This window comes from Telopea speciosissima, chromosome 6 (genome assembly GCF_018873765.1).
Source record: "Telopea speciosissima isolate NSW1024214 ecotype Mountain lineage chromosome 6, Tspe_v1, whole genome shotgun sequence".
Lineage (NCBI taxonomy): Eukaryota > Viridiplantae > Streptophyta > Magnoliopsida > Proteales > Proteaceae > Telopea > Telopea speciosissima.
Genome location: NC_057921.1, coordinates 58865683 through 58997076, shown reverse-complemented (window position 1 = coordinate 58997076; position 131394 = coordinate 58865683). Strand labels below are relative to the sequence as shown.

Sequence of the window (131394 nt, the reverse complement as noted above, 5' to 3'; positions counted from 1 at the left end):
TCCTACGGTGGCCCTAGAATCTTTGAAATTTCTGACCTCGCCTCGCTACGAGAATCAATCTGGAATTAAAAAATGGAAAGAAGTGGCTTTTGGTGTTATACGTTTGTCATAAATACAAACATTACCAGTATTGGAGGGCTGTGAGAGAGAGAGAGAGAGAGATTCGAGATGAGATGAGATGAGATGAGATGAGATGAGATGAGATGAGATGAGATGAGATGAAAGAGGGTTCATCGGGATGAGGGCGCCAGCGAATAGCCAGTCCACTCGCACTAATTTCGGCATCCCCGTCCAGACCTTTGCCTCCCGATTTTCTGAGAAGGAAAAATTGAAAAAAATGCCACATGGGGTGGGGGTCATGGGTCCCACCGGAAATCATTTGTTTTCTTCCCTCCATCACTCCCTCCATCCTTCCATCCCCCACCATAAAATCTTTTAAATCCCTTTCTCTATCTGTCTCTCTAGTCTCTCACTCTCTCCATCCACCCACCCCCGCGGCGTGTTCTCTGTCTTCTCACTCTCACACGGTTTTCTACTCTCTAATATTAATTAGATGATTAGAGTCTAGAGAGGGTGCCGCAATCTCAAACGCTTTAGGATTTACGGTTGGTCTGTTGAGTGGACCCCACGAGCATCCACACAGATCAAGAGGCTTGGTGGTGACCGTTTGATCTGACAGTAGTGTTAGGTTTCGCAAGATAAAGAGATCAGACGGGGACATTAATAAAAGTACAAGAGATTCAGTTCCTTTCTCTTTTTTTTGAATTTTCATATTTTGGAGGCGGGGTCGGTCATCGGTGGTGTCGAGGGCCTCGAGGAGGCAAACGGAATCAAAAACTAGCCGTTGGTCAACTTTCCAACTAGACTGAGTGAAAGTGTTAGGACACCGAAGACTCATCAATATACGAGTATATTCAGATTTCAGATCATACGAGGGTAATTGTTGTTAAATTTCTTTTTCTTGGAAAATTAAAAAAAAAAAAAAAAAAAAGATTCACTGAGAAATTTTGAATACCAAATGATTTATCCAATGGTTGGTTTTGTTCGTTAGCAGTTGGTGCGGGAGGTTTGGGGCTTGGGGTCCGTCTTGGTCTGGGAAGACATGAAAGACGTTTGGGATTAAGATTTAGGATAACCGGCACAGCAGTGGACCTTTTCATAAAGGATAGGACTGACAAACTGACGAACTGACGGACTGAGTTCAGGCGGACCTGGTGATTCAGACCGTTGTTCTTGTCTCCCTTTGTCCAAAGGGTTGAACCAATGGGTTGGATCGCATCAGGATCAACCTGCAGGGTTTAGGAACAAAGGTCTTTTTTGGTAGGGAAAAAAAAAAAAAAAAAACTTTGATGTTGGATTTGGAAATTACTGTAAGAATCAAACAGATTACTTCATCACAATTATTATGGAAATCATTTGAAATGAATATTCATTTAATGTAAGAAACAGAAGAAAAAAAAATGTACAATTCCTTTAATTTCCAAAACAATCACTATCTCAATACCGGTTTAAGTCATTTGATTTTGTGTTATTAGATTTTCTGTTCGTTTTGATAAAATTCACTCTCCCAAAACAACATTGTAAGAGGTCATTAGTGTACACATCACCTCAGTTTCTTTCAAATTAGGATGCAATTAAACAATATGCATTCTCACCGTTATTTAAAATATCGGTCGAATCGGTGGTAGGTGGTATCAGTATCGACTACCCGATATATGTATCAGTGATATCGGTAAGAGGAGGAGGACTGTTTTTGGAATTTTCCCCCAATTCGTACTTGATTTCCAATAATTTGATTGACTAATGCAACGGTCCAAATAGATTGTGATTGGGGGACCCACCCCTTAATTAAATCACAATAAAGTAGATGGATGGATGGAGAATTTTTATCTCCTCCAATTCTGACACTCTTCAATTCCCTCCAATCTCTCACATGAGAGTGAAATGACCATTTACCCACTGCCTTGGAAGGAGTTCATTATTTGTAAAAAGAGGGGGAAGGGTATTCCAGGCATAAGGAATCCAACGGCTGGAAATCTGTTTGAAAGGACGTTTTTTTGAATGCCTTTAGGGCAACGATCGGCAAAGCTTTTTAATTTTCATGGGAAAAATATGAGGCGTGACATGAGGATAGTTGAAGCCCCACCACTTCTTGTTCGGAGACAGGACTTAGGACTTGGGACTTAGGAGCTAGGGTCAGTGGTAGGGTAGAGAAAATGAAGACAGACCAGAAATCAGAAAATAGGAAAAGAAAAAGAACTAATTAGCTGGTCTGATGTGCTGAAACATAACTATATCTATTTTGCAAATGTCATGATTACTGGCATTTTTATGAAACAGTATAAGAAAGCCATAAGCCTACATATTAGTAGAGGTTAGTGACTAGTTGATATTAATTTTAGGGACAATGTTGTTTGTGCTGAGGCGCATATTTTGTCCGGACACATGAGAGCAGGGTGGTCATTTTACCAACACCCATGTATTTGAGCGCAGCCTGTGCTACGGCACAGAGAACATCCACCTTTAATTTTAAGGAAAATACTCTTTAAGTCGGTGGCGTACATTGTGATTTATCATATTAATTTTTTTAAAGAGAGAAATCATGATTTAAATAAACAATGTGAGGAGGTGTAGGATACCCTACTTGCTCAGAGAACACACTCTCTTAACTTTGTTACAACTTTGAAGAAACACTTTGAACCCATATGTAGGCCTGTAAACGGATCGGATTTGGCTCGGATACGGATCGGATGTAATCGGATTCGGATATTTTCTGGTCTAATACAGATACCTCTAAACGGATTCAGATGGATTCGGATGCAGATCGAATTCAGATTTTCGACCATCCGTTTACACCTCTACCTTGTGTAACCCGAACCTTCCTCCCCCTAGTGGATACATTTCACTCTCAATCCATAGTTTTAGATAAGGGTGTCAAAATGAAACCGAAACTGAATACTGAAACCGGAACAGACCTTTTACGATCGAATCGAATCGGACCGCAAAAAAATGGTGCGATTCTAATTTCACATGTTCTCTACCCAATTCGGTTCGGTTCAAAACCGGATAACCGTCGATTAACCGCCAATTTTGAACCGAATAGAACCGGATAGAATCCAAGAGTCCATAACTATCTAATCCTCTTCTCTTTTACGTTTTACCCTAATTGACTAATCCCTTTACCTTTTACCCTTTAGGTTTTAGTAGCTAGTTACATACTCACCAATTAACATGGTTGCGAAATCGTCTTTACGTCGTCGGCCACCTCTCCTCAACGTTCAGTCGTTCACTTCACTTTGTCTTCTTCACGGTCTCATCTCTTAGAGTGGTTTCAAAGTTGTAGTGGAGTTCCATAGTAATTATTTATTCTTTACTTTTGCGAAATCGATGATATATTCTAATTTGTTTATGAAATGGGTTGATTGAATTAAATGATACAAAGGTGGAAGGTTGAGTATTAATTATAAGGTTTTGTTAGTGATATTTTGATTTGTTAATTATATTCTAATTTGTTTATGAAATATATAATTTCTCTCACATAACAAGGAAATGGATGATAGAATTAAAGGATACAAAGTTGAAACCAGGTGTGAACTGGTATGACAAATCGCATGTAAATCGGTTGTTAGCCGTATAATAAAAACCGAATAGAAACCGCAAAAATCGCATTGCATATAAAACGATTTTGATTTTGGGTGATTCTTATCCGGTGCGGTTTTGATTTCTACCTTGCAAAATGTGCACCGAATCGGAACCGCACCGTTTGACACCCTTAGTTTTAGATCATGATTCCTTTCTCATTTTCTAGAACCTGTTGAATCTTCAAAAACCCTCAAGATCGTAATTTACTTAATTTTTTAAAATTAAGTATTCGGATTCGGATTTTAATCGGAGTATTCGGATTTTTTTCCAGATATCTCTAATCGAATACGGATACCCCTAAACGGATACGGATGCAAATCGAATTCGGATTTTCGATTATCCATTTACAGCCCTGGCCATATGGTATATTCACGATGGGCCTAGATCAGTCTAATTAAATCCAAACTCTTAACTCAGGCTATTAAAAAATAAAACCCGGTCACATCAAAGCCCATTGAAACTCAGGATGGGCAAACCAAAGTTTCGGCCCAAACTAATTTGCACTCTAGCACCAAATGTTACCGACACAGGATATATCCTCGTGCAGATCATGGCACATACCTTCTTAATTGGATTTATAGGACACATTGCAGAGAGCTCTTCATAGAACGCCAGACTCAAATCTAAAAATTTTCTCAGCCATATATGGAAGAATGATTTTTAGTTTGGACCTTGATCCTGTGAAACCTACAATTTAGGGCCTACTTGTCCAATCATGGCTGAATATAATGTGCTTTTTTTTTTTTTTGGGCGGGGAGGGGGGGGGGGTGAGGTGGGAGATATGATTGATCAGAGTGCTTAGAGTCTACAATGTAAGCAAGAAAAATGATTTATTTATTTATTTTTTGAGATAGGGAGAAGGAGAAAGAGTGTTCATTTCTTTCATTTTTCTATCGAGCATATGGTGAGACTATTGGGCCAAAATATAGAACTATAAGGAGAAGATGAAGTAAAGAGAATGAACAGCAATCTTAAGCCTGATATGTTTCTTAATAGGCCTAGCTAAAAATCAAGCCCGTAACCATACCTTTGGTCCAGTCCAAGCCAAGTATGGTCGTTGAGTGTTGGCCAGTGCTTTGTCTGTTGAATGACAAATCCTGGCTCATTGAAAGGGAATCTTTGGGATAGGGAGATAGCCAATTGCTCCTGAGGCTAGACACATGGGGCAGGCAAAATAACCATTGTGCCGCATGAAAGGGTAGAATTTTCTGGGGATGCAATGGTCATTTCGTTTATCCTTGAGTCTGGGTGCAGGGGTAGTGTACACTGTACACACACCCAGGTAGCATTCTCTTTCCCTTTGGAATATTGTTCTTTCCCATTATTCCGAGATGTGAACATTTCCTACGAGTACCCATCGCCGGAGAAATAAAAAACACCATACTAATAAATGTAGAGGAACTCCATCATCTAAAAATTAAATAGAATTCAGCGTCAAACCTTTTGCTGACTCAAGCTATCAAGAATGAAAGAGATTATAAATTAGAAAACCTCATAATTGAATCCGACCGTTGGTTACAAATTAAACAAAATTTTCTACATATCCAATAAATAGGGCATCAAATTTAATGGGGGCAGTAACGTAACCCAACAAAAATGGGATGAGAAGGTAAGAAATAATACAGCAATAAGGAAGGAAGGAAGGAAATGTTGGAAGGTTTGCATCTTTTGTTATTGATGATCAGAGTAAGGTCTAATGAAAGCAGAATTCATTTGCCATATCTTGAGCGACGCAGTGATGCTGACCCCGGTGGCATTATTGAAAAGGAAGACTCTGGCTGCTCCATATATTGCCTTTGTTGGATAAACCCGTGAGGTGATCACCGTTCTCCCACCTTGACCAAAACTTTCTACTATGGAATGATCAATCTGCATGTTCACCCATCCGGCCCATCAGTTCATTCCCAGCCCACAAAACCCCCCGCCCCGCCCTGCCCTAAACAATTAGATTCTTACCAAGTAATTAAGTGTGTGTGTGTGTATGTGAATGAACATGCTTGGTGAAGAAGCTATATATATTCTATTGAGGGTGGTGAATTAATTTTTACTGAAACCAAGCCATATCTTACCATTAATCTCATTGATAGTGTCTCGCCTTCAAGTACAGGAACGGAACTTCCATATATAAGTTTACCCACATCATTGGCCTCAGAAGACCTGCACAGAAACAATAAGTACGTTCCATATTAATTAGCTTATCAGCTTCTTCTACCTCCATTATTTGTCATACAAGCAATTCAAGTCAGGAAATATTAAAAAACCAAGGAGCTAGCATATATATATATACCTTGTTTCGTCGCTGCAAAAGAAAGTCTCTACATTGCCATCACTACCCTTAGCTAGGTAGAAATACACAGGCGTCTGCTCCGAGAGGCTCTCATCTGAAAGAACCAATAGACCAAAGGGTCCCAATGCACCCCGACCCGCAGCGCCACCGCTGGTAGTGCAATTGTAAACTACATCATCTGCTTCACTGGTTTTCTGCAAACCCTCTGTTTCCATCATCTCAAATTCGGCAATTATGTCCAACTGTTAACACATCACCACAAGAGTTTTTCCTTTACTCCCCATGTAAGCTAATAATTGTAGTGAATGCACTCCATGGTAAGGAATGAGAGGAAAGTTTAGTTTCATAGTGAATTTGACTTAGGAGGCCTCTCGACTCTGAGAACCTCGGGATTTTGGGTTGGACGTCATTATGTACTAGCTAGTTAGTTAATGAGACTACCACAGAAAAAAAGGATCGATGTACCTGGGTAGCTTCGCCGCCGATCTCAAGCGGCACTACTGATCCAGCATCCACCTTCACATTGTCGAATATCATACTACTACTATCTCTCAAGCCCTCCACCTCCTCCACTGGCCATTGCAGAATATTGCTTCCTGTCTTGTTGTCGAACACCACCACCCTCGGTATGCTCTGCCATTACACACAAAACAAGAACAAATTAAGCCTTACAGGCTAGCTGCCTTTGATTTTGATCCCATTTCAGAATATAATATTCTTGGGAGAATTTATAAGCAGAGAAGTGCAGGAATGAATGAAAATTAATTAATTAATTAATTAATAGGGTACCCTCCCTAATATTAATAAGGATAAGTACCTGAACGCAAGCCCAGCCCTTTTCAATGTCAGCAGTGTCGCTGTCGGTCTCACCGATCCAACCAAAAAGAATCCTCCTCTGCTTGTTCTGATCGTAGAACGTCTTCGAGGCGTAGTACTTGCCGTAATCGTACCGCAACCCAATCCCCACGTCCTCCACAGGGTTGTCCGGCGTCCACGTATCGTTCTCCTGATCGTAGATCCCAAGCGCGTAGTAGTCGTGCTTGTTGTCGTCGAGGCTGGCCTTGAGCACATGCTTCACTCCTGGCCCGTTCACAGACGTGTCAAGACCATTATCGCCGGTTGTAGAGACGGGATAGAAGTCCACGCACTCCCACATGCCAGTCCCTGGCACGGCGTGGAGGACACCTTGGATGAGATCGTAGGACCCAAAGTCCTTAGTCCTGTAGACCAGGGAGATCCCTGTGCTGTTGATTTTGGACCCTATGGCGATTCGCCAGCCGTCGACCGGGCTGAACCATGCCGTGGTTGGATCACGGAATTCGGTGAGGTTGATGCCTGTGGGTGGGACCATGACCGGGTTGCCAGGGTACTTGAGCCAGTTGAGGAGGAGAGGATCGGATGGGTCGGCCGGGTAGGCCAGGTTCTGAACCTGAACGGACTCGTTGGTGGAACCGGTGTAGAGTACGAAGACGGTGCCGTTGGGGAGTAAGGTGGCAGAGCCCGTCCAGACACCGTTGATGTCATACCAGCGATCGGGAACCATGGCCAAGGGAAGGTAGAGCCAGTGGATGAGGTCCTTTGATACGGCGTGTCCCCAGGTTATGTTTCCCCAAACTGCGCTGTCTGGGTTGTACTGATAGAATAGATGATACCAACCCTTGTAGAACATTGGGCCTGTCACAATGTCACATACATTTCCAATTTCACCTTTTTAATTTAAATAATATTTCCTATTTAAATGACAAGCATGCATCAATGATAAATTTATAATTAGAGAAACTCTATTTATCCAGCGAGAACGATGATGACTGAGAACACCACCAAAAACAAGACAAAGAGAATCTACTGGATGCTGCTTTAATTTGGAGAGGAGATTATTCTGTGTCTCAAGAAACATATACAAAAGATACAAAAACAAAAACAAAATACAAAGGGGGTCTGTCAAAGTACCGCCTTACCTCCACTCTGGTGAGGCGGTCAAGCAGGGGTAAGGCGGTACATTTTGTATTGTTTTTGCATTGAGCGCACACCACAGTAGAGGCAGCGGAAGTAGAAGAATAGAATTGTCTATCAAAAGCCTTAAAAAAAAATATACCTACGCCTACGTATCCAAAATTTTGAGAGATGGGTGAAAGGAGAATGAATGAGGCTCATGAAGTCAAGAGTCGGTTTTCGGATCACGATTTTGGAACGTCCTTACGAGGAGAGGCTCCACATAAGCCATGTAATCAGAAGGGAAGACTGTTGCCAACTGGCAAGAAAGGCATCATCAGGGTGTGGGACTTCCCTTGAGATCATGTGACAATCTAATTATCATAATCATTGTCATTGCCAACAAGAAATGACAAAATTACTTAGATCCACAAGATAAGAACGAAAATTACAAGATATGTAGGTTTCCATTTTGAAAAGATTTATTCAATTCCTAAAGTTAGTTAATAATCATACTATGCCATGTAAAAATAAAATAAAAATAAACTTCCAAAATTGCCCCACAAATCTATTTTAATAAAGCATAATGGGAGAATAGTAAGGAAGGGGCGGATCTTTATCCTCTTATGTTTCTGTCCAGTGCAGTTCCTTTCATAGGGGGTAGAAATGATCACCTTATTCCCTGTCCGGGTGGAGTCCACCTCCCTCTTATTACAGGCACTAGGAAACTGTACGAGACAAGGAACCTGAGAAGATAATTTTGCAGAAAGAGACTCGCAACTTTCTTTACTTTTTTTTTCTTTTTTTTTTTTTTTAAATTGTTTCTCTCATTTTAGTTTTTTTTCTATGACCTGAGTGGTGAGTAAACCATCCTCTTTATTTTTTTTAATATATTTCTATTGTTTTTTATTCCAACAATTAAGATGTATTTTCCTTTGCAGTAGATGCTATAGCTTTTTCTTTTTTTGTTAGAAGATAATAACCGTTTGATTTCTACCCTTATAATTAAGATGCACTTTCATCAAATTCCACAACTAGCTTGGGGCAATTTTGGAAATTTTTTAACGTACCATGAGATTAAGTAAATTTTTTTAAAAGTAGAAAGTAGTGGGGATGTAAAACAAATTTGAAATCTTTTTATCTAGTAATTTTCTTTCTTATCTAATAGATCTAAGAAATTATCCCAACAAGAAACTACCTATTGCTTGATCCATCCACGCATGGAGAGAGTACATTGTTTCACCGGATCAAAGACCTTAGCGTACGGCCGTAATCCAATTGGTCTGTATTCACTAAGTCTCACTACTCTCCTGGGACTTGGGAGAGAGAAAATTTTATTACTTTTTGAAAGTTAAAAAAACAAAAGCATTCACTTTTATCAGAGAGTGAGCGACTCTCCCTCTTTCTCTCTAACTAACTAATTAAGATAAAGTGTTATTATTTACAGAGTAGTTGCATCTCTGTTTCATTGGATGGATTGGATTGGATTGGATTGGATAGTCTCTTCCATCAGCCTCTAGAATTTCAGTTCAGACTTGAGGCAGTAGCCATCCATTGCCTATATTTGCCTTAATTTTAAGCAACAAGCAAGAGTTTCTTAAATTTCCTCAAAAGGGATTTTCTTCAAAAGCCCAAAAGGGTTTCGAACTAATTGGATGGATGTTGACGCTTACATTTTGTAAGTTATCTTTAAATTGAAACAAGAATCAAAGATTATGGATATAGATAAATAGATCGGTGAGGATGAGTAGTAGACATACCATTTGGATCTGAAGCAGAAACGTCCCAAGCCAGATTAACCAGAAGACACAATAAATCAGATCAGCAAAAGCCAAACAACCAGTCTTGTACTCTTTGTCTAAGTTGGGAATAAAGTGAGATAAAAACACAAAAAAGTATGGGGGAAAGGTAAGAAGAAGAAGAAGAAGAGTTTGATCCTGAGGAGAATGTAGTGTTAGGAGGTTGGTTTCCTACCATTCATCCAGTTCTTCTCTGGCTGAAAGTGGTAGGCAGTTCTCTGCCAAGCTAACATGGCTTTTGTCCACGAGTACCCATCGCCGGAGAATAGTCGGAATGCCTTCTCTGATACCCCCTGCGCCACCCCTCTAGACACCGGCTCTGAAATCTCCGCTGATCCACTACCGCTTTCTACTGCTTCTTGGGTCTCCGATCTCTGGTTACCCAACAACACCACGAACAAACTCAGCAAGAAAACAGCCGAGATGGTTGATACAAAAACTTTCATGGGTCTCCGGCGTCTCGCCGGGATCTGTTGCTGAACCTCCTCATCTTGTAGTGGAGCATAAGAACAGGGTATTGGGTGTTCGAGATCAGAATTCATGTGCATGGTGATGGTTGTGGTGGGGAGGTGGTGTTGTGCGACCCTGAAATTATATTGAGTAATACTCTTATAGAGGGAGAAGAGAAACGGAGGAGTAAATCAGTAATTTAAAAGCAAGTTTTAACTGTTTAGTCAATATTTAAGTAAGGAGAGGGTTTGTGGGGAGTTTTGTGTGTGTGTGTGTGAGTGTGTGTGTGTGTGTGAGAGAGAGAGAGAGAGAGAGATTTGTGTGTGAGATTCCGATTAGGCAGGGACGGATAGCTCTTCAGTTCTCTTATCTGATGGGGCCGGGGATTTATTTTTCGATTTGGGGGTTGGCAGCATTTCCAATTCCAGAAGAGAAGAGGAGGACTTGAGAGTCGAGAGTAGGGCCCCAAGTCACGTCATCATACTCTCCTTTTTTTAATTTGACAGGCAGTGTCATGGTCTGGAGTCTGAAGTCTGGAGTGGATTTTTCAATGGCAGGTTAGGGTTGAAATTTTTAGATTCAAAATCGGATTAGGGCAAGGTTTAGGCCTGGGGTTCAACCCAACCCCAACTTAGTCTTATGGTAGATTATGCTTTATAATTTAGTGATTATATTTTATAATTTTTGTTTAGTATCTAATTATGTAATATTTTATCAAAAAAAATATATAATTATTTATTGAACAAAAGTATTTATAATTTTACCAAACGATAAAATTATCGTTTAAAAACAAGCAGAGGAGTTAGAGAATTCAATGGTTGAATTACTTATATTAAATCTCAGCCATTGAACGTTTTTATGTAACTTAACAAGAGTCTATTATATATACCTTCCGGATGGAAGATTCACTATACCATCCTAGGGTTCACAAATTCCTAAGAGTTTTAATATTTTCCCCAAATTACCCTTTTGATATCCCGCTTGCATCTAAAGCGTTGTAGTGAATGGATTCCCATTCACCATAGCTGAAAGAAAACTCGGTTTATTGATTAATACTTTTGTTTGGAAACGAGGGGACCCACCCAAATACCCATTTGATGGTAACCATCCAATTGCTTGGGAGAGATGAATTGAGTACTGTGAAAAGTAAAAACCTCTCTCTTTCTACTTTATATGTTTCATTGCCATCTTTAGTAGTAGAACGGCAGCTACTCACGTGTTCATGTGTTCTAGTTTGGTGAAGAAATCAAATCTGAAATCTATTTTTGGTGTTTAAAAAGAAATCTAATATTATTTGTTATTCTCTCTAATCATGGTTCGTGATCTCGGTCGGCTGGATCGGATTGGATCGGGATCGGATACGGGATCATCTTAACTCGGGCAAATATGACACTTTTGTCCTTTTTTTTTTATAAAGAAAATATTTTTTTAAATATATTTTTTACCCCTATCCATACAATTGGATCAAATCGAATCAATATCGGGATCGGCCTCGTTCGATATCAATCTGATCTGACCAATATCAACCGATCCAATACGATACTTCAAACCATGCCTCTACAGTTGCTTCATATTTGGTCGGTTGACAGAAGGATCGGTGGGCAATACCAGTAGGTAGGGGTGTGATAGCTATATATATATATATATATATATATATATATATATATATATATAGATATTACTAATCGATCAAACGGTCATCGAACTAACAACTTTTGTATGTTGGGAGGTGGGATAGAAATATTCAGGGGGTAGGTAGATTACGTTTGAGGATATGTTAGATGGATTGGTCTTCTTCGTCTTCATGTGGAACAGAAAAATTACAACTTTAATAAGGAGAACGTTTTCCTTCACCGCATACCATACCATCATCTTAGGATTCTCAAATCCATCTTTATAGGTTTATAGTATGTTTCCCAAAATACTCTTTCAATATTGTTCCGTGCACATCTGAAACACCTGAATTCTCATTCACCGTGACCGATGGCCGGAATACTCAGTCCCTTAAATAAATCCCTTAAAAGTTATGCAATGGAAAGGCAAATATGCTTCACATGGTTTGGATCACGTACATGGTTTGAGGACTCGGCATCAGATCGGTTGATTCTTGACTGATCCTGTATCGGTGGATCGGTAAGGACAAAGGGTAAAAATATTTTTTTTAAAAATCATGTTTTCAAAAGAAATAGGTGTAAATCTATCTGGAGTCTGGACTGATCCGGATCAGTATGAATCGATCCAATACCGATTACTAAAATCGACATCTATACAACAAAAACTCTCCCTAAAATTCTATAGATAGAATCAACATTAAATTTCAGAAATTGTTCAATAATACAGAAATGGGCCACCCTATCAAAATCCCAGTATCAGTTTCATCATAACATCCCATCCCCATGAAATAAAAAATTCCAGCCATGTTGATCTCATACGTGCATTTTCATTGCCCTCCACACTAGTGCAAGGGCTACACGATCAAACAACAATCTCTTTCCTATAAATAAAAAAAGGGAAAAGGCTCTCTCAGCCCAAGGCATACACTACACCTTGTCATACGGATTATTATATTGACTTTTTTAAAGAGAGATAAATAATTATTAAAATAATCAGTCTAAGAGAGGGTGGAGTACCTTGCTTGCTAGAGAAGGGATTCAGGAAAAATGGTTTCTGGGAGGGAGTTCACAACCTGTGCCCAAAAATAAGAGAAGGTGAAATGACCACTCACCCCTCATGAATGCAAAATGACCCACTTTTGATGCTTCCAAATAGGAAACCGATCCCGAGTTCAACTTAACTTATTTTCCCAGGGATCAAGTTGATTCTGAATGATCGGATGAACAAAAGCGTTACTTCACATGAATCTGCTGTCCATGCTTAAAGTCCAAGAGTGCAGAAGAGAACTGCTGAATCGAATCTGAAGCTGAGCAAAAGCGTTACTTCACATGAATCTGCTGTCCATCCTTAAAGTCCAACCTCCCTTGTTCCTTATTTTAAAACAAAAAAAAAAGAAGCTATTATGGGTGATTCAAGACTCATTTCAATTCCAAAGAGAAAACCCAATTGGATGATTTCTTAATTCCTCCATGGAAGGAAAAATATTCCGTAGAGAAGACAAAGAGATTGGATCTCTTCCATGTTATCTTCTTTAATCCTTATTATATCTATTAGATATCCCAAATATGAGAGGTAGATCTCTATCTGGGAGCATGGCCTATGCGAGCGCTCCGTGTGTCTATCTCTCTCGTCTAAAAGACAAAGGATAAAAGTGTTCTTTCATAGGAGGAGAGAGGTAGACACGTGGAAGCACTGGCATAGGCCATGTTCCCAGATATAGTTCCCCCCCCCCCCCATATATACATAAGGGATTTTCTTAGGGGGGTGTCAATACACTTATAACTTTACTATTTTATCCTATGTTTTATTAAAAAAAAAAATATTGATGCAGAAGTAAAAACGAGGTTTTTAAAAATTTGGAAGTTATTTAACACAATTCTTATATACAATGACAAATTTACTCTCATTGAAAAAATAGCATTAAATACTTTTGGGAATAAAACAAGGGACATGCAATGTAATATATTAGCCACAGCTGTATGTGCAACAGCCAGTTTTGGTAGGTTTTAGACACTGAAAGCATGCAAAATATGTGGGTGAAAGTCTGTTTTTAAGTAAGAAGTGTCTATGATTTAGTGGTTTACTATGTTAATATAACCCCTTCATTTACCTATAGAAAAAAAGAACGTTGCTTGGTCGCGTGAATCTTGTGCTGAGATAAAGAAGCACACGAAATAATCACCCTAATCCCTTAAAATAAAAAATTACTTCCATGTTAATGCCCCTATGCACACTCTCATTGGCCCCCATGCTAGTGCAGGGGCCATGCGACTAGGCAACGATCTCTTGCCCCTGCCTAATTAGACAACATTCTTAAGATTTCTGTACTCACCTAATAGGTTTCTCAATCCCAGTTATCATTTGGCTGAACTAGGTCATGAGAAAGGGTAAATCTCTATGTAACCAAGATTGATGACAATAAGTTGTCACCATCCTAAGTGGCATTGGCACACAAGAGACGAAACACACTCTAAAATAAGACAAAACCCATTAATGAGGGTAACTTACATGGAACATTACCTGTTTTTCTTTTTGGTAAGCCGTGGAACATTACCTTACAACACCATGCATCTGCAGATTGGAATTTAGCCAAACTAAGGTCAACTAGCTTGATTAAGACGTATTGAGTTTTGATGAATTAAACATAAAAGTATAAAACTTCTAATTATTATAACCATAACAACCATGCACCAGAACACTGGCTGGTCACGTAGCTCCTGTGCCCAGAAACATGAGCATTCGAAATTACCTAATCTCCCTCAGTTTTTTTTATTCAAAGAACGGAGAGGATGAAAAATGAAAGAGAGACTTCCAAGGTCTTAGAGTTAACTGATGTGGGATAATCCCCACACACCCCTTACGTGTTACGTCTCTTTGGGGTGGCAATACACCTGGCATGAGTGCCCTCCTCACCCTTGTTGGGTCGGCCATACATAAATGTTTAATTAACATATGAGGTTGATGCTAAGATACCATGTTAGTATCCAATCCAAAAGCTTAAGATGTTAGGTGGAGAGGCCCAACTGATATATGACATCAACCAAATTCCCAAAGCCGTTGTAGAATTAATCCCAACTATCTGAGTCCTCATATGAGATAGATGGAATTCTTGCAACATTTGTCGAGACTTGTCCATCCAGACCACAATCCAAACTCCAAAGTATATAATAAAACATTAGGATACTTAAGATTCTAGCCATACAATTCAATGGTCAGCATCACACAACTAGACAGTAACCACTAGGAAATAGGAAATAGGAAATTGTCACAAAATTTTGTTTGGGCCAGCCAATCTCAAATTCAAAGCCAGGTCTAAATTTGGATAGTCTAGCATGGTTGACATATCGGCTATGCTTAACCTAATCCTAGTAAATGCAGAGGAAACATTGGTGATACTTGCCTCATATTGCACATTTTTCCTGTTGAGTTATCTTGGAACTTGGAAAAGCTGAAGGCAGGATCGCATATTTCTAAGTTTGCACAGTTCTTATATTGAGAGCATAGTTCAGCCATTTATTCCTTGCGGAAGACAACAGCTTGGACATCACCGCAATGCCTTTTCCCTTACACATTTGGGGGTGGCCATATCTTCCCAAAGAACTCCTCTACACGTTTTGTTTGATTAGCATAGCCCCCCAGTCCAGTAGCCAGAAGCTCCTCAGCTGCAGGCCCTATAGCTGATGCAAAGCTCAACTGGTCCCACTTCACAAGCTGTAGATAAAGAAGAAATCATCAAATGCAGCTCCTCTGAATGTTTTACTAGTAAAGCTATATTAGACCAAAAACACCAAGACCTCATTTGATAAAAGTGAAACAGAGGAAAGTTCAGCAAAATAAAATTTTCATTGGTAAAGTGACGAGAAATCAAATAAGGCAAAAGAAAGTTTTTAATGGCATGTTAAGGAGTGGAGTGAGTGGAGAGCGAAGCAAACTCAACAAACTTTTACGACTTGTTTCCAACCAAATGTCCCATCCCTTAATTTCACATTTTAGTTTTTATTCCACTTCACTCCACTTCTAAGCAAAAAGGACCTCAAAAATGCAATCAAATGGATAACAATTTGAAGGCACACCATCAAGGAAAAATAAACAGTCAAGCATACTCATAGTATTTAACTTTAGGTAGCATGCTTTCCTGTAGACAAGTCCAACCTATAAATCAATCTAATTGGTTAATGGTAGGCAACCTTTAGGAGACCCCAAGTCACAAAATTTGTACCAATCAGAATAGTTGCCTTTCTTTGTAGGCTGAAAGAGAAGGTAGTCAACCAAAACAAAATTGTGACTACACTCATCAGGTAAGCATGAGCATGACTTTGGGTTGAGGCATTATCCTCCATGTGGTGGCAAATCATTAGATCATCACTGTTATTAGCTCACAGCTCACCCCAGTGGCAACATATCCAATGAACAGTCTGGGTTGATCCTAGTTTCCAGAACCATCAAAAGTAAAGTTCAATCATAAAGCTGCTTCCATTATATATGGGGTATCAGTCATCAAAATTTGGGTATCTGCTTTCTCCAAAAATGGCTGACCAGTACAATTTCACTTCTTTACACTGACAAAACATGGGTTATTCATTTTTATGAAAGGAGATAGGAAAGTATTAAACCTCTTCTTCACTGAATTTGAAGGTCGCAGCAGATTCTGGGGTTAGCCTCCTCACGAAAGTGTACTTCTCCTCCGGAGAGGTAATGGATTCTTTGAGTGATTGCAATATCTTCAATGGTGCAATCATATAATCAACCCTGAAAATGAGCACCAAAAGCAACATGTCAATTATTCTAAACTGAGAACTACCAAATGTTGTGCATCACTCTTACCCTAGAAGACTAAATAAGTCCTGCTTGTTTCGAACTGCAGCTGCCATCAACTTTGATTTATATCCATATTTGTGAATGTAATTGTATGCCTTGGTTACCTGTATAAATGGAAGTTTATCCAAATAAATGTTAACGCAAATACCAAGAAACAGGAAGAAACAAAACAGAGCAAAGATGACACAGAGATTTAACGTGATTCACACACCAATATGATATGCTACATCCATGGGCGAAGCTGAAGATGATTCACTATGTAATGGAAGAAAAGTACAGTGGAGATCTCTCAAGAACACCAAAAGTTGCAGAAAGAACTCTCCCTAGATAAACCTAACCCGAAAATCCCCAAATCTCACTTGTTTCACTTGCTAACACAAGAAGACAACAAAACATATAAATAATCCTCCAAGTCAGGTCGTACCATCAGACCTCAGAAAAAAAATCCTCATTCGGGTCGCCACAAAAAATGTCTGCGCAATACATATAAGCTCTTTTCTAGTTGTTTTGTAGGACGCAAGGCAAGGTCTAAAATATCAAGATGGATTAGGTGAATGGCCTATACATACCAGTTTCCAGCCAATACAATACCGAACCCCTCCCCCCCAAAACCAGCTGTCCGGGCCAGGACAAACCCCTCCCCCCGGCTGGCAGCAAGAATCAGTTGGAATTGGAGTTGGTTTTGGATTCGATTGGTATCAGCAATGGCAGAGTCCTATCCAATCCCAGACACTGAGGAATAAATCCTGGCTTTAAGGGTCACTAAGCAACATCCTCATGACCATCTTCTCTGCTTAGGTTTTTTAGTACACAATCCACTGAAATTGTTGAAGTGTCTTATAGAACATCAATAACCTGGTGCTGTATGGGATGGAACCATATTAAGGTCAAGGATAAATGGGTTGGTTCTGAGTGGATAGCAAGCAGGGGAAAGTCAACTTGGCTTGCCATGCATCTTGACCAAATTTAAGTGACTAAAGCCGATAATTATGAAACTTGGCACAACCATAGCTAGTACCAGAAGCTCATTTGATGCAAGATCAAAGGTACTGTCACAAGTACCATTGTCTTGTAGGAACCAGGCCACGTCCAAACAAGGGTCTGCCGTTCCCCTTTGAACCTGGTGGTTCAACTGAAGAAGTTTCTGGTTCAGGCCAAGCCTTGCAATTTGGGTTTTTTTCTGGTTCACTCAACCAGAATTTGTGGGTCATCTTTAGGATTAGTTTCTTCATTATTTTATTATTTTATTATTTAAAAACTTCATTGAAAGAAAGGAATACTTCATATAAATTCCAAGCCTGTTTTAAGTCTAATTTTTAAGAATCTTGGATAAGGACTTCTCCTATAGCTAGTCCTAGTTGTTTGCTTTTTTTTTTATTTCCTGTTTTGATAAGACTTGCTTCTTATTGGTTGCTGGTTATCCTATGGCCAGAATGATAGATGCAATCCTGGGTTCCAAACCCTGCTTTGGGATCGGCATGAACCCATCCAAATGATCAACGGTTCAAAAGATAAAGGTAATGGCTATTCTGTAAATATTGAGGCAAGTTAGACCGTTAAGAGTAAATGAACCAGTGAAAGATCAATTGTAGATGTACTTTGAAAAGATAGGGGCTTTCTGGAATTTAAAATAAGAATGGGAGTGAATTAAAACTAACTGACAAACTAGGGGGATTTTGAGTAATATTTTAAAGACATAGACTTAAAGGTAATTAAGAAGGCATGACCTTCTTCTTCAAACCACAATAAGAGCAGTAACCAGCGTGAACTGGTTCCGTTTCTGGTGCGATAACACTCTCAAATAAGAATGGGAGTAAATTAAAACTAACTGACAAAGTAGGGGGCTTTTGGTAATATTTTAAAGATATACACTTAAACATAATTAAGAAGGAATGTCCTCCTTCAAACCACAATAAGAGCAGTAACCAGTGTGAACTGGCTCTGTTTCTGGTGTGATGGCTCTCTTAAATAAATTCCTTTCAATCTGAAATTTCACGCACAAGTTCCTAACACATCGGTCTCTTAAAATCAACCAGCAGTAGACCTAAAGATCAAGCATTAAATTAATAATATTTCCCGTAAATAAGCTCTAGTGGTAGTCAAGGAACCAGACTTGAACTTCAATGCAAATGTTACGTACGCCAGAGATGGATTGTATGGTTTTGCATTAGCCATGCAAGCACGTGAAGAGCCTTGTACGAGCTGTAAGTTGGGTGGAGTCTGTTACTAGAAGTTGTGAATCAGTAGTTAGTAAAAGTTGTGAGTCAGTAGAATTTGTAATTAGTGGGGAGGAAAGATAGTTAAAATTAGTGGGGAGCAGTGCATAGTTATTAATATGTGGGAGGTACTTATTGAAGTGAATAGTGTAACTGTTGTAATACCTTATTTAAAGGGTTTGTATTATAATGGAGGATAAGCTTTTAACTCATAAAATTTCTCTCTCGAGAACGAGGCCGACTTCCTCAATTAAGCCAAGAGGTCCGGCTTCCTCTGTAAAGCCAAATTATTCCTAACTCTTCTATCTATCTCTTTCCAATCTTTTATTCTTTATGTCTTTCCTATCTTCTTTCCTATTTTCTCTCCTCTCTCTCCTTCGTATGCATCCTATCAGAGCCGGTTATGGATCATTCTGTCTTCCATGTTTCATTGTTGAAGCAAAAGATAGATGATATACAACCAATGTAAGGAGATTTGCCAGCAGCGCAAGAGAATGATGGCACGCTTCATCTGCAACCCCAAGCTGTTTTGGACCGAAGAGTTTATAAACGTAGGCCACAAGTTCTCATTCATTCGCATGGCTTGTCACCTACTGAAGCAATCTGGGAGGATCTTGCTACCATGCGACACCAATTTCCAACATTTGGCCTCGAGGACAAGGCCGCTCTTTAAGGGGGAAGAAAATTGTTACGTACGCCAAAGATAAGCCATGCAAGCACACCATGTAAGGAGACTTGTACAAGTTGTAAGTTGGGTGGAGTCCATTAGTAGAAGTTGTAATTAGTGGGGAGTACTGGATAGTTATTAATACGTGGGAGGTAGTTATTGGAAGTGGATGGTGTAACTGTTGTAATGCCTTGTTTAAAGGAACAGTTCCTTGTTTAAAGGAACAGTATTATAATATAGGATAAGCTTTTAGCTCCTACAAATTTCCTCTCGAGAACGAGGCCAGCTTCCTCAATTAAGCCAAATTATTCCTAACTTTTCTCTCTATCTCTTTCCTATCTTTTATTGCTTATCTCTTTCTTATCTTCTTACCTATTTTCTCTCCTCTATCTCCCGCATACGTATCAGTGAATCTCACAACAGAAGACAACTTAGGAGTTGAAACTTGAGGGTTTGGGGCGTAAGGGTTTTGTGAACACTCCACAAAATATCAGGGTCAAAGGTTATGGTAGGAGATCAACTCCAAACTTTTGGGGGTACCGGTACTGTCCAGAACAGGATATCACTCCGCCAAGAAGGAAAGGAGAAGAAGCAAGAAGAACAGAGGAAGTAGAACTGAACGAAATAGAAGAGAGAAGAAGAATAAAAGAAAGGAGAAGAACTAAGAGGAACTCACCTGAGAAGATAGGACTGGATCGTTGAAGAAGGGGGAAGAAGGCCACAAGGGCAGCAAGCAGTCAATGACAACAACAATTAAAAAAAAAAAGAAAGGAGAAAAACTGAACGAAGGGAGGGAGATCAACTCCAAACTTTTGGGGCTACCGGTACTGTCCAGAACAGGATATCAAACTGCCAAGAAGGCAGGGAGAAGAAGCAAGAAGAACAGAGGAAGTAGAACTGAGCAAAATAGAAGAAAGAAGAAGAATAAAAGAAATGAGAAGAACTAAGAGGAACTCACCTCAGAAGATAGGACTGGATCGATGGAGAAGGGGGAAGAAGGCCACAAGGGCAGCAAGCAGTCACATGACAGCAACAATAAAATACAAAATAAATAAATAAATAAACCATTTTTTCTTATTTCACTGTCTTCAATCGTAGGTTACATGAAATTATATAAAGATAAAGAAAAGATTCATATAGGAACTACTAAAACGACTCTTCTCAAAATAGGAAACTAACAACTCGATCTAATCCCCTTACATAGCTCTGTCTCTAATATAAAATAAAAAATGCAATTATAAAAATATCCCCAAATAACTAAATAAATCCCTACCAACCCTTATAGAACCAAAGCCAGGTTTGGGCTGCTTTCACATCGGTCTAGGTTTCCAGATTGGGTCATGCCAGTCCAGCCATGATAATGATATTGCATCAATGATACAAATTAATAAGTTTTATATAAGCATGTATAAAACTTACTGATGAATAGATTTGGCTTTTTGCATTGTTTGTGAGATTCAATGAGAACCTTGGTGAGATGCTAAGGCTGGTTGGTGGGATTCCAACTTAGTTCCAGGTGGGAAGATTGGTCCATATCCTTCTACTCTTCTTCTATTCTTCTTCCTCCATATCTATCCATCAATTTAGGTTAGTTTCTACAACTTTTATTTCCTGCGCCTACTTTATATGGTTGAATCTGAATTCTGAATCAAGTTCCTGCTCAGTACTTCTTTCCTTAAATCAGAATTGAGTTTCAGTTATTTGAACTTTAAAATCAAGTCTTTAATCTGGTTTCAGGGTTTTCCTACTCTTAATGGGAATTTCCTGGATCTTGAGTTTTACACCCGAGATTTCAGATATGTTTTCATATATATGAGCCGGATTAAGTTCTAAATCTATTCATGGTATCAAAATCTGATTTTGACATTCATTACAGGTTGATATTCTGTTACCATAACTGAGAATTTTTTCTGCTGATCTGTTTAATATCAGTTTGGTTCTTTACGAATCTGATTTCATTTACCGTTCTGAAAACCCTAAATCCGGAATCCTATCTTCAGTAGGATACTCCCATACATCCAGATCAGACCCAGTAGATTGATTCCAAGTTTTGATGTCATATTCTCCTTCCCAAATAGAGGACCGACCAGTCTCTTGACCAGATCAGAACCCTCAAACTTCCTAATATTACAAATCTCCTAAAATCTGGTTTATTTACTTCACTGTAATTCTCGTTTGTTTGGATTTCGGATTTACTTCACTGTAATTCTCGTTTGTTTGGATTTCAGAAACTTAATCATTTAAGGCTTTTAGGAATCCATCATAATTCCATCAGATCCATAACTGCCATGTGGCAGTTCAGTTGAGACCTAAATTTGTCCATGCCAACATTAATCAATAGCCTGAAATGAGCATCTGATATTCCCATCTGTAGTTATAAAAGATTAAAAGAAATTTGAAAAGTCTAGGAAGTGAGCTCAAGCATTAACCCAATAGGAAACATTAAAAAATCTCGAGGAAAAGCCCTTACATAGTTACATGGTGGGCCATAAATTTTGGAAATTACACAATCTGAAATATGACGTGGAAAGAAGTTAATCATTTAAGAAAAATTAAAAAGATCAGAATAAGATGCAGAGCTAACCAAAGCCAAGCCGGGATCTTCTCCTCTTCTGCAGGCAGCTTCTATCTCAGGATCACCGGAATGATTCCGTGCCCAATCCTAAAGAGATACATCTTCTTTATAATGCTCAACCACCCTTTACAGGAAATTTAAATACAAATTGACGAAGGAAGAAAATTACCCTTATACGGCCGACAAATATTTGGATAACAGAAGTGCCAGCTTGTGCAGCAGCTGCTGCTTGGGGAAAGCTGAAGAAGCATGACGATATCACCAAAGGTCAGGGAACAAGTATTAAAACCATGTAGAAGCTTGCTTCTTTTTGTTTTTTGTGTTTTTTTTTTTTTGTTTTTCTTTAATAGATTTTAAGACAGCGATAATTTTTCCCTTCAAAATACTGAAATGCTCTTATTTAACTGATTTCAGTTATATCTTCTTCATATATACCTATAAACAAATGTCAAATGAGTCTGTATGCCTTCAGATTCCAGCAATCTTGAGGCCTCTATTCCCTGAAACAGAGATCAAGAGACAATGAGAACAGGAACCAAAATCCAAGATGTTTTGAGAAATTTTATTTTTGCTATATAAGTAAAATTACGAAAATTACCAGCTAAGGCATTTCCTTTCTCAAATACTTACTTGCCAGGTTGAAGGGATCTTGAACAGAAGACGCTCCAGAGGGACCTCTTTTTCATAGTATAGCTTTAAAAGATCATGTACCTATTTTTACAATAACAAAGCATCAATTTACCATCATACAAAATTTGAAAAGTTTTTTAAGAACATTATCATATCCCTTGGGTTTTGAATAATCCAATACAAATTTTCCAGGCAAACAAGAAGGCCAGTATATTCAACACCTAAACCAACTCTGAAGTTAATCAAGTCACAGACATTTAGACAATGCCAGACACATACATGTATATTACAATCATAAGGGAGGTGCTGTGTAGTGTATGGGTACCACTAAATGGTGGCAGAGGGAGGGAGTAAACCATCAAATGAGATATTTAAAACTAACCAAACAACAAATAAAATGAACCTAAACTGAAACAGACCAGCTCTGTCTCCACGATTAAAAAAAAATTATTTACAAAATTCTCTTGACAACTCAAAACAGGAAACTCAAAGACTAAACTAAGCTTGATGCCCCAATGAGTCGAACTAAGGTAGGTTCCCATTGGCTCCACACCAGAATCGAGTCAATTGACCACAATTCCAAGAATTGGATCACCTGATTTTTGTATCACCATACAATCCAACCATTTCATGCCATTATATGTCTTTTACTTGTCATTCTAGAACATTTTTTTTATCCCACATTCCCACCCCCGAATACAATAAAAAAAAGATGTAAATACGTGTACAAGTTTTTGTTTATCATGATATTATATTTATTTGACTGTCTCACAGAGGTGATTTAATGGAAAGCCCAGCAAATCTATTTTTCATCTATCAATAGTTGTGCTGGTCCAATAAATCAAGGGGGGAAAGAAAAGCTTGAACACTTCCCTCAAAATTTTTGAATTTCTCTATGGAAGAAAGATCATCCATGAGCACGATTAGAAGGCTTCATATAGAAACATTTATCTGCTGGACTCCTCTCAACAGCCTATTCTAACTTGAGACTTTTAACTCAGATACCTAAAATAAAATTTGGGAGCACCTACAGTTGAGTTTCAGATTAGGGAAACAATGGAGAAGGAAGGAAGATGTTAGAGAAGAAGGAGACAAGAGAGGGAAGAAGAGAGAGTTACGGTTGAAAGTTGTGTGTGTTAGAGAGACTTCTCCAACACACCTATATTGCTCAAATAGAATTAGTAAAAGTATTACAATCACCTCCCTAGGGAGGTAAAAGGTAAAAAGACATAAAAAGTTAAAAATACATAATAAGGGAACTAGTTAGAAGTCTAGTTCCTGAACTACCCCTGATACATATTTACTATCAACTCTAACACTCCCCCTCAAGCTGGAGAATATATATCATGCATTCCCAGCTTGCTTAGAAGGACATTAAACTGAGGCGAGCCAAGAGCTTTGGTGAGGATATCTGCCAACTGATCACCAGTCTTCACAAAGGGAGTACAAATGCAGCCAGAGTCTATCTTCTCCTTGATGAAGTGTCTATCAACCTCTATGTGCTTGGTTCGGTCATGTTGAACAGGATTGTGGGCAATACTGATGGCTGCCTTGTTATCACAGTAGAGTCTCATAGGACCTTCAGTGTCAAATCCCAGTTCCTGAACAAGTCTTCTCAACCATATAAGTTTACATACTCCATGGGCCATAGCTCTAAATTCTGCCTCTGCACTGGATCTAGCTACAACATGCTGTTTTTTGCTTCTCCATGTAACCAAATTACCCCCTACAAAGGTGCAATAACCGGAAGTGGATCTCCTGTCTGTAATGGAGCCAGCCCAATCAGCATCTGTGAAACCTTCCACTTTCAAGTGGTTGTGTCTGGCATACAACAATCCTTTCCCTGGAGAAGACTTTTGTTGAGATGTGTTACCCGATATTATAAGGGTATTTTTGGTTTTTTATTTATGTACTTTTGAACAAGGGTAGGATTGTAATTTGGGCTATGACACTGTTCACGTGAACAGTGTCGTGAATAGTATCGTGAACAGTGTTTCCCTTTGTAATCTCTTTTATTATTATTATTATAAATAGAGAGCTTGACTGATCTCATTGATCATTCGAGCCATTCACGAAATTCCTGTTTTGTTAACATGGTATCAGAGCCAAATACACTCTGATCTAGGTTTTCAAAACCCACCTCCCTCCCTTCGATTTTTTTCTCCTTCCCTCCATCGAGCTTCTTCCCTTCTTCTTTCTTCTTTTCTTTTGGTTCTTCTTCTCCCATTAGGGCAGCACTACTGAGGTGATCGTAATGATCTAGCTGCTGCCCCAATATACCTCCTTTTTTATGCCTCTTTTTTGGATCGAGTGGAGCTAAAGCACTGTCTGCGATTTGAAGATTCCTATTTTTTTTGGAGATCAAGCCTCTACATCTATTTCGGCTGCATCTTCTATTGTGGGATCTTTATTTAATATTGTTCTCAGCCCCTATTCACTTCATCAGATTGGTTGAAGACCCCAGCCCCTTATCGATCTCTCTTCTCAGAGTTTTTTTTCAAAACCCTGACATTAATCGATCTTGGGGTTGGGCTGCTGGTTCTTGCTGCATCTGATTGGCACCCTTGCTGCCTTCATTCGACATCATTCCCAGCCTACATATCTGAGATTTTTTGCTCCAATTCAGCCCTTTTCTATTGGGGGTTGATTCCAGAATTTTTTTGGATATTTTTTAGCTGTTTGCTGCTTCATCGAAGATTGGTTACCTGCTGCAATGACTGGTTCAGATTCTTCTTCGGCCTCTTTTGGCATTGATGGCCAGCCCCAGACTGATTTTCTTCCCCTTGCTGCCCCAATCAAACTTGATGGCTCTAACTACCTGAAGTGGTCTCGGTCTACCTATTTGACAGTAGCTGGTCGTGGCCTCACTGGCCATCTTTTTGGGACAACTAAACCAGTGGAAGAGGGTTCTCAGCTCAACAAGTGGTTATCGAATGATGCGATGGTGATGTCCTACTTGATCCATTCTATGCAAGGGGATATCTCAGACAATTTTCTCCTACTGGACACTGCCCATACTATCTGGAATGGTGCCAAAGAGACTTATGGTCGCACTGGGAATGATGCACAGGTCTATGAGATTAGAAAGAAGGCTAATGCCACTACCCAACAGGAGCTCTCTATCTCCAAATACTATGTTGCCTTCAAGAACATGTGGCAGCAATTGGATCATTACTCCGACTATCAGCCCTCTACTGCTACTGATCTGGCTGCCTATCGCAAACAATTTTCTCCTATTCGGGTGCAAGTACTTGGGCAGTCCCCTTTTCCATCCCTAGAGCAGGCCTTTGCCTTGGTTCATAATGAGGAATCTCGTCGGGCTGCTATGCTGCATTCCTCTACTGTTGATCGCTCCGCCTTGCAAGTTGCTTCCAGTACTCCTTCTCTTACCACTACTGATGGTGGTACTGCTGTCCCTAAAGGTCCTGTCAAGTGTGAACACTACAATAGGCTCTATCATACTAAGGCTCAATGCTGGAAGCTCCATGGGAAACCTGCTGATTTTGAGGAAAAGAAAGCCCGTGGGAAGTTTAAGCCCAAGGCTCATATGGCTGATTCTCCTACTACTCCTGTTGCTGCTGCCCCTTCATCTGACATTGGGCTTACTCAGGATGAGCTCTTAGCTTTCCGTCGCATGCTACAGGCCTCTTCCGCTGCCTCCACTACGGCATCTACACTTGCTGCCCCTCCTGGTTCTAATTTTGCCTCAGGTACTCCAGTCAGTAGTCTATGTGCATCGGCTGTATCCAGTCCTTGGATTATAGATTCCGGTGCCACTGACCACATGACTGGCTCCTCCCATGTATTTCATCTTTATTCTCCATCTTCTGGCAAAGACAGTGTTCGAGTAACTAATGGTTCCCTTTCTCCTATTAATGAGAAGGGTTCCATACGCTGCTCACCTACCCTTTCATTAAAATCTGTTTTGCATGTTTCGTCCTTTTCTACCAACCTTCTCTATTAGTAGTCTAACTAGAGATCTGAACTGCAAACTGCCTTTTTTCCCTTCTCATTGTGTCATACAGGATCTAGAGACGGGGCGTACGATTGGGGGTGGTAAGATGCAGGGTGGTCTCTACTTACTTGACCCCGGTCAGCCTTCTACTTTGCATTCGGCTTCCTCTACAGCTCATCATTTACAATCCACCTCGTCCCCTGACCTTCATCTCTGGCACTGCCGACTTGGTCATCCATCCCTTAGTACTTTGTCTCTTTTGTTTCCGAGCTTGACTAAGCATTGTAATAGGAATGAGTTTTTATGGGAGGCTTATGTTTTGGCCAAACAGACTCGTTCCAGTTATTCTTCCTTAAATAAAAGAAGCGAGTTTCCTTTTGCTTTGGTTCATTCTGATGTGTGGGGCCCTGCTCGTTGTACTTTCCTTTCTGGTCATCGATGGTTTGTCTCGTTTATTGATTGTTATACTCGTGCCACTTGAGTGTACATGATGAGCCATAAAAGTGAGGTCTTCCGCTGTTTTCAGTTATTTCATCGTATGGTTCAGACCCAATGCAATGCCACCTTGCGCATTTTACGCAGTGATAATGGCAGAGAGTACATGGAGGGTCAGTTCCAACTTTATTTGGCTGCACATGGTATTGTCCATCAGACCAGCTGTGTTGACACACTTGCCCAGAATGGGGTTGCTGAAAGGAAAAATAGACATCTCCTTGAGGTAGCCCGGGCCATTATGTTTGCACGGTAGGTTCCTTCTCACTACTGGGGTGATGCCATTCTTACCGCTGCTTATCTCATCAACGGTGTGCCTACCCGTGTCCTTGATGGTCGTTCCCCCGTTGATCTCCTCCAGGGTTCCTCCTCCTTTGTGGTTCCCCCCAAAGTTTTTGGTTGTGTTTGCTATGTCCGCAATCATCATCCTCATGGGAAATTTGATCCACGGAGCATTTGGTGTATTTTTCTGGGCTATTCTGCGACCCAGAAAGGATACAAGTATTACCAACCACCTTCTCGTCGTACTTTTGTCTCCATGGATATTGTGTTCCATGAGTCCTTATCATATTATTCCCAGACACCTCTTCAGGGGAAGCAGGATCAGGTTTTTGAAGATATGTCTGCTATTCTTCCGGCTTCTATTCAGGGGGAGCCCTCTGTAACTTCAGCTCCTATAGTGGCTCCTATTCAGGGGGAGCGTAGACCAGTCAGTCAAATCCCTGTTGATAAGGTATATACCCGGGAGCGCACAGGACAAGTTGAGACTACCACCACCACTATACCACCTCCACAATCGTCTGCACTTGATCCAGATCCAGACCCTACTAAATCATCTGGTAAGGATCCTTCCCTTGACTTACCTATCGCTGTTTGTAAAGGCGTTAGGTCATGCACCCAACACCCCATCTCCAATGTTGTTTCCTATGATGCTTTATCTCCTTCCTATCGTGCATTTGTTTCTTCTCTTTCCTCTGTTTCTATTCCTCAGAAATGGCAGGAGGCGATTGCAGATCCAAAGTGGAAAGCAGCCATGATGGAAGAAATGACGGCCTTACTTAAAAATGAGACATGGGAGCTAGTTGTTCTTCCTTTGGGTAAGAAACCATCGGGTGCAAATGGGTATTTGTTGTCAGCGAAGCCGATGGAGCAGTGGATAGATATAAAGCTAGGCTTGTGGCCGAGGCTTCACTCGGACTTATGGGATCGACTACCGGGAGACATTTGCCCTGTTGCGAAGTTGAACACTTGTCCGGGTCTTACTTGTCTTGTGCTGTCAACTTTGGCTAGGACCTACAACAGTTGGATGTAAAAAATGCATTTCTTCATGGGGAGTTGGAAGAGGAGGTTTATATGGATGTTCCTCCGGGTTTTTCCTCTGACAAAACCCATGGGAAAGTTTGTAGGCTCAAAAGGGCACTCTATGGGTTGAAGCAATCTCCACGGGCATGGTTTGGTAGGTTTCATAAAGCCATGGTATCCTGTAGATACAAACAAAGTCATGCTGATCACACTCTGTTCATTAAGCGAAAGGGAGAAAATGTCACTCTTCTCATAGTTTATGTTGATGACATAGTTGTGACTGGTAATGATACAGATGAAGTTTCTCACCTGAAGGCTTTCTTGGGACGGGAATTTGACATAAAAGATCTAGGACAGCTAAGATATTTTCTTGGGATTGAAGTTACCCGTTCTCCAAAAGGCATCTTTCTCTCCCAGAGAAAGTATGTTCTAGATTTCCTATCAGAGACTGGTTTGCTTGGTTGTCATCCTTGTGACACTCCCTTGGAAGCTACTACCCGTCTGCAAGAGAAGGATGGTGAACCTGTTGATAAGGGCAGATATCAACGATTGGTGGCCAAGCTGATTTATCTCTCCCACACCAGACCAGATATTGCCATTGTTGTGAGTCTTGTGAGCCAGTTCATGCATGATCCTTATTCCACTCACATGGCTGCTGTTCTTCGTATTCTCCATTACTTGAAGTCAGCTCCAGGAAAGGGGATCCTTTTGTCTCCTCATGACCATCTACGCATTGAGAGCTTACACGAGATCTTGATCGGGGTGGTAACCCTGACAGAAATCTACCTCCGGCTATTGTACTTTTGTTGGAGGAAATCTAGTCACATGGCGGAGTAAAAGCAAAATGTTGTGGCAAGATCTAGTCTTGCTGAATTCCGTGCTATGGCCCGGGGCATATGTGAGTTACTATGGCTTGAGTTTACTCCTTGATATCCGTGGTTCTGTTCATCTTCCAATGATGTTGTACTGTGACAACAAAGCAGCAATTAGCATTGCCCACAATCCAATGCAGCATAACCATACCAAACATGTGGAGATTGACAGACACTTCATCAAGGAGAAGTTAGAGAGTGGGCAGATTTGTATTCCTTTTGTGAAGTCTGGAGATCAACTGGCTGATGTCTTCACGAAAGGGTTGAGTGGGAAGTTGTTTTATCCTAGTCCAGTCAAGTTAGGCATGTGTGATATCTATGCCCCAACTTGAGGGGGAGTGTTGAGATGTGTTACCCGATATTATAAGGGTATTTTTGGTTTTTTATTTATGCTTTATTTATGTACTTTTGAACAAGGGTAGGATTGTAATTTGGGCTGTGACCCTGTTCACGTAAACAGTGTCGTGAACAGGGTTTCCCTTTGTAATCTCTTTTATTATTATTATTATAAATAGAGAGCTTGACTGATCTCATTGATCATTCAAGCCATTCACGAAATTCCTGTTTTGTTAACAACTTCAAATATCTAAGAATACGGTACACGACATCCAAGTGGCCACTCTTGGGAGCGTGCATGAATTGGCTCACTACTCCCACTGCATAGGAGATCTCTGGGTGTGTCATGGCAAGATAGATAAGCTTCCCCACTAGCCTTTGGTACTTTCCCGCATCAACTAGAGAAGGACCACAATCTTCTCCTAGTTTATGATTTTGCTCAATAGGAGAATTGGCTGGTTTGCAGCCCAACATTCCTGTCTCGGTCAACAAGTCAAGAACAAACTTCCGTTGACATATATTAATTCCTTTCTTGGTCCTTGATACTTCAATGCCTAAGAAATACTTCAAGGGACCCAAGTCTTTAATTTCAAACTGTCGTGCCAAGTAACTCTTCAGGTTATCTATCTCAACTATATCATCTCCTGTGACCACAATATCATCAACATAAACAATAAGGGCTGTAATGGTACCATGGCCCCTCTTAGTAAAGAGAGTATGATCAGCTTGGCTCTGGGAATATCCATTCTTCAGAATGGCCTGCCGAAAGCGCTCAAACCTTGCCTTTGGTGACTGTTTGAGACCATATAATGCCTTCTTAAGGAGACACACCTTCCCTTCAGCTGATGGCATTTTGAAGCCTGGAGGAGTTTGCATGTACACTTCCTCTTCCAAATCCCCATGGAGAAAGGCATTCTTCACATCCAACTGGTATAATGGTCATTCTTTATTGGCAGCCAATGACAAAAGAACTCTAATTGAGTTGTGTTTGGCAACCGGAGCAAATGTCTCCTGATAGTCAATTCCATAGACTTGACTGTATCCCTTAGCCACCAACATTTGTTTTGTATCTCTCAACACTCCCATCAGAGTTGTACTTGATTGTGTAGACCCATCTACATCCAACAGGGACACGTCCCTTAGGAAGATCCACCAGTTGCCAAGTACCATTCTTCTCAAGTGCCATCATTTCCTCAGACATAGCTTGTCTCCACTTTGGGTTAGACATAGCATCAATAACATTTTTGGGAGTAGAAGCAGCAGAGAGGGCAGTAACAAAGGCAAGACCTGTAAGAGAAAGAGCATCATAGGAAACAAATTGGGCTATAGGATTAGTACAAGCTCTTTTCCCTCTACCAACAGCAATAGGGAGGTCTAAATCACATAAAGAAGGAGAAGGGAGATCACCTGAGTGAGAAGAGTGGATCTCAGGTTATGGATCTGGATCCAAAGAGGACTCTTGGTAGGTCTTCGTTCTTTCATTATGCAAGCCTTCACCTTTTCTGTATGTAATGTGGTAATCTTTCTCCCTACTAGGACCACTGGCAGTTCTGTCAACCACCGAATCAGTATGCACATCATCCAGATTCACAGACTTCCCAATGTCAAGCATAAAGGGAGAGATAGGTAGTGGGTAATGGAGAGAATCAGCAGCCTGTTCATTCCCACAATTCTCCCCCTGAAGAGGATGCTGAGATGGGGCAAAAAAAGGAACAGATTCAAGGAAGGTGACATCTTTGGAGGTGAAGCACCGGCGAGAAGAAGGATGGTAGCACCGGTAACCTTTAGAAGTAGAAGAGTAGCCAAGAAAAAGACACTTGAGGGCTTTGGGATCAAGTTTTGTGCGATGTGATTTGTTAACATGCACATAACAAACACAGCCAAAGATTTTAGGAGGAAGAGAGAAAGCAGAAACCTGTGGAGATAAGATGTCTAAGGGAGATTTGAAACCAAGAAGTTTAGTTGGCATGCGATTGATGAGGAAAGAAGCAGTGAGAAGAGCAGCCAACCAAAAAGTCTTGGGAACATGCATGACAAACAAGAGACTACGGGTGACCTCCAATAAATGGCGATTTTTTCTCTCAGCAACCCCATTTTGTTGGGGTGTGTCAACACACGCTAACTGATGGAGAATGCCATTCTTAGTAAAGAAAGCTTGGAGACCACTAAACATACATTCTCCCCCTTTATCAGGCCGGACAACTTTGATACGGGTATCAAACTGAGTAAGGATCATTTGATAAAAATTCTGAAATGCCTCACAAACATCACTCTTACTTTTCAGAAGAACAGTCCAAGTGGCACGAGAAAAATCATCAACAAAAGAGACAAAGTAACAAAAGCCAAATAAAGAAGTAGTGGGAGAAGGTCCCCAAACATCAGTATGTATAATATGGAAAGGAGCAGCAGTTCTATTACCATGATAAGGATAAGAGGAGCGACAATGTTTGGCAAACATACATGGTTCACATTCAAAAACATGGGAAGATGCAACAGAAGAAAATAAGTGAGGTAAATGTTTCCTCATTACAACAAAAGATGGATGGCCTAAACGCCGATGCCATAACATAACAGACTCCACTGAACTACTGTCATCACGTCCACACACATAGGACTGACCGGTGGGTACACCAGGATAAAAAAGGTAAAGGCCTTTCTCCTCACGTCCGCTACCAATAATCCTCTTCGTCACCAAATCCTGAAAGAGACAGTGAGAAGGAAAAAAGGTGACACAACAGTTGAGGGATTTAGTCAAGTGACTTACAGATAAAAGGTTAACAGCAAGGTTAGGAACATAAAGAGCTGAGGTAAGGGAAATAGAGGAGGTAACAGGGATACTACCTTTACCAGATATCGAGGAAAGGGATCCATCAGCTATCCTGACTTTATCCTTACCAGAGCAAATGGTGTAGGAATCATAATTAGAGGACATACCAGTCATGTGGTCAGTGGCACCAGAGTCAATGACCCAAGACTGGGCTGCAGTAGAGGCTGCAGCGGAGACCTACAAGGCTGAGGACGAAGATGAGCTGGCCACGGTAGATGCAGGAGATGTGCTCAACTGGGATATAATCCGGCGGACTGTGTCAACCAAGATAGGATCATCCTGTGGAGCATCTGCCTCAGTCGTCACGGAGTGAGCTCGAGCTCCCCCTCTACGACCACCACGACTACATGTGCTAGGGGGGCGACCATAAAGTGACCAACACCTATCCTTGGTGTGCCCAGTTCTCCCACAGTGATCACATTTAAACCTGTCTCTCCCAACTCCGCTGGCACCACTTGTCTCTACTACACTGGCTGCCTCACGATTCGGCCCTTGGCCTCTACTACCCCCACGGGTGTCTCGAAAAGAACTGGAATTGAGAGTTGACTTGTCATGAGATGATGCTGATGTGGAGTCCATAGTGACACGCCGAGTCTCCTCACTCTGTAGGTAACTACAGACCTCACTAAGAGATGGAAGAGGAGATCGGCCTAAGAGTTGGAGCCGGATGGGTTCATAGTCTGGATTCAGACCACCAAGTATAGTGAACACCCGCTCCCTTTCAAAGGTCTGATATACCTTCGCTTCATCTGCCGGGTTAGTCAAATGGAGGTCCTGGTAGTGGTCATATTCTTCCAAAAGACTAAGGAAGGCATTATAGTACTCAGAGATAGTTCTGTCCCCTTGCCTCATGGAATGAATCTTTTGGTGCAGCTGATACACTTTGGCAGAGTCACCCACTCTGTCATAGGCCTGAGAGACACTATCCCAGATGGCCTTAGCAGTCTCCTTTCTTATAAATCTTCTCCCAATCTCAGGCTTCATGGAGAAGATCAACCATGTCATGACTGTAGAGTTCTCAGTCTCCCATTTCTCATAAGTAGGTGCATTCGGCTCTGGAGGCTTGATATCACCTGTGATGTACCCAAGCTTCCCTTTGCTCCTAAGGGAAAGCTTCACGGAATGTGACCAGTTCAAGTAATTTGTCTCATCAAGTTTCACAAAGGAAAGTTGAAACTGTGTGCTTTCATAGGCAAATTGAGGAGAAGGGACAGGCTGTGATTCAGCTATACCAGGTCCCAAAATCTCATAATCACCCATTGTTCAAGTGGGGAGTACACACTCTACCCAAATAAAAAAAAACTTCCAAACAGGTCTGATAAAACAGAACCAGCAAGTAAAGGCAGCCTGTAGAGGCTCAAGTAAAGGAAAAAACAGGAAAAAGGGGCTTCACCCTAGCATTCACCAAGAAATAATATATCTGAAACAATCTCAAGGCCCTCACACAGGCTGATGTTAAACATTTCTCAGCAAAGGCAACAATACATAGCAGTCCAGAAATAAGAGGAGCAGAGAAATTGCAGTCCCGATATTACCTGGGCAGAAACAGAGATTCCACGAAAAAGAGTACTGCTCAAGCAGTAGTGGAAGATTGAAACCAAGGCCAGATGGGATGAAAAGAGCACCTTTGGGCGATTCTATGGAGCCATTCCAAGGCTGAAACCAAGGTCGAGAGAGAGAGAACAAGGGGCTCGAACTTGAAGCTGGCGGTAATAGTTGCAGGTGATGGAATGGCTTCAAAACTTCATAATAGCTTCAACCAAGCTCAAAGAACACCTCCAAACAGCTGAGTAGGTTATTTCCAACCTATTTCATACTTCTATACCACAGATTCTTTACATTGGTAGCTTCTCTTTGAAACCCTTTGAATCCTAGGATTACAAAGAGAAGAAAAGAATAGAGAAGAGCAACCAAATACGACTCTCAAACCAACCTGCTCTGATACCAAGTTGAGTTTCAGATTAGGGAAACAATGGAGAAGGAAGGAAGATGTTAGAGAAGGAGACAAGTGAGGGAAGAAGAGAGAGTTACGGTTGAAGGTTGTGTGTTTTAGAGAGACTTCTCCAACACACCTATATTGCTCAAATAGAATTACTAAAAGTATTACAATCACCTCCCTAGGGAGATAAAAGGTAAAAAGACAAAATGTTAAAAATACATAATAAGGGAACTAGTTAGAAGTCTAGTTCCTGAACTACCCCTGATACATATTTACTATCAACTCTAACACCTACTACCATGTTTGGACACTTCCTTATAACTTGAAACTATCCAAACAAGAATAAAGAGCTCTAAACTGAACCAAACAAGACCTATGATTGACCCAGAAATTAAGAAGATAAAAACACTTCTGATGACTCAAAATTTTAAAAAGGACTCAAAGACTACCAAGGCTACTACCTCATAAGTCATAAGTGAATTTCATTACTGCAATAGTGTAGGTTATCGGTTGGGGGCACAGGTGAACATCTAATTTAAACTATCCAAACGACAAATAAAGAACCCTAAGTTGAGCCAAAACCAGTTCCATGATTGATCCAAAAATTAAGATTACAAAAGCAACATTGAGGACTCAAAATTAAAAAAGGCTCTCAAAGGCTACACCAGGGTTACTACCCAAAAGGTTATCTCCTTTCCAAATAGTTTGAGACAATTAAGGATGTCAAATGGTTGGTTCGGTCTGGTTTCATTATGCGTTTTTGGTTTTTTAAATAATGTTTTGGTCCGGTTTTCAGTTTATAAAAGCCTAATCTGATACTGATAGCTATTGGAACGGTCAGTTTCATACCCCCAATAAGGGTTCAGTCTAGTCAGCTTCTGTCGGCTCAACTGGTCCAGTTGCATTTTTTACACCCTGATGGGACATTCATTGGGGGAACAGGTGGTCTTCATGCCCATGGCCCCGGGCCTGAATCAACCCCAATTCCCCGATTCGGCCATTCTATGTTATGCATCACCAATTCCATCAACCCACTCCATCAAGGGCCATATCTATGTGAAATCAACACTCCTCCCTACCTGCACCAGTCACATCCTTGCTGCCTTCCCTTTGTCCTTCTAGATTTCCATCCATTCAAGCAAAACGATTATATGATATTAATTATAAAATTATAAATGGTAATCCTGCGATGTAATTGTTATTGCTTTACAGTTCACAAAGAGGCAGAACTTTCCCATTGTTTAGTATTTCAATGTATCATCCCTATCCAAAGAACTCCTAATAACAGCTTTTAATTCTCTACAGGCACAAGACCTTTAAAAAACAAAACAAAAAAAAAGAAAAAAGAAACAATTGTTCAATAGATTCTTGTGATACTAATGTCTGTGTTCTTGAATATGCAGATGCATGGCTGAAGCAGCTTTACTCAGTCTGGAAACCCAGACCAAGATGAAACAGGTCCAAACCTGGGTTATGGTCTATTAGGATATTTTTTTTTTCTTTTATGATTATTATTGTAATTTGAATCTTTTTTTTTTTATTGTTTGTTAGCTAGAACCAAGGATTTGTGTTTACTCTTCTTCCTGTTAGAGTACAAATAAGACTTTACTTTCTCAAGTTGTACACCTATTGATACTGGGTAGATTGGAATTGAATGAATTTCTTTGGGTTTAAACTGGTTGTTGTGAGGATCGAAGATTCGTTCAACTAATGTTTTTCTTCTCTCTCGGTTGCTCCTAAGTTCCTTCCTCATCTCAGGTTCGATTGTTCTTCACTTCATCACTCATTCTTCTTACTTTTCTGCTCTACCTCTTTCCTTTCATATTTCTTCTCCAACCAAGTTGAACTTAAACATTCTGCTACTGTTCCCCTTCTTCTCTACTGGTAGCGGTAACATAAACTCATAAAGTGAATGGAGTGAATTGTCAACTCATCATACTTATTTGGATTAGTTTGAAATTTCGGGTGAGGGATACCCTACTCTAGGCGATTTAATCCATATAATACAAGTTGTAGACCTGTAGTAGTATGATTAGTATCTCAGACCTAACCTCACAGCAGGATCTCAAGAAACAGTCAAACTCCCAAAAGTCAACCTTCTCAGATGAAGGTCAAACTTAAGATTTCAAACCCCCACAATGAATATTAATACCATTCAGAAGATAAGAGTGATCGGTTAGGGTAATCTGAGAGTAATTAGAGAGTTTCAGTTTCAGGATAGAAATCTGAGAAGGATAGTCAAACTGAAATTAATTCAAGTCAGGCCAGTAGATTTCCCTCAAATTTGGATCGAGTTCTACCCTTGATGTACACTATCAAACCCCCAAATATTGAAACAAATCAGGCGGCTAAATAGGGAGTAGACCAACATTAAATCTGAAACCCAACCTCACTGAGTTGGAGAGATTTTTAAGTAGCACACAAACGACAACTCAGGTAACCTTCAAAACCAGGTTGAGTTTAGCTCTAGGGTAGGCCTTCGATTCCACAAATTTTTGACGGAATCAGGTTAAGGGTTCATGTTTAATTAATAAATTATGCTGAAATAGAGTGGAAAACAGGGTATGCACAGGAACAGTAAAACAGAAATTAAACCCTTGATCGGACTTACTTGGTGATAGGAATATGATGTTGGATACAAGACCAAATAACTTCAATGAAATCAGGTATCAATCAAACCCAGCAGCAGCAACTTTCGATCAGAAATCAAACACAGAATATGGTTGGCCGTAGAATAGAGAAAGGGTAAGAGGAAACCTATCTCAGATCTCAGGAATCTCTCCCATTATATCTCTCACAGATTCTGGCAGCCAAAGGCAACTCAAACTTTATTAATCAAAATCGAATGGAGGCTTAGCAGCCTTACAATGTTTATATAGACTGAAAAATAAAGTCCTAATCAAAATGTGAAACTAAAAATCAAACTCCTAGCATAAATAGTAGTATTACAATGTTGCTGAAAATTATAACAACTACTAATAAGTATTCCTACTTCAACTAGGAATGAAAATAAAGCTAAACTACTAAAACTAAGCCCATGCGAGCTAAGGAATCCAGCCACAACTGGCTGGTTCGATCTCCATGAACCTGGTCCACTTTAAGACCTTGGTTCTTGCTGGTTTGAGTGGTCCAATCTACTTCATCCTAGAATCCTCTGCCTCCCAATATAGAGTTTTATTTAATGCAACCATAGAAAGCAGAGCTTCCACTCGCGGCAGGTTGAGAGATTCCAAACATTTGGGATAAAACTGATGCTTTCTAATCCTTGAATGGGGTGGCTCATCAGAGTTAAATGATTAAAACCTCTCACTCTATCTTCCCAGCACCCTTTTATCTTCGAAAGTTTTAACTTTTGACAATACGATGCTCCTTTATAAAACTGGAAAGTATGTGCATTCATCAATTTTGTCTTCATACAGATTTGTACTCCAAGGAGCCATTCCAGAACATGTTCAGGGCCAACGTAGGACAGTCCAGGGTTTTGGGTTCCAAAGGCCAAACTAAAAGGAAATGTGGTGGGTAATGGGGATTGAATATTATTTATAGAAAAGAATAGGGAAAGAATAAGAATAAGGACATATTTGGGTAAGGTCACAGCGTTTCTACTTCTAAACTTCTAGAAGCCAGCTTCTCAACTTTAAAACAGTCCAGCCAATAAATTACACTGTTTGGAATCTTTAACACATGAGATGCAAGAACTCAGAAACCCGCTTCAGGCAGCTTCCTGGGCTTATGCAGAAATTATTTCAAACGTTATATTTCTATTGGCTGCACACTTTTAAATTTGAGAAGCTGCCTAGAAGCTTACCCAAACATGCACTAAGAAATAAGACACTGTTATAGACTGTAAACAGTACCCTGAACAGTAACTGATATTAATAACTAAGGAAAAATCTTAGGAAGAGATTATAAATCTGGTGAAGGAAGTTGACTAATGTACCGAACATTGGAGTACCTCTGCAGATTCACTATGTAATAGTAAACAAGAAAGAAAGAAAGAGAAGAATTTTCATTGAGAGAATTAGAGGAAGTAGAATAGAAAAGAGGGAGAAAGGCAGAGAGAGAGAGAGAGAGGACCAGCAATAGATAATTAGTACAAAAAGCAATAGCAACCATACTGGCCAGATATGTTGGTAGCAACCTCACAATCAAATGACAACTTTATTCCATTCCAAATGCTCAGAATTCATTTGGGAATACACCCCTGTTACTAAATTGACTCACTTTAGGACTTGTAAACCAATTGGAGTGTTCACTTTAAAATACCTAAATAGACACTTACTTGTGAACGTAAATAAACTATGTAAATTTACTCTCATTAATCTAATTACAATATAGCCACTCCCATGAGTGATCAAACCTTTTCCTAATCAAATGAAACCACTAATTAAATAAAAGGATCTGAATCCGAAACTAATTAAACTTTCTAAAATAGAATCACATCCCAAATCAATACCCCACTAGTAAATCTATCATAGCTTTCCCGATGCAAATTGCAATTGCAAGACCTTGGTCCCACTAGATAGGTGACTAAATGCCCTTTCAAATAACACCAATATCACACAAAATAGAGACGATCAAAATTAAGCACTAAGAAAAGAAACAAAAATAACTTAATGTCCTATAATGCGATGCTTCTGATCACTAAAGCTAATCCAATGCTCTGGTTGATATATATCCAAGCCACTTGATTGGGCAATTGGAATGCTCCTGCATCAAAGCCATACAATCGGAGACATTGATTAGAGTGATTTTGTGAACAGTCACATTAAATATTCTTGGCCAGTTCTTCAACTTACCCTACTCTAGCCATTCATCCTCCCATAATCTAATTTTATTTTTGATTCAGACCTTTGCTTTAGCTCAGATCATGAAATCAGTAAAATCTTTCGTGTTTTCCCATTTACTGGCCTCATTAGTTCCTATTATCTGCCTTGAAAGTTCCATCGTTCATGGTTCATGCCATAATTGTGTTCTAGCTTCTTTCCCCATATAGTAATACTTTCTTGGCTTAATCTATGCAAAGTACTGCTCTGTTCTAAGTGTTATTCCTTGGATTCCCAGCTGCCCTAGCTTACTTGGCTTGCGTGCATGTTGTGTTCTATATGTATAGATCCTGCTTGGTCCCATTACATGATTTACAGAAAGACAAGCATGCCTTTCTCTCATCTATCCATCACAAAATTAAGACCATGTCACCAAGACAAGTTCTATCAAGTCTTTGGGATCCCTCATTTGTGCAGGTCCTGTAGGATCCATCAATCAAGAAAGCATCTAAATCCAAGCAGATTTTAGATTTTTTTATGATTTCCTTTCAAATACCCTTTTAACACCCTCCTTCCATATCCCCCACAAAATGGCAGAGGAGACCATCCTCCTGAATAATCTAACCTTAAGATCATTGACCAAGAAGGGAACAATATTCTTATATCCCAGAAAGACACTCACCCAAATCGCAATATACTGCAGAAGCAGGTACAATTAACCAGTTGCAAAACAGTTCTAGTTTCTACAAGCAAGAGAATCAACTTTTCAAGAGCCTGTATATATGATTATTAATGATTCAACTTATAGAATGAAATGACAAGGCAGGCAACAAATACTAAACTGCTATGCAGTGAACACAACCCTTAACAAAATGATCTGTATATATGATTGTCAATGTTTTAACTTAATAAACCAATGACAAGGTAGGAAACAAATACTAAACTACTGACTGGTGTACTCAATTATTGCCAAAATGATATGAATCAAGGACAATCATAACAATGGTGCTAGACACAAAATATTACAATCATATAATGGATATCTCAATGCCAACCACCAACCCAATCAAATATAATAATAAAAATAACCACCCAAGGTAAGTCATTAATATTTTCTTGTAGGACACAACGATAGCACAGGAGCTCAGAATCAATAATCAGCATCCAAAAGTTTCTTGAGTTAGTACCTTCCTTAGAATACCATGTGTGTCATAAGCCAGACGAGCATCCACTTCGGTTGACACTCGACCAGGGACTAGCTTCAACAAGTCGCTCCCAACATTCACTAAAGCCTGTGAGTCAACGATTGATTCTCAACAACAGGAGCCATCCAACAAACTAATATCGTTGAAATCTCATTCAAGGCTAATTGAAAGGGAGAGTGTGGGGAGACAGACCTTGTTATAGAAGCAGGACATACGAGCTTTGGGATCCTCTTGTCCATAGCACTCTGAATCAGCAAGCGCAGTTTCTACAGCGCTCTGCACCCATAATTATTCACATAATTCATTACTAAAACAAATTGTACATTAACTAGATAAAAATACACACTACATCCCTTTCTTTTCATTTCCCGTCCTATGATTTGCTAGCATCAAGCGATACTCACCCTAAATATTGTATCCGGAAGACCACATATACCTAGAAGCAGGGAAGAGCTAACTGTAGCAGCAGTGGGTGGAAACCTTCATTTCGAATAAATTTGCAAGAATTGAGAAAAATTCACCCAAATCTTATAATAACACCTCGAAAGAAAGACTACCAGAGAATTAGGATCACGGAATTACTTCTGGAAATCGTCGAAAATGACAGTATCCGGAACAATCTCACTGAAGCTCGAAACAGCATCCAATTCAGTGCTTAAACCTGTATGTAAAACGCATACAAGATGAGATCAAAACCAATCCTCAGCAGTTAACATATAAACAAAGACAATAGTCGACTTTTGATCCGAGAAGAAAGTAAGAACAAAACGACAACCAGTCTCAAGAGGCGATGCATTGCCAGTGGAAGCGCGGATTTGAGGAAACGACCTTTGAAGCTTGTAGAGAAAATTTAGCGTTTCAGATCGAACAGCAAACCTGCAGCTTCCCTCCTGCAGGAACTTAATAATAAATATAAATAGGAAGACTATGAAAGAGGGAAAGAAGTGAACGAACGAGAGAAACTGGGAAACTGGAATATATGAAATTACCTGACGAGATGATGTGAATAGAGCCGATGAGGATGAAGGCAACGACACCGACATTTTCGGTTGCGTTATGAAATCTTGAGTTCAGTCTCAGACGAAGACGACGACGACGACGCACTTAGAGCTTACACCTTACACAGGACTACAGGAGAGACGGGAACTTATTACTTTTTTTTTTTTTTTTTCAAATCGGGTACTTATTACAGCAAAACAGGAAGAGAAAAATGTGGATAATGTAAGGAAAGTGACCCCGTGAGTTGAGAAAGTGTCGAACAAAGCCTCCTGAGAAGATAGAACAGGAGAGGGAGAGCCCAGACCTTGTGGCAGTTTTCTGCTAAATTTGTAAATATATGAAGATATCTCGGGAATATGGTTTCGATATTGTCGAGGATGTGGATATGGATTATAGAAAAAATGGTGTCTCTATGGGAGAGCGTAGGGGCTACGAGCGTGTGGCAATCAATGAGAGCACGTACTAGCATCTCGGGAGGTGGGATTTCTGCCTCTTAGGGGGGGCGGGGCGGTCATTTCATCCCGACTGTTTTTGACGTGGCCTATGCCCCCAACCCCCAATGTAAATATTTTTGACACCGTTTGTGTACCGTAAACTAAAAGCCTTTGAAATGACACTCTTCCCTCCTCTATGATGCCCCATCCTATGTCCCCATTGGTGTCGCATGGGAATAATATGTTTCCTTTTCCATAAGAACTCACGTTGATTAAAATTGTGTTAAAAGGACAAAATTACAAGATCACAAAAAGGTGTCAAATAAAGAAATCCTTTTTTTTTTAATAACTTGTGCACTTGTATTTTTATTTTTTTTGAAAAAGAGATCACTCCATGGGCCTTTAGAGCCTGCACTAGTGCATGTGTTAGCCAATGGGAGTGCATGCTCAAGCATTACTCTGGGTGAGATTTTTACCCTTTCATGGGGCAACATGGTACTTTCGTGTGTTTCTGTGTCTAGACGCAGGAATCACACAGACCACACGACCCTACAACATTCTTTCCCTTTTTTTATGGAATAGTGCACGTGTGCATTGTAAATTCACTTTTACCATTATATGAGCTATATATTTCTTTTGCAAGTTTCTAAAATGCTAGGCAAAAGGATCTATAGGTAGTTGTGACACATCGGAAGTTGAAAGTTAATGTGTAATTCAAATTTTTGGATATTTAAGAAACTATTTGCATCAGGCATGTGTCAAATTTCAACATCAAATTCAATCATTTCTCGTAAGCATAATGACTTTTTGGCATATGAGAAAAAACTTGTTGGTTGATAATGTGGCCCATTTTGACATATCAACATACAATTGTTGGGTTCGAATGGGTAGTCAAAAGGGTTTGTGATAGAGGACATATTATTTCTATGTGAAATATTGCAGAAAATCTATCAATCTCTTCAATTCCGATGAGAGACATAAAGAGGCTATTAGTACCTCTATTGTGCATACCAAAAAACAGTCTGTAAGTGCTACAGACAAAGAGAAGTTGTGGTCATGATCAAGGGAGGAGGGGTTGGCAGATGGTAGAACTACTAGGGCTTGACGGAAGTGAATCCACAACCTATTCATATTTTTCTATCAATTGGTATCAGAGCAGTTTAGTCCCACCTTTGTCCACCTTAAGCTCTCATGTTGGAGCAATTGCACGCAATACTCATATGCATTGGCACACCCGCGCACAAGCGCAGCCTGCACACAGGCTTGTGTGCAAACCACAACTCGCACCTAGTCCAACACCCTCGCATGCAAGTTGTAGCTCGCATAGGACTAATTGTATGTAACAACGCCAACGCTCATGAACCATGTTGTTGTTTTCCATAATTGCAATTTTTTTTGTCACTCTTTTAACAAAAAGAAAAACTTTTTCGACATTTTGGGTTTCAAGAAACCTTCCCTGATGGGAGAGGTTAGGGGTGGAAGAATATGCATCCACGTTTTAAAATAGTTTTTCTTAATGTAAGCTTTTGGGTTTTTTAATTTAGGGAGTGTCTAATGACACCTCTATAGGTGTATTCAGAACTTGACATCTTCCTTTAAAAAGCCATTCTCTAATTCACAAAAGTTTTTTTAAGTTAAGAATATAAAAGGATTTTCAAAAATAAATTGAAAGTGACTTGTCAATTTATCATTATCTTGCACATTTTTACGGATACACATGTGAAATGATAGTATGTAGCTTCAGTGAAAAAAAATAGTATATTAAAAAAAAATAATAATAATAATGTTATAAATTATTTGACACATTAAGAGGTGTTAATAAGTACATCTCTTTAATTTATTTGATGGTCTGTGCTTAAGTTATTTTGGTGGGCTTTAGTAGATTAATGCGTTTTAACTTATTGTGGGCCTAATTTATGGTGTAGCCTATTTGTTTAAAAGGTTCTGAAGGCCCACCTGAGATACCAAATGGGTCGATCGGCTGTCCAGAATGGGTACCCTGCCCTAGGAGGACCTTTTCTGTAGTGCAGGGTTTTGTTTTATATGCCCTGAAGGACCATAATCTGTGTTATTGCTTTATTGGTCCTTTATGTTGTCAACCGAGGTAGTAACTCTCTCTGTGCCTATTCACCCAAAAAAATAAACACTCTCTGTACCTCTCAGATACCAAATGAGTCGATCGGCTGAACTGAATGGGTCGCGAGGTAGTAACTTTCTGTACCTCTCAGATACCAAATGTTTATGGGCTTTAGTAGACTTATGCGTTTTAACTTGTTGTGGGCCTAATTTATGGTCAACCGAGGTAGTAACTTTCTGTACCTCTATGCTACTTAAGTTTTAGTTTTTGCCCGAGCACCCTGCCCGGGTGAGGTAGGGTGGTCATTTCACCCCTGCTTGTGAGATGCTGCACCCCAATTTTCACTATCCAAAACAGACCCAGAATTTTATGTCCTCACTTTCTGAACCGTTTCCTGGTTGCCCTTCACATAAGATGCAAGCGTTCATTAAAAAGAAACTCAGAAACGAGGCAACAACATAGCACGTCTTTAATTTTCTTTACATTCTATAATAAGATATATAGATACAATTAAATTTCAATAATTATCCAATAGATGAACGCTAGGTCCAAAAATGGTAGAAGAGTGGAAAAAATGATTTAACACATTTGGAGACCGGAGATATCAGAGCCATTAGCTGGGAGGTAAAACATGTATAAAGGAGGATGAGCACTGAGCAATACTTGGACACGGTGAGACATTGCATATCCAGATGCTAGCTTGAAATATAAACTCTTTGAGTAACTCCTCGCCCGCCCTGATTTTATTTGTCAGGAACTACTACAGAAATATAACTATGTGTGAACCCATATTGTGCTCCTCCTCCTATTTTACATGCTCCATGGGTTGCTTCCATTTCACCAGGGAAATGAGAAATTCCATTACCTGTAAATGACAAGAAATAAATTCTTCGAAATCTATCAAGAAGGTACAAAGAAAATCAGAAATGCAGCTTCTCAACGATTTCATTAGTAAAAATACCTCAGATGGATCTCTCAAAGAGTAGAATGCATTGCTTTCTTTTGGCCAAGAAGACACTAGGATACCATAACCCCGATTCCCCTCTCGCAAGACCTGGTAGGAATTTCATGATCAAATGTTAGTCTAAATGAATGGAATCTAATCAAAACTAAAGAATCCATGAACACCTACATTGATTTTACCTTGAATGCATCTTCATCTGTCCGGTCGTCTCCCACATACATAGGAAGCACATCATCAGAATTGCTTAACCCTACATTATTTTCATAAATATACGGATATAAGATTTAAAAATGAACAGTCCAACAACTAGAAGAAAAAAAAATAAAGCAAAAGGTTTCATGGACTGAATAATGCATAGACCACACAACCTTACATACTCTGTGCACTTAGTTGTGCATCTTTACTAATGACGTGGTAATTCTGACCGTTTTATATGAAACAGATTGGATTGGTCATGTGTCTAATTTAAACCATTATGGCAAACCCTCCCTTTGTTGGACCCTACATACACTTCCTTGTTGGTCCATACACCCTTTTGGCAGTCAGATTTTTCAATGCTCTATTTTGCAACTTGGTAAACCCATTTGGACTGAAACTTGACATGTGAGAAGTGGACCTTGAGTTTATTTGTCGACAAAATTTAGACCTCATCCACGCTGCCGCATGGCAGATATTGTGTGCAGACAACCCCCCCCCCCCCAAAAAAAAAAAAAAGAGTACATAAAGACTAAAGAATGGTAAAAAAAACCAAAGGGGATAAAATCAAGAAGTAATTTCCATATGGATCACACGCAATCTGGCCTGGTAGACTTACCAAGTGAGTCTAGTAGAAACTCAACGGCTTTCCCTTTATCCCAGTTGATCACAGGACGGACCTCTAAAACCTATGCATTAAAGTATGAAATTCCAAGATGACGACGGGAAATTATCAGGTAAGGAAAGAAAAAAAAAAAAAAACAGAGAAGGAAACATATACTCCACCATCAAGAAAAATAAGTAGAGTACCTTACGCCCATGGGTTAACCTCAGACGTGGGTAGTCTTTTATTATATCATGGACACATTGTGCAATCGTAGTCCAATTCTGGAAAGTTCCACATGGACAAAACAGGGTTAAATTTGTCAAACAAAGTTCAGTAAAAACCAGTAATTCAGAGGAATAGCATAATCTGCGTAGACTCGCACAACCAACCTTACCTTCTCATCTACATTACGGTAATGTACAGAGACACAAAACTTGTTATTCTCAACTGTTGCACCTTCAATTTCTTTAGTTTTCTCGACAAGGGATCTAAAAACCTGCACAAATATTACAACACTAATATATCAGTCTCCTTTTAAACCTACTAGAATGCAACGGATTTATTGATCAGCAAGAGACTTTAGTGCAGACAATTACAAACCTCATCGATCATGGGTAAAAACTCACTAGCAGGTTGGAACAGATATATTTCCTTACCCTGCAGTCAAAAGAAATCAATAACGTACGAAGTAGAAGAGGCCTTATTATAAATTCACAGTTTCTTATGGTTATTATTATTACTTTTTTTTAAAGGTGAAGCACGCTCAGTTACCTGCTTGTCAGTAGATCTAATGCAGTTTGGATGGTCACCAACGGACACAGAATTTTGGACTGGACCTATGATGTCCATCCCATGACTACCAGCATAATAGAGTTCTGTTAGCCCTACAAATTCAAACACCTAAAAAAGGGGGGGGGGGGGAGAAGAGGTAAGGGCAAGAGTAAAAAATAACAGAACCATTATCTGGAAGCAAAATTTCATGCAAATGCTATGAAGATCATGCAGTTACCTTATCACGACTTCTTCCACTTATTATTGCCGTTGGAAAATACTTTGCAACAGTTCTTACAGCAGAACGCATCTGAAAATAAGTAACTAGAACTCAGAAAAAGATATGGGTAAATTTCAATAATTTTTCCACCAGAATATAGAGACTTCCAAAGAGGTAGAGAAACTTACAGTGTTGGACATAAACGCATGGTCAGGATCATCTACAATTGGTGACAGGGTCCCATCATAATCCAGAAACAATGCTATCCTCTTCCCCTTGGCATGATTCATGATTCCCTCAAAAGATGAAAGTGCCGAGGGATACTTGAGCTACAAAAAAGATAATCATGATGGAGGAGTGATTACTGTTGGCAAGTTTCTCCATTAAACAAATCAAAACAACCTGAAAAAACAAAGTAAACATACCATCCAGGAGCGGTAAGCAACATCAGTGTCATCTGATGCAACCTCAACATTCAATTCTTTGGTTAACTTCTTGCGAGGAGGTGAAGAAGATTGCATGGCGTCAAGCCACCCACTGGCACGGACGTCATCAAGTTTTCCAGGAATGGGTTTCTTCCTAGGCATTGTTGGATACAGGCCAGAAGAGAATGCTGCTCCTGGTGGTGAGTAAGGCAACAGACTGGAATGGATGCCTAATCTTGACTTGCTAATGGGTGCAGGATCAGTGAGAACAGGAGCAGCATGGTTTGATTTTAAGTCCATTGGATCCAGATTACTAGAAATGGTTGATAACGTTTGTATGAAGCTTAAGAAATGAATTAGCTGGTTCTTCTAAGATTAATGGTGTCAGAAATTTCACAGCGCTCTTGCAGATAATTTTTACCCAACCCTTTTGTCAATGAAAAACCACCTCTTCAAAGTTTTCTTGTCACTGCTGTTATGTGAGCAGTCCATCAAGCACAGGCTTCCTGAAAACTGGCAGTCAGATGGTTTTTTTTAATGAAAGTGAATATATTATCAACATCAAGAATTCCTCAAACAAAAAATAGTTGCATCATAAATTATATACCTTTTCATCTCCAAAACTATACTGCATTTATGTCGGATAACTGAACATTATTTTTGCAATGAATGTTGAGAAAGGAATGCTAAATAGCTCTATATATCCAAGCACTTCTCTGCATGAAATATGAAAATAGAGGCGCTTATAATACTGATATACCCAAACAACTTTGTCAGGTACAAATGATGATGCAAACTTATAGGGAAATGCACAAGCAAAAATATACTTTATGGGAATAATGAAAAGAGAAGTTAAGTTGTCCTTTGCTATATGCAAGGACCATGAACGCAAGAGGTTCCACAGGATAGACCAATTGGGAATGATTGTAAAAGAGACTGCAAGAAGTAAAAATGGAAACAAGCATTACAACACAGATAATTATTAGTAAGGGAAGGAACTACTGTAAAATTTTACACCCCAAAAAGTGTACTATAAAAAGATAAACATTAAAGACTTCTCAAGATTCATTAAAAATAACTGGATTTATAAGATAAGACGTTCTTGCACCTTGAGTGATAGTTTAACAAGGAGGCTTACCCAACTGGCACAACAGCCCAGAGAAGAAATCTGTCCGCGGAGAGAAGTGAAATACAAAAATTAATAACAAATGACTGCAACATAAACTGCAGAATCTGACCTAAACCATTGCACAGATTTTACATTTTCTTATATTCCATTCAATTCATTATAAAAAAAAAAAAAAACATCAGAGACAGTAACATATAGAAAAACAAGCAAGTCTGGATGGCAATGATGTATAAATTGTTAACCACCAACTATCAATGAACAGCATTGATGTCCTTAAGTTTGATAGTTAAAATAAGTTATTCTAACCATCTCTACCTTGTGATGATGATAATAAACAACCAAATGAATGCTCCCCTCCCCCGAACAGATAACAAAATGCATCTCCAATTATCAGTTCATCAAACACCCTAAATTGATGTTAATTTTCTCCGCTAAAGTCTGAGTCAAAAAAACAAGACCAATAGGAAAGCTAATGGCCAGATAATTTGATTAAAACCAGGTAAACAAAAAAAAAATTATTTCGAAATAAATTAGAGAAATTGATCCGTACAGTAAAATCATAAATAAAATGCATCGGCAAATGAAAATAAACATTCGTGGAAACAATTGCTGGGGTCAATTATTGAAAGAAATTTTACAAATCGATCAACTTTTAAAAGGGGCCCATTGGAATAATATACGGAGCATAAAGAAAAATGTAGAAGATTACAGATAGATGGTGCATAAAGTCGTCCTACCCCAGACAGTGGGCAGGAATTTAAAGCATACACGAAGGGGCCTACATATGAGCATGGGAGTGATCAAGCATTTGGATCTGGGGGACACAAATTCAAGGGATCAACAAACAAAACAGAAACAATCAGAAAAAAATATTAAAACAACTTAGACAGGTATAAAACTTCAAGAAATTTGTCCCCTTTGGTACTGCGTACTGCTCCAAAGCAGTCGGAAATGACCGCTAGGTGTCTAAACGGCCAGTAGAATAACGGGAAGACGAGTGCTTATGCCAGGAGGTATCAAGTCTATTGACAAAGACAAAAAACATTTGAGATTTGACCTAATTTCCTTCTAGATGTCTACAGCAGTCGACAAAATCGTAACAGTGAAAGCAATTAAGAAGAATACAGACATTGTTTCATCACATCCGTTTGGATCATATACAGCTCCAAAGAGAAGTAATTGTAAGGCTAATGTCGGCAGCTATCGCAATTCATATTTAAATTACCCGTAATTTACAGAAGGAGCGACAACAACCAGGATCCCAATATCCCAATCTGTGTGAAACGAAAAAAAAAAGAAGAAAGTTTCAAAACAAAACCCTTCTGTCATCTCATCACACCGCGAAAGGTAATTAACACAGCCAGATCGATAAAAGCTTATATGAAAAAATTCGTTGGTTCATCGTTCCTTCCTATTAAAAGAAGTCTGTCTTTCATATTACGAAGTATGACTTGCCAACAATAGAAAAGAGGCCACAGGACAAACAGAAAGGCAATGAGTATCCCACAAGACAATATCAGAAGGAAAACATGAAACCGTTAATTGAATACTAATCAAAAGAAAACAAAGGCAAGCAAACTCCTCCCACACGCAAACAATTCGCTTTAAAACAATAGCTTGCTCACATTAAATCCAACAGCATTGCCTATTACTCGACAAATCTTTAAAGATACCAACAGTAGAAAAAGAAGAGAACCGTCTCCTACCTGATTCTGGAGCACCAGAAAACCGAAACCTCCTTCGACAGATCAATACCGAAACAAGAACGGAGTTTTGAAATGCAGATACCTCGGATTCAGACCATATAGAGTAATCACCAACGCACAAAGCTATTTATTGGAGAGAGGGGAAAAAATAAAGAAGCGGAGGGGGGAACCCCGACAGATCACAGACGAGATGATGAGAATTGAAACTGCGTTGCATCCGAGTAGAAAGAAGAACAAAAATATAGAGCACAGAATGAAGAAAAGAAAGAAACAAAACACGTCTTGAAGCAATAGGAATCGCAGAGAACCCTAGAAATCTTGCACAGGAAATGGAGAAGGAGCGAGAGAGAGGGCGCTGAGAAAGTGACGAAAAAGAGAGAGAGAAGAAGAAGAGAAAGAAGGTGAGGCGCTCGGGTATTTATAGCATTTTGTTAGGCAAGAAGACGTGCTAAACAGGGCAACTCGGTTGTTGAACCGGGAAACACCACCGGAAATTACAAAATCTTGTGTTCTATTTATAAAATGGGCTATTAACTCTATCATTAAATTAAGAATTAGTTTTCTTTGTTCTTTTTTCTGTATTAAAAAAAGTCGGAAAGTTCCAAATATGTTTCGGTCATCTCTTTGGCTTCGGAAACCAACGGCCCCGCGGTGGACCCTCATCAGGAAACTACACGTGTGGGGGCGAGTTTTGCGGTCCATAAGCATGACGACACCTGTGTTCGTAAAAGCGTGACGTGGAAACATGTCAGAATGGGCCCTCCACGTAAGGATGGACGAATTTGCGGCAAGCGTCGCTTTCTAGCACAGCTGGTGGTATGTCCAGGTACAAGAGCGGCTGAGATGTATCCACGTGGCGCGTGAGTGGGGCTAATATCACGTGCGGAAATCTGGGTAGGGGGTGGTGCAGGTATAGGGGTATGGATGGGATGAGGTCGTAACTGAAAAGCGGTCCTGCTCTCGAAGGTCGTGTTATGGGATTCACGACTTCACATGGTTCCCAATCCGAGCTGGCAACTGCACCTTTTCGCTGGGTCAAAAAGATGAGAAAGGACACCTGAATCCCTACAAGGAGAAACAGATACCCCCACCTCTCTCTCTCTCTCTCTCTCTCTCTCTCTCTCTTTGTCTCTAGGTAAGGGATCCATCTTTTTTTTTTCTTTTTTTTTTCCCATCTTGGATCCTTCTCAAAAGTAGGAGTGAAGCCGAGAGAGGGAGAGTTTTTTTCCAATTCTATGCATTGGAGTGTTGGGAAATTCCATTAATTATTCTCAATAAATTATTGCACTTTAGACCTTTTCTGGAGTCTGAATTGGACTGTTCGGGTCAATTGTTTATATATATATATTTTAACCTGCACCGCCGGCCCAATCTCCCAGTATGGGTGGTTATATAACTTGTACATCTCGTCCCCAAGCAAACAGGAAAAAGGCTCTTTTATTGAATCATTGGATGGTAAACGTGGAGAATAAAGAACAACTATATATAATACTCAAGCACTCACACTGTGGTGGAATTATTTGACCCTTCCTGATACAAACATAAATAAGCCTAATACTAGTAATTTAATCTTTTATTTTGCATGAGGTAGTTAGAATTATTTGACCCTTCCTTGCTAAGTAAGCTTAGTTTGAGAAGCAAGAGAGATTTTCCTTTTTTTATTTTATTTATTTTATTTATTTTATTTTATTTTTTTAATCTTTATTAGGTATAAATTTAGAAGAATATGACACCATGATCAATATAGGAGTAGCAGGATGGTCATTTCAAAGGGCTTGGGGGGGAAGAGAGATATAGACACATTAGCCTTGGTTTGGTTCGTGTTCAGCCTTTTCTTTATACATAAATATGAAAAAAGTTTTTTTTCACTATGGTTAAAGGAAAAGTACACTCATCTAGTATCATAAATGTTTTGTGTCCTGTTGTAAAAGACCTACTAGAGGAATTGTAAATCATATTTGCCTTAAATTTAATTTGGACCATTTGGTTGGATTGATTGCTTTAAAACAAAACTGCAAAATGGTTTGATTTAGTTTTTAAAAAACGAAAAGCAGGAAAAAGAACATTGCTTGATCACGCTCAGATACAGGAACGCACAAAATTATCATCCAATACTTCATGAAATACAAAATCTCATCACTGTTGATACTCTTGTGTGCATTCTCATTGGCCCCCACGTTGGTGCAAGGGCTACATGATCAAGCAGTGATCTCTTGCTCAAATAAAAATTCTTAAGAATGCTACATACCTACATTGGATTATCAAAACTTCAATAAGACTAAACAGTTATTGGACCATGGGCCAAGCATATAAAATAATTGTAGAGTTTTCTTTTTTGTTAAGTAGTAGAAATTGATTACCATCCTCATTGTTCATGGTAATCTCTAATTTCAGTAATTAGAGTTGGGTAAATATAAATGCTCTGGCTGTTACTCATATTAGCTTTTGTTGTGAGGCAACGTCATTTACGTCACACATCTAACTTGGATGAGAGTGGATGCGTCTCAGTAGTTATTAGTCTTATGTACAAATTTCAACCTGAAACAAGTTTTTTTTGTTTTTTTTTGATAGAACCTGAAACAAGTATGGAAGGTAGTTAACAAGTAAGTTGAAATTGTTAAAAATTATAGGGTCATTATAAGGAATCAAATAATAGTCTTTGCTTTTCTGTTTTTTTTTTTTTTTTTTAAATTAAATAAATTTGAACTCGCTTTCAACATAATCTAACAACGCATTTTAGGGATTTAACCAATGAAATATGTGTTATGTATTCAATCAAATTAATGAACGTGTCCATTGTTGTTAATGTGACAATTAAGTCAAAATAGAATTCCCTCATTTTATATATTCCCAAATGAAACTGTACGTGTATAGTTTTTTAATTAATTTTCTTGGGACTAAAAACCTTGCATGGGAACGATACCTCTTTTAGATACAAAGGAGGCAAAATAACCACCCCACCCCATGACCATGAGACCATGAGTCCATGAGTGCAAAATTTGTTGGGAAGTGAAATTTGAACGGTAGATCACCCTTTTGATTAAGTTGGAAGTTGGAATTGGGACCCATTAATGCAATCCTGCAGGCCCCTTTAGACACGTAACTCTACATGCTCGTGTATAATCACGTTATTTGCTCTTTTTTCTGATGGAAGTTGATGGTTTCCCATGCTGCACGCTTGATTGGAGCGTATCGCAAACATGTTTATTTATATTTTTTTTTTTGGTGATGAAAAAGATTAAAAAGCGTTAAAAAAATTAAATTGATTTGAAGACAACGTGACGAAAAATTATCACCTCAATTTATCTACCCGTCAATTTTTTCAATTTCTCTAATAGAGGGAGGTGGACCCAATTCGGGCAGTGTGTTGGGGGAGGGGATAGGGTAATCATTCCCCCCCCCCCCCCCGGGGTGGCCATTGAGGAAATTGAGGAGTAGACAAAGTGACAGGTGCTATTAAGGGTTGCAACTGTTAGATTGTAAATTCAAGGTTAGCTGTATTTTTAGGTTAATCTTAATATAATCAAGCATGATTACACTGATAGATATGTCACCTTCCTTATGGGGCCTTGTCGGCTGTTGGTTTGTGAAGTCCAACGTAAGTTCAAGGGCTAGTCATGTGTTCGAACCCCCACACCCACCCTATCAGACTAATATAGTAGGCTGAATAAGTGTGGTCCATTAGATCTCATGTTGGTCCCTTGTGGGTCTTTGTCTGATTTTTCAGTGGGTCTTGTATGGGTCATAATGAACCGTTGTCCCTTACACTAAAAAATATATGTCACTTTATTACAGTAGAGAACAAAATAGATGGTAAGAAGGAAGCGAAACATTTATGGTCACAATTTCTACTGTAACAACGAGAAACTGTGAATAAACTTCTTTAAAATCACAAAGAAATGGGGGGAGGGGGGGGGGGGGGTTTCTACAACTAATTGTCTCTTCTACATTTTGTTTACTTATGATCAAGCTTTCAAGAACTCCTATTGTTGTTATTTCACTCGTGTTCCTTTGCTCCTATTGTTGTCGGACGAACATTCCTACTACAAGGTTGGCAGCCAAGTAAATGAAATCTTAAAAGGTATTTTAGAAAATATTAAAACCTAAGAGAGTATTTATGAATCCAAGGGAGAAGTGAATTTTCCTGGTAGCAGCAAAATTTTTTCCTCTCTCTCTCTAATGAGCATGTTTTAATTAGTAAAAAAATACTTCTTTTTTTGTCCTCTCTTTTGGTATAGCCCATAAAAAATAGTTGTTTGAAAAATAAATGTCACGTGTTTTAATTAATCAATATTAAAAAAATAATAATAAAAGAAAATTATTATTTTGTGAACAAAAATTTAATTGGTTATAATAATTATAACAATAATAAGTGATGACGATAATGATAAAAAAAAAATTCAGTTATGGAGATTGCTTCTCTTCTTATTCATTACTGTGCCCACTATGTATTAAATCTTTTTTCTTTTGTTTTATTAGTTTTAATTATTTTTATATTTTATTTCTTTGAGTGACAATGATAATTATATTCATTGAAATCTTTAATATGAATATATGTTGATCTAGACAGGCTTAATTTCGAAATTTACAAAAACTCTATAGTCTATTTCCGTATGGGAGGGAATATTAGATTAAAAAAATCCAGGCCAGAGCGCAGGTTAAAAGTCAACCAAATAAGTGAAGAGGCGTGCATTCTCTATGTTCACTCGCGATCGCTATATGAATACAAGCTAATCTAGAGTCTAGACAATACATATAAGGAATAACTTATTGTCACCAAAGTGAAGAATTAAGAAATTGTAACATCCTTTTAATTGCCCCTTGTCTTATTCCCAAAGTTATATAATGTAATATTTAATGCAGGGTAAGAAAAGATTTTCAAAATTTGAAAACTATTTAATGTAGTTTTTTTTTTAATGTTAAATGATAGGGTTTTCCCTTGTTGGAAAAAAATATGTTATACTAAAAGGGCAAAAAACGTAAAGTTACAATTTTATTGTAACCAACCTTGGTTTTTTTCGTTTTTGATAAAAATCAACCTTGGCTACAACAAGATTTTTCATACATATATATATATATATGTGTGTGTGTTTGTGTGTGTGTGTGCCAACTAAATCCCAACATTTGCAAAAATTTCATGATATATGGAAAGAAGCTATTTCAACGGATAGGGGTCCAGGGGAGGAAACTCTCTCCTTATATAAATATACCACATAAAGAAATCCAGCCAGAACAGGTTAAAAGTCAACCAAATGAACAAAGAGCCGTGGCTCCTCTACGTTCACCAGTGACCACTCTATTAAGACAAGCTGATCTAGATAATATATGCACAAAGTCTTAATGTCATTTGAATATCAATATGGTAAAAATACATAGCCTATGGAGATTAACTATTCCAGTTGGTAATGGAAGAACTCTCTCCTTATATAAAGGGATTTTCTTATTGACACCATCTAAAGTGTCAAATAATTTGTAACCTTATTTTTTTGCCTTTCTAATATAATACATTTTTTTTTTCAATGATGATAAATACTATCATTTTATAAACTTGAAAAATGTGCATCACAATAACAATTTTTTATAATAACGGAATGATAAAGAGACAATTTTCCTTCACTTGTTGTCAAGGGATGAGGAGTTCGGATGGTGTGCAGAGAGTATGTAACGAGGAAAAATGGAAGGATATCATTACCTTAGTACTATAGAAGGCATAACATTTATGACCCTATATGTGTGTACTTTTCTTTCATCCATGGTATTTAAAAATTTTTTCGTAATGATAAGTCACTTTCAAATTATTTTGTAAAACCTTTTTATAAGTCTAACTTTAATAATTTTCTAGAATAAGACAAGGTAATTAAAAGAAAATGTCAAGTTTTACATACATCTACATATAAATATGTCAAATAAAGAAAATTAAGACAGAGTGGATTAAATGTCAACCAAGTGAGTTAAGATCCTTTTCTATGAAGAGAAATGCTATTTCAATGGGTAGAGGAGGGGACTAGAAGCAAATCTGTTCTTATATATCATATTCTTATGGGAAAAAGATCTCTGTCCGAGAGTGTGGGCTACGTCAACACTCCCATGAGTCTATCTCTCTCCTCCCCATGTAAAAAGACATCTCTACCCCCTTATTTTAAGGAGGAGAGAGATAGACACATGGGAGTACTGACCACACTCCCATGTGTCTACTGCTTCCCTATTCTTATATATAAAAAGATCATAGATGTACAAATTGAGGCCAAAATGTGGGTTGAAGGTCAACCAAGTGAGCAAAGAGACGTGTATCCTCTACGTTCACCAGTGACCGTCATATGCGTTATATGATATATAATAATATATGTAAAAAGTTTGGATGTTAGATGAATTCCAACACTGCAAAAATTCATAGCCTATGGAGATAAATTACTTAAAAAGGGGCAGGGGAGGGAGATCTTTCTCATAAAAATATGTTTGGTAAACAAAACGGGGTTTGACTAGGTCAGATTCACATAAATCGGTGCATAGATTAAGGCCTGATTTGGTAATTATTATTTTAATTTCATGGTATGATATTTATTTTAGAATTTGTTTGATTTGATTTTTGCATCTTAATTCAATAAATTAAAAATCAAATGGAATATAAATTTTGAAGGGAAGAACTTGCTTGGTTGTGTGGTTTCTACGTTCAAACATAGGAGCTCTTTAAATTATCGCTCAATCCCTCATGAAATCAAAAACCCATCCATCTTGATGCACCTGCATGCATCCTCATTGGCCCGCGTTAGTGCAGGGTCCACACGGCCAAGGAGCGATCTCTTGCTCAATCCTGAAATAATTGATGAGTTGTTTCAATTTTAAAATTGTAATTAATTTTCCAACTGCTCCTTAATGAGCACATAATTAAATTGATAGGCAAAACAATAATTCTTGTTAAAAATAAAACACCATGCTTCTTCTTTTTGCTAATGGTCTCACACACTGTTAGCAAAAACGCGTTTAAAAATCTATTTTAAACATGTTTCCATTTTTTACCGTTTTAAATACTTTTTGCCGTATGCTTCCCAAACATACGGTAAAAAATGGCAAACGACAAGCATTTCCGTTTTAAACGCGTTTAAAACAAGTTTAAAACATGTTCCCCTTTTTTTGGCATTTTTTAAGACCTTAGACTTAACTGACAATATCTCTCTCTCCCGAACTCTGATCGGCTTGATTCTTTCACCGACGTAAAGATGACTCGAAGTGCTACATTTTTCATGATATCACTTTCAACTCAAAGTCAATGCATGGATACCAGAAATAGAAGCATGTATTTCAAATAAAAATTTCTCAATTTATATGAGAATAGTGACGTTTTTTTGGTTTCGCTTTTTCGAAATATAAACGTTTAAAACCCGTACCGCCTGTTTTCCGTTTTTTATCGTTCTCTGTTTTTTTTACCCTTTTATTTGACCGTCCGTCTGTAATTTTTTACCATTTAAAATTCGTACTGTAAAACTCCATTTTATTACCATTCCCATTTTTGCTACTTGTGGTCTCACACTCTCACCACCACCACGCCTCCCCCTCCCCCTCCAACTATTATTATCCCTCCAACCATTATTATCACCACTCTAAAGTCTCAACTCTTATCCCCACCTCTCTCTCTCTCTCTCTACATAATTCCTAGTTTTTATATTGTACAAAATTGAATACTGTCATTAAAGGTGTCCCATCCAACTGTTAAAAGGGCTTATTATCTTAATGATATTTTTCCAATGTATATTTAGAATATGTAATCTTTTTAAAGAGAGAATGTTTTCTGTGTTGAAGGCGTAAATCGTACCAGACACATGGAGATGGACGCAATGATCATCCTACCCCTGAGTGGCTAGTCCATGTGTCTAAACATAGCTTACGTTGCAACACAGAGAACATCAACCCCTTTAAAAAATGGCAACGAAATTATTTGCCATGTAACAAAATCGATAGATAAATTTTTTTTTGCTAAATAAAAATCGATAGGTAAAACTCATAAACACATTGGTGCTTGTGTAAAGAGAATCTTTTCCAAAACCCCAAAGTCCACGACCAAGAAAAGCATAAACAAAAGAGACGCGAAAACAGCAGCACATAGAAAGTACAAGTCAAAAACTACGAAAGAGGACAGAAAGACAGACACCTTGGATCCACGAGGCATGTTTTGTCGTCACTCTCTATAAGACAAAATATGCGGACATGGACCCTCCTCCCCCTCCTTCAGACCTCACTGCTCCGTAGGTGATTGATTGGTTGGTATCTTCTCTTCTTCTTCTTCTTCTTCTTCTTCTTCTTCCGCTTCCTCCAACTAACCCCACCAACCTTCCAACTAAACAACTGCCCTCTCTCTCTCTCTCTCCAAATCTCAACGAACCTCGATTTTAACATTTAAACGTGGCCTACACAGAGCAGACGCGATGAAGTTATCTGGGTCCCACAGAGCGTTCTTTTACCTTTTTTAAATTTCAACGCTTTAAAAGTTAAAAGTGACTACCATGGTCGGTGCTCCGGGCCCCATCACCTCCACGTCCCGTTCTTACACGTAAACACCGTTTTGCAGAGAGAGAGAGAGAGAGAGAGAGAGAGAGAGATTGAGGGTTACGGAGAAGCCGGTGGTGGATGATGCGGCGATGACAGTTGCAAGTGACAGCAACTACGCAACACCGCTGGCCCATGGACCTTGGAGCCAACCTACCTTTTCACAAAGTTTACACTTGACTTGACACGGAGCTGACGCCGGCACTACAAGGAAAACAAAACAAAAAATAAAAAAGAAGGGAAGAGTGAACTCTAAGAATAGAAAGAGGGAAATAGAAGCATCAGCGGTTTCAAAACGGTCGGATTCCATCTACCCATACACAGTCGAAAGCGTCTGAAAGGGATTCTACGCCTTCAGTTTTTCAGTTATTAGGGAGAGACTATGAAATGAAGTAATCATTTTAGATTTGGAACGTAAACATACTTAGTTACACCTAAAAATTAATTATATGGATCTGTCTGTTTTTATTTCTAAATTTAGGGCGTGAATTGAATTGAAAGCTTGACTTTCTTCTTAATTTGGAAATTTTAAAGTCACGTTTCAAATTTCAAAAGTCTAACAGAGGGATTATTCTTCCAACTTCCAAGGGAAGGTAGAAGACGAAGAAATTCATCACCCATGACCTCATTTGCCAATAACCTCTTTACCCGCTAAGCTTCACCATTGGTTGATTTGCCTAATTTCGTTTCACGTCTTAATTTCTTACCTAAGAAGTTTCCTTTTGTATCTAGTCTACTCGGTGTAAAGTTTGAACTCTTCTTAGGTCTTAAATTAGACAATTTCATTAAGGAACCATTCCTATACTTTGGGTTTTTCCTTTGTTTGAAAATTTACACTTCTCATAATTTCCTCTCTAAAGTTAGAACTATTATTATATTGTTGGTCAGACGGTCTAGACTCTAGACTTTAGACCAATAAATCAGGTACATTGACTAAAACTCGCACCTCTTGTTTGCGAACTGATCAAAATGCCCTTCTATTCCTTAATCATTATAATTTTTTCAGTGTGGAGTCTTTGATTTGACCGAACACCACCTTTGTGAAGAGTTGGATGGAACACAATTATGAGCCTGAAGTTATTTCAAACATCTTGTAATATAATGACAGTAATTATTCCATTAACATGTTGCAATGCTCTAGACATTGAACTCGATCCCTTAACTAGTCCGTGGAGCAGAAAATTTTTTATCTTGTTTTTATGATGATTTTTTATAGGCAATTTTTAGGATGATTATAACCTTATGAAGATCGCTAGGTGGGGACTAATAAAAACTTATATTTGCCTTAGAAAGATCTCTAAGTCGGGACTTATAAAACTTTGTTGTTTTCGTCACAATTTTATAGTTGTATGTTTGCCATCTTCGTTGATATGACTCTATCTATTTTTTTCATACCCCCCCCCCCCCAAAAAAAAAATCCGACTTTTTGTATTATTTTATGGAGAAAGTTTAGCATAATACCATCGTCACAATAACAATTAATTGAGGCTCTTAAAAAGGAAGAAATAGTCATCTAAACCTATGCTTTTTGAGATCTTCACCGAATTTTGATCTCATCCACATGCTCAACTGGTCGAAAAGATAGGATGACAAATATATGTGAATAAATAATGGGTCCAATGTTGATGATCATGAGTTGAAGAGTACTAAAATTATGGATGCATTTGGTATGATTTTTTAGAATGCGTTACCAACCTGAAATGCAATTCAAGAATGCATACCAAACGCAGCCTCATATTCAGATTTCAAGAGTCAGGAGTATATCTATCTATACTTATAAAAGGACAAGTGATCATATAGAACTTGGTTTATAATCATAGTTAGTTGTACATTAATTACATATCATATATAGTTGTCTATTCAATTCTACTCCTAATTAGAAGTAGAATACATATCTTCATTGGTTGGTTCTCAAAATTGTTTGATCCATGGAATTATTCTTTCCCTCTGATTGTTGGAAGCAGGGAACTCTCAAAGGTAGTGAGTGATTAGATGGACCAAAATTTTATTCTATAGTCGTAGAGGGTCGTGGAGAGATAGATAACAAACACACCATCTTCATCTTGATTATGGAAATGGCTTTGGCTTCTACCATCAACCCCATATTCTTCTAGTGGGGGACCTTCCTATATATATATATATATTCTGGACAACCTAGCTATGGATGGGGTAATTTGGACTTATTAGTCCAATGATCCTTTGATGTGATTTGTTTTTTTTCTCTTTCTTTCTTGTTTTTATCTGTGATTTGGCCCTTTCATATGGTTCGGCTCCCCTTTCCTTTCTTCAATATAACAAGCAATTATTAATTTTTTACTTTGAAAGAAAAAGATATTGCGATGAATAATGGTGGTTTTGGATTATTCAATTCTTCAGAGTGGTTGCAGTCTTTTCTTTCCTGTCCAATTCTTACTCTTGGCTACCCATACAGCATCATAGTTAATGTTGTTCATGAACTACTGCTGCTTATATAATGTAAGTCAAGTTCGACAAATCCGGAGTTTGTTGTCGTTAATAAATTGTTTCTTTTCTGTATCAAGTCCAAAAATCCCCAGAAAACCCGATCTGGGTTGATTTCGTATAAGGTATACCTCTGTTTGGGCTTGGGTCACACCTTCAGCCTGACTAATGCCAATCCCTAGTAGTCCTATTCAGTAGTCCCAGAGCCAAGATCCATAGAAATTGTGGCTCCAAAATTTATGTCAAATATGTATGCACTTCTTAACTCGACAAAATGTGTATCAGAGATCTTCAATCCAAAATCATAACCATATATCTCTTCAGTCTCTTGCGTATGAACCACCAAAGCATTAAGGTGTAGCGAATCTATAAGATCAATTGTTGCTAGAGTTGGTATTTGTAATTTGTTCTTTGCATTTCACACTGGCAAGTTAAAACTGATGCTAACTACACCTGTTATCCTATTCTTTATCCTTCCTAAGAAATATTTAGTTAGTCCAACAATTGCATCAAGTATCAACAAAGTGGATGAAGCAATTTATGTTCCAATGATTCCTTCTGCATTTGATTCTCAGATAACAAAACACAAATTTAATTAAGATAGACCAGGATTTGTAAATGAAACCATACTGCATCTTCCTTTCCTACTACTCCGCTACCTTTACAGTCCGGACATCAATTCATCGAGCGCTCGGCATGGCCTCTCCCTCTACCCCATTCCCCAATTAAAGAAGACAACCCTCAATTCTGGTCTCCCTACTCTGGCCATGATCACTTCTTGGTGCTGGCTCGTCCCACCTTGCACTTGTACCAGCCCTTAACCAACCATTCCCTTGTTTTGAGGCACTTCATTTCTTGAACTCCTTGAATTCTACAACATCACTGCTCTCACGCTCGAGTACAAGGCCTAGCCTTGGCAGGAGCACGCCATTCCCTACCCCACCTCCTTTCACTCCCCTGACCTTCGTCTTGCTCCACTCGTGGATTTCCCACATTCGCTGCATCACCCTCATTTGAAGGATTTCTGGCAGTTCTCTGAGTTCTTCGTCTCTGTTTCTGTACTTGAATTTTTTTCTTTTATGTATCTAATGGGGTTGGATCTAATGTCTGACGCTAGATTGGGCTAGCTTAGTATGAGATAGGTTAAAAGACTTGATTTAACGCGTTCCATCAACTCTAAGTACCTAACATTTGATATCAAAGCCAAGCACCACGTCACGGGTTCAAGTCACAAAAAAGGCTACTTGGAATAGAGTTAAAACCATCAATATTTTTTATTTACCGTGAGGCAAAAACCCTAAAGTAGAGTAGAATTGCTTAGAAAAGACTACCTACCGCCAGAGTGAAAGCTACCTAAAGTGAGAGTCACCAAGGGCAACGACTACCAAAACATGATGGTCTGTTATATACTTAATGGGATTTGATCTAGTATATAGACACTTAGATTGGACCAACTTAGTATGGAATAGATTAAAGGACTTGATATAACATGTTCTATCAACTCTTGAACTTTTGACGTATTGAACACGTACCTAACATTTTCCCCATTCTTTTTCTATATGTTTATACTCCTTAAGATGGTGACTGATACTTCAGAGAAATTGATATTCTGAATTCTTTCAACGAATAATGGTGTATGTATTTTCCTCAATAAAAATTTGCTACTCTTTTTTGTCCTCTGCTTGGGTGAATATGGTAATCAAACAGGATTGATGTCTTGTCGAATAACTTGGCTGCTCGCCTGTGAAAGACCAAACGTTATAAAAAAAAATTGAATTGGCTACTATTGTACTTATGGTACACTTCTGTAAATTCACACAGAATATAAATAGAACCTCTAGTTAGGCGGAAAAGAATTAAATTATTGGGTTACCCAAAACGCTACAAAATTCCCAGAAGAGAAAGAAAAAAAAAGAAGGGGGGGGGGGGGGTTTGGTTTGAGCGCAGGAGAGATGTGAACTGCATCTCCTCCCAACTATCTCCCAGTTACATTTACCAGGGAATCGATTTCTTCTTCTCTTATGCTGGTGGGTGGTCCAAAAGTGACTTCTCATCCCCATCTCACAATTGTTGAACCCCATGTAAGGCCAGCCCCAAAACCAGCAACGGCAATCGTATGGCCTGATTGCACCTTCCCACTTCGAACAGCTTCATCCAATGCCAAGGGAATGGATGCAGCACTGGTGTTACCATAATTAGCCAAGTTAGATATAACTCGCTCCGGTGGGATCTCCAAACGGGTTGCAACAGCATCAATGATCCTTTGGTTTGCCTGCATGTGAACTCTTTGTTAAATCATTCACCATCACATAAGCAAAGAATGTTTCTAATGTATAAAGACGCTTCTTGGAAATTAGTAAGAGTTGGGACAGTTGAACACCACCCAAAACAAAAAGGCAATCACCTCAGATCTAGGTCTGGGAACCAAGTAAAATGTCCTATTAACTACTATCCTTGGATCTCAATTCATACTATAGATCCACATCAGGTGCAGCCATATCTGTTCCTATGTGGATTCCCCAATCCCCATTGAAGCTTGCTTGGGCTAGCCTTTGCCAGCCCGATGTTGTGAAGTGGACAGAAGTTCCATAATCAAGATCTGGGCAGGTAAAAGTTATACTAAACATGAGTTCTATGCCATTTTCACCCCAGCTTCTACTAACTGTACTGTAGAATAAGCTGCTAGATGATTTATTAAAGATGATCTAAAGTACTAGGGCATACCCCGGACCATCATCAGTGATAGGACCCTAGGTTCACTGGGAGGTTCTGGACAACAGTGTTCAAACGGTTATTGGATTTGGGGGTCCAAGCTCAACTTCTCCACAAGCTTCCACCTAAAGTACGAGCTTAGTCTTTAGCCCGGAACTCGTTCAACGCTAGAGAAGTCAAGTAAGGATGACTCTCATTGGAAGAAAGGAGGCAAAAAATATCCTCATCCCTTTGATGATTCAAGTAAATTAAATGATTGATTTTTGTCTCTGTTTGTTTTGTGGTGTAACATGGGCAGAATTTAAAAAAAAAAAAAAAAGAATGTAAAATATTCACTTACAGAGTCTTATGGGAGGTAAAAGGAAAAAACATAAATTTTTACTGTGAGGCCCACTAATCTATGTCCAAAATCAGTGAAATAATGTAACGGGAAGAAACTTTTTATGTCCAAAATCTATAACATATGTTTGAATGTCTTCACAACCTATTTGGCATTGATTGTTGTTGGATTTTAGAGATTTTGAGGCGATTCATGAATTTGGGGGAGCAGCATTTTTATGACAATTTGGAGAGTAGGGAGTCACATTTTTGCTCTCCTCTAATGAATATGGAAAGTATTTGTATAAAAGAACCTGGTACATTATTTGAAAGAAGCCTTTGGAAGATTGAAGAGGAATATTGAAAGAAGTCTTTGGAAGATTGAAGAGGAATAGTGAAAGAAGACTTGAAGACTTTGGAAGATTGAAGAGGAATAATTGATGGAGATCTAAATCAACTAAGGATAGAGTTTAGAAATTCCAGCAGAAACCAGAATCGTGGTGACAGGTTCAGAAACCAAATTGCAGGAACATAGCAATAACAGAAGATTAGAGGATCTGATCTAGCTGAAACTCAATTCAAGTGCTCTGTCTAGGGAAGAGAGTATAGTATCAAAAACTATGCTCAATCCAACGACTAGATTCCTAGAATCTGAAGTACCCTACACTTGAGATAGGAATCTCCAAATCTGAGAATCGATGGGGGTTTCAACAAGTCCAGAATAATGATAAATTTAAGAACAGAATATCAGAACTGATATCAAGATAGAAATCTGAGACAAAATATTGAAAACAGAATTTGAAAACTGAGATAACAGACGTTCGACTTGAACTAGGAAAGCAGGAAATCAGTTCAAAGATTGAATTTTGAAACCATCAATGTGTTTTGCATGGAAACCGATGGCTATGTATGAAGTTGGATTTGAAATCCAATGGCAGGATTTGAAGTTTCAGAAAATTTCTTGTTGGAGTAGGAATTTCAGAAAACTGAGAAAGGATGAACTTTTTATGATCAAATAGAAACAGAACTTAAAGAAGAGTTTAAGAAACAAATTAGCAGACCAGATTAGTTAATAAAATAATGGAGTCAAGTAACAGATCATGCACAAGAAAGAAAATCCTGTACTGAAATTGACCTATTAGCAGTTGATAAGAATGAAATAAAGGAATAGAGATCAGGAATCCACCTGGTTTTGATCCGGAATCTACCAAACTTCCTCGCTGAATTTACAAGAAGAGAACACTCAGAATCCACTGAGCCACCTTAGAATCCACCCTAGAAAGAGAACTAAAATCCAGACTTGAGAGCTGAAAAGCTTCTTTTTATTACCAAATTCATGGGTAGGGCTGTAGTCCCTTACAAACTAATATGGAATAGTGCTAGACAAACTCATACTCAAAAAAGAAAAGGCGTAAACCAATCTTGAACTGAAAATGTAACATAAACAGACTAGGAAACTGAAATAATAAAGATACAAACTCCAACACAGATCTGGAATTTATAAAATGTATTCCAGTCGGTCTAAACAATTAAGCATTAATAAAATAAAAGAAATAAACTCAAAACAGAACTGATCATGGACGGTAACCACAGGACCAGATTTGAACCAGAAGCTGAACCAAAGGGTTGGTTCAAAGCAGAAAACTAGTTCAAGGTTGAGTCAGATCAACCTTACCACACGAGGTCTTTCTCTTCTTTCTTTTGGCTGAATTCTGCATCAATTCTTCCCAGGTTGAAGAAACTCGACCAAGGTTTTGGTAAAGTCAAGGAATCAACTTCACATGATATACATCCAGCTTCAGTCCAAAGTAAAATTCTAACAGCTCATGGATGTTAAGAATGTAATCTTCAAGTCATGGAGCTTTCTGTTAGAAGTAGTACTGTGGTGGAATCATGGGAACACTCAGAATCCACTGAGCCACCTGAGAATCTACCCAATCAAGAGGGACTGAAATCCAGAGACTTGAGAGCTGAAAAGCTTCATTTTATTACCAAATTCGTGGGTAGGGCTGTAGTTGTACAAACTTACATGGAATAGTGCTGGACAAACTCATACTCAAAACAGGAAAGGCCTAAACCAATCCTGAACTGAAAAGGTAACATAAACTGACTAGGAAACTGAAATAATAAAGAAAACAAACTCCAAAACAGATCTGGAAAGACACTCAAAACAGAATTGACCATGAACAGTAACCACAGGACCAGATTTGAACCAGAAACTGAACCAAGAAAAATAACTGGTTCAAGGTTGAATCTGACCAAAAAATTTACATGGTTCAAGATTGAATCAGACCAACTCAAACAACAATATTTATCTTCTTTCTTTTGCTGAAATATGCATCAACTCTTCCCGGCTTGAAGAAATTCGACCTCGAGTTTTGTAGCCGAGGAATCAACATCACATGATGTACATCTTGCTTCAACCCATATAACTTTAGCAGCTCATGGATGTTAGGAATGTAATCTTCAAGTCGTGGAGCTTTCATTCAAAGCAACGTGGCTGATCATGAACTCTATGTACTCATCTTCACGTACAATAGCAACTGTGAATTATGTGTCCATAGGGTCTCATTGTTTTATTTGCAATAGATTGAGCTGGCAATCCCTCATCAAGTCTAAGCTTTTCAGAATTTCAGGCACAGTGGAAGGATTGGAATAAACACACTGCTGTTCTAGGGCAGACATCCTATCAGATAGATATCTAATCATCTTAGTTATCTCATGGAGTGTCTTATGCGCTAACAGGGTCAGAAGTCCTTGGCTCACTGCTGACCATGGCTCTGATACCAATCGATGGAGATCTAAATCACCTAAGGATAGGGTTTAGAAGTTCCACCAGAAACCAGAATTGCAGTGACAGGTTTAGAAACCAATTCAAGTGCTATATCAAGGTAGGAGAATATAAAACTAGGCACAATCCAATGGTTAGATACCTAGAATCTGAAGAATCCTACTTGAGACAGGAATCTCCAAATCTGAGAATCAATGGAGGTTTCAACAAGTCCAGAATAATGGTGAAATTAAGCTCAGTATATCAAAACTAGTATCAAAATATAAATCTAAAATAAAAGATTGAAAAGAAATTTTGAAAAACTGAGATAACAGAAGTTATACTTGAACTAGGAAAGTAGCAAATCAGTTCAAAGATTGAATTTTGAAACTATGAATGCATTCAGCATAGAAACCGATGGCTATGTATGAAGTCGAATTTGAAATCTGATTGAAGGATTTGAAGTTCAAGAAAATTCCTTGTTAGAGTAGGAATTCTGGAAAACAGAGAAATGATGGAATTTTTATGATCAAACAGAAACAGAACTTAAAGAAGAGTTTAAGAAACAAATTAAAATACCAGAACAGTCATCGAATAATGGAGTCAAGTAACTGATCATGCACAAGAAAGAAAATCTTTTTATTGCCAAATACGTGGGTAGGGCTGTATAGGCCCTCACAAACTAGGCCCTCACAAACTTGTATAGAATGGTGCTAGATGGACTTAGACTCAAACAAGGAAAGGCCTAAACCAATCCTGAACTGAAAAGGAAACATAACTGACTAGGAAACTAAAATAATAAAGAAAACACATATTGAATTTATAAGATGTATTCCAGTCTGTCTAAGCAAATAAGCATTAATAAAACGGACTATCTAAATAATACCTCTATAAGTGTATTTAGAATTTATAGCCTCCTTTTGATTGCCCCTTGTCTTATTCCCAAAAATTATTTAAGTCAAGGTAAAAAAGGGTTTTCAAAATAATTTAATAGTATACTTACCATGTTGTCATTGTCTCGCACCTTTTTGAGTACACATGTGAAATGAAAACTTTACCCTCACTAAAAGAATAAGTGTGTTATACTAAGAGGAAAAAATTAGGCCACAAATTATTTGACACCTTAAGGAGTGCCAATGAGAAAAATCCCTTGATAAAATAAAAGAAATAAACTCAAAATAAAACGGATCATGAACAGTTACTACGGGAGATTTGAACCAGAAACTGAACCATACGGTTGGTTCAAACAATCAAACCAGAAAAGTGGTTCAAGGTGAATCAGACCAACCAAAACCACAAGAGATCTTTCTCTTCTTTCTTTTGGCTGAGATCTGCATCAATCATGATAAGAGTTTAAACTTCTAACGGTGGTTATTTTCCCCCTACCACAATCATGTTTTTTCACACCAGGAGTTCTTGTCTTAATATTTCATCATCTTCACTTGTTCTTTAATTCTCAGCACCATAATCATAATGACCATTATCTTGATGTTTTTGAAAGGATTTTCCTGGAATCAGGTAACAGATCCACCTTATTACAATAGGTCGCTAGATGCTTTTCTCCTTGTCATTCCCCTCCTCCACAAAGCTTCTTTTTGTTTCTTTTATTTTCCACCTTTCATTTGCCTTTTTCCATTTTTCATTGCACATCTCATCTCCGGCCCCTCTTTTCCCCATCTTTCATTTGACCTCTGTTTTCCCTACTTTGTTGTGTTTGGATCCATGTAGCCGACCCCATTAAGTTGGGATAAGGCTGAGTTTGTTGTTGTTGTAGTATGCTTAAATGTAATTGGATGCATAAAGCTCTGCATGGTTGAGGAGGTGAGGTCATGACAGCTCTTCTCCCAATACAGGGCTAGGAAAGAGCATATATAATGGCCGCATGAATTTTAGTGCAACCCACAGTCCAGCAACAAACAATGCAACGCTTTATGAGGATCAATTTCCCAACGCAGAGGTCTAAATTTCCTTTTGGTGAGATCTATCTATAATACCTGATGAAGTAGTAGCCAATCAAGGTTGGACCCAGTGAGACCAGCTTTTGCCAGTGCAGACTCGATCGACTGCGGCACAGACCTAACTGCAAAGCGGAAGACTTCTTTGCCATTCATTTGGATGCAAGAGTAAGAGGAACGTCTTGGGGGAAAGCCTACAACTGAACCATTTGTTCCCACCACACGTTCGATTTCATCGTCTTTGATTCCAGCATTTAAGTGCCTGCACAAATAGCCAGTAAATGACTGCTTGACTCATTTTTCCTACACATTTAATGCAACTAGATGGCCAAAGAAGAGGAAAAAGTTGGAGGGGGTGGGGAGGAGCATTCAATCAGTTTCATGGCAAGGACAAATACTTTTGGCCATCTCCATCACTGTGCAAGTCAAAACCAAATAAGCCATCCTCACTGCCATCACAGGCCTGCAAAATAATATCGTGTCAAATACAGGCAATGGTCCATTTTGTGCAACAAAGTAGGAAGTTCTATGCCAGTTTACACAATAATATCAATTTTGCAATAAATGAACTAATATTCCCATAGCTGCTAATGATAAGAAGTATAACCAATAACTAAAAATAAGAACTGGTCTCAGTCCATGATGGATACAGTCACAGACTTTTTTTGAAGGTTAAAGACATGGCAAAGTTCCTAGAAATCTAAAGATACTCCCCATGATAGAAACAGTTATTGACTTCAAGTAAGAGAACTGCTAAAGTATGAGAAAAGCAGTACAATCCTCACAGGCAAAATGCCATATAGCCTCAATGGTGGAAAGTCGGATAGATATGTAAGGACCTATCCCCCATTGTTAAATGCAAGGAGTTAAATTTCAGTTTTGGAATCAACTACCAACTTTGGTCTGGGTCAAATCATCAGATCCTAAAGTTTTAAATAATCTTGAAAGTTAATAGACATACTTTGAATTTCATATCAACCTTGTCTGAAATAGGTCATAAGTTTAAAAGTTTCCCGAAAGTCCTTAGTTCTCAAAATATGGTAAAACATCAAGACCTTGTCTGTCAGATCATTGTCTAAGAACGCTAAAAATAAATAAAAATTAAGAGCATATGATTAATAAATCAAATGCCTGAAATAGAGCTGGGAACTTGGAAAATTACATTCTGGCAGGTCAACTACACTCTTTCCCAACCACTACCTATTTCACTTCTTTATGCATGATAAGATAGCCAATTTCCTACAAGAATCAGATAATCCAAGGAGCAGAATGGCAATCTGATGGTAATTTATTAAAGAAAATTAGCACCATCAAGCTTATAGAAAGGAATAATGTTTTCCAAGGAAAACCACATATTGATGGAAAAGTTCTAATCAAGGCATGGATGTCTTGTACACAGTAAGAATAATGAAAGAGCTAATGAACCGTTACTTAATATATCGCTACATCTACTGGCTGATCAGTTTCGTTAGGAGAACTCACAAATTACAATACCACACTACATCTTGTTGTTGATGCTTGATTAAGGTTACGGTGAGCTTACAATGCCTTTCTACTCTTACTGATACTATGGATCCTATTTCAAATATAGCAAAACAAAAGATTAGGTTCTACAGATCTTGGACCGTCTTTCTGGATGTAGACGTGCAGGGAATAAACTTAATCGCGCACACAGGTTGTAGAAGACACTGAAAATAGTGAGACTCAAGATGCCATTGGTAGTCATGTGTCACCAGATCATGCACAGCATGACAGTTGACAGTTGACATGCAATCAACCAATTAAGATTTCAAGCAGATCACGAAACAGATTTGTGGTACCAAGTCGACCATTACACTTAAATTAAGTAACATCATCATTCTCTTTGTGAGTGTCTAAGCCTGTAAGAGAAACTTATCCATACATGATTGTAACAAGATCTTCTAGAAGTTCTACATATAGTGAAATACAGATCTTGGGGCACATCTTTTATTTGGTGTAACCATTCCAAATTCAATGTGTTGTGTATATCTGCCATTCCACGGTTCCAAAAGTCGGTTAACCTTTTGGGATTGGTGTGTGGTTTGTGTGATTACACTTCACTTTGTTGTTGTTTCATCAAAAAAAAAAAAACCATTCCAAATTCAAAATCCATCAAAGATCAGTTGGAAAAAGAATTCTGAGTTTGAGATGCTAAGGTCTAACTAATTCCTTAAACACTCTTGAGGGATTGTAATCTAATAACTGATGTAATATCTCTAGAACTGTCATGAAATGGTAAGTTCCAATGAATGCTCTGGTAGAGAAACATGAAGCACATTAGATAGTATGAGACCCAACACGAATACTTGTTGATGATTAGAGAAACAGTATAACATTTATGGGTGGTCAACAAAATATAAGTAATGTAGACCAGTCACAAGTGATAACCTCCACAAGAGGATCCCAAACTTCAAGTCCAGCAACAGTAAATATCTTGATCGTTTCTCAGATTTGCAGGAAATTTCAGAACAATAAATTTAAAGACAACAAATCGAAGAAGGAAAGAAGAAGATAAGGTAGTGAGGTAGTCTCTCACTCACAGCCTCTCACCATACTCTCACAGAGCAAAGCACAAAGCTAATTTTTTTTCTCTCAATCTCATTAATCAAATTTGTGTACAAGGCTGTAATCTCTTACAAACTTATATAGAAGACTGAAACACTAAAAAGGAAAGGCCTAACCCAATCCTCAACTAATAATGTAACATTAAACTAATTAGGAAACTAAAATAATGAAAGAAACTGACTCAAAACATGACTCTAACCAAACTAATGAAGTAAATCCCAATTTCCTACTTTCTACCCATAGTTTAGGCCCATTAAATTAGCCCATTACAAAGAAAACCCATGGGGTCAAAGGCCCAACACCTACATAGCTAACCCAAAGCTTATTTCCAAAAAAATAAGCCCTCTAGGTTACTTATCTGCATCAATAAGAATAGGTCAGAAATGAATATGCCTCTTGAAAAGTTGGTCTCAACCATATAAACTAACTTGTTCCTCTTTAGCTATATCAAGTCTAAGAGTGATGAATAAAACACAATTTTAATAACTAATATCATGAATTGATAATAATTAATAGTTAGCCTTGCCATAACTAGCAAGGGCATTAGTATCTAATTTGTAATAAGCCACAAAAAGAACGAGAAGGAAAGAGTTACCTGTACTAACACAGCTCCAGCAGCATCCCCAAAGAGGATACAGGTCCCTCTGTCAGTCCAATCAACATATCGAGAAAGAGCATCAGCGCCAATTACTAGAACATTTTGGAACCCACCTCCTGTAATTTGAATCAGCTCAGTTCACATATATAGGCTGTAAGAAATGCCCAAAAGAACTCTTTTTTCTGTTCCAAGTACACAGATTGTTTTACCTCTTATGTGACAGGCAGCCGAAACTAGACCCAACACAAACCCACTACAAGCAGCCGTAATGTCATAGGCCAAAGGATTTCTTTTACAACCTAGTGCACTCTGGATCTGATATTTAAAGCATGAAAGGATATTTTCAGAGGTTTTGATAAGTTAAGCTTGGCTTAACACACAAAAAGTGAAATTTATGAACTAACAAGAAACAAAATTTTAATTGAATCCTTATCACCTAAGCATCACACTTCTTCCAAAGATGATTACTTTAACCTTAGTATATCCAGATTCCTAAATCATGTGGATGTACCTGAGGAGCACTGCCAAAAAGATCGTCCGGAGTAGATGTGCACAGTAGGACGAGGTCTACATCATCAGCATCGACTTGAGCCATTTGAAGAGCCCTCTTTGCCGCCTCAACAGCCAAACCTGTCAATCTATCTTTCCCTACCAAGGCGCAAGACAAAGACTCAAACCAAGAGAATTCAATATTTTCATCCGTAGAGTATCATGACCTCCTAAGTACTATTCACGTTAAAAAAAAAAAAAAAAAAAACTCTTAAGTAAACAAGTAAGCTTCCCCAATGATTGTTCACTGTGTAAAACATGAAAAAGAAAAAGAAAAGAAGGGAAGTCCCACTTCATCCAATAGAACACATCCCAAACATGTAGCGCTAGAGGGAGCATGTCACCATATTTTTCAAGTCACAAAGAGAATGGCAGGAAATCCACAATGTTAAATATACGGGTGGTTACGTCATGTTAGGCAATTGAATTTTGTCTTAGTTCCCACGGTAGGTTCCATCGGATGGTGGGTATCAACAGCCAGCAGCATTCCCCATAGTTAACCTCTTCTGTCCTTGTACTAAATATAAAAAAAAGGCAAGGATGGCACTAGCATGGATTGTGAGGATGAAGCTACCTGAAAGAACTCGTCGATTATGAATCCCAGTGCGAACAGAAATCCATTCGTCGGAAGTTTCAACAAATTTTGCAAGATCATCATTTGAGATCTGAAGATTGGGTACTGCTGAGCCAGATCCAACTAGTTTACACCCCCTGCTTACAAGCCTGTAGGAACTCCTTGTCAAAAATAATAAATTGAAAAGCAAATCTCAAGTCACGAAGGCATTCTCATCATCTAACACAGAATTGAATCACCCCATCGAAATAGAGATACAAATATAGGGAGTAAGGAAAAAAATTACTTCATTTATCAGAAAAAAAAAATTAGCTACTAAAGCAAAGTCCAGCTACACTTAAATTGTCAATACGGCACAATCTAGGTACACTACATAATTTAAAAATACCGAAGAATAGCTAGAGGATGATACTGCTAAACTCGCTTCTCATCATCAGGACTTCCACACAAGAAATTTCAATTAGTTTTTTGTCAAAACTTACATCCATGGAACATTTCACAACTGACACCCTCAAAATCAAGAAAATTCTCCAAGGGGTGGAGTTGTTTCTGAATGAAATTTTAGATTTTGTTAATTAATTGAAAGCCACTTGTTAAGAAGGATTTTTTGACAGTAAGGAAAGCGTGTTTGCTAAACCTCCAGGAGCAAAAGTTATTCGAATTACAAGCATCCTTCACCATACTAATTGTGAGAATCATTCATCACCTTTGGGGGAAGTCGTTTCCTAATTTCTTCAATTTGTCAGTTAAGGAAACTCCATGGAACACAGAGATGAATAACAGGTAGGAAGACCTGAGATTGATACTTGGAGTTAAAAAATATATAAACAAATACTCCATTCAGAGAAGCTTCTACGTTTCCAACGAGGTATTAACTTTGATACCTCCGATAAGAAGGGTTTCCTAGGAGACTTGGATTTGCATTAAAACCCAAAGGGCAGGCTGAGGTGAGTCATGGGGGATTCATCAACATTGCAACCAAAGAGTAACATAGAGAGGAGATACCCAGGATCCAGACCATTACCAACAGCAGAACAGTTTTATTAAAATCAATAGCCTAATCCAGGATATGCCTAACTTCAACAAAACCTAGTCAGACAAGAAAAACAACAAAAGACAGTATAGATCTTATACACGTCCCACTAGACTTATCAGGTGATCATCCTTCAAGCATCCTGCTCCCTTCTGTTCAATATCAACATAATACTAGTCATATTAGAGCATTTTATCAGACATGCATTCTCCAGGGAGCTCATAGAAAATTTTGAACTATATCCGCTTGATAATGGCTCAATATATACTTAAAGAAGGCCTTCCTTGGAGCTTTCTCCACATTTAAATTTCCCAAAACTTTGGCAAATTCTTCCCTCTAGAGTAGCCTTTCTAGCCTGTCCTGCACACCCTTCTGGATCATATTAAAATACATCTCATTGATTCTCAAACTAGGAACACCTACTGTATCCTAAGTGTGTGCTCATGACGAGGAAAATAATCGTAAGGATAAGAGAGATCAGTGATGCTTCCCTTCACATGTGTGATGTTCGAAACCTACATGATAAATAGAGGAAACACCGTTTAACAAGAATTTTAAGCTCATACAACAGATTATTGAAGTACGAGGTCCATCTACAACTCACAGTCTCTATCCCCATGCTCATCTCAAAACATTTTGTCCAGTCTTAATTTCTATACCACATTAATCACTTCGATATGAACGGCGGTGATTTGGAACTGGCAAAGCACTAAAACTACATAAAGTGAACAAACTCAGCAGCATCAAACAGTACAAACGATTGATGATCAATTAGTTGTCTAACTTTAAACTGATAGAATCTTCATTGAAAGAGAGACTTATTTTTTATTTTTTCCCCTTTTTTATTGCACAATTGAATAGTTATAAAAACCATAAACATACCAGGGCATTTCACTGAGTTGTTGATATCATTTTCTTTACTTAATTATCCATGATTTCAAACTATTTCTAATTTTCACTTTGTAGCCATTTTCTCTTTATAGAGAAATACAAGAATTCGCAGAAGCAACCTTGATCACATGAAGCCTCGTAGCAGATATGCAAACAGTTTTTTAGCTTGACAAACTTAAGTATCATTAGATAGGTGTGTGCCAATAAACTCAAAAAACAAAAACCAAAGTTTATTCATTTCCATGTCACTGTCTCAGATCCTTCTACAACAAGATGAGGAGAAGTTTGCATGATCTATTTTGACATGATTATGTCACTCTTGAGTCATTTCCATCTCCGAATCCATTCATTCTGTCAGGATACGAGACCTAACTATACTTGTAATGCAGAAACACTCTGCCATCTAAATTAACCCACATGAAGTACATAGTTTTTGAAATTCGACAAGGACAAACCATAACAGAAGGAGAAAAAAAAGGTCAATCCCAACTTCAAGCATAGAAAAGTTCCCATGAACTAAAACAAAATTCCATGTCCATGGACCATTCCCATAATCAAAATCAGCAAAGTTAGATTAGAAAGAAGCCAAAATTCTCCTGGATAAACATGATCACATCCATCTCAAAGAAATCCATCCACAGTATCGCGGTTAAAATTGTATTAAACGGACAATCGAGCCAAAAAAAAAAAAAAGGGAAAAAATAAGAATGAGCAGCACTTTGACACTCATACCTGATCAATACCTAGAGGAAGAGGACAGGGGAAAAACTCACCTGGGTGCTCGAGATTCAGAAGGGGCTAGTCCAGAAGCATGCTTCTCCACACTTTCAACAGCTCTGCAGCAAAATACTCTTGTGGGAATTCTCACAAATGGGTAGTACCCAGATCGATAAAAGCCGGAAAAATGCAGATTTCTCAGCCTTGGGCTTTGAACTGGAGGAGAAACGAACCCAGATGCATTGGCCATTTAAAGTAGACACGCAGAGATAGAAAGAACTTTGAAGAGAAAAAACAGATAAGAAATAGGATACGAAGAATAAATAGCTCCCGATCTCTAGCTTATGGAGACGCCAAAAATGTTGAAGGAATAAGTAGAGCCCATGAAGGCAGCCAAATCAGATAAACAGGGGGCTAGGAGAGGCAGAGAGCACGAAGAAATGAAACTTATTTGAAGCTTTGGAAAGTCCGAAGGAGATGGGTGGGCGATGATGCCAACACAAAGACAGGAAATTTCAATGCAACTCTATGACTCTCTCTCTCTCTCTCTCTCTCTCTACATTAGCACCTTCAGAAAGACAGAAAATAAAAATCTCACCCTCCCTGAGTCCCTGTATACTACTTAACCCAAGAGGGCTAAAAATCACTCCCTCTTTCTCTTCTTTTTATTCAGCAAATCAGTCATGCATTCCTCCCCAAAGCCGCAAATCTCCACGTATTCTGTTCCTCGAACTTACCCTCTATTACTTATTTACCCAAAAAAATAAATAAATAAATACTCTCTTATAATATGGGGAAAGTATATATTCATTGGCCCGTCCCTATATAAATCTAGGGTTAGGTGGATATGGGCATATATAAGTTGCACCTCAATATATAGTGGATATGATATATAGTTAAATTTTAGTATGAAATCTGACATGAAACCTATATGGACAGGGTTCAATTCTTATTTTTTTTTCTTTTTTTTTTTTGGTAAAGACAGGGTTCAATGACCCGTAGCACAGGCAGGCGGCAGTAGAAGATCCAAATTGAAAAGAAAAAAAACTTAATAGTTGGAACTTTCACATCATTTTATTACATGACAAAATTTTATGAATCGTGATAAAATCTTTATCTTGAGAAAACTATGGAATAGATCTTTTCCATTAATAATAGCATGAAATTATATTACTTGTATCTTTTTATGAAAAATAAAATAATTCTTTAATGAAAAATAAAAATAATTGAATTAAAGAAAAAAAAAACATGCAAGAGAGTAATATCAGAGTTCTCCGATGACCTCACCCTTACATTGTTAGATCTGGCTCAATAGGCCAAATACTTGATTTTTAGAATGACTCAACTAAAAATCTTTAGAAACAAGAGTAAAAATCTTAAGCTTTGGATAAAAAAACTGATTACTTGATTTCTAGAATGACTCAACAACTACTGGGAGTCTGGGAGAGGGATCTCAATAGAGATGATGGTGCCGGATGGTTACTTCACCCTCTAGGTCATCTATTATCTAGATATGATTTGTTACATGAGCAATTTTCTTTTCTGTTTTTCTTGGTTAATGGAGCTTTTCTTTGCTTGGGAGAGGGTGTTATGTTTCATTTTAATCTTGTTGTTGTTGTTGAGGTTTATTTGTTGATGTTTAGATCTCTTAGTAGGTGAAGGGAGAATCCCTTCACCCACTAATTGAAATTATTTATGTATGTAGTTACCAAACGGCATCTCATTTCATACTCTTTTATGCCTAATAGTTGCCAAACATTTTATTTATTTTTTTGATAAAAAATGATTTTCATTGATGATTTTTAAAAATAGATCATAAACAAAAAGAAAAATGATGCCAAAAACACCTTGCATTATAATTATAACTCAAAAGGCAACCACGCTGAAGAAGGAAAGAAAACGTGGTCAACTGATCAATAACGACGGCTCCTTTATTTTTTAAGATTCTAAACCCCCTTTCCCAACTATCCCATCTCTTAATTACTAGCAAATACTTATTGTTGAAATTTATTACACCAAAGAGAAGAAGATCGAGAGAGTGGATGAGAATACTACAACCTGGCACGGCTAACCTTAATATGTAGTGAATGTTAGGTTTATCTACCAAGAAAAAGAAAGGCAATTGCTACAATGATCCTTATTAATTCATGAAATAGACTTCATAACTAAACCAATTTGACCCTAATGACATCATCATGCTATTTTGATTCTAAATTTAACCGTATGTAGGTTAATTTAATCCATAATCCTACCTGCAATGAAGGTTTTACGTCGATTAAGAAGACGGAAATTTTTAATAGCTTTTGTGGGTTTGGAGATCGAAGAGATATAAGAGTTCGTCCTCCATTTTTTGAGTGGGTGCTTGTAAGTTCAAGTATCAAATTCTATTCCATGGGTAGGGGGAATAATTAGTTTAAGTGATTCAACAATATAGTGACTGTTCTTATGCCGCTATTAGTAGATCAAACGCTCCTCTTTCTTTGATCATTCGGATTTTGAAGTAGATCTTTCCTTAGTCGAGTCAGATCTTGTCTAGAGATTTCGTTTGCTATTGGAGTCAGTAGCCCCAATTTTTTGCTAATGGATTGGACAACTTGGTTGGATCAACCTATCGGATTTGATACTTGTCATTTTTTTGGGTTTTTTTATTGATATTTTGGAGATTTTGACACTCTCTAGACCCTGCTAAATGCGGGAGCCTTGAGCACTAGATACGACCTTTTTTTTTATTTTGGGGATTTTGACTGATCCCTACCGATTTTTAATATTTTATTAATATTTCTAACAAATCCAAGGGCGATCTAGTAAAACCTGGGTTTTGATAGTTTTTTACTGATCCAAGCCGAGTTTGACCGATCCCGAGTCCGATACCTAGATTTTGAACCTTTCAAGGGCTCACATCTGCTTGAAACTAGTAACCCATATTTTATATCCTCATGTGGCAAAATAATAACAAATAACCTTAACCCCATGTGTTATACACAGATTTATTTAAAAAATTGTTGACATATTTGTTTGTTTTTTTTGCTAACACATTTGTTAACATCTTTGTTTTTCTCAGAGCCACTGGTGAAGGTTACACTACCCCCCCCCTTCCCCTTTCTTTGTCTCTTCCTCATACATATGAAGTAACCTCTCATCCCACTATTTACAAAATCGTTCATCACTTCATTATCCCTCATTGGTGTGCCACACTATCCTAGGATTCACAAACCCCTATATACATTCTCCAAAAGACCCTCTTAGTACCATTTCCATATACATATAAAGCCCTACAGTGAATGGATTCCCATATCACTATGACTTAAGGAAAACTTGATCCATGATTTTTTATAGAAAATTGCTCTTGGAATTAACCGTAGATGATACACTAGCACTCTCTCTATCTCCCTCCTCTTTATATGAAAAATAACTTCTTTGATGATACATCTCCTATCTCCTCCTCTTCATATGAAATAACCTCTTTGCCCCTATAAATATGAAACCAATTCAACAGACCACTTGCTCAGACCAAAATTTTCCACTTCTCCTTTTTTTCTATATCTGACAAAAATACATAAGCATTAACGCCTCTCTTTTCTTCCCAAGGTGAGAATGAAATAGCAGTCTGGAATCATTTGGTCCTCAAGAATGAGCACATGGGTTTGTAAATATTTCGGATTAATCTCGAATGGCTTTATTAGTTCTTGATTGCTTATCCTTCAGACCAGGTCAAGGACCATATCAAACGAGACTTTGCCTACAATAGTTAGTACTTGGCTGGACTGAAATAAGATAGTACAACACGACTCAAAAAGGAAGTAAAAATTTAAAACAAATGTTTCATAAAGTCCAACTCTAATTTATGACCTTGTCTGAGGTTTTTTCTCCCATCAATTCCATAAAAAAGGAGGGGGGAAATTATCTCCTCAATTTACCTGCCTGTCAATTTTCTCAATTCCATCTAATAGGGAGAGGTGGATTTCACCTGGGGAGTGTGTTCGGGCATGGGGTAGGGTGATCATTTTTGCACCCCCTATTAGATGGAATTGAAGAAATTGATGGACAGGTAAATTGAGGGGATAAAGATCCATAAAAGGGGAGGGGTACTTGTAAACTCTTTCTTTTAAGGTTTATTTGTTTTTGTTCATTAAAAAAAAGAGAGGAGGAAACAGGTAGGAGTGTTTATATCATTTTGGATTGGATGGGTATTTATGTCAATCTATCTACATTTAATGTCCATAGTATACATAGTTACAAATGTACACAACATGACTTTGCTTAGAAAAAATGAAACAATAACGAGTCAAAAAGCCCTCGAATTGAACAAAAGCTAATATTGCTTGATCTGCCAATTATATTATCATAGGTCCACAACTAAGCAATATTTGTTTTGCCAGGTTCAGGTACGCAAAGTGATTTTTGCTTTTTCAGGGTAAGAATGGTAGAGAATATGTATCGATCAAATAAAAATATTTTAAGGGCATTGTTAAAAAGAATTAATATATAATAAGGGGGACCGTTCTCTACGTGGGATGCAGGGGCCACGCTGCACGCGCCAGCCAATGAGGGGATGCGCTATGGTACATTGGGCAGTGGAATTTTCGCCATACATGGGGGCATGGTGATCATTCCGCCTCCCGCTGCGCATGGGCGTGACCCCTACATCCCACGCAGGAAACATTTTCCCATGTATTAAAGTGTATAACTTATTTATTAAATTTCTTAAAATGATTTTCATTTCAAATTTCTGGATGAAAAAAAAAAAAACTGATGCAACTTGGTCCATGATGCATTTTCTACCAATTGAAGACTCTAAAACCATCATATGATTGGAATATTTTCCATCCTCTATTACTAAAGTCTACGTTTTGTTATGTACAATTCATAAGAAAGGAAGAAAAAAAAAGTATAAAAAAATAAAATAAACTTAATAAGTAAAAGTGGATTAATTTTTATTTTTATTTTTTATCCATTGAAACATAAGGACCCTAGTCAATTAGAACCGAGCCGGAGTCCCCTCCAGACCCATATTAATTTGACTCCACCTTCTACACCAGAAAAAAAAAAAAATTTGACTCCACCACTAAACCAATACAGTCCAGTCTTCTCAAGAATATCAATATTGTCTTCGTTTTGACCTTGGAATGTGCCTCTATTCCTCACCCACCATGTTTTGAACACTTTTTTCCTTTGTAGTCTCAATTTCTAAATTTCAAGTCTAGACTCAGAGCACTACTGAGTATTGAGCTCAGACTTCACCACTAATGCACGGGAGCATCTGCAAATTGTTATGTGCCTAATGGGGTCCATTCTAGTGTATGAGCGTTAGATTGAACCCATCTAGTATGAGATAGGCTAAAGGGTTTGATTTAAAACATTCCATTAGCTTCGGAGCTTTTGGTGTATCGTAAAGTACCTAACATTTGGTATCAAAGCTTGGCACCACGTCACTGGTTCGAATCACGGAAAGAGCTACCTAGCGCAGAGTGAAAGCCGACAAGAAAGGGTTATCTGCCACCAGGCAAAAACCCTAGAACAGAATGGAGTCACTTGGAAAGGGCTATTTATCGCCAGAGTGAAAGCTATCTAAAGTGAGAGCCGCTTGAGGACGACGGCTGCGAAAGCGTGGTGATCTGTTATGTGCCTAATGGGATCCACTCTAATGTATGAGTGCTAGATTGGATCAGCCTAATATGAAAAAAGGTTAAAGGACTTGATTTAACATATTCCACCAACTTCAAAGCTTTTAGCATATCGATCAAATACCTAACACAAATGGTGATAGAAAAAAGACAACAAAATGGTTTTTGCCAAGCTGTAAAAAGCATTTGGGTTTAGACCTTTTTTTCCTTTCTTTTCCCCAGTTTAACATTTGGGCTTAGAGTTACAGTACTAGAAGTTGGTTGTGGTTGTCCAAATTAGTCTTATGGCTACAACTTGGATGGGCGTAACACCTGAACCTACCCAGGCCCAACTACCTAGCCCAGCCTCTCGGCTAGCTCAGGTTTAGAAAGAATGTAAAACAGATAATAATGATATCTATTGGGTTTAGGTTGAGGCAACCCAAACAAAAAATTAACCCGAGGTCCTAATGTAAATGTGTCTACGTATGATATAACTTATAGTAAGATTGTTAACAAGGGTTTTTTTTGTATGTTGTAACCACGATTGGTTATATTGAGATTGTAACCAGGTGGAATTGCCTTCTTTGTACATGTAAGGGTGGTCTTTTTTATATTGTAGAGGTAGAAATAGTGTTGCACACCCCATTACTAATAGTTCAATGACATCTTATGGACAGGGAACCAATCCAGCTAACTCGATTTCCCGAACAAGGCTCTTCCAATATTGAACTCCCAACTATCCCTCTCTAACACACAATAGTGGTCTACAATCTGCTAGGGGTGTCAATAAAGCCTGGCTGGCCTGAATCCATCCTGAGCCCGGCTCGGACCCGATCCTGATTTTTCAACCCTGAGGGTGGGTTTGGGTTTAGTTATAGTCTGGTCCTGGTAGGGTCAGGTCAGGTCAGGGTTTAAATCCCGGGCTTAGCCTGACCCGGCCCAACCCGACCGTGTATTAATTATAAGCATATAATATTGCATATATATATTTTGGTCTAATATTTATTTATATATATAGCCTAATAAAAAAATTAAAAAACAAAAGACAATAAAAGCCCTAAAGGCACATGGGATTATAGACAAAATCAAGGTCAGGGTCAAGGTCAAGACAGGGTCAATTAGGGCCAACCCGACCCTGCCCGACCCTATCAGGTTCAATCAGGGCCAGGTCGGGTTAGGAAAAACCCTGGAAGGATCGGGATTGGGTTGAGGGTTTCTGTGCCCTGGCAGGGTCGGGTCGGGTCAAGGTTTAGGTTAAGGCCTTTAGGGTTGGGTTAGGGTTTAGGGCAAGCCCGGCCCAACCTGACCCATTGACACCCGTACAATCAGCTAGTGTGTGAATCCAACAAGCCTTTAGGCAGAGTAAAGCTAAACTACGAGCACCTTTGTATGATGTCACGCCCTATAGTTTTTCAGCTTGGTTCTAGCAATGTGGTTGAATGCATTCCCTTTTCCAATCATATTCCCTTTTTCTCAACCATTATGTAGAGAGTCGTTAGCGAGGGTAAGATTAGGATAACGTAGCCCAGTCATGGTTTAAGGTACCGGTCTTGGTCGGTATCAATTCAATATCGATCCGGATTGGCTTGAATCAATCCAGATCGAATGGAATTGCCCTTTTTTTTTTTTCAATAAAAATTGGTTTTATTATTTTTTACTAGTTTGTTACCAAAAAAAAATATATTTGGGATCGGCCTTGATCCAATACTGATCTGATCCAGGCAAATCACATGATCCGATACCAAGATTACGAATCATGGCCCCAGGTGAACATAGAGAACAATTTGAACCTTTGATTGGAATTTTTTGTAGGGAAAATGATGTACATTTTTGGTAGTATATGTCCTCTCACCTCTTCCTCTCTCCACTGTGCTGATCCCGATCCAATCCGAACTAATCAACTAATCCAATAATGAGATTACGAACCATGTCTCCAACTGAACACAACAACAGTAAACTGCTGTTAGTGTGCTTTCCTACTTACCCAGTTATGCCGTGATGGCATATATTTACTATATAGAAAGAGGAGGAGAATGGTAAGATAAAGGAACGGGAAAGATGCCATCATACAAGTGGATTTTGCCACGTGTAATAGTTTGTAATCTTGGATTTATGTAGAAACTAGTTTGCAACTCCAATGATTTTTAGCTAATAATTAATTTAAGCGAACAAGTTCTTTGTCTGATAGTGAGATTCCTACGTTAACGTAAGATCAATGGAAGCATGAAGACGCATCACTAGAGGTGGAATTTCATCTTTTCATAGGGGTAGAGCAATCATTTAGCCCCATCATGTGTCTTGATATAAGGCCACACTTCTAGATAGTCTTTTTCTACTTAATTTGGAAGATTCAAATTAGGATCTGGCTCCTCTCCACTGAGTGGAGAACCCAATGAAGCAATTGACGGTTGGATTATGCTGCACACATCTCAACGCATATCTAATCAACCGTTAAGATGTGTGTGGCGTAGTCCAACCGTCGAATACCTCATTGAACTCTTCACTCAGTGGAGAGAAGCCCAATCCTTCAAAACACCTGTTTTTTTTGGTTAATCTATTCAATTTTGTACATGAACTTTCATGCGTTGTCTAGAAAGTTTTTAGACCTCGTTTCATTATCTAAAACTCTTTTAAGCTCTCTACCTTCTTGAGAGTGTCTCTTCCTTTAAATTTTATCTCTTTCTCTTCTTGATAGACTTTGTCTCCTCACAACTTCTTCAAACTCTCTATTGACATTTGAAACCCCCAAAACCTTACTTGGATTTTGGACTTGTGATTTATAATCCCAGCATTGAAAAGCCCCGTTTGGACTTTGTATACGAACCCCTGCCGGCATGCCCTATTGGCTGTCCTAACGTAATTCCGTGGGGATGAATTGGACATATTCAGTCGTCTACTCTTGTCATTTGAGAATAAAGTGGTCAGCGGTCATTTTTGAAAACCTAAACCTCCACCTCCATGGCTCCATCTATTCTACCAATGCAGCTTCTCTGATAATTGTGAAAACTCATCGGCTTATGGGGAAAATACACAAAACAAAAAAAAGGGTTACAGCTTTTGGTCTTGTCATTTAGCAGAGAAAAAACCTTGAGTCGAGTTGGGGGCAGAGAAAAAGCTCGAGTTGGGTTGAATTGAAATCACTGTGGTTAGGGTTTTGTTTTTGTTTTGACGACTAGGTGAGAGACCAAAAGGGCAAATTTTGAAATTTGTTTGCTGTTTTGATATTTCCAGTTCCACGCTACAGCGCCCACTATTAGGTCATTACTCCCATTACTATCAATAGTCACTACTACTACTACTACTATCATTACCGCGAGTCTACAACTACAGAACCTCTTTAAATGAGCCCAACCTCACCCGCTCCACTCTTGTACTACTGTTGCTTCGTCGGTAACAGTAACAGACTCACAGTAGTAGGAGTTGCAGGCGCCGTTCCCCGTTTTTGGTTTTTTTTTTATTTTTTATCCTCATCCTTTCTAATTCTATTTTTGTTCTCTCTCTCTCTCCCCCATACCTCTTATCAATAGTCTCTATATAAAATTATAAACAAAGCTTTCTTCTCTTTACAAAGTGCCTGGGAGTTGGGAGAGAAGAAAATGGTGGGTTTTGGCTTCGCTGATAGTTGTTTATGCTGATTTTTCACAGAGATTGCTTGAATTTCATATTGGTTTTTGTCTCTTTTAGGTGGGTCTATCCTCTTTTCCTCACTGGCTTGAAGTTCTTCTCGGAGAGAAATTCTTTTACCCTTGTTTGATTCATGAGTCCACTAAGAAGAATGAGAAAAACATATTTTGTTTGGATTGCTGCATCAGTATCTGTCCTCACTGCCTATTTCCTCATCGCTCTCACCGACTCTTACAGGTTTCTAAACATAACCTTAAGTTTCTTACCTATTTTACTTCCTCTGTTAAATCCTGAGTTTCTTCCTTTTTTATTCTTCAGATACGGAGGTACGTTTATCACGACGTGGTTCGAGTGGAGGATATTGAGAAATTAATCAACTGTAACTTCGTTCAAGTAATTTCTTGGTTTTTTATTTTTTCCCCAAAAAAGAAAAACTTAGTTTTATTCAATCAATCAGCATCTCACTAACTTAGTTTGTTTCTTTGCGATTACTAATTTTACAGTCTTACACTACGAACAGCGCAAAAGTGGTGTTTTTGAATCAAAGGCCTCAATCTAGGCCTTTCAGAGGGTCCGGGAACGTCTGCACTATCTGTGATAGGAGCCTTCAAGACCCATATCTCTTCTGCTCTCTCGCGTGCAAGGTCCGAAAACTTAAATTAGAAGAAGAATTTTTAATAAAACCTCTCTGGTTACACTCTACTAATATTTTCATCTGGGTTTCTGTTTGAAATTGCTATTATTAATTGCAGGTTCATCATTTGATGAGGACTGAAGGTGGGCTGTCGAAATATCTATACGACTGCAAATTTCTTCCTTTACCAGAAGGCGCTAAGGGAGAGAGCTGCGACCTCGACGAAGGCCAATTGACGCCTGACTCCGTCCTTGAATCGCCCGGATCTTTAGGCACTTCGTCCGGGTCAAGCGCAAGCTGTGGTGCAGTGGGTTGCAAGACCCTTGCATGCACTGCTACCACAGAGTTTGTGAAGAAGAAACGAAGCAGCATTTCAGCCCAACGGACACCTTATCGGCCGACATGCCTGCGCGTATCGGAAATCTCTATAAGCTTGAACCGACGAAAGAGCTTGCCCCACCGGTCGCCTCTATACTGATACGGAACTGGTAAGGTATAGTAATTAATAGGTTTCTGAAAAAAGGAAAAGGAAGGACTGAGGGAGGATTTTCAATGTCTTTTTCGATACTCAGAGATGATGGTCTCCTACGGGAGAGGAGTGAAGAAGCAAAACCTCCCAGTTTTGTAGGGAATTTAATTTCTTTTCTTTCCCTCCTTTTTTTCTTTTTAAGCTCTTATTTAACTCAGACGCATTTACTTGCCTTTTATTTTTTCTTCAATAGTGTGAATAAAAGTCCAACAAAGATTACAGAGAGCAGAGGGAGAGGGAAGGAGGGGGGCCCTGTCTGAAGTTTTGTTTTGTCTTTTCTAACTTTATTTCCCTCTTTCTACTTCCTAATTATGTGTTCTAAATTGCTGGGTTGTTGGGTTATATAATATACCTTTCAGTGTTTAGGGGAAGAACTGTGGTCTGCTAGATGGGGGTTTTTATAGCTGGTCTGGTGAAATAAATTATACTGTTTTGTTTGATTTTGTAAAGACAAAGAGTGGGAGGTTTTTTTTTTTGTTTAAATTTGAAATGAAGTTGGATTCCATTTTCAGTCTTATATAGAGGGATAGTTAGGGTATTATGGAATGTACCTTGTTAGGTTTTGAAAGAGAAGAGTGAGGGGTGGGGGATAGCATACAGCTGTGCCAATTTTTGGGGAATGGGAAGAAGAGCAGAAAAGCTGTTTATGTAATTGGGTCTCAGGTTATTACCAAAAAAAAGAAAAATTGGGTCTCAGGTTGGCTTGGAAATGGGACCCTAAAATCTGTAGGAACTGTACAGGCTTGACTATGACAGTCTCACTTCTCAGAGTGGCCTTGAGTTTGAAAAATCCCTATAATACCCTTCCCTTCTTTTTTGTCTCTTATCTCTTCCTCATAATAATACTGGAAAGCAAAAAATTATTAATTACTTGGTTTTTTTTTTTTCACAAGTGCCTTTGTTTGTTTAGAAAGTTCACACAGATACTGATAATAGTTCTAATGTCTTAAAATTTGTGTTTGTAAACTCTATTTAAACACTATGCACTTAGTTGCTCTTATTAACTATAGAATTCAATTGCAATATTGCATCATTTGGAAGTAAAGATGAGTGAATAGGGGGTGGGTATGGGCGCTGGAAGATAGATCATGGATGAGGTCAGAGACTTTAGAGTGGAAATATTCCATTCCATTTTTATTATAAGTTTAAGGTATGCCCTATATAATTAGGGGGGGTTTTTCCCCCTTAGCCACCTGATAGCATAAGCAAGTAGTTGATATCTACCTGATGGATCACACGTGGACTAAGATGCATGGGATTGAGCACAAGGGTTTGGGACACGTGTAGTATTCACCTTGGGTTATTCATATGCATGCATGCGTGATGCTCTACCTCCTGACAGCTTCATTGATTGGATACCTCATATGATGTTTCCAACCCATGAGTTTTATTTATGTTTCCCCGAAGGCGGGACCAACCTATGTTAAGACCTTATGCTTGAAATAGCGGGGAACCAACTGAAGGCTCGTGATAAGTGGCAGGTAGGTCTTTAATGTAGATTGTCCTTCATAATATCATCAAGCAGTGTATAAATTTTTTTGTTTGTTTGGTAAGCTGAGCTTTACTGATGAGAATGTGTAGTAGACAATTCCGAATTACAGCTTCTTGATAAGGGTGTCAATTTTGAAAAAAAAACAAGAAAGAAGAAGATTTAAGGATAACGGTGTCAATTATTGTATTTTTATCTGTTCCATTTCCTGTTCGCTCTATATATATCTTCAAGTTCCTCTATTAAGGGGGGGGGGGTGGGGTGGATCCCATCTGGACAATGTGTTTGGGTAGAGGTAGGATGGTCAATTCTGCCCACTCTATTAATGGGGAAAGGGATTTGCCCAGAAAATGGAGCAAATAAAGGTCCGTTAATTGGTCCAGTCCTACGCTATTGTTATGGTTCCTTGGCAGTTCCCAACTTCCTGTCCCAAGGAACACGACTAGGGTTTTGGGATCAAGGACCATTAACAAATGGGTGGATCGTTTTTTGTTTCTAATTGGTTTTAATCAGTTTATAATTAAAAATATATATATTTCCCTATCACATGTTACATATATTAAGTAATATTATAATATGAATCACATATGCATCCTACTATCATTTTTTTCTTTCTCAAATCATGGTAGTCTGTAATACATTTTGTTTTCTATTCAATTAATAAGTAGAAACACCACTATCCTCACAAATAATCAGCTGGGTGTTAATTCTCATGACCTTTAAGTCTACCCGGTTGCACAACGCACATTGCCCCTATGCCTAGACATAGGGGTATGCAAAATGACCGTCGCACTCTTGGTCATTTCCACCATTTCCAAGATGGTGTAGTGGTCATTACGCATGCCCTGTATGTTGTGCAATCGGGTAGTGTTCATTCTCCCATTTAATATATAGGGTTAGGATATGCATTTGTTTTGGTTCCTAGTTGGTCTCTGGGTTCAGTTTTGGAACCATTGGGAGATTAATAACTTAATTGATAGATCTAAAATTGGACCAATAACTTAACGATAAATTCAAAATTAGCCTAATAAGTCATTGGGTGTGTCGATTCTGATTTTTTGTAGGTTGGTTCCGGTTTGATTTCCAGTTCTGGTGCTCAATTGACACCCTTATGTCAATAAACCATGGAGTGGAAATTGACTAATCAGTCTTACATGTCAAGGATCGGGCCCTCCTAACAAGGGAATCAATCAAACGGTTTCCTCTCTTGGAATAAAAGAAAAAGTATATGATTCTGAATTCGATGTCAAATAAGTGATACCCTAGATAATAGGGATCACCATAATTGGTGGGTTGGTGCAATGTGCATATATATGTCATAGATTTTGCTTACCCAAAGCGAACAAAAAGAAGGGTGAGGAGAGGGATCGGTACTTGATAAGTGAAGGGTGCCAACAGTTCGATTTAAAATACATTACGTGGAAATTGAAACTGAATACGAGCATGTGTTTTCAAACCATAACCGAACTGTGTCGGTTCGGTGTCAATTCTATTTTTATTCCATTTTGTATTAGTTTTGACCTTGATGTGCATTCGGTTTAGGTCCTATTTTAGGTCTTTAGGCAAACTTTTTACATCTTTACAATTAAAGAACCCGTTATGTGTTAAGAGTCATAATCTGCTAAACTTTGTTTCAAACATTAAAATGGAATAAAATTTATCATAATTAAAAATATAAAAAATAGAATATAATACGGTTTCCTTATTTGGTATGAAAATAGTACTTTTGTTTGGTTTGACGGTTTCAATCATGAAACCAAATTGTTCGATTTGACGGCTTCAATCATGCAATCGAATCGAACTGAAGAAAATTTTCAGATTTTAAAACCGATTTAATTCAATTCGGTTTTAAATGGCTGGTTTCAGTTTTGATTTTCGATTTTGGCTTCAAATCGATACCCTTATGATAAGCTACCCGTTTGTGTTGGTTTTTTAATGTCTAGCCAATGGTGAGCCTGAAGTGAGAAAGGAGCACTTTACTACACGCCAAATCAATAAAAGGGAGAGGAGAATTTGGTGGATGTTTATGAGAGTTGTACATGGCGGCCTGCATCTTAACAAGGTGAGTGAGGAGGATCATGGTTTGAGGTATCGAATTGGATCGATCAAAAATCGTCAGATTGGTATCGGTCTTAACCAATCCCAAATAATGACATATTCGACTAGCTATTAGTGGATTGCTCCCCGGATTGGTCTACTTGGTTGGATCGGTCGATGCAATCTGATAAGTGTGACAATTTTTTTGAGGAGATATCCTCGTTATTGCTTGTTGGGATTAATTAGAACTCATTCCTTATAAGCCTACAAATCAAACTACTCATCATATCCGATTTAAGATCGATTTCTTTTGGGCGGAACACCAACCGGAAAATAGGATTTTCCCTCGAACTATCCCTCGGTCTTGGGATCGATCAAGGGCGATACCGATCCAATACAAATCCGGATTGGTCAAAAGCTAGTCAAAATCGGGTATTGCAGGATCGGTATTGATATAGGTCGAAAATATTAAAATTGGGTAAGAAATTGTTAAAATATTAATAAAAACAGAAAAAAATGGTTCACCATAGGGAAAATCCCTAGGAAATTTTTGATTCCCACGTATATTCTCATGTGGAAGCTTTTAAGGCCAAGGTTCTAAAATTTGGATTTCGATCAGTCAGAAATCGAGTTTGTTTCGGTTTCGATCATATCTTGGTCGAAACTTGGGATTTTCTTCAAACTAACTCGAATCTTAATTTCGAGGCCTGGAAGTTATTTTTTTGCCCTGATTTTTGTTGTGCTGCCTATTTTTGACATTTTAAACCCAATCCATGCATAAATTTTGCATAGAGAACATTAAAAATAGTGCTTGTGGTTTTGATCTAAGTTTGTTACTATATATTGTTCTTGGATATGGTATCGAATAAGGTTTGATCGGAACATACTCCTTTAATATTAATCAGATTTAAGTAATCTTAGATTTGTTGTGCGTGAATGCTGTCAAAATCTTTTTGAATGAAAATATTTTTTTGAACATTAAAACAAATGAATATTTTACCTTATTTTTTGTTTTTAATAATATTTTATCATATTAAGATTTTTGAAATGTTTAGATTTAAGAAAAACCCCAGCATTGAAAAATTAAAAATTACACCTTCCGTCAAAAATATAAATTTTGTTCTTGAACTAGGAAGTTGATTTTTTTCTTCTTTTAAAATTTGATTTTTTAAACTATTTTTATTGTATTCAAATAGGAGGTATTTATTTATTTATGAATAATATCTTAAGTAAATGAAATACAAATACAAAAATATTTACTTAACTGATATTAGATAAAACTAAGTGTTTGTCTTAGTGTCTGATATAAATACTTGTCTGTCCTAATTTTGAATCAAATTTCTCCTAATTTTGATAGACATATGTGTCGAAACCATTGAAATATAATCGAAATCAATCAAAATTGATCAAAACCATCAAAATTCAATCGAATCTAAAAAATTTTCCTTCGACTCCTCTCAAAAACCTAGGAAACCAAATTAATTCAATAATTTCAAAAGATCTCGATCGAGTTTTTCTAGCATATTTATTGGTGACTTTAATGGAAAGGAAAGGAGTTCCTCAACGTTAGTAGTACAATTGCGACATTTACAGCACCTCGCATGGGAAAACGTGTCTAAGGGGAGGGGGGAGGGGGTGTTGTCAACTTGTCATGTCCCACAATATTTGGGGCAATTGTGACGAGTCATACATATTGTATGGACAATGAAAAAGAGCATCTTCCTTTATTAGTAGCATAGGATACTGTCCTACAAGTATAGTGAGTTGGTTCTTGTCTTTATTTGTCCTGTAAACTCTTCAATGTTTTTAGCTTTCCAAACTACTCAGTGTCTTCCTTCCCAAAGAAATATGATAGAAACAAGACAAGACAAGATACGCATAAATAAGATTTGATCAGTTAGAGTTGATATAGTACAGTCAGGTATTAATTGGCCTTTCCCATACCCTCCTCTTCCACTCGTTCTACGCTATGCAGAATTGCAGACACCTCTTGCCTGCTGCACCAATTCATATAGGATTATAGGGGTATATAGGTTATTAGGGAAAAATTATCCTCTCAGGTTTCTGCCCAGTTTCCCTAATGCCTCTAATAAGAGGGGTGGATCCCACATGGATTCCCTGGGTAAAGCAATCATATCTTTCTCTTGTTTTTTTTTCTTTTTTTTCTTTTCCGTGGTTTAACATGAGAGTTTGACTATGTGAGCACTAGCAGCTTTGGGTAGTTGAGTTCGGTAGGATTGAGGAATATTTGTTAGGCCTTGGTGCATGTAATTTGTGAATATATATAGGGGAGGATTTCCTATAAATGAATTGTGTTCACCAATGAAGGGTTGGAAAATGATATCTTTCATATAGGTTCACGTGAAACCAACATGATCATAATAGGGGAGAGATCTATGTGAATCCTATTGTTTATTATGTGAGTGGGTATAAATTACACTAGAGTCTATACAAGAGTAACATAACAATCTTTTTCTCATATAGGGTGAAGTTTCTCTTCATTCCTTCCAATCCAAAGGGCAAACAATGAGTACAAGGCATCATTTGAAATGAACGCCTAAATGAGCTTCGCAATGCATTTGGATTTGGGTCACCCTAATAATGAATCCATTCCAAAATCAATTCAACATGGATTCATTAGTAAAAAGGTTTTTGCGACTTTTGAATTGTCAAAACAAGAACCTTATGTAAGAGCCAAATTGACACCCTTAAGATTACTTTAATGATTGAAGCAACTTTGAGATTAGTTGATTTCCAAGATCCCTTATATTGCTTCAATTAAGGGATAAGACGCTACCTAGTCGTGTGGCCCGCATAGCTCTTATGCCTAGACAAAAAAATAACACGAAAGTACCATGCTACCCCATGAAAAGAAGAAAATTCTGTCCAGGACGATGCTTGCACAAGCATTCCCATGGCCTCATGAAAGGTTCCTATGGCCAATATGAATAGTTGATTTGATATATCACTCCCTTAATTGGTCATATATCAAATTTCAAAGTACAAGCCAGCCACATGGTTCTCCTTGTATTTTAAACCATTTAAGTTAATATTTTTTTATATTTATATTTTGAATTTTTACACAAGCTTTGACTATGATTTTTGCCACATGTAGAGTCCATTTAGACTGATATTTTAAATCCATATCTAATAAAGATTTTGTTGTTTTGATTTGTTTCGGGATGATGTGGTTTGGGGAATTTTGATTGGCCTTACTTTAAACAAATGAAAAAATTTCTATTTAATGGAGCAATAACCATAAAAGTAAGTTTTCCTTTGCCCATAAAGAATGGGCTAGTGATGTAATTTTTACCAAAAAAAAAAAAAAAAAACTAGTGATGTGATCTCATTATTGGAGTTGTGTACCACCATCATATTCTCACCCCATATTTGCATAGCCAAAATTATTTCTCCCTAATGCAGTCGAGTCTAGCTTCTCTCAAAACTTTTCACGTTTTGGGGGAATCACACAAATTGACCAAGCAAACAATCACACAATTATCATAAACCATAAAATAAAATATAACATGGTTCCTTAATATGGTAACAGAGCCACGGTGCAAATGGCTTCCTAGACTACAATACAAATCTAGTTGAAGTATATTGCACACTCAATTTAGTATCACCCACTACAAGGAGCACCAACCCCCTCTATCAAGAACGCACTCACAATGGTAATGCTTCTATCCCTTGCTCACCTTTTGATTTTCCATATCTAATGGATCCTATTTTAATCTCTGTATGGTATACTAACAAATCTCTAAACAAGTCTAGATGGGCTTTTGGTATTTTGTAACTTTTAATCTCAAATTAAATTCGAGCCTAAAATGAAACACAAAGTGATAAAAGAATGTGTTTTAGGTTCTGTAAAATTAGAAGAATACTAACATGTCATTTCATTGTAATTAAATGCATTACCTTAAAATCGCTTTTGATCCTATTTCCTTGTTTGTTTGGGTCTACAACTTCACCAACAAGTTGGCTTGGGAATTCTCTATAATGTAAATCATCTTCTTCTTTCCTCCTTAATATTGCTTATGTGATTTCCGATTTATGCAAATTGGTCCCAATTAGTTATTGTCAAATGCTTTAAGCAAGCAGAGGATGAGATCCCTTTATACAACGAAAGGTGCTTGTTAGGTTAGACTAACATAGAGGTATGGAATGTGTCCCGGAAATTTCAAGACACAATCAAGGAATCTTTCGGATAGCTAAGGTCATGGCACTCTCTATAATTTTTTTCGCAGTTAGATATGTACTCTAGTTTTTTTTTTGATAAAAGATATGTACTCTACTTAAAGTGACCTCTAGTCAACAATTAGACTATTGAGATGGAAAACGAGACTATATGACCCCTCCCATCCCCGACTAAAGACCTCAAAGAGGCCCTCGGCCCCCTCAATCTAGGCTACCATGTCCTAAGCCTGGTTTATCATGACAGACTAGTTCCGGAGGGTATCGAACACCCGAAAGATACGGCTTGCTAGGACCAGGAGATGATACATTAGAGAAGGGCTCTTCACACCTCAGCTATGGTAGGCTACAACAATGACAGTCTTTCTAATACAAATCTTGCCAATAAACACAAGCTTGTAACTGAGGTATTTTATCAAACACCTAACCTACAGTCTAACATATATGTTCTTCGAGATAATGTAAACAAATGGATTACCTCTAAGCAAAGTAATTCTCCTCCTCTCACACTCGCTCTATTCTCTTCTTTACTTTTGTGGCTTTAGTCAAGGATTCAAAAAGACTTTAACACACCTTAAAGCTTTCCACACGCTCCTTGATTGATAATTTCTCTCACATACTTTCTTCTTTTCATAACCTAGTCCTCTCTTCCTCAATCTTCTATCCTTTTCATAATCCTTTTTTTTATTCTCTCCTTTTGCTCTAGGGTTTTTTGAACTTCTAGGGTTCTTCCCCCTCTTGGTAGCCCAAAATCCCCTCGCGAAAGTCATCCATTTCGTGGAGCCACTGACCATATAACATCAGGATCCACAAATAAGGACTTGTATACGCTTCATCTGGCCAATGAGCAGATCAATTAAAAATGTCATATCTTTCTCTTCCAATCTGAGATTGACTTGATTCTTGATGCAAATTAAAGCTTAAAAGGATACAACTTTTATGGTTTTAGGTCCAACACAAAATGAGTAAAAAGAGGTCCTAAATCAGCCTTGAAGCTAGTCTTGAGGCTCACAAACCATATCTGTTGATATCTGTTGTCCGTCTCATAATTTTCAACTCAGACATCGGATCAAGTTGATTCATGTTTCATTTAAAAGTTAAACTTAATTTCCGGTATAAAGCAGACAAGTTACTGCCCTGACACGAAACTTGTCATCTGCAACTCAGCTTGCTTCAAACATTGCATCCTAAATTATCAAGACTTTGGTGAATGTATGGATCTACTGAGGGTGTTGACAACAATGAAAACTCTTTACTGAAAAATAATAACTTTGCTCAACATCTTTCACAGCGAGTGAAAGGAACCTTAATCCATGACTATATACCTAAATTAACCCTTCTGTTAAAAAGGCTACAACTCATTTAAACGGACCAGCCATTGACATGTTTATCAAGGACTACCTACGAATACAGAATGTCACAAGAAATGGTTGGTTTGACAATTTTGACCGTTGCTCAATGCCAAACGGCCCATATTTACATTGATCATAATAACTATTCGATCATATGACTTCTATTGCCATATGATTGGAATCTACCACCAGTGAGAAATTGGCCAAAGCATGCCTTAACCCAAATTTTTGAAAGGGGATTGGCCGAGCTGCATCAGCCAGAACCGGCAGCAGCCGATTTTTAAAACCCTGTGAACAAACAAGCATGCAATGAATTCAACTCGTCACCCGAACCTGTTTCAGGGAGTTCCCGAAACAGCAGAAAGAACATCAGAACAAAGGTTCTATTCAGCCCTTAAAAAGTCTGGCATGCAGCAAACCCTTAGAAGCAGGAAACTCCATACAAATCCGTCACAGTTTCAACTTTCAAGAAATAAGTACTGAAAACCTATCTACTATGGAGATAACCCCAGTGATGAAGTCTTCCAACCTCTGACGCCGAAAGAGGCCTATGTTTTTCCCATTAACAAAACACAACACGAGAAGTGCGGAAACTCTCAACAGCCGTTCTCGTCCTCGAGGGCAACACTATCATTGTCTTCTTCATTAAGCATTTGGACAACCTTAGCCACACCAGCTGCAATTTCCTTCTGGATGCAACCCTCTGGCAGATCGAACTTCCTCCTCTTCATCGAACCTAGCTTTCCTGGAGGCTGGGGATCCACCACATCCAGCATCGCCTCCAACTCATCCAACATTGATTTCCTCGCTGCTCGAACCATTAGATCAGCTCCCTAATAATACCGAGGCAAACCAGCAACGACAAAAACCAAAAAAATAAACCCAATCAGAACCACAAATCAACTTGCAAAGTTCTTCAGGCAATTCTTATATACAGGAACCCATTGTAAACACAAGATTCCTGATCTACCCAGTATCAAACCCATGACAAGGCCGCAATCACACACAGAGCTACATCTACTAAATTGATTGAACAGAGAAAGATTGCAATACCTCAATTGCATCGACGGTGAGGAGGAGGACTATGATCTTCTCAGAGAACCTCTGGCGCTCCTCCGCATCACGGGCAATGCGGCTTCTGTAAGAAAAGTTGTTGAACGCCGCCCTGATCTCCTTCAACTTGCTCTTGGCCACAGCCAACTCTCGAAGAGCACGAAGAGCTTTCGATCGACGAATCAGATAAGCTCTGAAGCTCACCTGGATCATAATAGCTGCATCTTGAGGCGACAGCTCTTTCTTCTTCCCCTTGGCATCGGCCCTAATCCTCTGAGCGAAAGCCTTGCCAAGAATTTAACACAACAACACAGACAAAATGAGAACAAAGCGCTTGGACAGAAACGTTACGGGGTCTCTCAGAGCGTCAAAAGAGAACACGCAATAGCAAAGCGCTGTCAACATCTCAGAACCGTCCAATGCAAGTTTTAGACGGTTCGCTGCGCAACCTACAGCTTGGTTGCTATCAAGATGATTTCTCTAAAATCATTTACAACACGAGAATTAATCAACTTAAACCAACAAGTTTCAGATTGCTGCAAGTGAAAAAACTTAGAGTAAATTACTCCCCCCTCCCCTTGATTATGCTCTAATGACAAGCCCCTCCCCTGGGTATTGAATAATGACTCTCCCCTCCCCTGTATTAACAAGATTCTATCAACCGTATCCATTTTGACTGACGGTGTTAAAAATGCAAATAAAAAGACAATAATACCCCCATCTCTACCTCACTTCTTTCTTCTTCCTCCTGTAACCCCACCCGCCCCCACCACTCTGCACCACCGCCACCCCACTCTTCTTCTTCTTCTTCTTCTTCCTAATGCATCTCCGAAAGCTGTACCAGTTTCCATGTTTAGGTGTGAAAAAAGCTCGGCAGAGATTGGAACCCTTATAAAACTCAAGTTGGAGACTTAGAGCTCGTATGTCTACCAATTCATCATCGTCAAGACCGATCTCAATCACCTCTGCTAAGCTGTTACGCCATGAGAGGAGGTTGGAGTGGTGGTCATATGGCCCAACAAAGACCACCCATCTCTCTTCTCTCTTTAGGCTCTTGAGTATCCTTTCTCTCATGGTTGAAATCACTGTGATTCCCATAACCTCTTGAAGACGTTTGATTGTTGCAGTGGTGCCAGAGCCACAGAATATGAATGCATCATCTGCTCCTACGCCTAAGCAATTTTTAATGTATGTGGTTGCCTCCTTCACTATCTTAGTCGTCTTGTGCCCCACATAGCTGTCACTTGTATGTGTGTTCCCTGTAAATCAATTCAAAATGAAGTATTTTCCATAGAAAGGAACCAAAAGAGAGGGCTTTCAGTCAATCCATGGTGGTTATATGAGTCTATAGGAGTCAGTGGTGGAGTAAATGGTGGAGAAGGCATAGGAGTTAAAAATGGGGTCTCCACACTGGGGAGGATATCACTCAAGCTCCTACTTCTTGACCCTTTTCGGCTTTTTCCACTTCTGAATTTCCCATCATCGGACTCCAAATCTTCCTTCAAATCTTCTTTAATGGTGAAGAGGAATCGTGGAGGTCCACAGAGATTCTGCCGCATCAAGAGTTCCAAATCCATGGCATCATCTTCAAAGGGTTTCAGTAACAAATCCTTATGTGACTCAAAATGAAGGATAAGTTAATTCTCTGTTTTATGACCATGGGCTCTTGTAATTCTCACAGAGGTGCAGAGTTCCTGAGGGTTCAAGGTTGTGGAACTCGACAACGGTGGTTTGATTTTTTCCAGCAAAACGTATAAAATAGCTCTCTTGTAGGACTGTTGTAATCATCTTCAATCTCTCTGTTGGTGACCCTCTTTTTCCACCATAACAAATAGTAGAGCTTTGCAACAAGAGCTAAGAGCAGATAACCGAACACCAAAATTAGACCAATTCCTAAATCGCTCAAAGGCCTCATCCTTGCTCCGAATCACATTCCACATCTACATCGCTATTCTTTCTTCAAGATCTCGCTTCAATATCCAAAATTTCAGCTAGGTCTGAATTTTCCTGTACTACCAATCTCTCTGTTCTCTCATTGATCACCGGAAACGATCATCAGCAATCGTGAGACTGGGAGATCAGAGGGTTTGGCTTCGTTACTTTCCGCGATGAGCAATCGATGAGGGATACTATTGAAGGGATGAACGGATAGGACCTTGATGGTAGGAATATTACCGTCAATCAAGCCCAGACCAGGGGTGCTGGCGGTGGTGGTGGTGGTGGAGGTGGTTATTGTAGCGGTGGTGGCGGAGGCTATAGAGGTGAAGGCGGCAGTGGTTATGGACGTCGTGAGGGCGGCGGTGGTGGATACAGCCATGGTAGTGACCGTGGCTAAGGAAATGGTGGTGGTGACCGTGGCTACGGAAGTGGTGGTGGCGGTGGTGATGGTGACTGTTAGTCAAACTGGAGAAATGAGGTTTTTAGGGTTTTGATATGGTTAGGGGTATAATTGGAATATCACAAACATAAGGGTATTTTAGGGTTTAAATGAATATTTTTAGGGTGATGTCATCACTTAACAGTCATTTTTAACGGAATGGGTACGGTTGATAGAATCTTGTTAATACAGGGGAGGGGAGAGTCATTACTCAATACCCAGGGGAGGGGTTTGTCATTAGAGCATAATCGAGGGGAGGGGGGAGTAATTTACTCAAAAACTTATCCCTGAGCATTCGAAACTGCCCAATGCTGCTGCACCGAGTGGCAGTAAAGTAAATAGTACTGACCTGTCTGCGAACGATAGCCCGTTGATCACCCGGTTCATCGATCTCCACCACACGTTTGGATGACCCAGCTTTCGATCCCTTCTTCTTCGTCGTCTTCTTCTCCTTCCCCGAGTCGGAATCCGAGTCACTAAAGTCACCGGCGGGAGCCGTAGAGGTCTCAAAGGTATAGGAGCGGGTGAGCGGAGCGTCTTTGCCTTTGCCTTTGAACTCTGCCGTCCACTTGTAGTTCTTCTCAAGGGCTCCATGCTTAGCACCTTTTTTGGCTCCTTTGATTTCCGCCGTCCATTTGAACTTTCGATCAACGCCGTCCTTCTCAGCACCCTTGACCTCGGCCGTCCAAGAGTACTTTCGGTCCGGATTGCAGGTCTTTTTGTTCACGAATCGGTTGAAACCAAGCTCGAGAGCGGAAACCCGGTCGCAGAGGGTCCGCAGGTCGGAATCGGGAGCAGTTCGAGCCTGCAACCTCTTGTAAGAGGATGAAAGGGAGGTTCTCTCGATCTGGATGAGATCAGTGATGGAGTCGAAGATATCGCAGGGAGGTGGAGCAGTTGGAAGGAAACAATGGGCGGAGAGGTCCAAGGGGCAAGGGTTTGGGGTGAAGAGGTCGAGAGGTAGGCTGAGGTCGTCCACTTGGGGAAATGAGGTGAAAGTTAGGGTTGGACGGCTAAAGCAGGAGGTCTCCCTCACGAAGAGAGACGACGAAGGTTCAAAAATCTCGATTCTTCTGAATCGGCTCATCGTTTTCGGGGAGAGACAGCGCAGAAGGAAGGGTTTAGCAGGGAGCTTTTCGGAACGTAAAGGGTGGGGGAGAAAGGAGCAGAGACAGAAAGGAAAGAAAGGAATGAAAGGAAACGGGGACTGTATTTGCGGGTCAGGGTCAAATTTGATCAAAAGCTGGCTGGCAGGGGGCAGAATTGAAAATAAAATGCGTGAAAAGGGCTTTGTAGATGGTGGATTTTGGATTTTGACCCTATAGAACTCGTAAACTAGGGAATATTTAGAGAATGATCGCCGCGTAATTGTGTAATTGCGTAAATGCGTAATTTCATAGTGCGAATGGAATCCGAAAGACATGTGAGTTGTGATCCTGCCTTTTGGTGAAAATTACACAAAAAAATGGTATTATTTACTTTTAATTTTAAAATGGAGCAAAAATTTTAGTAGAATCAGGTAGGACTGCACTACTGGGATTTAGCATGTGAGATTGTCAGAAAAGGCGCAGCACCAGTAGGTAATCCAGTAATTTAAAAAAAAAATAGCATATAAGGACAAACGACAGGAAATCATGCAAATTATACGAAAACATGTAGGGATGTCAATGAATACTCGAAATCTAAATGAATAGTTGAAATCTGTTTTCATATTTGTGTTCGTATCTATTTAGAATGATTCGAATCCATTTGAAAGTTAAATGAATACGAATACGGATAGATTATAATTATTTAAAAAATTATATTTACATATAAATAGATAAAATATTCAATTTGTATTTATGTCCGTAACCATTTAGCACTATTTAAATCTATTCGAAAGCTTATCAGATGCAGATGCGAATATAGCACTATCCAAGCCGAATCCGATCCATTTACATCCCTAGACACATGCCTTTTTTGTGGACAAATAACACGATATAAATACTTTTGTTGTATAATAAATATACATATATTTTCTAAGCATGATAAGATCTTTATCCCCATAATTTACCTGCCCATCAATTTCTTCAATTCCATCCAATAGGGGTAGAAAATGGCCATCCTACCCCTGTTTGAACACACTATTAGGATGGTATCCATCTCCCCCTATTATATGGAATTGAGGAAATTAACGAACAAGCAAACCGAGGAGATAATTTTCCTAATAACCACGAAAGGGGATCCACCCGGAGTTCGGAGATTGAATCCGGCAGTGCCGTTTAAGATTCAAATCGGTCAGATTCTATAAGAATCAATTAAAAACGATAAAAGAAAATTAGTGGGAATTGGCAAGAATTTGCTGGATCTATCATAACCGGTTCTGATTCTAATTGGCCAAGATCCAAATCCAAATCCAAATTCTTGAGACCATGAATCCAGCAGAGTAACTCGAATCATAACCAAAATCGATGGGCATAGGCTCACTGGAGAGCAAGATAAAAGAATGAATAAGAAAACGGAAGCCTTGACTCATGAAGTTGAACTTAATTTGGACTTGGCCTCAAATGGAAGAATGAAAGTATCGGTTTGGAGACTGAACCATGATTTTAATTGTTGGTATTTGGGATTGGTATATTTCGATTGATACTGATATTGATACCAATATATATCAGGTTTGTATCGGATGGTTTTATCTTTATTTTATTAATTTTTGAACAAATTTATCGGTATTACCAATTGTTACATCTAAGTATCAGAATCGGCTTTTGTCAATATCAATACAAATTACCCGATACCAATATTTTAAAACCTCTTTTGGCAAAAGGAATCCAATGATCTACTTCATAAACAGTGCCGTGCTTTTTCATTGTCCCTTTTTCTAGGGTTCTTTCGGTGAGCGCACAGTACACCCTTAGACAAGAATCTTCAGGTGAGATTATTCCAACCATGTGGAGAGTTGACGTTTCAATCTAACAATTGAATAAATAAAACCTACCTTAATCTCTTATCTGAGTTTGAATTGGGAAAATTTTTTGTCAGTTTCTCTAAACTTATTCTTTTGTAAATAATTTATAAAAACATTATAGGATTTCAATTTGATCGGTCACAGATTTTCTTTCTTCTTGATATTCCTCAATCAAGAATAATAGATTCAAATTGAGCATCTCTTTCATTGACGATATATACTCATAAATCCAATACATCAATATATAATCCACGTACATGATATCAATTATTGATTTATTAAAATTTGTAATGTCACATCGTAATAATAAAGATTTCTCAGGTCAAAGGGTCAATTAATTGGTGATGAATAAGTAGTATCTCTTCCTATTACCACAAACAGTAATAATACATGTGAGAATTGTACAATATTTTTTTTTATATGTATACATAATATGTGCTTACATTTATGCTCTGATATCATCATTTCTAGTAACATACAATGTAAAGATCATATGAACATGATGTCTGATCCTATCCCTAGTCGAGAACTATTTTGAATGAAAAACCCAAGGAACAATCTTATAAGCCCTCGTAAATGAAATTCATTTCGGTGGAGCTTGATGCAACCATTTTCTTGTGTTTGTCACACCAATGTTTTTTGGTGAATTTGTCACACCAATGTTGAATGTAAAACAATAGTAATTACATGAGATAGGTTTCTCCTTCAGTCCTTAGACGTTTCAGTCTCTTCCAATGGGTAAAATAAATTTACCGTAAATGAGGGGACCAAGAATTATTCTTTAACACTTAATTTGTCAATCTCCCATAAAGATTGACGATTACAAAAGACGACGTTATCCCATAACATTCTACGACATTGCAATAGACTAGATCAATTGGATCAATAAGAAAATATCTTACAAGAAAAAACTTAAGATGAGTAATAATGAAACTATCAAGAAAATCAAGTCCCATTAACCTCTTTTGTTTAAAAGAATGTTAGCATTATAAATAATTTTTTTAAACTAGTAATTAACAACAATCAAGTTGGAAAAAATGGGGACTGCCCTAATTTGCTACTCACTTCTCGACCCCTTTGTTTGCCCGATTTCTCCTCATAACGGGTAAAAAATCAAAAAAGAAAATGATCTTTTGGGTTTGAACTCAATTGTATAGACTATGTGAATCACCTCTCCTCTTACCCAAAAAACTGAATCACTTCTCCTATTTACATAAATGGAATAAGATTTTAATTTATAGTACCAAATTTTGCTTCGCGTAAAGTAAAAGAGAAATTCCTTCACTATGGGCATTGGAACGTGAGATGTCCATATAAGAACGAAGTTTCAATTTCATCAACACATGTTGGGATTTGGAAATTTAATGATGATCGATCTCCAAATATCCAATCATGACGTCATTTCACCACATGGTGAAGCAATTCTTCCTTTGTCACAACTGCATGAAAAGATTTGTTTCTATTCTTGTTTCAAAACTAATGTATAACTCAAAAATTACCAGTACTCCGTGGAAAAATATGATATAATAAACAAGTAAAAATTTAGATGTTAAAAAATATATACGCACCAGTGGTCTAGTGGTAGAATAGTACCCTGCCACGGTACAGACCCGGGTTCGATTCCCGGCTGGTGCATAACTAAAAATTTTTTTTTGTTTTTGGTTCAATGGGAAGTGGGCACTAGGTGTTAGAGGTACAATCCCACATGCATAGAGGAAGACAGAACCCTTTTATTTCAAAAAAATGGAACAAAAAAACGGCATTATTCCCATATAAATTGAAGATTTTTTATTTGAAAAACATGCTTCTAATGTTGAAAATAACTGTAACTTCCAAAATTAATCCATATATATTTCACAACCCATTGTAAGCTCCAAGACACGTCATCTAATATCATCCAATACCAATTTCTCAATTCATATACCACATAATGTCCAAAGTTGAGCAATGTGGTTTGAATATGGTGTTGCTCATTGTTGTCAACACAGCCAACACACATATGGAGTGATGCTTGTTTAGTTGTAAGTGATAGTCATCACTTTAAAAATCCTTTTCAGTAGATGCATCAATTTGTAGCTCAATTTCAGGTTCGTGCATTGACCTTGAGTTGAATGTAATATTATGAGAAATGTAGCAGCCATCTTTACATCGATGAAAAAATCAAGTCGATCAGAGTTTACGAGAGAGAGATATGGTCAGTTATGTAAACCATTATTTAACAAGTCCAAGATTTGCTGTTTGCCATTGAACATTTTTTCATACGACAAAACGTATTTAAAACGATAAAAAACCAAGAACACTTTTAAAACAGACGCATTTTTGCTAACAGAGTCCCACCGTTGTTTCTATGACTGGTTGAACTTCACACATATTATTTATCAAGGTTGCTTTTGCAGGTAACCGGTGCCAGCCATAAGTAGCCATCATATTTTGATTTTCTCCCATATTTCCAAGAAATAAATTGCTCCATTATTCTATCCCAATATTCATCAACTTCTACTATGAAAAGTCCCAATACATAATTATGCACGGAAGAACTATCTGGCCACAATAAATCAAAGGAGATACCTTTCAACTTCTTAATTATCATTCAAGAACAATGAATTTAGCAAGAAATACAAGCTTTAATCTTTGCTACTTAATTGTGTTTTATTATTAGACCTTAGCACATATACAAGATGCACAAGCTAAAGTCCTACAAGAAGCTTTGTCTTGAATGACATTATCTACCCTCATTTGTACTGGACAAAGTCTTCATTTGCTTGCAAGATAAGATGCTGATCCTCCCACACATCACGATATGTTTCTGGTTGGGCATGCCTGTTTCTCCCAGTTGCATCATACATCTGCTTTCTCCACTCCTCTGATACTGGACACCCACACTCCGTTGCAAGCCAATCATCGTACTCGAACTGCAACAAACATCCAAATACTTATCACTATGAAATCACCTAGATACCCATAGACATAACATGAAATGTTTCAGTTATCTAACTAATCCCAAACTACAAGTTCAATTTTATCATTAAGAATTCATTGGTTATAAAAAAGATACAACTTGTAGATATTGAAATAACAGGTGGAACATCCTAACTTGTCCAGGATTCGAAGAACTGTTATGGCATTAAGAATCTGTTCCGTCCACTAATTGGAAAATTAAGGAAACTCTGTCAATACATGTTTCAGGAGTTTGACCACCAAACAAATGGAGCTTTTAGGCTGCAAAGCCCTAGGATTGCATCATCTCACACAGTAATCCATGGGCCAGATAATGCTCAACATGGTTTGCTCATAAATTCTTTAGTGGCCCTAACAGACATGGAATTTACTGTTTCACTAATTTGAAAAGGCTACAGAGTTTTTGGGGGTGGGGGATTGAGAAAGGTGCTTGATTTCTAGTAAAAAAGAAAGAATTTTTGGGAGGGAGGAGGCCTTATATTTTATTGCACTTCTGTTTACAAATGATAAGTAACTAAGAGGTAGAAGCAGCTTTAATCACAAAAAGGGACCTTTCTCGTAAGTTTTGGTATGTCTTCTTGCATATACATCTGGACAATGTCAGATTGTTCACAAAAGGCATAGCTGAGTTGTCCTCCCATTTGCATCATACATCTGTGTTCTCTACTCCTCTGAGACTAAACACACACACAGTTGCAAGCCAATAATTTTACTAAAATGGTACCAAACATCCAAATACTTATCACTCTGAAATCAGCCACATACCCTTAGACATAACGTGTAATTTTTTCAGTTATCTTACCGAACCCAAACTACAAGTTCAATTTTTTCATTAAGAATTCAATGGTTAAAGAAAAAAGAAACAATGAATTAAATTCAATTTACAATGTCAAACAACTTTTAGATATTGAAATAACAGGTGGAGCAGCCTAAATTAATCAAGATTTGAAAAACTATTATTGCATTAAGAATTCACTCCCTTCCTTTAATTGGAAAATCAAGGAAACTGTGTCGCTCCATGGTTCGGCAGTTTGATCACTCCTATCCTGTAAAGCCGTAGGGTTGCATCATCTCACATCAGTAATCCATGGGCTAGATCATGCTCAACATGGTTTGCTCATAATTTGTTTGAGTGGCTCTACTGTTTCTCTAATTTGAAAAGGCTCCAGAGTTCTTTTTTTTTGTTGGGAGGGGGGTGGGAGAGGGTTGAGGAAGGTGCTTGATTGCTAGTAAAAAATAATAAAGAGAATTTTTTAGGGTGGCGGGGTAAGGCCTTATTTTTTGCTTCATTTCTTCTGATAAATGATACTTATAATCACAAAAAGGAGCTTTCTCCTAAGTTTTTGGTATATCTTTTTGCATAGGCATCTGGACAATGTCAGATTGTTTGCCATCGATGCAATTCATAATCATAGCAGACTTTATTTTTGCCATCCAAAAAATCCTAGTCTAGAACAAATTTACCTGATAGTCTCCCATGTTGTGAGTATATCTTTTGGGCACGCCAGCAGCTTCAAGTTTTGAGTAAAAATTTTTCACATCTTCCATCATTTCCTCCTGCGATGGAAGAACAATCCGGCCAGATAAAACACCAGCTACCCACTTGCTTTGTAATTCGAACAATGGAAAAGGAATAACCTGAAGCAAAGATATCCAAAAAATTCACTTCCCCAATTAAAAGGAATAAACTGTAACGATTTGCACTAAGGGAAAAAAAAGAAGAGAAGTCCCTAGATATATACCTTCCATGGTAAACCAATAAAGGAAAGCCATGGAGCCAACAACGGCGGAAAAACATGTTTGTAGAGTGGTCCTACGCAGTTGTCATCCACATTGACAATATCACGAGTCTGAAGAAAAGGAAAATGATATTTGTATCTGAAAAACCAATAACAATACAATTCTTTAGATTCAAAACTGTTAAGAAGCAACTCAACAAGGTCTTAACCATTTGAATGATCAAAACTTTACCATATATTGCACCATGGGTGGATATCCTATATTATTGACCTGGCAATTGTATGTTCAATTCTATAATTTAGCAGGTTGAGTAATTAAGCATCTTCTATCAGGGGTATTCAGATATTAATCGCAAATCATATCCCCACTCTTTTTTCCCCCTCCGCCAGTATGTTTGAAAGATATCATCCAGAGAAGATAAACTTTCCATTGTCAGGACAAAAAGAATTAGACAATTTGAACTTACAGAAGAACCATTACCATCAACCATGATGGATTTGGATTACACACACACACCACCCAAAAAAAGGACCATCCAGTTGTCATTAAATATATTATCCACTTCCCTAAGGTGATTATGGAATCATGCGGTGGATTTCTACTCAGATCACTCCATTAAGCTATCTTTTATGAATCCTTTTGGTATCCTCGAACATACTGGTGTAGGAGAAGTTTCCAGGGATAGCTGGGAACATGATTCAGGTCCCGTAATTGGCATGGCAGAGCTCAGGGCATTATTTTATGGTCTTAACAAATTATTATCCTATGACATCCAGAGTTTGGAGGTATGGTAGGCTCAATCACTCCTTCATTGCTGGCTCTAAGAAGTTTATCTATATCTCTGTTTAACTGGCAGACACCTCGTTCTAACAGAGATCCAAACCTTGAAAAATGCCTTACCTGAAAAATTAGAGAAAGTTGGAGCAATGAAGGAGTGAATGTACTATGTATTAATGGTCCCTCCATGTTAAGGGTGTGAGGTTCTTTGTATTTCCCTCAATTGTTATGTTGTTGTCATATTCTTGTACAGATTCTCATTTTTTTTATAAATCAATAAAACCATTATTCAGCCCAAGAAAGTCAGAGATTCTAAGTCCTTGTCTTTCATCTATAGTATCTGGTGCCACCCCCTACACTAACCCCGATCCCTGGTGCTGCAACAAGAGAAATAGTTTGAAACAAATTAAACAAAACAACTCTAAATTTCATCTCTTATTATATAAGTTTACTATAAATTTTATCTAACTTCCTGCCCTCATCTGTATGGATCAATTCTTCCATGTGGTGCTAATAATATAGTAATTGCAACATACCCTGTGCAGTGTAGAACAACATCAGGAAGGGCTGAACTCCCATCTTGGAATACAATAGTGCCGTCTTCATGAGCACTCTTAATCTGCATTATTTCAGCTGAAGTTAGAATTTTGTATTGAACGAGTCCCCAGCATCAAGTTCAAACGTTTCCCTTGATGAACTTCTCACGAGAAACGCCAACCTCTTGTTCACATGGGTGAATGCCTTTACCATAGAATGAAACCATATATTTTCATAGCCAGGCTGCTTTCGCATTGTTTCATCTGTAAAAGATCTTGCGGCAATATGAACTTCTTTAGCTACGCTTGCGATGTCCCTGGAGATATCAGAAGCACTAGAAGAACTCCCTATCAAAACCACAACCTGTTAATAGCAGGAAGTGGGTGAGACACTCTAAGCATTTTGAAGGAAGACATTGAAAAGGAAAAGTTACTTCTTTTTACTCTATGTTTTATCTCTCTCAGTCGCTAATGCCACAATGTCACCACATGAAGGATACATGGATCAGTTGAACCAAATTGTACATCAATGAAGGTACAAAGTCATGACTTATCTATTATAACTAGGTTGGTAATTGTTGTACATACTAGTTAGACTACTGTAATGTGACTTTGTACATACAGTAATCACAATGACGTAAATTAGAGGAGTCATTTAGTTAATGAACATTACTAAAATCCATCCTTCCAAGTCAGAGAATTTAGAACATTGTCAATTTTGGCAGCTCTTGTTCAGTAGCTAGAAGAAATTTTGAAATTTCTAGGTTTCCTTAGAATCTTGACCACATTTAAAATCCATATTAAGAGACAGAGATTGAAGGCTATACAACTAATAATAATTCACTCTTTAACCTTCATAACTGTGTTGAACACACTGTGATGCCTGATTTGGATGAGAGACACAGGAATAATACAAGAAACTGTGTGTAACATGCAGAAAACCGAAAATTATAACCCAAGTCATACTTGATCACGAAATGGATCAGGGACACGATAATTGTGACTGTGCATTTGCTTCCCGGGCCATGAATCAATACCTGGAAGAAACAAAATTCAATCTATAACAATTAGAAGTTAAAATGATAAATTAATGACTTATCTCCTTCTGAGCAATTAAAAGGAGGTAGCTAGTTCGTTTTACAAAAGAATTACTATGATTCTAAAATCGTTACTCATTGATGGTACACCCAATTAGAAAAATGTTGTAATTCTGTCTTCTCTATATACAAATTCAATCGAAATCACGAAATTTAAGGGGTAACCAACCCCCTCTGTTCGGCCAAACTCGTCCGGAAGGGAAATTAGAAGCGTACCTGGAATTTCTGCAATACGGGGCTCTGTATAGTGACCATTACAAACCACCACACCATCATAAACCTCATCGATATCGATTAGCGAATCTTCTCGATCAGTCGGAGCTCGCTTTTTTGATCTTACGATCCATTTCCCTTCCTCCACCATACCTATATGAAACACCTCAGTCTCAAACCGAACCAATTCGAAGAGTTCGAAATCGCGAGCAAAGTCGTCCAGATAAAGCAAGACCTCACGGTGCCCTGGAAACCTTCGAGTGTCCCTGTCTTTGCCTTCCTTAGCCACAAACGGATAATCGCGAAAACCCATGACTTCTCTGGGAAGATTAGTGCGGAGGGAATCGTAAAGACTGGTGTGGACGATGGCTCGGGAAGTTTCGAGTCCTAAAGTATCAGATTCGATATTGGGATCGTATATCCAAGTACCTCCGACCTTCTGGCCTCGCTCGAAGACGACAACTTTGTGACCTTCTCTGCGCAATTCTCGAGCTGCGACGAGGCCGGCCGCCCCAGCACCAATCACGGCGACCTTACGAGAGCTGCTGGAGTTTATCATGGGCGTCATGGATAATCTCTGGAGAGTTAAAGTGGTCAAATCCATGCGAGACTGCGAGAGAAGAGACATTAACATAAACGAATTTTTGAGAACTCTTGTCAGCAGTTGTTGTTATTTGACTAACCCGGAACGAAATTGGTTATGTACACTGAACTCGGGCTCGACCAGAACCGTACAGCTAACCGACTCGATGAGCTAATCATAATATCACCACGTGGCTGATATTATAATCACATCTCGTGGTCATACTTCTGGAAAGGACCCACCCGACGTGTGCTTGGCATCTCTTCTTCTCTTGGGAATGGTCTAAACGAATTTGGATTGTTAGTCCTCTGAGACTACGAGTGGAATGCATCTCTCAATCCTCACTAATCAATCTTTATGTTTCCTTCCTTTTATAGGGTTCTTTTGACAAATATATATCTATTTGGTTCTTTTCAATGGTTGTCTTAATTTGTTATTTTACTTGGGACACGCAGAACAAGGTTATTCGAGGATCAACTAAACCTGATCCTCATCTAGTTCTTAAGCAGGTCTTTTGATGGTTGTGTGTGTTGAACAGTGATGGCCACTGAGAGGGGGAGTGAATCAGTGGACTATAAAAATCTTTCCCTCCAACAGGTTCACTCCCAATTCACCTGTTGAGATCTTTAACACTCATCACAACCACCCACACAGTCTTCTCAAAAGGCAAACAGGCACACACCCACACTCTAACTAGCAATCCTGACACATTCACATACAACCACAATCACTGATACTACTGCCAAGAGCTACTAAACAAAGTGCTGCCAAGAGCTGCTATGTCAACTGTTGGAGATGCCTCACTCAAGCACATTGACTCAATCATAACTGGAGGATCTGAATACAAACCACAAAGTTGTATACACACCACAGCCAGACTCAAAGGCTCTACCAGGTGTGTACACCCATCCTGCAGAAATGCACTTCTAACCAAAGCAAGCAAGCATCCACAACACAGAGAAATACGTGCTTCGGCAAGTTGCCTAAATGCACGGAGTAATGGTCACTTGGACCTCAGCATCTACTCATCACTAATTTTCCCAGCATAAAACTGAGAGGCCGCATTCACGGCAGATGATGTTTTAGTCACACCTATGACTCAGGACATCTGACCTGCTTCTATCCCTAAGTATAGAGACAATGGTGTTACCCCCAATGGTTTTCCTAGCACCCACTGGTAATCAGCACTGTGTCCAGATGCAACTAGACAACTCAATAAAAATAATTGGGCTTATACAAATGCCCTAGAATGAAATCCACATAGCATAGGTCTATGGCAGTATAACCTAGCTAGCATATGCAATGGAAATACAGTATATCAAACACAACAGGCAATAAAGTGTAGAAAATCTCACAACCATGTACTGTCTTTGATCACTGATGTCCGGTGATGGAGTCTGGCAACTCTGGTGGCTCACTGGAATCTTCAATTTCTCTCAATTTGATGGAGAACTGGAATCTTCAAGTGTGCTCTGTCACTGGAGTTCTGGAGTGGTTCCTAGCAGTGTGGGAAACCACTGTTTTCTTCCTTTTCTTTCTTTTCTCTTCTTTTCTTTTCCTTTTTCTCTTTCTTTTTCTTTTCTTTTCCCTTTCCTTTCTTCTTTGTTTCCTCCACCGAATCTGAGATGGGGCTTGAGATGAGGCTTCAAACTTCTTTTTCTTCTCTTCTTCTTTCTTTCTTCCTTCCTTCCTTCTTCTTCCTTTCTCCTTCTTCTTTCTTCTTCCTTTTCTCTTTTCCCTCTTCCTTCTTGGCTACAACCACCTAAAGAAGTTTTGGTTCTATGATTTCAGAATATCAATGGCATCAAAGAAGGGCTGGAGACATGAGATAGAGAGGGAGACTCAAATCATAGATGTATACAACACCTCTTAGGGCTTAGGGCTGCAACCCCTTTTTTTCTTCTTCCTTCCTTTTCTTTTCCTCTCCTTTTCCTTCTCCCTTTTTCTTCTATTCTTTTTCACTTGGAGAAGAAGAAGAACTATTTCTCTCTTCTTTCTACAAAAGATCAAGTAAAAGACTAAATAGCCCTTTTTAGATGGACCAATGGAATTTACATAAAAGGAATCTTCAATCAAGCATTGATTAAAGTAATTCTCTTAAGGTAGAGAGAGATTGGCACAGTTTCCAAAGTACTTTTTGAAAAACCAATCAAAAGGTTTTAAATGGAATCAAAGACTTTTTGAAAAGCTTTTTAACTCATCCATTCACAGCCTTCACGTGGGAGAGTAATGATTTCCTTTTTTTGAAAATCTCTTCAACTTTGATAATTTCAAAAAGAACCCCTCTAACCTCACTTATTTATGTCATCATAGACATTAATTATATTTATTTGTATTTAAACCCCTGAGACCAAAAAGTGATCTTAAGCTGCTGGCCGAGAGCAAAATTTGAAATCCAACTTTCCAGATTTGCTTCTAATTTGCGCATCCAAACGGAAAAAATCATAACTCCCTCATTTGACGTCATATTGACGAACCGTTTGAACCGATGGAAAGAAGACTCGATGAACTAAAATATTCATGTAAAATACTCCACCCAGTTTTATCAATATACCCTCCAAAAATACCGATGAACACGCTGCTAGTGCAAAAACCTATAAAATCAATATTCTTAATGCATCTAGCCTTCACCCAAGGCTGTATAAGGCATCCAAACACTGCAATGAACAATCTCATGCTGCCACATAATCCCCGGATACTCCAGTATCATTGCCAACATGCCACGACACTGTCAAATGATCAAAATGCCCCTGGATGGCTCCCAAACACTATGGGACCTCTGTATACACTGTCATACCCCTGTAATGATATCACTGCCGTAGTGAACACTGTAAGAACTACTGGGGATGGTGAGGACACAAACCAGTCACTGCCTGCACTGCCATAAGCATGTCTACTCAACTAGAATGCTGCTTGACTGGCCTGAGCGTTGTAATTGCACCAAGATGCATTATGTTGACCACAACAACACACATGCACTGTGTTGACAACAATGACAACCAACACACAGTCACTGCCATTTGCACTGTGTGTTCAACAGTGTGATCTTAACATTAGCCCCCCTCAACTGAAATCTATGGATGTTGCTTTTTCATATTCTATTTCATCTGCTGATAAATATTTATTTAATCTTTCTCTACCTTCTTATGACTACTACATATTGATCTACGCAAGAATCACCAACCCCGACATTAGTATCCTCTGCAAGGGCTTATTGCATTTTGTTTCAAGGATATATTGTGCTGATGGCTGTAGGTTTTGAAACTTTGAAAAGCAGAGCAGAAGCAGAGATACCTAGTATTCTAGCAAGAATCAGTCAAGCTCAAAAGGATCATTACCCGTTAATCGAGCTATGGTACCACAACAAAGATGTTCCTAGGATGCTGTTGACTCCTTTTAAAGAGTCCTGGCCATCACATTTCCTGTCCGCATTGCTAATTTTGCTAGATTTTTTTGCTTTATCTATGTCAAACCATCCCGATGATCCGTTGGTGCTAACTATGCAACATTTAGCTTATTGTATTCCCCTTGGAAAACAATCGTGTAAATCTTTCTATTTAATATAAGTTATCTTTTCTAACCGGAAAAAAAAAAACAGGAAACAAAAAGCGAAAAAGACCAAAAGGGTCAATATCGTGAATTTAGCTCGTCTCCAGGGAGCCCAGCACGCCTAGGGTGGTACCAGCCATTGGGTTGTGCCACACACATTCCTAGGCATGCACCGAGATGTGTGCCACAACTCAACCGCTAGATGCCCCTTGGCAGCACCCTGGGCGTTGGCCTCCCTAAAGACGATCCTGATCCCAATATCGCTACGGACCTGGAGTATGGGGACAATATACACATGCAAGGTGACTTTTGGCATCCAAACTCTAAGCCAATCCCATCCAATCAGATTGGACATGTTGAGCTTAGAGGAATGGTTTTAAAAATCAGGAATCGGGGACTATTGAATCGGCCGTGACCGATCCAGATTGTTGAAAGTCCAATTGTATTCAAGTGGTAAATCCTTTTTTCTTGTTTTTTAGGGGAGGTAGGGACTGAGTGGATGATCCGGCTCGTCTTCAGGGAGCCCAGCACCAAGGGAATGTTCAAGGGGCAACTAAGGGCTGGGCTGTGCTGTACTGCACACATCCTAGGTTGGACTGTGGTAGGGTTAGGAACCGTCTTCTAACCACCCGATCGATTGATGGAAACACAACACTAATCATATGAATCTCTATGTTCACGCGATCCGGAGTGGAGTGGGGGTTACGTAGATTTTGATTGGATCATATAGGAAGGTTTGGGTGGCGAGAGATATACGATACAATTGTCCCTTCCGGCAGATTTTTTTAATTTTGTGTTTGGTATTCCCAGCGCATCAGTATCGTCATCACAATGACACAACCTATATTTTTCCTAGGAAGTCAACGTTAGTGTTATCTTTCGGTCGATTCTCCGTTCACCTGCTTTGCTGGCTATCGTTAAATACCAATTGGGACAATCAAAATATCATTTTCAAGGGTGTTAAAATCAAATGGAAATCATTTATGAAAATTTTAGCTTGGGATCACGAAATGCTTTAATAAATTATTTATTTTCTTTTAAAAAATGAGACCTGTTAAATGGTTGGATTTTGATTCCAAGAATAAAATCAATTAAATTTTAATTTATATATTTAGGTTCTGTTTGTTTTGACATAAAATTTAGAGACTCTTAGCATGAGTGTTGTTGGTGCAGAAAAATATGGTCTTAGAATAGATGATTGAGGAAAGCATGTTTATCAAGAGAAGAGAGGTGAAAGTTTGCATTGTTAGGGGAATCAAAAAGAAGTTTGGGACAAGAGAATTTGAATGAATATAGTAGGTTAGGGTGTGTATGATGTGTTTAAAAAACAAAACACTTCTAGTGTTTTTATGTTGTTTAATAATACATTATGTTTTTTCATAATACATTTGGAATAGAACATGTATGTTACCACATCTCTTGGTCATTTGAGAAGTAGATTGAAAATAGTTTTTAGAAAAATGGAAACAAAATTGGGCAACAAAAAAGACCCAACTTATACAATTCTCAACTCTCCACCGTCGCCACTACTATTGCCACAACCTCTACCTCCACCGTTATCACCACAAAACAAAGGATATACCGTTGTTAATATGCATTCCAGATTTGTTTCTTTTCTTTTTTAATGGTAGAAGTATTTCGTTTCTAATTTTATCATACAATATTTGTTGGTACAAAAATATTTTTGACTCATAAATACTAATTTAGAGTAGAAACATTATCATACACTCTTGATGTTCTTTCCTAATCCCTATATTGTTTTTAAAAAAAAAAATGTTGTAAAATTCAAAATAGAAACTGACTTGAGTGGCCAAGCAAATGGAATGGCAAGTTACTACCAACAAATATGTGACATTAGAGAGAGAGAGAGAGAGAGAGAGAGAGAGAGAGAGAGTAATGAAGAATGGTGCTTAGACTTTTGTCCCCAATGCCGCCGGAGGTCTTTGATTTGGCCAGGGAATAATGAAGAAGAAGACTAAAGAAAGATATTGGACTCTTGAAGGTTTTACTTTGGACAAGTCAACTTGGCCAGCTCTTTGAAGGGATCAATTGACTTTTATCTTTGATAAACCTTTTGAATACATCAGTTGACTTTTTTTTTTTGGATTATTTGATCCAAACAAAGCAGATCAAGCCGGCGAAGCAATCATGTACGAGCAAGGCTTTAAAACTCTGGCAATAGGCCTTCGATCACTGCTCTTGTTTGGAACGTCTGAACCCAACGATTGGGAGTGCACTGTAAACGTGAATTCTACCGAATATCTTCATCTTTGTTGTCAATGTTCAATCGTCATTTTCTGCTCTGAAATTTTTGATCCAATGAATTAGTTTGTTTTGGATTAGATTGAATTTGATCTCACTGCCATAATCGGTAAAAGTTTGGAGCGAGACCCCGAGTTTTGAAACATGTTCATGTGAACAAATAATAGATGATCTATCATAAACTAGCTTGGTTTGTTTGAGAAATGAGAATTTTCAAATTTAAAAAGGAATTTCTGTCATCATCTTACTTAGTAAATACGTGTATTATATGCATATTCAAAATTTTGAACGTATAATACTCGCGTCTCCGTATTTTTATAAAAAAACGTGTTTTTTAATCGATCGAGTATTATACTCGTATAATATGCATATTATACATTTAAAAAAAAAAATCCAAAAGATTAGAATTTAGGGAAACGATTTCACTTTCTCTTTCGTCCCTTTCGATTTGCATTGAACATCCAACCGTAGCAGGCAACAGTAGCTGCCCTCCATCTCCAATCATCATCCCCATCTCCGTTCAACAAAGCGGCACTTAAGTCTTGTACTCTCCTTTTGTTTCTCTGGTCTTTGAACTTTGATGGTGGTAGTGAAGCAAATGAATCTGGTGTGATATTGACGAGAACGGTTCAATCTCTATTCTATTTTATTCTTGTTTTTTTTGTCTCTTGTAGCTAATGTGTACAATGGAGATCCATAACTGGAACTCTCCCTCTTGTCTTGTGTTGGTTAATTAGTGGGAACTCATCCCCCTTCACAAGAACACATCTGGTTAAAAATATATGGTTATTTCATTGTAGATAGAAAGAAATGTAATGTTGGAAGAATGATTTAATGATAAGGTAATCAACTTGCTCATCTCATTTTCAGACAATCTACATTCATTTCTTGTAGATTATTGATATTTTGGTATGTTAAATGATAATCTTAGAGATGTTATATAACATATTATATTATTGTGTTTATTTTAGTTCATAAAATCATGATATTATTTTGTTTATTAGGTGGTGAATGCATGTTATATAATGAATATATGACCGTTTTTTTAAAAGTATTATTGTCGTCTATGCCATATTATACCTGTATTAAACGCGTACCGTATTATTACCGTATGCGTTTTATGAAGCCGGATTTTTGAAAAATATTATTACCGTCTAGTCCATTTAATTGCCGTACGTATCCGTTCCCGTTCAATTGCCGTTTCCGAACTTACTAACTAAGGTCATCACTACTCAACATGATTGAATAAACTATTTATAGGGGGGGAAAGAATGCTAACAGGCTGCTGCGTACTATACGAATCTATATCTTTCCTCCCTCCTAAGAAATGGCATATACGTCTGTTTATTGTGGGAGGAGAAAGATGGACACAAGGAGGCACTAACGTATGCTAAGCAGCCTGAGAACACAATCCTTTACTTAATTTTCTTACCATATTTAGTAATAATATTTTTTTGATGTATTTTTTATTTTACTAATACAATGAATTGGGAAGTAAAATAAAATTTAATAACTAAATATAAAATGATTTGGAATTAATAATATAATCACGTGGGATATTCATTACAAAAGTTTCTTTTTTAGATTTAAAATTTCACTTCCTTTTCTTTACAGTCAAATGAAGCCTAAGTTTTAAAATATAATAAAACCATTGGTTTCATAATACATAGACACTCTCTCTCTATGGGTGGGGGCACAATGGTTTGACAACAAGGGGTAAGCATGTTGGAGGGGAGAGAGAGGCTACCGATGTAGACTTCCACCCTCAGGTCAATGGATTTTTTTCTTAAAACAAAACTTTTTAGAAAAACAAAAAAAACACTACCTGGTTGCAAGGTTCTTGCATCTAGACACAGAAGCACACGAAAATACTGTACTACCCATCATGAAATAAAAAATTGCATTTACATTGATGCCCTTGTGGGAAAATTATCTCCTCCAGTTTTTTGTCCGGCCCAATTTCCCAATACCTCTAATAAAGGGGGGGGTGGATCCCACCCAGGCAGAGTGGTCGGGCAAGGATGGAATGGTCATTGTGCCTCCTTGTTAGGGGTACTAGGGAACTGGGCTAGATAGAGAACTGGAGGGGATAAAGATCCTGCTCTTGTGTACGTTTTCATTGACCTTGTACTGGTGCAGTTGTGCAGATGCTACACGGCCAGACAAGGATTCTCTTATCTAAATCATTAACATAGACTGAAGTAAAAAAGGCTAGCTATGTCTTTCCTTCTTCACCTGTATAGTGGAGAAGAGTGCTCGAAATTGGCTAAATCAAAGAGATTGCTGTCCCTCCCTACTGTTGATTTGACTATGGAAACCCTTGCATGTGATCTCAAAAGCAGAGATGCCAAACCACTAATATAACTAAAAGCTTACCTAGCGGCGGCCAAGTGAACCTTTACCCAAATTGGGTCTAGCTAGGGTTGAGATTCCGCATATATGACTTAATTTCGATTTGCATTGAATTATAAATACTACAAAACAATATCCGTTCACGGACTTTGGCCAGTGCTATTTTCTTTCTTTGTTATCAAAGATCGGACGGTCAGAGCACCCAGGTGACCCAGGCACGCAGCCCAACACACGGGCCCTGGATAGGGCTACATGTCTCGGGCGCTTCTGACCCTCCGAAGTGCGCTAGATGCCTTGCCACGTCATAGAGGAGTTTCATCTTATAAATTTTCCCTTTCATAGATTTACATTAAAAAAAAGGCCAAATGTTCTTTGTATGGGGTAAAATGACCGTCTCAGCCCCCCTAATGGTCGACATGAGTACATGACCGTCCCATGTATCTAAGTGCAATCTGTGTTCCCAATGAGAGAACAATAACCCTAAAAAAAATCTCAACCCTTGACAATGGAGGTAGAAATACTTCCGTCTTTCCGAGATTATCTACTTTTTTCAACCAAAAAAATAGACTATCTACTTTTTGGATATTTAGGCTACGTTTGGTATACATTCAAGATAATGTATTCTGAGATACTAATTATTTGTAGTTTTTATCATCTCAATATGCATACCAAACTCATTCTCGGATAACTTTTACTTCCAACCATGAGGGTCCTACGTTTTAAGTGTGGAAACATCTAATGACAGGCACAATCCCGACCGTCTGATCAAACGATGACATCGATAAACTGTAATAACTGTCTCGACCCACACTATGACCCACCCAGTTGGTTCTATCAAATGTCCGATCTGCCATTAAAAATCGCTGTGCCTCGGATTCTTCACAAGGCACGGTCAAGATCATCGGGATATCTACGCAAGTCCCGATAAAAAGAAGAGAAATTGAAGCTGAGCTCTGAGGACCTTAATTTATTATTCCATATTTGGTGAGGAAAGAAGGACAAAAAGGTAAACACAGAAGGGTAATAACGTAAAGCGAGAGATCCCTCTCCGTCCAGTGGACGCTTGTCCGACAGATTTGATTGATCGTCTTCAATCACAAAATAAATGCATAAGAAAAGTAAGAGAGAGAGTGACCGAAAAAAAGTAATGTTGTACACTTGTACTGTTGGACAGAGGAGGTTGCCCAACGGAGAAAGAGGAATCACTTAGGGGAGAGAGGGAGAGAGAGAGAGATTGATATTGTAATAAATGAGTTAATGATTATTTATTTGCTTTCGTCTCTACAAATGATAGAGGATGATGCGGTAATCCCCACCAGGCGTACAGTAGTAGTAAACTCTTAAAAGGAATTTTTTTTCTCTCTCTCTCTCTCTCTATTGAAAGAGTTCTTCAGTTCCCTGTCCGTGCTGCGATCTGATTCCCTCATCCTTTTTGTTCTGTCTTTCTCTTTCTTAAACCCTAGGAGGCTTTGGAGTTTGTGATCTTGTTGAATGGCTCTTGGCTCCGTAATTCCCTCGGCGGATTTTGTTTACTCGTCATCTTCCTTGGCTGGAGAATGAGAGGCGTTTGGAATATGCATTTGTCACTTCTACGTGGATTCCAAGCAATGGAAATTTCACGGAGATGTCTCGTTTTCTTTCCTTGGATGCTGCTTGTCTTTGCTTTCTCTGGTTTCAGGTATCCTTTGCGTTCCTCTTTATGCATTCCCCTGTATATTCATGTCTATTTCATCACCCTTCCCTGTGTTTTGATTGAGCATCCGATTCTGTCCATAGCGGAACAAGTTGAGTTTTTTCTTTTTGTCCCTGCTGGATGATCAAATTTTAAGGTGCAATTGTTGTCAAAGGCCTATTTGGATATGCGTTTGGTCGTTTCCCTGTTTCAAATTTCTCTTGATGGTTGAAAATTTCTTTTTCCGGGGAAGGAACTCGGTTTTTATGTAAACACAAGAGTTCTCTCTCGGTTGACAAAGCCCATATGTTTCATGTTTAATGTTTAATAGCTAGAGATTCTTTACTTTAATTACGTATCTTTCTGGAGGGCCATATCCTATAATACGTTGAGTGAAAAGGGAAAACATTTAGTTACGCATTCATTGGTTAAGCAGGAAGTATCATAAATGGAGGAGGGAGTGCTTGAACTACTAAACTGCTCTTTATCTATCACTTTTGCGAATTTTCATATCATGGAAGAGCGAGAAACATGGGGTGTGGTTCGAATTCTAGTGTTGTGGCGGATTCATTTTTTCTTCCAATGCTCAATTTGGTATTCATTGGGTGGAGGATATTCAGACTGCTTTGAATCCAATAGTGCCTCATTTCAGACTTTGACTTCCAATTAATCTCAATTGCATCCAGACAACTGTACAACATCCTAACCATAGTGACAAGTTGAAAAACCTACAATTGCATCTTTACCCTGTAATCGATGTGATATCCTCAAGAGAACTGTAGTATTTGTTGGATTTTCCTCTTTTTGATATTCGATTGTTGCTAATTTTAAGAGATTTATGCAATTGTGTTCCCTTAATAGTGTGCCTTTTCTCATAAATCTCACCAGAGGTGATCAAAATATTGTCAAGTTATTTATATTTGAGTTTATTGAGACACCGATCATGTCTTCTGAAGCAGTTTATTTATTGCTTTATCATAGAAGAATTTTGCACTGATATGAACTATGAAGTGTTTTTTTTTTTTTTGTTTTCTTGAAGAAAATAAGAATTGGGTTAGGAGTGAATACTCCTCTCTTTCACATGTTTATGCTGTGTGCACTTTTGCTTCAGTTTACTTCTTCTCATTTCTCCTGATATTTTTTTAAACCTTGTGTAGGCATGGGATTTAAAGTATTGTCTAATAGATCTCAGCCTATCTTGGCGATATCAATCAATGCAAGATCTGGCCTGAGGGTGACAATTTCTTCTATTTTCACGAGAATAGGATGTTGATGAGTGGTGATTTTAATCTAAATTCTGGGCAACATTATACTGATTCCGTCAAGGAAGTTCTGAAGCAGACAATGCTCCATCATGATGCTATATTTAGGAACCAGGTGAGCAGAATGCCTTAACTTGAACACTGCATCTAGTTAAGGCCTTGATTTGCATGCTTTTCTTTTTCCCTTTTTTTTTATTTGAGGGGAGAGAGAAATTTTTGTCTCGGATGATTTAAATTTCCTCCTGTTAGTCAACCAATATTCTTCTGAAGAGATGGCCAATCAGCCACATGTACACTTTTGTGAGAGCGAGACAACCTTTTCCTGGGACATCAATTGTAGTTTTGTTTCTTTGACAACACCCCCCCCCCCAGGTTTGACCCCCTAAAGAAGAGATTACGTATTTGGGTACTGATTGGTTGTTTGTCAGGTTTATGAACTGCACCGCATATACAGGATTCAGAAGACCTTGATGAAGGACCTCAGGTGGAAGGAATTCGAAAAATATACTTCATGGACAGCAAACACAAAATCAATTCCCTTGCCATTTCAAGATCCAGAAAAACATATAACATTAGCAGGGGATAGAATCTTTTCTGGACCATCAATGGTAAAGCAGGTAAGCCTTTGCCATTCAGTTTTTTTGAAGTTCAATTAATTATCAAGAGAGGATGATGCCCAGAAGTGATCTTCACTTCATTTGTTCTACTTGTCGTATACTGTTAAGGAATGTTAAAACCCACCATCCAATGGTCTCACCAAGTAATTTCCTGGGCCAGAGTTGACCCTATGAACTGAATTTAATCAATTATCATGCACTATCTTCTGGATTCCAACTATTATAATTTGCATATAAACTCAGTGGAACCATGGAGTGGTGTGACTGACTCTACCTGTGTGTGTGCAATGTGCATTTCAAAGGCAGGGATATGCATTTTTTGGTCATCTGTTTCTGACTCGAGGATTCGTTTTTAGTCTTTAATGAACCATGGACAATGTTATGTTAACATGACCACATGATTTTCAGGTTGGGTCAACATCAACTGCCAACTGGAATTTTCTGGAGTGCCAAGACTCTTACTCTAAGCTTCGGCAGAAGCCTTTCAACCTTCTACTTCCTGCCGATGAGTATATTAGTAGTGCAAGAGCTGAAATTCCTGCGAATGGAAATTTATGGCCAACTGTCGATAAATCTAGTGGAATGAAGGAATTTTTTCGTGCTAACCTTGTTCCAGATCCTGAGGAAGTGAAACTCTCTCTTAGTACTGGAGGGGGCACAACGGAGAAGGGATGTTCTAGCAGATCTTGGCACAATAACAAGGCTTGTTTGTCTACCATATATGTGAGTGATTCTGAAGATTCCATTGAAAGGAAATCCAACGAGGATATGAAACCCATTTCTTCCCTCACTTCTGAAGTTCCAACAACATTTGTTGGAGACAAACATGGGGTAAGAGATACTTTCCTATATGATCCGCGCTTTCCAGATAGATTGAAAAAGGATATAGATCACAGGCCTTTCATGAATAATCATTCCTTTGCAAACCCGAATGGAAGCAATCAAGAAAATAAATCATGCTGTTCAGATACTGGTAAGATTTTCATGCTAGCCTTTTTTATTTTTTCATTGCATCTGATTTTTTATGCGCCACTTCCTGTGGTCCTGCGAAGTTTATGTGCCAATCATGTGAGACAGGCATTGAAAATATCCGCTTGTTTACAGTTAGAGAATATAATTCATGTAATATTTGCATTCTAGCCCTGATCAATGATTTTGTATTTTGGTCTTCCTTTGAAACCTTTTGCAGGATTAAATGAATGCCAATCTACTGTCCGATTTGTTGGTCTGTTAACCTCAAACCAACAAACCTTTTTATGTGAGACAAGACACATTGACCTTAACAGAGTTAAGCTTGATGAATCATCTTCTTTGTCAAGTGATCCTTTGCTTAGCTTTCCTTCTCTGAGAGAAAGTTCACCAGCTGTTGTCCACAGATTCGGTAATGAATCCAGTAAAGAGACTCAGAGTCTCAGGACTTCTGGGAGCAAAACTGATCACAGATTTTCTGATGAAGCTTCTATTGTGCTTCAACAAGATAATTTTGTGTATTCAGCTCTGATGGATTCAAAGGGCGAAGTTTGTGGCGCACAAGCTTGCGATGTGAGCACAAAGTGTAGAGAAAATGGTGGAAATAAAGTGGTTTTTATAGATCTGGAGCGTGTACCTGGGGATCTGGTGGACCACTGTGAAGACTTCAGCAACCAAGATCTTAAGCTTAGTAAAGAAGACGTAGACTTCTCACTCAGATTACAAAATGGTTGTTCATCCAAGGGTTATCAAGAGGGTACTTCGGATGGAACTCCCACATCTAATGTGGAAAGCAATAAGGTATGCACATCTATAAGGTGTACTGATTCACCCCAAGCAGTAGATGATGCAGAAGTCAGGCACATAAACTTTGAGAGGAGTGAAGAAGATACAGTGTCTTCAGGTCCCTTTAGAAGTCATGCTGAGGTTCAAGCTGAACATTGCAAATCATCTGATGCTACAAGCAAGACCAATTTCGGGACTGGCAATAATTCTTGCTGTATGAAGGATCTGCGAACTGGGACGATTGGTAAAGGAGAATCGAAAAATTCAAAATCTTCTGCCTCTGACGAATCTGGAGCTACTCAGTTAGGATCTCAGATCACAGAAACCCAGTCTTCTGAAGGTAAAGGAGAACTGGGTAATTCAAAATCTTCTGCCTTTGAGGAATCTAGAGTTACTCTGTTAGGATCTGAGTTCACAGAAACCCACTCTGCTGAACAGGACCCCTTGGTCGAAACTCGGGTTTATACCTGTGCTTTTCCAGAGAAAAGGTCTTCTGACGGAACCAAAACAAAACAATGTCATGGTCAGCAGCATAATGTAGATAAGGAAATGGATATTTTGGTCCAGAAAGCAGCCGAGTCTCTTATTCATATTTCTTTGGATAATTCATTTTGTCCACAAGACTACACTGGTGAGGCATCAAATGCATCGGAGGAGGAGATGAGTGAGCAGCCCCAGTATTCTTCTGATTCTTTTGAGTCAATCACATTAAGGCTAACAGAATGCACTGTGGATGACTACTCATTATCATCAATGCCAGTTGAAGTAAATGAGACGGACAAAGGGTGTGGATGGAAGTTGAAAAGGGGAAGCAGGCTCAAAGATTTTCAGAAAGACATACTGCCTGGTCTTGTATCTCTTTCTAGGCATGAAATTTGTGAAGATATAAACATTATTGGGACAGCCTTGAGATCAAGGGAGTATAGGAGAAACAGATCCAGAAACATTGGTGATGAAAAATGGAGTGTGCCTGTGAAAGGCAGGCGGTCAAAACTCAATTACATTGGTCGAAGAAACTACTACTGAAAGTCAGGTGTAGGTATCTAAATTGGCATAGAAATGGGGCATCAATGGTTTATGAATCACTATATCTTTGCACAAATAATATTTAGTTGCATTAGTAGGAAGCATTTTAAATATTCCTATTTTAGGGTTTATCAGTAGGGAGTTTGTTTTTCCACTTCCATCTCTCACCCAATTGGAAAACAACCAGGGATTGACTGATGATTGTTGGTATCTCTTATATATCTTTAATTTGCACAGGGCTTTTTCTACACTAATGGCATGCTAAGGATAATGGTAATTACCAAAGCAGTAGCACATCAGATGAACCACTCAAGAATATTTACTGCGGATCATATGGATTAAGTTTAAACTTGATAGAACCTTTAGTTGAGTGGTGGTCTCTTTCTTGATGATAAAGAGGGAGGACTATGCAACAGTCAGTTAGACTAACCTTATAATCCTATAATCTTAACTGTAGCATTCTTCTAAGATATCCAGTGTCCAGACTATCTCTTTGTCATCCCTTGCATTTGTGACTTGTGAGGCACAAAAATATAACTGGGAAAAGAGAAGTGGATGAGTAAGACACAAAAAAGTGGTAAGTTACAGGGCAACATGGCCAAGTTTAGAAACAAAGATTTCGCAAAATCTATTAATTTTTGGAGTTTTTGATTTACTAAACTTGGGGATTTTGTACTATTTTACTGACTAAACGGAGGAAAACAAAGATCAAACATGAATAATGAATGATTCAAAAGAGGGTTTCTAGACAATTCACCCGATTCCTTTTCCTCAAACCATGAACCCAAATGACTCCGGATCACAGAGGATGAATGAGGATAAACTACATTGTAAGTTTCCCACACAGTTATAGCAGGAGATGATCAAGCCAGAATAATTAGGACTGTCGATTAATCAAGCAATCCTGATTATTGTCAGTTGGTAAGTCAGAGGGTTGGCAGCGTTACAAGATATGCACTTTCCAGGCTGGCCAACCAACCAAAATGCACCCAGTACCTAACTGCATGAATTAAAAAGAAGGGTGTATTTGTTTATATATTTTGGAACTGTCCGCAAGTATGAATGACCAATGAGAACACATGTGGAAGCATCTAAATGAATGAAATTTTTTATATCATTTTATCGCATCTCATTGATTTGTTTCTCTATGCCCTTTTCAGAAAACCCTCTTCCTATTATATTATTCATTTGTCAGGGAACTACCGGTGAGAAACTCACTACCCAAGACAAACACTACAACCCCCCAAAAAATAATATAATTTAGTACTAAGCCCAAGCAAGACAAGTTTTTTACTTGTCTCTCCTATCCATCTGACTTTAAGGGCACACGTTTCCAGTGGGTTCTTCTTCAATATAATAAGGGTATGTTGAGGGTGAGGGTATGAGACAAGAGTGTGAAGACAATCCTTTGTTTTTTCTGGTGAAACAGGGAAGACAAAACTTATACAAACAAATAACCCCATAATTCTGCTGTTTGAAAATTTGAGTGAAAGAAGGGAAGTACCAAACAAGAAGTCTGCAAGGTTAGTAAAACTGGCTTTTTCATGTCCTTGTCAGGGCCATTGGAGTTTGGAGTTTGGAGTTTGGACTGATCTATTCCCTCTGTCTGATCCGTGCCTGTGTTTTCCCTGTTGCTGCAAATGGGGCTGAAGAGTGAGTTTTTTTCCATCAACCTAAAGACCAATTCTACCACCCAAGAAAAAACTGATTGATGAAATTGGGTCTGACCAATCCGTATCAGTTGCGGCCACCTGGCCGATACCACATTGGTGTTACAAAATTTTGTAGGGCAAAACAGTAATAGAAAAAATGGGTATCAAAATCTTGAGGGAAAAATCATCTGATCCAACCTGATACAACCGATACCTATCGATATCGACAACCTATACTGTAAAGTAAATCCCTAGCTCAGACATTAATCCTGTTGCAGCCAAAACCAAAACCAAGCTTATCTCTGGCATGGACTTAGAAACGAGCCCATTTATCAGGGGCCTTTCCATTATTTGTTTAGAGATATATCTTTACCACTGGGCCATTGGCCTAAGATGGGTGTGGGTCCTGTATTCTTATCTTCTCCATTTCCCCAAGTTCCTCTAATAGAGGGGGATGGACCCCACCCGGGCAGTGTATTTGGGTAGGGGTAGGGTGGTCATTTCTGCCCCCTTCTATCAGAGGAACTTGAGGAAATGGAGAGGCCCAGGAAATGAAGCAGATAAAGGTCCGTGGGTCCTTCATGACAATGGACCCACCATGTTTACTCATAAAACCTGAGCTCAGCCCATCCAACTGTTGTAGAGCCCAAGCAGGCTGGACAGGCTTAGGACAAACCCACAATCCTAACATAAACCAAAACCCAATTCCACATTGGCTTGGTGCGCAAGCCTATCTTAATGGTTTTTCCATTTCTTCTTAAGGGCTCCGTTTGGTTGCAATGCAATTAAAGGGAAAGGATGCGGAAATTTTCAAACATAAAAAGGAAACTTTTATGATCAATATCTAACACGATTTTATTAATTATTCTAATTTCTTACTAAGTAAAATAAAATTTACTAACCAAAATATGGAATGATTTGAAGTCAAAATGACATTATTATCTGACAATGATTACAAAAGTTTCTTTATTAGGTTTGAAATTTTTTACTTCAATTCTTTTTAATTTTCCTTGGCAATTAGATAATGATATATCATCAAATGTGGAAGATTACAATGGATAATTGATGAAGTACAAAGTGGAGGATCTTGAAGATCACCCCAATGTGCTTGAATGGTGTCATGCAAATCATATCCACAATCATGAATGATCTTTGCTTTCCCCTGTTTCAACTCCATGATTATCCCTCGAAAGGATGCCATCAAAATTTAATCATCATCAACCCATCACATGTGCAAGAAGTAATGGTCACACTTACACTCGATTGTAGTGTAGAATCCACAGCAAATTTTGATCTTAAAACTTAGATCAGAATCGGCGGAATAAATCACTTCGACTCAGAATTAACCCTGATTTTACACATACTGAGTCTAACCGAGTTAAATCGAATTCAAACCAGCCTAGTCAGACTGACTGATTTTAAGATGATTCAAATCGGAATCAATGGAGGCCATACTCAATTCTAAGTATTTAAACTTTTGAGGGTGTGACCTTCCTTCTCTACATGATCATTACATGTTAAAAAGCAGAAACCACTTTAAATAAGCAAATCCCTTGGAAACAGCTCAAAGCCTCAAACAGCGTTGTTGCATAAGAAACATACAAAAACTCAAGTCTTTATAAAAAGAAAAATGGAGGACCTAGCTAGGTCCACAAAAAGGAGTTGCTCATATTTCCAGATCCCACGCATGCCAGGAGTTGGTAAAGTTGTGGGTCCCCCACTCATGGATAAACTTTAATCTTATGCTATTGGTATCCACATTTAAATTTTGGCATGGATGATGGAACAAAAACATAACCTTTTACCATAAGCAAGGATATAGATTCAAGAATATTCTAGACACTATCAGGAAGATGACCTAATCATCTTATAAACTGTGACCAAAAAAAATTATAGGTTTTGAAGCCTTTTTGTGTTTCAAAATAATTGCGGGGAGGGAGACCACCTATGTCTTAAAAATATGAGAAGTGGGCTTTCAAATGCTTTCTACGGGAAATGTCTGGGAAATTTTTTTAATGCTAAAGGTCAGCAAAGATATTAGAAGTTAAAGTAAGAGTATAAGATTAACGTCTAGGCATATGTGGATGGGAAACAAATAAGAAACAGAAAGATAAATTACTCACCATCAACAAGAAAACTTTGTAAAGAATAAGGAGATAAAAAGGAGCTTAGAGAAAACAAAATCTAGCTAGATCAGCCGATCTCTACATGACATCGTTGTCAAACATAGCACGGATTATTGTCCATAACAATTGACAAATAAGAATGAAACACTAGATGAAGTAGAGCTAAGACAATAGACTTAACGTCAGACTCAATCCAGAGCTTATCGATGCCTTTCTCTCTTGCGAGTACTAATATCCAAAAATAAGGGCTTCAAATGTAGCACAATTAGTTAGTTTGTGTAGCCATAAAATTTTGTTGCTCGACAGAACAAAATGACTCCAACAACCTAAAACGTTTGGGAACGTGAAATACTATAATTAAGTTGATTTTGATCACTCTGTTAATAATATACATTTGTGTACATAACATGTGTATTGCCGCCCTAGAAAGAGACAATACATACACAAAGAAAAGCATTATGAATAATTCCACATTGAAAAAACTTTGGAACCATTGATGACTTAATATATCATTTGATCCTAATAACTTATCTTTTGGCCGGGTTAGATAATTCAACATTTTCTTTTAGGGTAGAAGGATTAGATAATTCAACAATAACATAGTCAATGAAATTCTAAGGGCTTGGACAATAAGTGTTTTCATTCAACAATAAGCATTATGTGGGGTTACATTAAACAATGATATATCCATGAACTGAATCATATACGATAGGAAAAAGGTGTTGTTATGTGTGTCTCAAATTCTCGTACTTGTTTTGATGTGTGCTCAACTCCAACATTTTTGGTGGCGACCTAAAAGGAAAATTTTATGAGGTCTGTGATGGTAGTGGAGGGCTTAGGTACGAGGATGGTCTTCGAGATTTGAGCACCATCCACATGAAATCCAGATGGGTGACCATCGTCATGTGAGGGCATGAGCCACATTCCCAGGTGATCGGATCATTCGTCAAAGAAGAGAAAGAGAGAGAGCCCTTAAGATTATAGGAATGGAGAATATAAGAGATAAAAATCCTCTACAGTGCAATATCTAGCAGTGCAGCAGTGGTGCGGCCTCCATAGAAAGCTACCTGGCCTCTGCAGATCATGCGGTTGAAAATCGTTTTACATTATTTCAAAGGATTTAATTTTACGGCTTCAAATGATAGGGTGAAAAAGCTAGAAGATATTATGCAAACTCTAGCGCTGTCGCTGTCTTACTCCATTTCCTTATCAGTTGTCACATACGGATGTTGGTTGGCTTATTCCCATTGGCTTTATATATAAATTCCCTTTGGAGTGGAAATAGAGACTTTGGGCGTGAAAGGAAAAGAAAGGAATTTTGTTGAGTTGAGTTGCGTTGAGTTGTGTTGTGTTGAGGCATATCACAAAATCCCTTTCTTACGCCTTATTCCATACTTTTTTTCTTTTCTCAGCGCATCAAACAAATCAACCATTATGCACAAACAGTACACTACAGCTCCTACTAATTTTGGTATCTCTCTCTCTCTCTCTCACAGCTAGTTATTCTTCTTTTTCTTTGTAGGGTGTCCATAGGAGAATATTCCAGGACAATGGAATGCACGCATTAATAATCTTTGAAGATCTTAGTGATAAAACAGGCGGTGATCGACATATCAACAAATGTCATTATTGTTATGCAAGCGCAAATAATCTATGATCAAGGTTTGAATTAAATTACCAAGTTAAAAGGAATATGATTATTAGGCACACAACCAGTTCTTCTTTTTTTTTTTTTTTTTTTTTTTTTTTTTTTACTTTTTCAATTGCAGGTTAAATTGCTTAGATTCGCCTTGACTCGGCCTAACTTGATTGGACTTATTCATTTTATATGATTAGGATTTTACGTAATGATGGTATTTCTATAAATATGATTTGTTTTCCATTTTAGGGTTTCATGTTAATATATTATCTTGGTATATATGCATAATATTATAGGAGTGTCAATCGGTTGGGCTCGGTCGGTCTCAGCCGGGCCTCACCAATTTTACAGGCTACATCGTGTCTGACCGTTTAGGCATTCGGGCTTGTCTTGGGAGGGCATGGTACGATTTTATTTCGGTTGGTCGGTGTTCGATCTTTAATCGGGACAGCCTTATTCGAACTATACGGGGGCCTAAATCGGGTTCAAAACAGGCTAATGAACCATTTAACTCTAAACGGTCTCTAAACGGTGTGAGCTTACTAATTGATAGGCAACCAGAATTTTAAGTTCAAACCATCACATCGTTTGGCAGTCACGGCACACCTCAACTCAAAGTCAAATAAAGCTTATCCCAACTAAAATAACAGCATAACACCGAATAGAAGTACATCTAACTAAGTAAGTAGAGGGAAAAATAATAACAGCACAACACCGAATAGAAACACATCTAACAAAATAAATAGAGGGGAATAAAAAAATAGCAACACAACATCGAATAGAATGATATCTAACAAAGTAAGATTTAAAAATTAAAACTAAGCCTAATTTTCACCTACGTTAAGTATGTCTAACCAATAAATGTCAAAGATCAACAAAGAAACAAAAAAAAAAAGGAAATTTGGAAGGAAGGGGAGAGGAAGTTTATAAGTTAAAGAGTCGGGTTGGGTCGGACTATAATCGGGCGGTCTAGGTCGGGCCTGGAATCAGTCGGTTTGGTCAAGCGTCCGACGGGTTAGGACTCCACACCGGGATCGCCCGATTACTAAACGTGTCGGACTTAAGCCCGACATGTTTAGTAATCGGACAGGGCTTTAACCGGGCGGGCTCGGTCGGACCTGGCAGGCCGGGCTTGGAATTGACACCCCTACATAATAATCTCTATTTTGTATTCAAATTCATGATGTATGTACCCATTAAAAATATTTTTTTTTTCATTTATGTTGTGAAATTTGTTATCTTTAATTAAAATTGGAGATTTTTAGATCAAGTAAATAGAAAAATCGGTTTAACCGAGTAGACTGAGGCACCTAACATCTTTCTTGTTTCACAACCTAACTTGAATCTATTATGGATTTGATATATCAAGTCATTTTTTTATATGTGGATCCTAGATAGGGGTGTAAATGAATAGCCGAAATCCGTTTCCGTATTTGTATTCGTGTTCGTATCCGTTTAGCACTATTCGAATCCTTCCAAAAGCTAAACGGATGCGGATATGGATAGGCTATAGCTATCTGAAAAGCTATATTTACATGTAAACGGATAAAATATCCGATCCGCATCCGTTTAGCACTATCCGAATCCATCTGATAGCTAATCGGATGCGAATGCTAATATAGCGCTATCCGAGCCGAATCCGATTCGTTTACAATCCTAAATTCCGACCCTAATTTAGGTGACTCACTCCCTATTCCTTCTCAGCCAAAAGGGGGTACGATTCCCTGTTTGGAGGCTTGGAGGTATATGTCACTCATAGTTAAAATGCATTTTAAATGCATGCCCTTTTATTTGTCTTTTTTTTTTTTTTTTGTATTTTTGCCTTATATCATATTGATCCCAAATGTATACTAACAAAAGATTAGTATAAAGGGGACCATTTGATTATGGCTTCGTGGATGATATTTTTTGCACTGTCTGTCCACCCTGTCCCTCTGGTTCTACAATGAATGAAGCTAACCTCTGTCATTTTCCTCACTTAACTAAGGTTTAAGAACCTAGAATCGAACAAAGGATTGACATCCATTGATTTCAATCTGAATCAATCGAAATCTACCAAAACCTAGAATTTAGAATCTATAATTAGAAGAAGCAAATGTTTTACAAATTCTACGTTTTTTAGAAATCTCCTTTCTACAAGAGATAAGATTCATTGATTTTTTTCACTAATTTACCGACTAA

General features: G+C 38.4%; 8 protein-coding genes and 1 non-coding gene across 16 annotated transcripts; 3 read left to right on the top strand and 6 right to left on the bottom strand.

Annotated features, from left to right (window-relative positions):
• Nucleotides 1-5292: 5292 nt before the first annotated feature.
• On the bottom strand, nucleotides 5293-10237 carry LOC122665315 (beta-fructofuranosidase, soluble isoenzyme I-like). Its single transcript, XM_043861430.1, has 7 exons — nucleotides 9836-10237; nucleotides 9622-9630; nucleotides 6747-7603; nucleotides 6395-6562; nucleotides 5930-6171; nucleotides 5712-5799; nucleotides 5293-5511 (listed from the first exon to the last, which is right to left on the bottom strand). Exons 1-7 carry the CDS (start codon nucleotides 10206-10208, stop codon nucleotides 5314-5316), a joined length of 1935 nt encoding a protein of 644 aa, XP_043717365.1. The 5' UTR covers nucleotides 10209-10237; the 3' UTR covers nucleotides 5293-5313.
• Nucleotides 10238-15150: 4913 nt separating this feature from the next.
• Nucleotides 15151-41432, bottom strand: LOC122664477 (transaldolase). 2 transcript variants are annotated; one of them, XM_043860308.1, is made up of 13 exons: nucleotides 41314-41432; nucleotides 41100-41214; nucleotides 40907-40985; nucleotides 40729-40804; nucleotides 40517-40600; nucleotides 40307-40411; nucleotides 22631-22711; nucleotides 22436-22500; nucleotides 22170-22239; nucleotides 22010-22087; nucleotides 16549-16646; nucleotides 16338-16473; nucleotides 15151-15435 (listed from the first exon to the last, which is right to left on the bottom strand). In XM_043860308.1, the coding sequence occupies exons 1-13, from the start codon at nucleotides 41365-41367 to the stop codon at nucleotides 15289-15291; spliced, it is 1188 nt and encodes a 395-aa protein (XP_043716243.1). In that variant the 5' UTR covers nucleotides 41368-41432; the 3' UTR covers nucleotides 15151-15288. The 2 variants fall into 2 exon arrangements, with proteins under 2 accessions (XP_043716243.1, XP_043716242.1); XM_043860307.1 differs by having other exon boundaries at nucleotides 41100-41223; nucleotides 41314-41416.
• A 2905-nt stretch (nucleotides 41433-44337) lies between these two features.
• LOC122664478 (probable trehalose-phosphate phosphatase F) lies at nucleotides 44338-49973 on the bottom strand. Of its 5 annotated transcripts, none has more exons than XM_043860311.1 (13): nucleotides 49963-49973; nucleotides 47624-47727; nucleotides 47017-47529; nucleotides 46780-46920; nucleotides 46610-46681; nucleotides 46372-46500; nucleotides 46201-46257; nucleotides 45995-46096; nucleotides 45804-45881; nucleotides 45613-45682; nucleotides 44978-45048; nucleotides 44796-44888; nucleotides 44338-44699 (listed from the first exon to the last, which is right to left on the bottom strand). In XM_043860311.1, exons 3-13 carry the CDS (start codon nucleotides 47314-47316, stop codon nucleotides 44640-44642), a joined length of 1173 nt encoding a protein of 390 aa, XP_043716246.1. In that variant the 5' UTR covers nucleotides 47317-47529; nucleotides 47624-47727; nucleotides 49963-49973; the 3' UTR covers nucleotides 44338-44639. The 5 variants fall into 5 exon arrangements, with proteins under 5 accessions (XP_043716246.1, XP_043716248.1, XP_043716244.1 ...); XM_043860313.1 differs by having other exon boundaries at nucleotides 47017-47522; XM_043860309.1 differs by having other exon boundaries at nucleotides 47624-47812; nucleotides 49842-49965.
• A 12623-nt stretch (nucleotides 49974-62596) lies between these two features.
• LOC122663779 (3-oxoacyl-[acyl-carrier-protein] synthase 3 A, chloroplastic-like) lies at nucleotides 62597-76119 on the bottom strand. The gene is made up of 8 exons (XM_043859424.1): nucleotides 75612-76119; nucleotides 72915-73063; nucleotides 72303-72439; nucleotides 72001-72106; nucleotides 71789-71907; nucleotides 69006-69070; nucleotides 68647-68869; nucleotides 62597-63124 (listed from the first exon to the last, which is right to left on the bottom strand). The coding sequence occupies exons 1-8, from the start codon at nucleotides 75803-75805 to the stop codon at nucleotides 62903-62905; spliced, it is 1215 nt and encodes a 404-aa protein (XP_043715359.1). The 5' UTR covers nucleotides 75806-76119; the 3' UTR covers nucleotides 62597-62902.
• A 6798-nt stretch (nucleotides 76120-82917) lies between these two features.
• Nucleotides 82918-85912, top strand: LOC122665994 (protein RGF1 INDUCIBLE TRANSCRIPTION FACTOR 1-like). Its single transcript, XM_043862110.1, has 5 exons — nucleotides 82918-82983; nucleotides 84846-85022; nucleotides 85104-85178; nucleotides 85289-85429; nucleotides 85538-85912. Exons 1-5 carry the CDS (start codon nucleotides 82918-82920, stop codon nucleotides 85895-85897), a joined length of 819 nt encoding a protein of 272 aa, XP_043718045.1. The 3' UTR covers nucleotides 85898-85912.
• A 9648-nt stretch (nucleotides 85913-95560) lies between these two features.
• Nucleotides 95561-99576, bottom strand: LOC122663778 (BAG family molecular chaperone regulator 7-like). Its single transcript, XM_043859423.1, has 3 exons — nucleotides 98800-99576; nucleotides 96074-96358; nucleotides 95561-95853 (listed from the first exon to the last, which is right to left on the bottom strand). The coding sequence occupies exons 1-3, from the start codon at nucleotides 99535-99537 to the stop codon at nucleotides 95617-95619; spliced, it is 1260 nt and encodes a 419-aa protein (XP_043715358.1). The 5' UTR covers nucleotides 99538-99576; the 3' UTR covers nucleotides 95561-95616.
• A 3385-nt stretch (nucleotides 99577-102961) lies between these two features.
• TRNAG-GCC lies at nucleotides 102962-103032 on the top strand. Its single transcript has one exon. It is a non-coding gene; the product is annotated as a tRNA-Gly (tRNA).
• A 966-nt stretch (nucleotides 103033-103998) lies between these two features.
• Nucleotides 103999-109359, bottom strand: LOC122663777 (flavin-containing monooxygenase FMO GS-OX-like 4). 2 transcript variants are annotated; one of them, XM_043859422.1, is made up of 7 exons: nucleotides 108722-109359; nucleotides 108375-108445; nucleotides 107620-107772; nucleotides 107409-107491; nucleotides 106098-106233; nucleotides 105820-105912; nucleotides 103999-104309 (listed from the first exon to the last, which is right to left on the bottom strand). In XM_043859422.1, the coding sequence occupies exons 1-7, from the start codon at nucleotides 109350-109352 to the stop codon at nucleotides 104130-104132; spliced, it is 1347 nt and encodes a 448-aa protein (XP_043715357.1). In that variant the 5' UTR covers nucleotides 109353-109359; the 3' UTR covers nucleotides 103999-104129. The 2 variants fall into 2 exon arrangements, with proteins under 2 accessions (XP_043715357.1, XP_043715355.1); XM_043859420.1 differs by having other exon boundaries at nucleotides 104002-104309; nucleotides 105820-105993; nucleotides 108722-109358.
• Nucleotides 109360-118722: 9363 nt separating this feature from the next.
• On the top strand, nucleotides 118723-123945 carry LOC122664609. 2 transcript variants are annotated; one of them, XM_043860503.1, is made up of 5 exons: nucleotides 118723-119142; nucleotides 120294-120513; nucleotides 120827-121006; nucleotides 121424-121988; nucleotides 122205-123945. In XM_043860503.1, exons 2-5 carry the CDS (start codon nucleotides 120403-120405, stop codon nucleotides 123794-123796), a joined length of 2448 nt encoding a protein of 815 aa, XP_043716438.1. In that variant the 5' UTR covers nucleotides 118723-119142; nucleotides 120294-120402; the 3' UTR covers nucleotides 123797-123945. The 2 variants fall into 2 exon arrangements, with proteins under 2 accessions (XP_043716438.1, XP_043716437.1); XM_043860502.1 differs by having other exon boundaries at nucleotides 118725-119142; nucleotides 120827-121015.
• Nucleotides 123946-131394: the final 7449 nt, after the last annotated feature.

Coding starts and splice junctions, on each gene's coding strand:
- LOC122665315 (XM_043861430.1), bottom strand. CDS start 10,208: ATGCACATGAATTCTGATCTCGAACACCCAATACCCTGTTCTTATGCT. Junction 6,563..6,746: donor AGGGCTGGGCTTGCGTTCAG/GTACTTATCCTT, acceptor GTGTAATGGCAG/AGCATACCGAGGGTGGTGGT. Junction 5,800..5,929: donor TTTTGCAGCGACGAAACAAG/GTATATATATAT, acceptor GTTTCTGTGCAG/GTCTTCTGAGGCCAATGATG.
- LOC122664477 (XM_043860307.1), bottom strand. CDS start 41,367: ATGTCGGTGTCGTTGCCTTCATCCTCATCGGCTCTATTCACATCATCT. Junction 41,224..41,313: donor TATTCACATCATCTCGTCAG/GTAATTTCATAT, acceptor TTTATTATTAAG/TTCCTGCAGGAGGGAAGCTG. Junction 40,986..41,099: donor TGCATCGCCTCTTGAGACTG/GTTGTCGTTTTG, acceptor TTTTACATACAG/GTTTAAGCACTGAATTGGAT.
- LOC122664478 (XM_043860311.1), bottom strand. CDS start 47,316: ATGGACTTAAAATCAAACCATGCTGCTCCTGTTCTCACTGATCCTGCA. Junction 45,049..45,612: donor GTTTCTACTAGACTCACTTG/GTAAGTCTACCA, acceptor AAAATAATGTAG/GGTTAAGCAATTCTGATGAT. Junction 44,700..44,795: donor CTTTGAGAGATCCATCTGAG/GTATTTTTACTA, acceptor TGTCATTTACAG/GTAATGGAATTTCTCATTTC.
- LOC122663779 (XM_043859424.1), bottom strand. CDS start 75,805: ATGGCCAATGCATCTGGGTTCGTTTCTCCTCCAGTTCAAAGCCCAAGG. Junction 73,064..75,611: donor TCTGAATCTCGAGCACCCAG/GTGAGTTTTTCC, acceptor GAGTTCCTACAG/GCTTGTAAGCAGGGGGTGTA. Junction 68,870..69,005: donor AGTGATGGAGATGGCCAAAA/GTATTTGTCCTT, acceptor CTATTTGTGCAG/GCACTTAAATGCTGGAATCA.
- LOC122665994 (XM_043862110.1), top strand. CDS start 82,918: ATGGCCCCAGGTGAACATAGAGAACAATTTGAACCTTTGATTGGAATT. Junction 85,023..85,103: donor GCTCTCACCGACTCTTACAG/GTTTCTAAACAT, acceptor TTTATTCTTCAG/ATACGGAGGTACGTTTATCA. Junction 85,430..85,537: donor TCTGCTCTCTCGCGTGCAAG/GTCCGAAAACTT, acceptor TATTAATTGCAG/GTTCATCATTTGATGAGGAC.
- LOC122663778 (XM_043859423.1), bottom strand. CDS start 99,537: ATGAGCCGATTCAGAAGAATCGAGATTTTTGAACCTTCGTCGTCTCTC. Junction 96,359..98,799: donor GGGCTATCGTTCGCAGACAG/GTCAGTACTATT, acceptor ATTCTTGGCAAG/GCTTTCGCTCAGAGGATTAG. Junction 95,854..96,073: donor TCACCGTCGATGCAATTGAG/GTATTGCAATCT, acceptor CGGTATTATTAG/GGAGCTGATCTAATGGTTCG.
- LOC122663777 (XM_043859420.1), bottom strand. CDS start 109,352: ATGTTAATGTCTCTTCTCTCGCAGTCTCGCATGGATTTGACCACTTTA. Junction 105,994..106,097: donor TTATTGGTTTACCATGGAAG/GTATATATCTAG, acceptor TCTTTGCTTCAG/GTTATTCCTTTTCCATTGTT. Junction 104,310..105,819: donor ACAACATGGGAGACTATCAG/GTAAATTTGTTC, acceptor TGTTTGTTGCAG/TTCGAGTACGATGATTGGCT.
- LOC122664609 (XM_043860502.1), top strand. CDS start 120,403: ATGTTGATGAGTGGTGATTTTAATCTAAATTCTGGGCAACATTATACT. Junction 120,514..120,826: donor ATGCTATATTTAGGAACCAG/GTGAGCAGAATG, acceptor GTTGTTTGTCAG/GTTTATGAACTGCACCGCAT. Junction 121,989..122,204: donor ATCATGCTGTTCAGATACTG/GTAAGATTTTCA, acceptor AACCTTTTGCAG/GATTAAATGAATGCCAATCT.